Source organism: Peromyscus californicus, unplaced genomic scaffold (assembly GCF_007827085.1).
Source record: "Peromyscus californicus insignis strain IS unplaced genomic scaffold, ASM782708v3 Scaffold_11__1_contigs__length_118956290, whole genome shotgun sequence".
NCBI lineage: Eukaryota > Metazoa > Chordata > Mammalia > Rodentia > Cricetidae > Peromyscus > Peromyscus californicus.
In genome coordinates, this window is record NW_026294402.1 from 14,229,950 (window position 1) to 14,374,128 (window position 144,179).

The 144,179-nt window shown below is 38.9% G+C and overlaps 4 protein-coding genes across 6 annotated transcripts; 3 read left to right on the forward strand and 1 right to left on the reverse strand.

Moving 5' to 3' along the window:
* Positions 1-14,797: 14,797 nt before the first annotated feature.
* Positions 14,798-37,983, forward strand: Chordc1 (cysteine and histidine rich domain containing 1). Its single transcript, XM_052753073.1, has 11 exons — positions 14,798-14,985; positions 18,780-18,829; positions 21,858-21,914; positions 22,865-23,022; positions 24,857-24,960; positions 25,749-25,807; positions 30,441-30,511; positions 31,721-31,826; positions 33,987-34,106; positions 34,575-34,637; positions 34,855-37,983. Exons 1-11 carry the CDS (start codon positions 14,922-14,924, stop codon positions 34,999-35,001), a joined length of 999 nt encoding a protein of 332 aa, XP_052609033.1. The 5' UTR covers positions 14,798-14,921; the 3' UTR covers positions 35,002-37,983.
* Positions 37,984-43,408: 5,425 nt separating this feature from the next.
* Naalad2 (N-acetylated alpha-linked acidic dipeptidase 2) lies at positions 43,409-98,567 on the reverse strand. 3 transcript variants are annotated; one of them, XM_052753097.1, is made up of 20 exons: positions 98,157-98,567; positions 97,778-97,908; positions 97,024-97,135; positions 93,689-93,875; positions 91,857-91,958; positions 90,304-90,429; positions 88,263-88,449; positions 80,507-80,600; positions 79,347-79,445; positions 71,532-71,617; positions 71,160-71,279; positions 70,977-71,059; positions 68,500-68,563; positions 67,411-67,478; positions 63,406-63,497; positions 55,923-56,013; positions 52,584-52,848; positions 50,495-50,576; positions 49,267-49,359; positions 43,409-46,874 (listed from the first exon to the last, which is right to left on the reverse strand). In XM_052753097.1, exons 2-20 carry the CDS (start codon positions 97,857-97,859, stop codon positions 46,685-46,687), a joined length of 2,223 nt encoding a protein of 740 aa, XP_052609057.1. In that variant the 5' UTR covers positions 97,860-97,908; positions 98,157-98,567; the 3' UTR covers positions 43,409-46,684. The 3 variants fall into 3 exon arrangements, with proteins under 3 accessions (XP_052609057.1, XP_052609046.1, XP_052609061.1); XM_052753086.1 differs by lacking the exon at positions 98,157-98,567 and having other exon boundaries at positions 97,778-98,050; XM_052753101.1 differs by lacking the exons at positions 97,778-97,908; positions 98,157-98,567 and having other exon boundaries at positions 44,557-46,874; positions 91,857-96,914.
* Positions 98,568-107,095: 8,528 nt separating this feature from the next.
* Positions 107,096-117,519, forward strand: LOC128102388 (nucleolar transcription factor 1-like). Its single transcript, XM_052726107.1, has 3 exons — positions 107,096-108,595; positions 115,309-116,568; positions 117,484-117,519. Exons 1-3 carry the CDS (start codon positions 107,303-107,305, stop codon positions 117,517-117,519), a joined length of 2,589 nt encoding a protein of 862 aa, XP_052582067.1. The 5' UTR covers positions 107,096-107,302.
* Positions 117,520-122,823: 5,304 nt separating this feature from the next.
* LOC128119682 (upstream-binding factor 1-like protein 1) lies at positions 122,824-124,440 on the forward strand (the record flags this gene model as incomplete). Its single annotated transcript, XM_052753126.1, has 1 exon — positions 122,824-124,440. A coding segment is annotated over exon 1 (1,308 nt), but the record flags the coding sequence as incomplete, so codon positions are not given.
* Between the last annotated feature and the right edge of the window lie 19,739 nt (positions 124,441-144,179).

Below are 144,179 nucleotides of genomic sequence, written 5' to 3' on the forward strand. Positions count from 1 at the left end.
TGGAGTGTATCCCATACGTAACTACTGCTTCCTTTATATTTTTAAAGTCCCTTATTGAAATTGGTTGTAATGTATATGTCATATATGGCTCGGGGTGTGTGTCACCTGCTGGTTTCTCATGGGTGATAACAGGATAAGCCATTGTATGAGCACCATTTGGAGATGTTACAACCTGTATGGTCTTGCCCTTCTGCTTATTAGGTACCTTGTCATGTTTATTGAGAGTTTCCTCCAAGGCTTGCAAATGAGCATCTAGGGTCTGTTCTAGGGAGTAAACCTCCTCTCTTGCAAGGGATTCCAGATTTCTCATGGAATCATGGAAGTTTTTATGTTCTTCTGAAACACATGATTCCATGGACCTTATCTTATCAATTAACGATAATCTTTCTTCCTTATATACTGTCTGAGTAGCCACAACTTCACTCTGGAGAGTTAGTGTTCTATCCATTAAATATTCATATTTATTATCAATAAAGTCAATTTTGGGTACAAGCCTGTTTTGTAAATCCTGATTAGCAGATTCCAGAGAAAGAATCTTTTTCTGTAAGACTTCATTGCTATCTTTGAAAGCCTGTAAATCCTGGTTAGCAGATTCCAGACAGAGAATCTTTTTCTGGAAGCCTTCATTGCTATTTTTTAAAGCCTGTATCAGTCCCAATAATGACTCATCTTTGTTCTTGTTATTAAACCAGTGTTTGAACACTGTGTGAATTATTACGATGAATGCCAAAATGGTACAGGCCAGATATGCCTTAGGAAGGTCGTATATTTCCAGGAAGATATCATTCATCATACAGGCGGAAAGGTTTTTAAATTCTTATGAGGTAATGTTGTTGGCCATATTACAAGAATTACTCAAAATTTGTTAGTCAATTTTAAGGTGTAAAATTATCAAGTACTTTTACTTGAAACAATACGCTTGTTTGCCCAGCTTACCTTTCTTGGCTTTTTTGGGGGGGAGGTAGTAGCACTTTTCAGCCAGCAGGTGGCTTTGGTACAGCTCCAAAGCAGGGCCTGCTGGAGACCTTGGCTAGCGGCAGCTGGAGGCAGGAGCCAGGATGGCTAGGAGCTGGAGCCCGCACTCAGGGAGGAGGGGGAATGCTTCACTCACAGCGGTATTTCGCTGGTCTCAGGGCTAAGCTAGGGAACTGAGACAGGACTAACTGCTCCCTTTTTCAGGAATGGAACCGTGTAGGCGTTCCCTGGTTCTATGGAACTTTGCAGGAGAGTTTAGGTACCCGCCAGCCAGGGAGGAGGCAGAGGGAGGGAGCCATCCAGGCCTTTGGAATTTGCCCCACATGAGCGCCAGGTATTGGTGAAATTATTAAGGCCGCTCCACGTAGTTAAAAGGAGATTTATTTAGTGGGTAACTTTACAAATGAAGGGATAGGTAGGTTGAGGGTTCTGGGAAAGACACAGCAGTAGTCCGGCGGCAATGTTCTCTGGAGAACTCTCCTCCATCCACCTCTAGCATCTTTGCTCCCAGCAGCAAGAGAGTGTGGCATGTCCAGATCTTGGATCTTCAGGCCCTCCCTTGGCCCCGCCTTGTGGGTGTGATAGTTACCAAAGCCTCATTGGGGGTTGGAACTTCCAGACCAAAGCTGGAATGGCTACCCACTACGTCCATGGTGTGGCATAGAGGATGAGCCTGAGTGGGGGCATTCTGATGTCTATTGTCCAGGCTGTCGGCAGATGGGACATGGCCTTGTTGGCAGTTGAGGGTCAGAGCAGTACCATGAACAAATATGAAGTAGGCTCCTGGTGGAGTTGACTTGGGCTGAGCACCAGCAGGATGGAGCCTTGTGAATGACTTCCCTTGACCCCTTGTGGGGCACCAGTAGCCTCTGTGCAGTTGCATGGGCTTGGAGTATAGCCTTGTGTTGCATCCAAGCCTGTTGGGATGACTCAGTTGCCTCTTCTTGGGTATTAAAAACTTTAAAACTCATTTTCACCAATTTAAGTATGTGAGTTAGGGGAACCTCTTCAGCCCTTTTTAATTTCTTTCTAATATCTGGTGCTCACTGAGAAATGAAACAGGTGGTCAGGACCATGGTTCCCACTGGGTAGGCTGGGTCAAGACGAGTATACTGAACCTATGTACTCTTGTAATTGATTTTTTAAAAATGGCCGAATTTTTGTCAGCTCACTTCATAATCTCTCAGAGCTTATCAAAATTAACAACTTTGTCCAAGACCATTTCCATACCCTGGAGAAGGCATCAGACCATGAGGTCTCACCTCTGGTGGCCACTCTGACCCCATTGGTAGTCACAGTAGGGCTCTGTAGCTGACACAACCTCTGTATCCACAGGGACTGTATTGCCCACTAGGTGGGTCTGGTCTACATTCTGTCTTGCTGCTGCCTGAACTCAATCCCACTCCTTAGGTGTGAGAATGGAGGCCTGGATAACATAGAGGTCATTCCAATGTCAGGTCAGCTCATAGGCCTGTGAAAGATAACAAAACTCCTTGATATAAATAGAAGGATTGGCAGATAACTGCTTTTCTATCTGTGAGAGGTCCTGAAGGGAGAAGGGGGCATGGACTTGAAGTTCCAGCTACCTCTTGGAGAGGGTGGGGGGGGGGCAGAAGTCTGCCAAGACTGGGTGTGAGAAGATACCATAGAGGATGAAGGAGTTAGGTCAGTGTGTGGAAGGGGACCAGGATGTAGGTCATGGCATTGAAGGATAGAGAGGGGCAGTGGGAGGGAGAGGAGGAGAAGAAGGCAGGCAAAGAGGAGAAATTTGGTCTTAGACCTTTGTCCCAGAGGGGAAAGAAGGCAAGATGGGTGGATAGAGGGAGGAAAGTGAGGAATGTTGGCCACTGAATGGAACATGCTGCAGCCTAGGAGGGTGATGGGTAGGCAGGTTTGGGGGGAGTTGGGAAGGGGCCAGTGCCTCCAGCAGCAAGGTCAGGGCAGAATATTCAGGGTCCCAGTTCCCAGACAGGCAGGAATCTGGAGGTGCTGCAACCCTGGACAACAAGATCTGAGCCACGGGACATTGGCTACTGAAGGTGTAATGATATGGCCTGAGGGAAGGCCTTGGCAGGTTTTGGACCAAGGTGCCCCGCTGTGGGTGAGACACACCATGTAGGCACAGTGATTGGTGGAAAGTTATTTACCTGGTAGACTTGATGTCCACGTGGCAAGTTCACTTGTGGGGAGGGTAGAGAGAATGAAAGGAAGGAGAAAAGAGGGAGACAGAAAGAAAGAGGGAGAAAGAGAGAGGTGTGTGCTACTTATGGTAAGAGGGGAGAGAGAGAAGAAGAGAAAGGGAGGGGTTTTCCTTAAAAAAGGATTTACATCAGGATGCAGGGCAGGTCCCTAAGAGGTGGGCCAGAATGCTAATATTTCTCCATTTTGATTATTATAAAAAGGTGAGGGGGGGATGAGGGCACCAAATTCTCAAGACTATTTCCTGCTGATTTGGGAGCAAAGTAGTATGGTGGTATTTTATTTGTACTGAAATGTGATTTTAATTGTATGTTAATAAATAAAGTTGCCCGGGGGTCAGAGCTATTAGAGCCATAGCAAGAGCATGGCAGTGGTGGCACACACCTTTAATCCCAGCACTTGGTAGACAGAGATAGGTAGATCTCTGTGTGTTCAAGGATACAGCCAGCATTGGAGACACATGCCTTTAATCTCAATACCAACCATAGAAAATCTGGAAGTCTCTACAGACAGGCAGTGATGAGGCAGTCATGTGTTTGGGTTTACAACCAATGAGAAGACAGAACAGAAAGGCTATATAAAGACATACACACAGGAAGTAGGCCCCTTTCGGAGAGCTCTCTTGGCTGAAGCAGGAAGGGTAAGGCTCTTAGTTCTGACCTCTTGGCTTTCTTCTCTGAATCGGCTCTGTGTTTCTTATTTAATAAGATGGTTGGTTACATCTACAAAGTAGGGAGGGGGAAGTTGGGATTCGGAGTCACGAAGGGTGGGATATGTGAGTGAAGGAGCATTGCAGTTGGCTGTCATCATGGAAACCTCAGGCATAAAGATCTAAGGCATCTGTCTGTTCCTTGAGGGAGCTGAGAGGGCAGGTTGCTAGGAGAAAAAAAAATTGTTATCATTGGTCTCATGGGCGGGGGGAGGTTAGCCATGAGAAAAGTGACAACTGCCAAAAAGAATGGAACAGAGAAGTGCCCTGGTTGTACAGAAGAGGTAAGAGTAAATAAGTGAGACACAAGAGTGGATATGCCCTTTATTGGAACATCTTGGAAAGTTGGGTACTGGTTGTTGGGTAGGTGCCCGGTTAAGCCTGGAAAGGTGGTACCAGCAGTGAATTGAGGGGTGATGTGTTCTTTGGGAGTACATGAGCCATATCTGTTGTTTCTCTGGAAGTGGGGGTGCATCCATCCCAGCTGGCATCCTCAGTTAGTGGTTGTCATCCTCAGAGCTAGTGCAGGAGCTGGTGTATCTGGAGGACCCCCTATGGGTTGGCCTTGGCCCAGGCCAGAGGAGTGAAACTGCAAAAAATGCTCGAAAATGGGTGTGGTCCAAATGGGCTCTGGAGACTGTTAAGTTTTTGTTGGACCAGATTTCTTAATACTGTAGTAGAACTTCTCCCAGGAGCCTGTAGGTATCTGTCAGACAGCTGGAATGGATTTACATCCCAGTGTCATGACTTTGGGGTTAAAAGGCATGAAAATTTACTGGCTTCAGCTCAATGAAACATTTCTTTAAATATATAACCAGAGGAAATTTACTAAATGGAAGTGGTTGAGTGAATGAAGGAGGAGGGAGGCTTCCCTAAATGTCATCAGAGTGAATAGAAGTGAGACAGCTTTCCTATTTTCATATAAATAAACCTTAGCCGGGCGGTGGTGGCGCACGCCTTTAATCCCAGCACTCGGGAGGCAGAGGCAGGAGGATCTCTGTGAGTTCGAGGCCAGCCTGGTCTACAAAGTGAGTTCCAGGAAAGGCGCAAAACTACAGAGAAACCCTGTCTCGAAAAACCAAAAAAAAAAAAAAAAACCTTAAAGCTGTTTCTTTTTATCTAATTCACCAGAAGATACTGAGAGCAGTATTAGCCCTAAGAGAATGAGTCCTTTGAGTTTTACATAGAGAACTGAGAATGAATTTTCTTTACCTGTCTATTCCTGAGGATGGTATTTTTCTCTCTCCTGGTTTCCCTTTCCCAGTTACTAAGACCATGGATCTAAACATTCTAAATAAGTTCATAAAATTTAACTTTTATCTCTAGTCTCTGCTTCAGCAAGTTTCCACTTGGCTGGCAGACACATCCAAGCATCAATTGCTGATTACACTCTGCTCCAAAGGACCATGACTTGCTGAAGGCTGATATAATGTAGACAAGTCCAACCAAACATAATTGTTCCCTGTCTCTAAAGCCAGGTCAGATGACCACACACTTCCCCATTGCCTGGGTTCCCTCGTTACCTTTGACTGGCCTCTCGGCCTCCTTGGACTCTGTTCACCTGCACACCACTTCAGCCTGAAGCAGTTATGGAAGAGAATACATTGTCCTATGCTCCCTACTCCCAGAACAGGCTAAAGGCTAAGTTAAAGGTAGACCCTCTGGCAAAGGGGACAAATTGGTTAGCTAATGAGCCTTGGTATACCAGGAAACTGCACTCAGTATTGTCAATTGATAGATTTATTAACTAAAACAATTCTGCAATAGGATAAGACCCTTGACCTCTTTATGCAGAACAAAAGAAGTATTATTTGAGCTTAAGAAATAATTATTTCTATATAAATCATTCAGGATAGAGTTTCTGGTCCCCTGAGAGGGCCTTTTTTTCAGAGGGTCCTTTTTCTTTTCTCAGAGGGTCCTTTTCTCAGTTGGGCCATTCCTCAATTCACCTCTTTTCTCCTGTTCCCATTCAGCCCTGGGATCTTTCCCTGTCACTCTTCTTTGCCTTCTCAGGAGACAGTAAGCCCTAGCCTTATGCAAGCTGCTAAGACATTGGAGACTTAGGGAATACTAGTTGATAGACAGAGAGTTCTCAAATGTTCAGAGATCTGCAGAATATGGCATTTAAGTGTTTAATTAGAAAGCTTTTCATGATAGAGAGACATGATGGCTCCTGGCAGCACCTTTATTTCCTCCAAAGAAGATGACTGGGCACAGAAGAACCTCCACCCAGAACTTGCTTCAGAATGGCAGCACCAGCCACTGAGATGGGCACAGAAGAACCTTGACTGCTGCCAGGGCCTTCTTCAGACCATGGACAGCAGGACTCTGGGAATACATTGCCTCACTTTTGCCTCAACAAGGTAGGCTGGTCCTTCCCACAAGTTCCTACCCCACAACTGTCGGATCTTCTGAGGCCTGTCAAGCCTAGGCCTGGCAGCTGAAAACTAATGTTGTTGCCCTCAATGACCATGGAGGACCCAGGGGTGGCTGTTTAGGTAGCTAGCAGGTAAGTCTCTGTCACTTCCAATTGCTAACTAAGGTAAATTTTATCCTTCTCAGATCTCTGATACCATCTGACAACCAGGTGCTGCCTTCTCAGTTCTCTATGTCAATAAGCTGGCCTCATTCTCTTAGGGATAATACTGCTCTCAGTATCTTCTGGTGAATTAGATAAAAAGACACAGTTTTGAGGTTTATTTATGTGAAGATAGGACAGCTGTCTCACTTCTGTTCACTCTGATGATGTTTAGGGAAACCTCCCTCCTCCTTCACTCACTCAACCACTTCCATTTGGTAAATTTCCTCTGGTTATAGATTTAAAGACATGTTTCATCAGGCTGAAGCCAGAAAATTTTCATACCTTTTAACTCAAAGCCATAGTCTTTTGCTATGGCACCAGGAGGTATATCTGTTCCAGCGATCTGACAGATACTTGCAGGCCCCTGGGAAAAGTTCTACTACAGTATCAAGAAATCTGGTCCAATAAAAACTAACAGTCTTCAGAGCCCATTTGGACCACACCCATTTTTGAGCATATTTTGCAGTCTTACTCCTCCTGCCTGGGGCAAGGCCAACCCATAGAGGGTCCTCCAGATATGCCAGTCCCTGCACCAGCTCCGAGAGTACCAACTACCAACCGAGGATGCCAGCTGGGATGGATGTACTCTAGAGAAACAGCAAATGTAATGGCTCATGTACTCCTACAGATCACATCATCCCTCAATTCGCTACTGGTACCATCTCTCCAGACTCAAGCAGGCACTTGCCCAGCAACCAGAACCTGGTTTTCCAAGATGTCCTTAAAGGGGTGTATCCGTTCTTGTGTCTCATTCATTTACCCTTGCCTCTTCTGTACAACCAGGGCACTTCTCTGTTCCATTCTTTCTGGCAGTTGTATGATGGAAGTTACTTACACCCAGGTACATGTCCACGTGGAGACGAATTTATTATAATAGAAAAATAGAAAGAGAGGAAGAAAGGGAGGGAGAGAGGAAGAAAGCGAAAGGGAGGGAAAGCAGAGGTGTGTACTGTTAGGATCCTGTACATGCGCAGCTCGGGGTCTCGTGTTTTACATCATCAGCGGGCACTGGAGACTACATACCCGCCTTGTGGTCACACAATCCCCACCTTGAAAAGCCAGACGTAGACCCCCACTCTCTCTGTTCTCTGTTCTGCTCCTTCCCCCTGCTTCCCTCCCCCACCAGGCCTGGCTCTCCCCTCTTTCTTCTCCTCATCTTTCTCTCCTAATAAAGCTCTATAAGTACCACTGGGTTCTATCATGACCGTGACCTTTCCACGCAGTAACCAGCACCGCCACCAGTGCCGTGACTCAGATCTCAGATAGGAAGTTCTGCGCACTCAAGAGTCCAGGGTTGGATGTTGTTGGAAGCCTATACCGAGGGCCTGCGACTGCCTTGCCCACTATGAATTTGCCCGCCCCCACAGTACTGTGTCAGGACTGTGCTCAAGACCACCGCCACCGTGTCTGCCACCACCACCACTGCATCTCCCCAAGATTGGTGAGTCCCTGCAGCTGCAGCCTGAGCTATATTACTTGCCCGGGATCCCTGGGGGGGGGGGGGGCAGTCCTTGGCTGCATAACATGACACTTCTATTTTGACAAAGTATAGGATGGTGCATGCCCCCCCACCCCGGAGGGGGATCTCTGGTGCATAAGCCCTGGCCCTTACCTCTATCGTGGTGACGATGATCTGGATAACCTGTGTTGTTAATGCAGATTCACAAACTGCCTATTCTCAGGGACATTTGAGATAGGAGCCTGGGATCCCCGTTTGTTGCTTTAATTTTTTATGGCTCCCAAGATGGCATGGGAACATCAAGCTAAGCCCTCCAGTAGACCTAGGCTTGGCCACAGGCTGGGGGGGAACCCAGAATGAAACATGGAAGCCATCTGTTTCTTTCCTTCTGGAAACCAGAGCCACTAACCTGGTCCTGGGAGATTTGGGGTCTCACCTCTCTATTGTTGGGGTAGGGAGGACAGCCTTACCGCTCCCCCCACCCCCAGATTTAATTGTACTTTCAGGGTTACTTAATGGGAAAAAATTTTCCAGCTTTCATTTCATTGCTCCCTCCATGTGCCTCACTCCAGACCTGTCAGAAGTGCTTCTCCTTCTCATGCACACAGAGAGGGCCCTGATCTCTCTGCCTTGTCCCTAATTCCAAAGAAATAAGTTCTCATGCACACGCTTTTCTCTTCCCAGTTCCCTCTTCTAACTCACTGCTCAGCTAATGGTACAGGACCACCACAGAACTGGAGTCTAGAGATCATCAAGTAAGAAACTGTAACAGCTAAAAGATATTTACACCCCCAGACCCAAAAGTGTCTGGGCTCTACAAAAACAGACTTTAATATGACCATCTATTTCTGTTCAGTGCTCTCAACAATTGATCACCTGTGTCTCCTGGATACTAAACTAGTAAAGGAAACAGGTGCCTTAAATAATCTGTCTCTGATAAAGCTTAACATGTTCCAATCTCTCGATCTCTCCCATTAACACTAACCAATACAAGCAAAGTACTAAATGCTACCATGGTCACTAATTTTCTCATAGCTGCTTCTTAACATGTTCAAAATTTTTCCCAAGCTCCAGAAACCAGCTTAAATCCATCTGGACAGGTCGGATCTACTTCAGGCTTTTCCTGTCTCACCAGCATCCTGTCAGACACAAAAGCAGCCAGGGTGCCAAGCCAAGAGGGATGGATGGTTCCAGGGCAGCAGGACAGCCTTAACCACCATCTCAGGATGCCTGTCTACCTCAGAAGACCCACTTCCCTATGCCCCCCAAGAGCCAACCACACCCACCAAGTCAGCTGGAAGCAGTTTTTCCGGGAGAAACAATGCCCCTATTCCTATTCACTCACTTTTTTATAATAAGCAAAAAGTCTGAAATGTTAGGATCCTATACATGCACAGCTCGGGGTCTCGAATCTTACATTATCAGCAGGCGCTGCTGACTACATACCTGCTGTGTGGTCATGCAATCCCTGCCTTAAAAAGCCAGATGCAGACCCCCACTCTCTCTGTGTTCTCTCTCTGCTCTCTGCTCTGCTCCCTCTCCCCATTTCCCTCCCCCACCAGGCCTGGCTCTCCCCTTTCTTTCCCTACCTTTCCCTCCTAATAAAGCTCTAAAAGTACCAATGGGTTCTGTCGTTATCGTGACCTTTCCATGCTGTAATGTGCCCTGCCACCAGTGCCGTTTATCATAACCATCAAGTACACCTCATGGTGGAGAAAGGAGGAAGGGGGAAGAGGAAGAAGGGAGGGGTTTTTCCTTAAAAAGGATTTATGTCAGGACACAGGATGGGTCCCCAAGGGGCAGGCCAGAATGCTAACAAAAGGGAGGGCAGGAATGCAGAACCCAAAAACCACAGACATAGGGCAGTTCTGACCTATCTCTGCACTGGCAAAAATATTCAAGGTCATGGAGGATGGTAAATTTAAGAGTTCCTTTCAGTGGCCATCTTGATTGGTTATCAAGAGCGTATTGTAGCCAGGCCTTAGCACACAGAGAAATCAGGCATTCAGGATATATGGTTTCAGATAGCCCCAATTTCAATAGATTTTGTAAAAGACATCCCAAGGATGTTTGGGGATCTGGCTTAGACCTACAGGTGCCCATTTCACAAGCCTGTATTGGGACCAGAAGTCTAAAACAATGTGTCCACTGCTATAGGCCTTGGGTCAAAAAAGGGGTGTATGGGATGTGCCCTTGAGCAGAACATCTTCTGAAAAGGGTCCCAAGGAACAAAGATGGGTCCGGTCAAGGGCCTGGCATGGCCGTGTCTTTGGCAGGACATCCCGAAAATTGGGGAAGGCCCTGGGCCTCTAGGGTAATGACTAGGAAAGGACAACTTACCTATCTAAAAGCTGTTCTAATCTGGCATAGAGCAGGTGTGGCGGAGGGGGTGTTTTCCCACCATGTGGCTGAGGGCCAATGAGGGAAGATCAACCCCTCCTGGCCAATGCACCAGATGAAAAGTTTCTGAATACCTGGATATTAAGCCTCTCCACCAACGCAGTAATCCAAATCAGACCAAATCAAACCGAATTAAGAATTAAAAGTCCAGGTTTAATGAGTAAAAAGCTCCCGGATGATCTTTTGACCCCTAGTGAAGAGATGGGGAGAAGAGACCAAAAAACCACACATCCTTTCTCTGAGGGACAGTTTAAGGTCTTGAGCAGGTTTTCTGAGATGAGGCAGGGTTTGGAGAAAGACATGGGGGTGGCTGAGGTGGCGCTTCCACCTGAACAGGTTGCACCATTTTATATTTCCTCTTGTACTTTCGGGTTGGTGATCACAGTGCTTCTCTATGTGACTGAGCTATCTGGTTAGATTTTATTTTATTTTTTTACTTTCTATTTATTCTTTAACAATTTCATTCATATATACAACGTATCTTGACCCTATCCAGTCCTGCCCCCACTCCTCTGTAGACTCAAACCTAATCCTGACTGCCAACACAACCCTTTCTCACTTTTGTTCATAACTCACTGTCCACTCCTTCAAGGATATGGGATTGTCCACTGGGACATGAGGAACCTATCAGCGGCCAACTTAGGGAGAATTTCACCCCTCCGCCATAGTCACTAATCACCAAGAGCTCTTCAGCGAGGGGTGGGTCCTCATGACCCCCTCTTCACCCACATTGTACTGCTGACAGGCTGGATCAACTACGTCATGCTTCGAGGACAATGTTTCACAGCACTCTTCCCCATCATTCAGGTCTTACTTTTTGCTGCTGTTGTTCCCTTCTTTGACAGTGTTCCCTGTACAAAGCTGTTGGAGGCATTGATACAGATGCTTCATTTGGGGTTGGGAACTCAACAGTTACTTATTCTCAACACATTTACACATTATGAGTCAACAGGAGACACTACTCCACTGTGAAAAAGAAACTCCTCTGACCAAGGTTGAGAGAAGCAGCTGTGTAAGGGGTATAAACATAAACATTTAGAAGGCAGTTTGGCAACATGTCTTTTTAGCAAAACAAGAGTAATAAGTTCCCTGTTAGGATCTATGAGCCTATCCATAGGCTATTGACAAGATATGACAAGGTATATTTACGTCTTTTGTGAAGCTACTAAAACTAATAATAACACTACCTTCAATAAAAAAAAAACAAGTAAAAACTCAAATGAGGGGCTTCTTGGTTTTGGGTTTTTTGTTTGTTTGTCGAAGACAGCATCTCATTATGTAACCCAACAGGCCTTGAATACTTAATCCTCCTGCTTCAGCATCCTGAGTGCTGGGATTACAGTTGTACAACATCATACTAAGTCATCAAGATACTATAAAGAAATATTTTCACAATTCTGATATGACAATTTACTAATTTGTTTCCATCAGAATTGCTGAATACAGAAAAAAAATCAAAAATTGATAACACTAAGAATAACTGTACTCTTCAAATATCCATGTACACATGCATCTGTGAGTGTCTATAGGCACAAGCCACAAAGGAAAAAATACAATTTTTTATATATTACTTCTAGACATTCTTATTGTTTAGATTTTAGTTACTCCCATGCTTCATAAAAATGAATTTCAATGTACTCTTGTTTGTAATATCTATTGTTTATCTATTTATTTGGGAAGTTACACTGAAAGGGTCAGAATGTAACCTATCTTAGACACGGAGCAACTCCATTGTAGATAATGACCTAAGCCTGAGTCCATGAAGTCCCCCAGCCAAGTTTAGCCAATCAGCTAAACAGTTTCAAACGTGGCTTTATAAGGCTGGGAGACCCAAAGTTGCAAGATATGGCTGTTATTGACCATATATGACTAAAAAGCCCACAATGGGTGAAACTGTTACTAGCTCTGTCCAATCAACATGCGCCCCATGTAACTGCTCCTTGACTGCCCAATTAGAACAGAGATTAGCTCACCATACTTAGAATTTCCCAAGTTCTCCTTAAAAGGGCCCGTGTGCCTTTGTCCTGGGTTAACATCTCCACTTGTGTGGATGATCAGCCCCTGCACTCTGGCTATTTCTGCAGAATAAAGGCTCTTTGTGTTTGCATACTATTTGAGTCTTGGGTCTTCCTTGGGAGATTCTTGGACCCTAACAATACTATATATTTCATCCTGATCTTAAACTCACAAACCTCCAGTCTTAGCCTCTTGACTGATGGAATCACAGTCATGTGCCCACACCTATTCTATAATCTTTATTTTTTTCATAATATTTTTATTGATTCTTTGGGAACTTCACATCATGAACCCGAGCCCAATTCCCAGTCAATTCCCAGTCCTCCCAGATCCGAGCCCCGCATCCCTATGGACCCCTTCCCCAAAAAGGAACAAAAAGAAAAAAAAAGTCTAATTTGTGTTGCCCATTTAAAAATTCTTATTAGTTCAGTTGGTAGGTGTTGGCCTCGCTTACACTGAGCCCTAAATTCAATCCCCAGCAGCATAGGGAGCTGAATAAGGGAGTAAGCGGTAACATTTGCAATCCCAGCAACTGGGGAGGTAGAGGCAGATGGTCAGGAGCTCAAGGTCACTCTATGCTATACACTGAGACTGAGCCCAGTGTGAACAAATGAGATCCTGTGACGAAAAGGGAAAAACAAACAAACAAACAAAAGAACCCAACTTTACAAAACTTCAAAAGCTTGAGGCTCTGTGCCAATTCAAATCGTCACATATTTAAAGATGTTCAGCAATTCTGAATGATCTGCAAGATAATAAGTTTCCATCCCTGGACAAAAGGCTGAGGTTCCTACTTAAAATACCGAAGCAGACCTGGCCTCCAGGTTCTCCCAGCATCCCTCAGTCCCTACCAGTTACATGGGATGGCTGGCATACCTCGACCTTTCTCCTGAACTCTTCAGCCTGGGGACTGGGCTGCTCTTCTCTAGAGGCTCTTCCCTATATAATCCAGACATTACGGTTACCTGCCCCTTTTGGACCTTTGGCCTCCAGGATGCAACACCTAGTTCCTGTTTCCCTTCCCCTCCCCCTCTCCCTACATGGCCCAACTCAATCTGGTCATGTCCACTCTGAACTCTCCCAGATATTCATTTTTTATCTTATTTTTTTATTTTTTAAATTTATATATTATAAGCAATTGTTTTCTGAATGTAAATTTTTATCAGTGAAAAACAACTGACATTAAATATTAAGACTACTTAAAAGATTCATCTAACAATCCCACTAATGATGTTGTGACACTATGATACGAACCATTGGAACTGGCCAAAATAAAAACTTTTTAGAGCTCCTCATTCATTTCTTATTATTTATAATTAATTTCTATGGTCTAATATATAAGATATCTGTGGCTAAAATTAAAATTGGTACCACTGTTTAGAAATCAATTGGCAATATATAGTCTTTAAAAACTTAGAAGTCTTTAAAAGGCTTATGCCCTTTATACAGTATTAGCTACTTTCTAGGAAAAAAAAGTAATATACAATAAATTGATTATTGACTTGGGCACAATTAAGTTGGTGAGATTATAGGAGAAAATGTAAATGACAGAATTCAAGAGACTATTCCATCATTCATAACAATGACTATAAATAACAATGACATAAAATGTAAATCATCTTAGGTTAAATGAATATATCATTTTATTTATGTTACAATAATACGTAAATTTGATATTTCTAAGTATTAAAAGGATATGGAAAATGAGAAGTCTTTTATTATTGGGATGGGAAGGTTGTGAGCAGGTCTCCATTAATAATAAACTTGGGATCATTGGAAAAGTACACATCTTTTTGGTGTATCTGTCATCAAAAGTGTTTGCTATTTTAAAAGCCCCCTATAGAAAATATGTGTTCAGGATAATATTGTTTGCATGTTGTCTATTAATGTCATGATGAGCTTTGTATACTGAACTTGAAATTTTACTTTATGAGACCCACTAACTGATTGAATTGTAAGTTAAGTGGTGGCTAAAGTGAAATTTCAATTTAGAATTATGACTGATTCTAGGAATGCACTTGAACCATAATTTTGCTCATTCTAAAGTGCTGTGTGTTTTTAAAACGGCTTAACCGAAAGTCTTCGGTTACTGACACCGTCCCGGAAGAACACCGGTCCTGAGGCTGCGCAGATCTGGACGAAGGGACCCGTTAAAGAGGCGGTGCTCACTCCTCCCACAGTCTCTGCCCAGCGAGCGCGTCTGCGCGGAGGACTGGGCACGCCACTGCCTCCGCTCCATGAACAGCGCAACACACGCCACCGCCGCCTGGGATGATGCGGGGCACAAAGGGAGCGCGGCTCGCCGGGCCTTCCGCTTCCGCCCAGGGTGTCACATCTATAACTGTCCGGGTCCACCCACTGCGCTCACCTGCCGGCGTCCGGCGGGGAACCTACCGCCCAGCGCCTGGCTCCGGCCCCTCTTCCCGTCTCTTCTGCGCCTGTGCAACCCGAACGTTCGCGAAAATTCCTGAAGCGGCACCGGCGGCTTCCGGAAGCCAGCCGCGGCCTGTACAGTAGCGCCGGCGATTGGCGTGGTGATTCCCACTTAGTCCCGGCGGTGTGCGTTTCACCTAGGCAACGGAATGGCGCTTCTGTGTTACAACCGCGGCTGTGGCCAGCGTTTCGACCCCGAGGCTAACGCGGACGGTAAGGAGGACCCTGGCCCGCAGCCGTCTCCCGCCGCTTGCCGGCCCCCGTCTCCCGATCCCCGGCCTTGCTCGCCTGGCCCTCACGCTGCTCCCGGGAGCCTCCACGTGTCTGCCCCCTCCCTGGGAGCGCAGGGCCGGGCGCTTCGGTGTCCCCGGTGCCCCTCATTCCTCAGAGGGCATCCCCTGCACCTCCTCAGTTCCGGGGCTAACCTGACCCAGTTCACACTTTGTCACTGCCTTGGTTCCTGAGCATGAGAGGTCCGAAGAGGTGGTGGGCAGTGGGCCGTTCTTGCAGTGGACTTCTTGCTGCATGTTGAGTGCTAGTGAAAAGCGGAGTGTGACTAGTTCAGCCCCCTCTCCTATAAATCACTTGCTGTCTAAAGAGCTGTTGCGGAAACGACTGTTAACACATCCGTTCCACAGTAGCAACGTTTTCGGTATACTTTTGCTGGGGCCTCCAGTTTTAAACCACGCCAACCAGCATAAAATGAGCCCCATTGGTGCTCCAAAAACCAGTGTGGTCTAATTAAGATCGTACAGGGAAAGCAAGCACAGGCTGGGTGAGCTCAGAGGTGTGAGTGAGTCTCATTAGTGAGTGGGGATAATTATGCAGATTACTAGGCTATTGTGGAAAGTGACAGCATTTGTCTCAGGTTCGCCTTAGCATGTATAGTATGCTTTTCACATGCAAGGTAAGGTATTGGACTGTCACTTCGTTATATAACTTAACTACACTGAAGTATCTCATTGCAGACAGAAGCTCCACGTGGTAGTAACACAATTCTGCATTGTGAAAGAGTTTAAAACCAGTACCTTATTTAAAGATCTGGGTTTTTTTGTTTTTTTGTTGTTGGTGGTGGGTTTTTTTGTTTGTTTTGTTTTGTTTTTTGTTTTTCGAGACGGCTTCTCTGTGTAGCTTTGCTCCTTTCCTGGATCTCTCTCTGTAGACCAGGCTGGCCTCGAACTCAAAAAGATCCGCCTAGCTCTGCCTCCCAAGTGCTGGGATTAAAGGCGTGAACCACCATCGCCCGGATCTGTTTCACGTTTGAAGTGATTGAAATATTTATCTTGGTACCCAAGTAAACTGGTGACTTCTTTCAAAGTAAAATTGGTACAGGGTTTAATTAGAAAGATGAAGCCAGTCTACAAGCACTTGTTAAACTGCATTGGTAATGTGCACATTCTACTTAAATACTAAGTAGATTGATGCCTTATAGCATGGGGTAATAGTTGTAGTGTACTAGATTCTGGTTCAGAGTTCAGGAGAGATACCAGCTTGTTCCTGGAAATTATCTGTGTGTGGAATGATGTAGTACTTAGAAAAGATAAAAACCAGACTAGGAAAGCCACACAAGTAAATAACAGCCATCAATTTGAGGCTATTAACAGCATCACATACAGCAAGGAACTCGAGTCAACTGGCAAAAAAAGTTATTCACTTTAGCAAAGTGGGAATTGTTTTAGAAATTAGGGATAAATGTCAAGTAAATTGGTTGAATGAATGACAGTTGATAACACTAGACTTAAAGTTTTTGGAATGGGAATAATTTGACCTTATACATTGAAATTACACATTAAAGGGTTAATGTCGAAGGTACCAATATGGTCTATGATTTCAGGGAGTACGGTGATGGATGTATTTGTATTTGTAAAAAGCTGTAAGTCTGGATGCTGTCTTCCCTTTCTTAATGGTGTAGTGTGATTTCCACATTTGTTGATTTATTTCATCTCTTTTTAAGTTTATTTTTGTTTGTTTTTTGCCTTGTGTACAAAAATTTGACTCTTTTCAAGATAGAGGACATTTTAGTTTATGATTCAAGTACATGTTAGAAATGTGAATTGTACCTTGCATGTGTTAAGTATTGTAAAGTAAACACGCGTTTACAAACAGGACAGCAGCTACGAGTGACAAGTGAAAATTTCAGCTAAACCTAGTGTTAAAAAGCTCTTAAAATTTAGCCACTAATCTGTTGTAGCTTCTCAGCATTAAGTACAAATTTCAGCAAAACTGGTAAACCTGATAAGTGCTAGAGAAGGAACTCTGTCTAGTTGTCATTTCCTTTTGAAAGCAGTGATTTTCACATTTCATTCATGCTGGTTACATGGGGAAGATCCAGCTGTCCCGGACTATTTATGCCTGGCTGTGTTTATACATTGTGTACTTTATGGCAGTGATTATACATTAAATGATCTGGTATTCCCCTCTCAGCTTCATGTCTGTGTACATACACAGTTCCATGCCCAACTTTTTCTAACTCTGCTGTATATAACCGGTAGCCTCTTCCTAATCTGTGGGTTTTCTTCCTGTTCCATTTCATTAGCTAGTGTTTTGTATGCATAACCAACACTTACTAAGGAAGTAGTATTAGTTGTTAGTAGATTAGAGAGATTTCAAGGCAATACCAGAAATCAGACTGTAGGGAATTGAAAATTAAACTTGAAAGATTGAGTGAAGGAAGAAAATTACGGAGGAATGTAACTGGCTTTCTCTAACCTCATGGTACTGTATCCTCAGATAATAAGTGTGTCCGTTACCTGATTGCTTTAAACAAAATGTTCCACATTGCTAGTGGTAATAAATGTATTTTGTATGAGTTAAATAAATTAAATTTTTTATTCTGTAATATGGAGAGAGACCGGATATACAAAATGATCAATAGCAACATACTATAACAGAGCAATAGAAACAGACTCTAGAACTCAACTCTGGTTTGTATCTAGGAATTACTGGTTAAGACTGCTAATGTAGTTATTACAGCAGTTATTAAAATGTTGAGTCAATTATTTTTTTCAAAAGAGTTTTTTAGAGGATCTCTTGGGCAATTTTATGGATTGATTTATAAGTATACTGAAATTTGATATTTTTCTAAAAAGATAATTGCAATATGGCCAATCAGAAGATGGGAAGGAATGCTGTGAAATTCTGTGCTCACATCATGACATGACTGTTCCATACATGAACTCTCAGCTGGTGTGGTTGCCTGAACAATATAGCATCATCTAGTTAAAATATTCCAGCAGAGTGGGAAGGGAAGTCTGTGGCTCCCCCAGGCTAAACTGAGAAGCTGCTGGCAGTTGATGGCTTCTGGGGGAAGGAGTGACTTTTCTTCAGGGGAGTGGCTAGCGAGGTGCATGGGCATAGAGGCAGCACTAGTTGGACTCAGTGGGCATGAAGTTCTGGGGAAAGGAGATGGGTTGGGAAGTGTAGGTGGGGGTACCAAGTGAGAGAGGTGGGCATGACTAAGATACTTTGTATACATGTATGAAATTTTTAGAGAATAAAAAAGAAATACTGCCAGAATCATTAGAATTTAAAGTTTAGTAATAAACAAATTTTACTCCAAAAGATGGAAGAATATACAACAGTGGTTCTCAACCTGTGGGCCACAACCCCCTTAGGGGTCAAAGTGGTCCTTTCACAGGAGTTGCCTAAGACCATTGAAAAACATATTTACATTATGATTCATATTTGCATTATGATTCATTTTATGGTTGGTGGGGTCACCACAACTGAAGAACTGTATTAAAGGGTCACAGCATTAGGAAGATTGAAAACCACTGATATAGAGTATTCCTGAATGTTATTCTTGAACAGTTCTGTATTACTTTTGTCTGTGTGTCATACTCACAGAGATTTAACTGTTAGTGTTTGTAATACAAGGAATTAATGAAGTGTTAAGAGTAACTTACCTGCATTTGGAAAAAGGATCAAACCCTAACAACCTGAAGGAGTAATACATAAACTTCTAATTTATAAACAGCTGTATTGTTTCCTTTTTCTGTTTTTGACAGATGCTTGCACATACCACCCCGGTGTACCTGTATTTCATGATGCCCTAAAGGTAGGAACAAGATACTTTTCAGTTTCTTTATACCTGTATAATAAACTTCAAGATACAATAAAAATTGTTTTCTTCCCTCAGCTTGCCAGTTTTTCCTAATGACCATTTTGGGGTGATTTAAGCATATTCTCTAAAGACAGAAGATAGTAGACAGTGATATTTTCTAGTTAGAAAGTTATTTTATTTATATTCCAACCATTTTCCTAATGATTTATTCCCTTCCTAAGTTTGAAGTGAAATAAAAGCAGTCATATTGGTCTCAGTGTTTAGTCTGTCACTGCTGGCTAATAAGAAAGACTTCCTCTGGGTGTTGGTTGTTCCAGATGTTTAATGCTTCTAGAAGTGTTTTACTGGAAACATGGTACCACATTTTCTCTTTTAATTCCTTGGTGAGCTGAAGTATCAGAAATAGTACAGTGGTGGTTTGTTTGTTTGTTTTTGCTTTGTTTTGACCAAGTTTTCAATGTTACCTTTTAAAAATTCATGATTAATAAGAGGTATAGTTCTTAGTAACTTATATATTTTTAAAGAAAGATAAATTTTAAGTATGTAAACATAAGGTTACTTTACTATCTTTCCTTGAATATTAACATTAACAGAACTTTTCTCTGAATATTCTCCTTATAACATTAGAATGTTTTATTATTAATATAAATTTGACCACTCATTTCGTTAGAAGAAACTAGTGGCTTTATATCAGTGCTTGTATTACCTGAAATTTACTGGGCCATGGGATCCAGCAGACTTGGAAAGCCGAGGTTTATAAAACATAGTTATACAGACAGACAACAAGAGTCTGCAGAATGACTGACAGTGACATCACTCATAATCCAAGCATGACACCTAAGTTTGGATCCCCAGCACCTACATAAAATCAGAGTGAGGGCCTGCTTTAACCCAGGTCAGAGAAAAGTAAGTCCTTGGGCCTTTCAGTCTAGCTAGTCTGAATTATCAAGCTCCAGGTTCTGTAAGAGAACTTGTCTCAAAAAGTTAGGTGGAGAACAGAAGACACTAGATATTGACCTCTGGTCTCGACTCCCACACACATTCACATACAATGAACAAAGCTAATAAAAGCCAACACAACTACAGAAATGAGAGTAATAAAAACACTTGAGTTTAGGAATGATTTGATGTTATCTGTACATCACATACATGCAAATATGTCAGAGAATCACTGGACTAGAGGTGACAACGTGAGGACACAAACAAATGTACTTAAGGAGTGAAAATAGGAAACATCCCTATGATTACAAGGGGAAAATGAGAAATAAAAATGTACAGTAAGAGAGTAATAAACAGCAATCAAGAAACAGTCCTTTTCCAAGAAAGAGAAATACACCTTCATAATCAGTTCCAACACCCATAAAGGCTGTTAAAGAGGCTAAAGAGATCAAAGCAGGAGCTGGACAAAGGGCCCTCTGGAACGTTGTTTCCCTCACACAGAACTGAGCAGATAACACAGACTTAGCTGCTTGCACCTTTGTTTACATGTTTCAGTTAATTACTAAGTATCTCTACCCCCCCCAGACACACACACACACACACACACACACACACACACACAATTAAGTCAGTAAAACTCCCTTACAGAATACATTTGTTGAATAATATCAGCACTCTTTAAAACACTAGAAGATTTTGGTAATTGGTGGTTGCTGTGCATCTTAATCCAAAGTTATCAAGAAAAAGAAAAAAGAAATTACAGGATATTTAATTTTCCTTCTTAAGAACAGGAGAGCAGGAGAGAAAGTGCATATAGTGTTAAAAAATTCACTACCAAAACTTCTGTGCCTTAAGAAGCTGGCATAAACCCACATAAATTTAATATGAATTTGTGGACACAAAGATATTGTACTTCTATTTTCTTACTTTCTACTACATTAAAATTAAAATCAATAACTGAAAACCACCTTCAGTAAGCTGTTTATGGTAAACTACATAAACTATCTGTTTTTTGAGTGAAATAATTAAAATTAGACCCCTTCCTCAGTGGCATAGCACCAGACAAAGCAAAGGTGGAAACCAGGAGAAAAGCCAAACAAGCTTTTAATGAATCCAGAGTACAGTGAAGGACTCAATAGTGCATCTTACGGTGGCGGTGAGGCGGGCAGTGCGAGGAGAGAGCGTTAGGACCAGGGCCTCTGCTCTTTGTTCCTTTTGGCTTTTATTAGGGTTAAGAAAGAATCAGGATGATGGAGGCTTCTAAATACCAAAGCAGCCTCTTTGCTGGTTAACCAAGGAAGAATTATTGAGTCTTACTTTATTGTCATTGGTTTAACTTTCTAGTCAGTTAAGGGCTACTCTTGTAGCCCATGTGTGTTTGAGATGGTAGACCACTAAAATCATTTATTACTATGAGCATATTTAGCTCTGGGTCAGCTAAAAGCTGCCCTGCTGATAATTCATTACAAGTGTTCTGCCCTGGCTTTTATTTATTTATTTATTTACTTATTTATTTATTTATTTATTTATTTATTTATTTATTTATTTATGACTTGGTAGGCAGAAAAGGGCATTGTAACTGGGGACATCTGTCTCCTCTGGTTTTGTAACTCCCTGCTTTAAAGAGTCACTTGGTAGTTAGTTCAAACTTCACTTACTCATTTGCTTCTGTCTTCTCTGCTTCAGGCTGAAAGGCTAGTTTAATTGTTTAGAAACTATAGTGCTATAATTGTTACTTAATAATCACCTTATCCCTCAGATCCTTCAAATACATGAATTAGAGAGAGGTTGTTGGGAATTGAACTTGCGGTATTATGCGCACTAGGCAAGAGTTCAGTGAGTTACACCCATAGTCCTGTAGATGGTGTTTAAAACCTTTTTTTCTACAACTCAAATAATATTCTTAAAAGCACATTTGATTTTTTTGTTTTAAGTAGTTAATTGATTATTGAAAAAATTAAGGGATTAGGACACACCTTACGAAAACTGAACTCACATGTATATATGTGTATAATGTCTGGATTCAAGGACATTAGTGCAACACGGTTTTAAGGGTTGGTTTGTTGTTTCCCTTGTTTTACAGGGTTGGTCTTGCTGTAAGAGAAGAACAACTGATTTCTCTGACTTCTTAAGCATTGTAGTAAGTACTAGTTTACTTCGTTATTCTTTTTCCAAAAGTACATCCTCCTAGATGTTCCAGGAGGAGCAGTCAGGTCACTGGTATCCATTAATTCAGCTATCAGGGTACGCCATACTTTACAAAGCGGATTCATCTCTTCATAGCCTCTAAAATCCTTTGTTTGCCTTGGAGAGTAAGATTTTATTATGTTAACTTCACTTGTCATTTTACATTCTTGATTTCAGTAGTCCTGAAAAGAAGGAAGGAAGTCAGAGGCAGGCAATGGTAAAGAACATTTTCAATTATAGGCAGTAAATTTTATCAGGATACCAATGAGATGGTTCATTGTTTCATATGGCACGAAGAAAGAATTTCTATTTATAGATGAGAAAAATAAATTTTTTTTTTTTTTTTTGGTTTTTCAAGACAGGGTTTCTCTATGTAGCTTTGTGCCTTTCCTGGAACTCAGTTGGTAGTCCAGGCTGGCCTCGAACTCACAGAGATCCACCTGCCTCTGCCTCCCGAGTGCTGGGATTAAAGGCATGAGCCACCACTGCCCGGCGAGAAAAATAAATTTTTAAAGATTATTTGAGTTAAGATCATATTTCAGTTTAGTAGGAAATTAGAAGCCTAGATTGAGACCTTTTTGTTTGTTTTAAGGCAGGGTCTCAGGAAGCCCAGGTAGGTATAGCCAAGGATGACCTTGAACTCCTGAACTTCCAGCCTCCAAACCCAAATGCTGAGATTACAGGTGACACCATGCCAGGCTTAGTGGTATCGGAGGTCAAACCCAGGGCTTTGTAATGCTAGCCAAGCTCTCTCAACTGAGACTGCAGGCTGGGACCTTTTTGAATAAAGAGCTTTGGCATGTTTGCATAATTTGAAAAGGCTTTTGAAAACACTCAAAACGCAAACATACATACATAAAGTAGGTGAAAGTGTAACTACTCGTTTGTATCTTTTACTAATAGGGTTGCACAAAAGGTAGGCATAACAGTGAGAAGCCACCTGAACCAGTCAAGCCTGAAGTCAAGACTACAGAGAAGAAGGAACTATCTGAATTAAAACCCAAATTTCAGGAACACATCATTCAAGCCCCTAAACCAGTAGAAGCAATAAAAAGGCCAAGGTATACAGCTATTTATATTTTTAACACTATGGTAATGGCATTTGCTGGTGGCAATTTCTTTTAGTGTTATATATAAAGGTATTTATAGTGGCTACTGTATGTGGTTTTTCCTTTGGTAATAACCCTTTGATTTTTGAGGGCATGCACACAGCGTTGGGGAGTTGTACATCTTCAATTTCTGGTGTATCTTTCTCAAGTGGCATGGTGGAATTCAGTAAAAGAATTGTCCTAACAATTAGTTTGAATTGAAGAGCCACAGAGGCCTAATCACTTACCTTTACTTTCGGGTTGGAGATGAATTAGTTACTCTCATTAGTACTTGTGGAGTTTTCGTTTATTTGATTTAGGATAGCCTGCCTGTCAAAATACTTTAAAAATGGCTTTTGCTCAGTTTGAAGTAAATTAGATTGTTTGTATCACCTTCTGTTCAAACAAGACTATTTTGAGACACATTAATTGGATTGCTCATGTAACACAACATCCTCAAACTGCACTTAAATAGTGGTTGTTTCAGAACTTGAACTACAGGATGTTAGCACAGGATCTGGGCTCCAGATTTGTCTCTCAGATGAGTTCTTTTTAAATACAAACCTGAGAAATCATTGAAACCAATTGAAGCTTTTATTCACACTATAAATTTACAGTGTTCCCAGCTCCTTCTTTATTATACTTAAATAATTTATAAACCGTTAACATAATATAGCACAAGATTAGAATTCTAACTTTGGATGCTTGTTTCCTCATTAATTTTTTGAGGTATAGGCTGTAGTTAAAGATCAGAATGTTTTTATTCCACCTGCGTTATTAATCCAGTCTTAAGAGACTGTCAAACACAAGCCTAGGCAGTTTAAAAAAATACTGGAAAAAGACAAGAATTCTGATACAGTACAGTTCATCCTTGAGCCTGTTACAACTTAGAAGCCTCCTAGAATATAGTAATAGTATGAGTTAATGCCGTTTCTTTAAATGATGGACTGCAGACTTATAAGTTCTACTTAAAAGACTATGAGAAAAATGTATCATTTTATTTCATTTTATCTGTGGGTATGTTTTGCCTGCATGTGTATCTGACCACTTATATGCTTGGTACCCATGGAGAATATCTGATTCTCCTGGAACCAGAATTACAGACAGTTTTTGATCTACTATGTGAGTGCCAGGAATCAAACCCCTTAATCAGTGAGCTCTCCATCACTTAAATGTTTTATTTAAATCCATCTGATACATGAGTTACTTCTTCTAGTGTACTTCATTAATGTTTGCCAATTTGGCGTTGTGGATGCAGAGTGAATTGCCTATGATATATTTTATTGCTGTATTTATTAGTAGTCTCAATATTTGCTTATTGAATAGGCTTAAATTATATATAAAAAACTTAAGCCATTATGAATTTTTAGAACATGGTAAGTCTTTATATGTCATCTCTCCACATAAAGTTAATTGACTCTGCTAATACACAGAAGTATGCTTTCACTTAGTGCTTGAGGATTTGTGCTCAGAATTTTGCTTGGGGATGAACTGAAAAGGATTATACAGTCTTTTCCACAGAGTTTACATTCCTAGTCTTTACTTCCTATAGCTCCACTGTATTGTAGTATCTTTTTATGCTAGCAGTGGCTTAAATATTTGAAACTTAATTTCTTAATAGAAGAATCATTTTGATAAAAGTTAAAATGTTGGTAGATTGTGACATTTGCTTATAAAATACTTTTATTAGGAATAACTTGATGCACAAATATTTAACATCTTCTATAGAAGATATATATTTATATATATATATTTAACATCTTATACATTGGTCTATTGATGATAATATAACTTCAAAATTCTCCAGCCCAGATGAGCCAATGACAAACTTGGAATTAAAAATATCTGCCTCCCTAAAACAAGCACTTGATAAACTTAAACTGTCATCAGGGAATGAAGAAGAAAAGAAAGGTAGGACACTGTTGTTTGTTGTTTTTTTTTTTTTTTTAAATATTCTTCTGTATAAGTAAGAAGCCATTCTAAAGAGATAGATGTAGTACACTGAGCATGTGAAAATGTAGCACATTATAGTGAAGAACTTACTTTATTCTCACATGCTAATAACACCATGAAAGAACATTCAGTTCTTTGATTATGTCTGTGTGCAAACTTATCACCTCTTAATTATTTTATCAAGTAATAAATTTCTTCAACAACTGAAATGTTTTTTTGTGCATCATATAAAATATATTTTATTATCCATTTGACCTCTGCCTAATACCAAGGGACAAAAATAGCTTCCGTGATTTCTGCTGTATAAGATTTTATAAAAATGGATAAGCACTGCATTGTAGAATGAAAACACATATACCATTTGGGGGCACACAGGCAAAACCTACGTACAGGGATTTTTGTTTGTTTTGTTTTGACACAAGACTTTGTCCAGTAGCTTGTCTTAGATGTCGCTTTGTGATCTAAGATGTCTTAGAACTCATAATCATCTTGCCTCAGCCTTCCAACTGCTGGGGTATACACCACCACATTGACTGGGCTCTGGGTTTCTATTTTCCTCTCTCTCTTTCTCTTTTTTTTTTCCCTTACATTGGAACTGGGGGTTTTTTTGTTTTTGTTTTTGTTTTTTTAAGACCAATACAACAGTGGTGTTCTATTTTAATATTGTAGTTTTAGATTTTATTCCTCTTGTTTCAAAAGAACATAGTTAATGAAATTTCGTGTTACCTTGTTTTTTTCCATTGCAGAAGAAGACAGTGATGAAATTAAGATTGGGACTTCTTGTAAAAATGGAGGGTGTTCAAAGGTATATATTATAAAACTTTGGATTTATGGAGTAAAATTTTAATATTGAAGCAGAGTACTGTGACTCACTCTAAAGTTAGCAAATAGTTGGGTGTTAGTTACATTTTGGGCACTTTGCTGAAGATTAGGGCTGTAAATACAGTAAGAGACTTTGTAAGAGGAACATCTGATAGAATTATGGGAATAAATCTAATTTGATTGACATTTACTAAGCATTTCATCCATGCTAAACATTGTTTCAGGGGCTGGAGACAACAGTATCAAACAAAAACCTCTGTTCCTAAGGAACATACTCTGATGTGAGCAGGAGAACAGACTAGGCCATTGAATAATGAATTCAGGCAGACCTGAAGTAAATTTAATAGATGGAGCACCTGCAGTGGTCCCAGTCAGGGGCTACTTAAATGAGATTTGTTGAAGGTCTTTCTAATGAGGCACTAGGTCAGAATTATGGGGGAGGTGGGCTGTAAACCTGGGAATGGAACTATCCTTAGAGGGAGCAGTAGAGGCAGAGAGGCTCCAGAACTAGACTGTTCGGTTAGTGGCAAGGTCACAGGGTTTGGGCAGTAATCTGAAAGAAGTGGGCCAAGAAGTAGACAAGATGGTGAAAGGTCTAAACCAGGATGAGAGTCTGAGCTCCTTCACAAACTACGATGGTGAGTTGTTACCTTTTGGGAAGGTGTTCTGTTTGCTGAGGCAAGTCTCACTCTACCCCATCCTGGCCTCAAGCTTCATTCCTGACCCTTAGCTGAATGCATGATTACGGTTGTGTGCCACCTTGCCCAATTTAGGGAGAGGTAAAGCAGTCTCTGTGACAAGTGGAAATGGAAGAAGAGAAAGCAGCTTGGACACTGTTGTTGAAGACCAGGCAGTGTCATTCTGGAGAGTAGGTTGCTGAGACATGACTGAGTGTGGGGTATGGCTTAACATAAGCCCTTTTGCTGTCTGCTCTGTGTACCCTCTCATGCTTTTTCCTCTGTAACACTTGTAACCTTCCTTGTCTCCCTTCAGTTACGGTGAGGATTATGATAGTACGGTTTTGTTTGCTTTTTTGTTGTATATTGAATGCTTTGAACAATGCCTGGCACATAACTGATATGTGTACAATTAATGATAAAATTTGAATAATTGTGCCTTCAAGAATCTGGGTAATTGGTGGGCTTAGGGTCACAGTCTATGCCCCAAGAAGCCAAGTGCATCCACCCATCTTTGATAAGCCAATTTAAACAGATAAGTTAATCTGAGAAAAACAGAAAAGGCTTTTATTCATGTGATCACATTGGGAAGAGGGACAAAGATCCAGCAGCACCCACTGCAAGTCCGTTTTGTGTAAGGGAGATTCTTAAATACGGGGCTAGAGGTATGCATAGTTAAGCAGTCCCAGGCAAGGTCTGGTCCCACCTACCATAATCATTGTCTGGCCTTTCCATTGACTGGCACAGGATTTAGGCTTTCTCTTCTCCCAACATGATATTCCTGGGAGGAATTTGTGTTTTAGAATCCATTATTCCAGTAGTCTATTAGTTAAGAGCACTGGCTGCTCTTTCATAGGCTTGATTCTAACCATCCATATGGCATTTCACAACCATCTGCAACTCTAGATCAAGGGGATCCATTGCCCTCTTTTGGCCTCCCTGGGCACCAGGCACACATTGGGTACACAGACATTATCAGTCAAAACACCCGTACTCGTAAAAATAACAATAAAAACGGTTTCTTCATCCCTGCCAGACAGACCATTTATAGTACAGTTGAGAATGAAGATGGGGCCTCAGCAGGTTTGTTTTCCTTCCAAGAAGTTTGAGACTCCTTTGCTTACTAAAAGTGGAGTGGAAATAGAAGTATAACTTCATATGTATAAGGTAGAAGTAGTAGGTAAAAGAGGGGTAATTTTTTTTTCTGTTTTAAGTTTTATTACTTATTTTTAAAATTTTCATTCTTTTCACATTCCCAAGCCTTTCCAGATCATCTCTACCCACCCACCTTCATGTTCTTTCTCTCTCTCTCTCTCAATAAGTAAATAAATCAGCAAACCATAATAAAAAATGCACCCATACAAAAGCTGGAATCTGTTTTGTGTTGGTCAGCTCCTCCTGAGCATGAAGCCTGTCCTGGAACATGTTTGAATTTTTTCCCCTTTCTCAACAGGTACCAGTTACAAATTGCTTCTTGGTTAGGTGTGTGCACTTCACCTTCTCTGTGCTAGAATTTTCTCTGGTTTCCATTTTTTTTTCAAGTCTTATGCATGCTGTCACAGTCTCTCCATATGTACATAGGTTCTGTTATATCTGGAGCATGCTGTTTCTTTGAAGGCATCCACTATCTCTGGCTCAGAATCCTTCTGCCTCTTCCTCATTGCTTCCTAAGCCTTGAATGGGGAGGGCTTTGATACAGACATCCCATTTACGGCTGAGTGCTCCAAGGTTCCTCACTGTCTGCCCACTGTCAAATTGTCTCTGTTAATTACCATCAACTACAAGAAGCTTCTCTGATAAACTTGAGTGATGCAGTGATCTATGGGATTGCAATCTCTCCCCACCCTTCATGTTCATTTAGCAGAGAAGTAGTAGACTTCCTCTCAAAGCCCATGGCCTATCTAGCCTCAGATCTTGGCCTCTTAACAATTTCAGGTGTAGATAGATTCCATCTTCTGGATTGGGCCTTGGACCCAGTCCAGATGGTTTGTTATGCCCCTAACATTTCTGCTCCTGTTGCACAGTCTTGCAGTCAGTTTGCTGTTAGAGGTCATAGGCTACATAGTTCAGTACCGTTCATAAGAGAATGAGAAAGGCAATACAGGTGGCAGAGTACTAGTGGAAATTCAACTTAATAAAAGTACCAGAAATGGGGATGGGGAAATATACCCACTAAAAGTGATCACAGTAGTACAAAGAAAATAATACGAATGTCATGATACTCTTTCCTTATATAGGTTGAAATTAAGAGATAACCGTATTTAAGTGCCTTTTGTGCTGAGAAATTAAACTTTTAGATTATAGAGGATTTAAGAATTATTAAACTATTTCATTGAAATAGTGAGATTTAAACTTGAGGGCTTTCAAAATGAAGATGGCAGTATTTCCCTACAAAGGTTTGTTTTTTATCTATCAACACATACTTTGCTCTCTTTGTCCTCTTTCTTAATGTTCACTTCTGTTTGTTAGATTTGTTTTAAGGAATATAGCCACAATCTTGCCCTTTTTGATGCTTTGTGAGTGTCAATGTTAAAAGTGTGCTACAGTTGATAATTGATTTTTCCTTCCTGCTGTCTTTTTTTTTTTTTTTTTTTAATAACACCACTTTAAACATTTCAGTGTGTAACTTTTGTGACTAGAAATGGAATGTATGTATGTGTTCGGTTGTAGCGGGTATGAAGACATAGGTAGTTTTCAAAGGTTCTTTCCTCTCTGGCTAAATGTCCCTAATTTCTCACCTGTCCTTTTCACTTTTTTCTAACAGTCTTGTAGGAACTATTGATGCCTTTTAGCTGCAGGTCCTTTGTCAGAGATACTTAGTTTCGTTTTCACTGACCTGATGATATCATTGATAAACAAAGAGACTTAATGTTCATGAAATGAAGCTTTTCTGTTTTTTCCTTTATTGCCATTGCTCTGCTTTATTTCAGAAATACTTCTGAGCTATAGGCAGTTTCTCGTGCAGAGGTACTTTTAAATATGTGAAACACCGAGTATGGTAGAAACTGTGAAGTGTTCTTTTAATCAAAGGACATTCGAGGAGAATTTGCTAGTTCTTGGGTGAGGTTAAAATGTTAAGTGTTTCCTTTAAGTTTGACAAGATTTTGTGATAACTTTAAAGGTAGAGAGGACAGATGTACTGATTCAGATTTGGAGGACTCAGTACATTTGATGCCATTGAATAAGATAAGAAATGAGACATTTAGGTGCAGTAATGATAAGTTCAGATTCTAACATACTGGAATTTATGTACTTAAGGTAATAAACACCCAGTACTTTTTACCTGCAGAAAAGAAACAGAAAATTTCTTCTTCTGTACTTCAGTTAATAGGAATACAAAGTTAGAGAATATACTACCAGCTGCATCCATGTTTTATTAACATAACTTTTTGTGAATTCATCTGTAGAGCCTTCATGTACAAGCAGCAGTGGGGCCCGGATCTTCCAGACAAACCATGGATGTATATATAGGTCTGCAGCTCATTTTACCATTTGTAGGGATAAGATATCACCATTTTACTGAAACTTCCAGAATAGCTTATTAGATTTTCCCATATTAATTGGTAATGCTCACACAGAGTATAATATACACATAATTCATACTCTTTTGGGGGAGAGGATAAGTCCCTTGGTTCCAACATGTTTCTGTAAATTTAAATACTTGAATATTGTTCACTGTAACTTCATACCTAAAAGGCTAAAAGCATCTTATGTAGTGAGTTGCCTACCTTTTTGTTTGCTTTCTTTACAGGGATCTAGAGTTTAACCATGTCCAAAAGAGGGTCATTTTCCATTCCTTAATGAATTTGCCAGTGTTCTTGTAGCTGCTGTTATTTAAGTATTTTCTGAAGGCCTTATGGGTAACCAGTACTACAGATAGGTATAAGATGCAAGTATGAGATGAACATCTAATTTTTTCTCTCTATCTTTGTTTTTTAGACATACCAGGGTCTGCAGAGTTTAGATGAAGTCTGTGTATATCATTCTGGAGTACCTATTTTCCATGAGGGGTAACTTATGCATTCCTAATTAAAATATTTATAGTAGTGATTCAGAATATTAAACCTTTATATCTTTAAACGCTGCCATGCAGTTTTTGGAAAATTTTACCTACATTACCATTTAATCCTTATACTAACCTAAGTAAAGGGCAGGGGCGGGTGCCTTCACTAAACACAGGAGAAATAGGGTTACAGTTTTTAAGTAATTATTGTGATTCTTCAGTGTGATCTTATTTGGACTTTATTTTTTTTATTATTATTTTTTTTTAATCTGATGCAGGGTCTTACTGGTTGTGAGGACTGCCTCTACCTCGAGATACTCAGGCCTTAGCCTCCTGCAGAGAGAGCACTTTACAGGCATGTCCTACCATGTGGCCTGAATTACTTTTCTTAAAGGACTGTCAATTCATTTTTAGGACATTAGAATTTTCGGCCATGGGGCACTAAAGCACCATAACCCAGGAAAGCCCATGCTTTTCCATAACTCACAATTTTTAGTTTGTCTCTATATTGTGGTACAATTAATATGTAGAAACTTGATGATATTAGACTCTTCAGCTGTTTCCACATGCTCCAGATGTCTGGAGATCTGTAATTTTTAGTTACCTGCACAGGGTTTTTCTCGTTGCTAGTAATGGTTTTTCCTTCTTTGAGATTGGCCGTCATGTGTGGAAACACTAGTTTCTACTTTGTTCCATGTTCTTCAGTGGGTTGTGAAAGTGTGGCTATCAGAATATTTGGTCATACCACTTTTTGGTAGCTTCATAAGGGAATTAAGGTATACATCCTCAGTGAGAAATTATACTTGGAATTTGTGATTGTTTTGTATATTTACTCAAAAGCCAAATTAATACAATAAATATCACCCTGGTTTTAAAATAATTAGCTTCCCTAGTATATGTTCATTTTAACTGTTCACTAATACTTGCAAGTTATTTAAAGTTGGAGGGTTTTTTTTGTTTTTGTTTTTTTGTTTGTTTGTTTGTTTGTTTTTTGGTGGTTTTTCGAGACAGGGTTTCTCTGTAGCTTTGGAGTCTGTCCTGGACTAGCTCTGTAGACCAGGCTGGCCTCGAACTCACAGAGATCCACCTGCCTCTGCTTCCCGAGTGCTGGGATTAAAGGCGTGCGCCACCACCGCCCGGCGAGTTGGAGTTTTTATTTCTTAATTGCACCTGTTATAATGATAATACTGACTTGAATTCATTGTCTAATTTAAAGGATGAAATATTGGAGCTGTTGTAGAAGAAAAACCTCAGATTTTAATACATTCTTAGCCCAAGAGGGCTGTACAAGAGGGAAACATGTGTGGACTAAAAAAGATGCAGTAAGTAACCTTTCAAAATCACATGCTGATCTCTATTCATCTAAGTCATTTTTAAAATAGCTGAGATTGGTATGTGTTTATATTACAAAAATAGCTTTCTTACTATTTAAATAAAGCATTGACACATATGTACAAAGTAGTTAATCTCAGTCTCCCAATGCTGCCTAGTGACAAAATAACCCTTGTGTGTATTGATGCAGGTATGTAAGTTTTCAGAAATACTTTAAACCTGCAAAAATTGAAAGATCTTTGTCTTGCTAAGTTGGCTCCATAGGTAAGAGCACTTGTTCTTGCAAAGGACCGAGATCGGATTCCCATCATCCAGAAGACTCAGCATTTCCTTAGGCACCTGCATGCATGTGGTACACAGACATACATGCAGGGAAAAAACACACCCAAAATAAATCTAAAAATATATTTTAAAAAAATCAGTTTCACAACCTTTTCCTACTTCAAAAATTGTTTCATATCATAAAAGCACTTCCTATTAATTTTATGTTACTAAACCAGTATTCAGGCCTCTAGTTCTTTTTTGGCCACAAAGTCATTCAACCATAAATACACTCCCTCCATCTAGTGTCCAAAGTGTTGATTCTTCAACAGAATTTCTTTGAATGCCTCTGTCAGCTCTGGAGAAATTTATCAAGAGAAGAAAAAAAGAGTTACAGAGCATCGGTTCCTATTTTCTGGGTTTTTTTTTTTTTTTTCCCATAACATCTTAGGGATATGAGTGTAATCCCCTTAAGCTCTTTATATTAAAAGAAGAAAACCGGTTTGTTGCTAAATAATGGTTTGTATGCTAGATCTTATTATTTTAATTGCGTGATTAATATAAACAAATCTTTTGTGCTATGCTGACAATGATAACCTTTTAGGAGCCTTTCTGGTTCATAAAACTTTTACCTTTCAGGCTAGAGATGTATTCACTCTTTGATATCTCACTGTTGTTGGTTTTGAATCATAGATTACTGACCATAAAACTTACAGAAATGTTTTACTAGCAGAAAGTGAGGTGTGCTTGTACATTTTCTCTGAGGTCAAAACCTTAAATAGTTTGAAAAAATAAATTCTGCTTTACTTTTTGTTTAAAAAGTTTTGAGAGTGTGTTCCTTGGTGAAATGTAACTATTTTCTTTCTTTTAAATATAAGTGTTTTCAGAGTTTCCTGAACTTTCTGACTGAATTGTTCTTACTTAGAAAAATCTCAATTTGTTCATTTATTTTTTGGAAATCGATTGATACCATAGTAAAGCACTGGAGAATAATGGTCATATCCATAATAGCAGTCAAAAGATGATGTGTATAAATTGTGACATTTTCTGCATGCTAATATGAAAGGACAAGATAACTTAATAATCAGAGACTAGTTACTAGTAGACAACATGTGTGTGTGTGTGTGTGTGTGTGTGTGTGTGTGTGTGTGTGTGTGTGTGTGTTTGCGTTTGTGTGCGTACATGGGTGTAACAGTTCACTTTAGGTCTCTTCCTTGTCACTACCGTATTTTATGAAATACGGGTTCTCCCTGAGCCTAGAGCTCATCAATGCAGCTGTGGGATCTTGTGCTCCACCTTCTAGCACTAGGATTACAGAATCATGCTACCATGTATGAATGTTTTTATGTCGATGCTGATGTTCCAAACTCAGGCCCTCATGCTTGGAAAGCAGGCATACTGCCAACTGAGCCCTGTCCCCAGCCCTGACAACACCCAAAACTCTCATTTATACAAAATAAACTCAGGTTCTCATGCTTTCAAGTTCTTGTGTTGTCTTGTTTATTTTACCAAACAAATTCCTTTTTCATTTCTGTCTTCAAAGAATGATTCTATGACAGTACATAATGGACTATAGGATATGAATGGAATAAAGTTTAGTAAGGCTTTAGAAATTATCTCCCAAGTGGACAGTAACAGTGTAGCCCTAAAGGATAAAACCAAATTGGAGAAAGAGGGTGTTCTCACATCATAAACTGTTAAGATATTTTGTGTCGTAGTTTACTGTTTAAACCTCTTGGTGGAGTCTTTAGAAGTTGTTGCCCTGAGGCATCAAGTGTTAGTTGTGCCTGGTAAATTTTCTCTAGATGAGTGAGTTCTTTCGTAGAAGTTGATGATGATGAAAAGGCTGTGGCGGTACTTAAGATTACAAATTCATTATTACATTACAGGGAAAAAAGGTTGTTCCATGTAGACATGACTGGCATCAGACTGGGGGTGAAGTTACCATCTCCGTGTATGCTAAAAATTCACTGCCAGAACTCAGCCAAGTAGAAGCAAATAGTACACTGGTGAGTATATTAATTGACTGAACAAAAATTATCTTAAACCCATTCTTTGTTAATATTTTCTGAGTTCTTAGTTCTCATCAGAAAATTACTAATGACTTTCATAGAAACAGTATTTTAAGTGAAAATCACAGTGTAGTAGAGTTTGTTCTGAAGTTTTCTAAAAATATAGTATCTTAGAAGAATCATAAAATATATATTTGTTTCTCAGTGCTTTCCGGTTAATTTTTCTACTCTCTTAATCACTTTCTTAAATGTGGGGGCTCTACTGACATTTTCTCATGGCTTAAGTAATGTCAGTCTTCCTTGTCTTTACAGTTGGTACTTGGTTTCACAGATCTTCAGTAGGAATTTGATCAGTTATCACTCTGACTGGATGTGGTTCAGTGTTTCACTGCATGCTTAGTATCTATTAAGGTCTTGTTTTTAGTATCTGGCACCAAAATAATGATAACAATTTATCTATTTCAGTTAAATGTTCACATTGTATTTGAAGGAGAGAAAGAATTTCATCAAAATGTGAAACTATGGGGTGTAAGTATTATGAATCCAACTTTTTTTTTCCTGATGATTCAAAACATTTTGAAAATGAGTATTCATGGAAAGTTTGTGAATATAACCTTAATGTGTCTGTCAAGATACTTAAACTGCATGAAAATGGCCTCAGATTTTGACATTAGAATAAGCAAGATGCGGGTTTTTTGTGACCAATAAAAGTACCCTGTTAACTTTTACTTTTCATGTGTTGTAGGTGATTGATGTCAAACGGAGTTATGTAACCATGACTGCAACAAAGATTGAGATCATTATGAGAAAGGCAGAGCCCATGCAGTGGGCGAGTCTTGAACTGCCTACAACCAAAAAGCAGGAGAAAAAGAAGGAAGATAGTGCAGATTGATTGGAAGAGAAACAGAAAGCTCTTGTCTGTTTTAGAGTTCTTAACGTGTGTGGTGAAATAGTAGCTTGCTGCTGTAATCCTTTTGTTGTTTTTTAATCGCCCTTTTAGAGTTATCATGAGGTTCTTCAAAGCCAAAGTCTGTTAATTTTTTGTGCCTCTATCTTCCTTTTGAGTTTCATAATACGATTTTTTGTGCCTCTTTCTTCCTTTTGAGTTCCATAATATGATTATTCAGTTTCCTCACTAGTATAAACATAGTTGTTACCCCACACATGAAGGGAGAGAAAGAACTCATAAGCTGTATTATTTCTTAGTATAAAAAAAACCTAGTATTTCTTAGTATAAATTATTATAAGCAGAGAAATAAAAGGATTTTTTTTTATCCTGATATCACTGTTACCCTTAAATGGGAAAGCAAGGTGTAATATAAGAAATTTAATTGGCCTTTCCATGAACTTTTGTTACTGTAATTCTTGAAAACCTTTAAAGAAAATAGTTCTGTTTGCTTTCCCCAATGAGATGGTTACTTCCTGTAGTATTAGCCCTGAAGCAATGTAGTCACCATCTGTGTGTACTGCTCATACAATTCATTTGCAATTAATTTAATTTCAGAAAGCTACATCAGTACCTATAGTACTTGTCAAACAGTATAATTTAAGACTATAGGAAATATAACTAAGATTATAGAAGTACCAATTTTGTTTAAAATTCATCATTTCATAAGAGTAAGCAATAATGTTTAAAAAATTTCTTTTTTAATTATTTAAAGGTCTTTGTATGGTGTTTTAATTAAATTGTATCTAATTTATAGTCTAAGCCCTCTTAGGGATTATATCTGTCTCCCAGATGAAAAACTGTATCTGTAAAATTGTGACTGTGTAGCTTTGTTGAAATAAGGTATGTGTGAGGCTTGAATCTGGAATGCCCTTGCAGGCTTGTTTTGAACTGTTGGTCCTCCAACCTATGGCTTATTTTGAAGGCTGTGGAATATTTAGGATGTTGGGCCTGGTTGGGCTCTCTGAGGTGAGCCTTTAATGATTATGCAGCCTGCTGGCTTGCCTGCGGTCAGGGCACGTGAACCACTCTGTCCAGTGCTCTCAGTGCTGCCTCCTCAGCCATCATAGACTGTATCCTCTGAAACTGTGAGCCAAAATAAACCTTTCCTCCCTTGAGTTATTTCTGTCAAGTGCTTTGGTCAAGGCAACAAGAAAAAATGACACTACAGAAAAATTAGGAGAGTTGTGTCTTATATGTTAATGGAGTTGCCTAACTCTTTGGAGTTACTTTAAGTGTTTCATGAAGAGGTTGACAAGTTTACTAATACAATATTGGTTACATATTGTACTTCATTTACATTAATTATATATGACACAGAATTGCTTGTTTATGCCAATTACAGCCATTAATGAATGGGTTACTTTTTGAGGCACAGCTCAAGGGGAAACTTGTTATATAAAAGTTAGAACTCTAGCAGAACTTAGTAAATTGGTGCCTTAAACTTGTATAAGTCAAAATGAAAGTTAAAGGTGTTTACTTCCCAAACTCTTTGGTATTAATGGAAATTCTTACAAAGAAAGTTTGAGTATAGCCAAGATATTATTTTTAGCAAGTAAAGAAATTAGGACAGGGGCTGGAGAGACAGCTCCCTTAGGAGCAGCTATTGAGTTTGATTCCCTGAACCCATATGGCAACTCATATACTTAAAGGAACTCCAGTTATAGGTCCCTCTTCTGGACTCCATGGGCACCAGGCAAGTATGCAGCGCACCTTAAATACAGCAGGCAACCTGTATGAGTCATTCTGCTATTAGCAAATAACTATTAGAGATAGTATAGTTCTGTCAACAAATGTAAAGACACAAATTTAGTCTTTAAGCTTTGATGATACAAGAACATGCTAAAAAAAAGTTTTGGCAATAAAAAACTGGGATCCAAATAGTGTCTCTAAGTTTCTAGTTAAACATGAATTCATTTAGCAAAGAGATCTATCTTGTTTTCTGCCAGAGGAAAGAGGTTGAAATATTTTGATTCAAAATATTAATTATACCTGTATCACTTCCTTGTTGAGACTTTTGTTATTCCTTGAATGGTAGTTTTGTCTGTTGGGATGGTACTGTTGAAGCAAGTGAAGTTTTCAGACTTGGTTGTGCAACACTGGTTTTATTTTTCATACAGTTGTGAAGTGGTTACATTTGTGACTATTTAAATACTGTTTTCTTTCAGAACCTCTGGATGTCACTCAGATACAAATTAAGTGAAATTTACCTTAAAGTCTGGCAACAGAGTTTTTTTTTTTTTTTTAAAGAAGAATGTTTTACTCTGTCAGTTTATTAAGAAAAGTTAATGAAATGCCTGTTAGCACTAAGAAGTTATTCCTGTTAGATATATGCCTTTCTTTTATTATGGCATCAAAGCAGTCAAATCTAAATATATTTTATACATGTTGTTACTCACTTTAGCATGGGAAACTTAAATGCTATTTTTCTTGCCTAGCTTTTGCTTGCACAAAGGAATTAATATCCTAAGTTGACCTGTCTTTTCTAACCTCTTATTTTAAAATAACTTTAGGTTGGCAGAATTACAAAACTAGTAAAGGAGTTCTTTATAATTAGTATATCATCTTCCCATGTTAAAATGGTCATGATAGACAGTTTACAAAACTGAGACATTAACCTTGATATAATTTAAAGTAGAATGTTTAATTTTAACCTTTTTAGTGGAACCCTTAAAGTGTAATTCTTGAAACCTGTCTTCTAATTTAAGCCAGTAATGTAAACAATTAAAACATGAACTGAAATCAGATGTTTATAGGTCGACTGTATACATTTAGAGAACTGTATGTATAGTCAGTGCACTGATTGAGCTTTGTCATTTGTATCTTAATGCTGGGGGTTTTTGTCTTTACTATACATAGAACTTGTTTGATTTTCTTCTTAATCAGTTCATCACAATGAAGAGAACCATTAAAACATTTTTGCAGATATTTTGAGTCCTGTGAATTACTGCTTCTAACCCTCTTGTTAAAATGATTGCTTTGGGAGCTGGAGAAATAATGGTGCAGTGGTTAAGAACACTTGCTACTCCTCTGCAGGAGCTGAGTTCACTTACCAGCACCCACTTTGGGCAGCTTACAACTACCTATAACTTCCAACTCCAGAGGATCTAATGCCCTTTTCTGGCATCTGTGGTGAGCACCCACAAACACAGAGAATAAATAATGAATAAATAGGAGTACTCTGAACATTGGTTGTTACATACATCTACAGTAATCTTTAAAAACTCATTAAGGAGCCTAGTGTCTACTTAAAGGCAATTGAGTATGTATTTTTTAAACTTAATTTTTCCTTTTTCCATTTGAAAACGATTGTTTTATGCTGTCATTCTGTTGCAGATTGTCTTATTTGACTTTAATCTATAGTGGTTTAATCCAGTATTGCTTCATAGCCTTATTCGGAAGTAGGAGCTGTTAAGTCCAACTTGGTTTTTTTAAAGCTTTTATTGTTGTATAAATCTTTATTGTTATAGATTTCTTTGGTCTGGTCAGTAGAAGGTCATGTTTTTCCCTGATTGCTTGTCATCTGTTCTTGCAACTACAATTCATCTCACTTGCATGGGCCTTTTAATTAATGATGGATGCCTGTGCATGTAGCATTATCTCTAAATACCTAGCTTGACAGGCTTCTCTATATATATTTAGTGCTTGACTTTTGAGTTTTCATGGAGTTCTTAGATGTAAGGAATTTCTTCAAGAATAGGTTTCCAAAGACTTTATTTTCATTAATGATCTGTAGATATTTTTATGTCACTTAAAGATTTATTTAAAAATAGCTTGATTTGTTACTCTTTCCACTAAGCAAATATTCAAATGGTTAAATTGTATAATTATCTTTTTAAAAAGATTTTTGTAATTACAGCCTAATGATTAAGCATGAAAAAGGAAAATCTCTCAAAACTTGAAACACTTTATTTACAACAAAGACGTTAGATGAGTCTATTCCTGTTCTATGTGTATTATTTGTTAGTCTTTTTGCTGGCTGCGTGTTATTTTGGCTGTTTCTGATTTGGCTAACTAATGGATGCCTGTTTTCTACTGCACTATTTGACATATTTGGGTAACTGCTAATGACAAACATACACCAGTAATGGACTAGCATTGTTTTAAGAACATCAATGCATATGAACCTAATTGCTCGTGGCTACCGTGTGAGGTATGTGGTTTTGTATTACGGGCGAGGAAAAAGATTCAAGGCACTGCTTAAACTCTTCCAGTAAGCTGTGGAGTAAAAATGGCAGACTCAGACATTGAGAATTTGTTCCCTATGTCTGTGTCCAGACATACTCTGTACTACTTATTAGCAGAATGAATAGCTTTTCTAAAATATTGGCACAGTACGTGGGAAACTGGTGACTGGTAGTCAATACTGTGTTTTGTTAGAAAATAATATGTCATTTTTGCCTGGATGGTTTTGATTGATAGCCTATTAAAACTCATCATTTGTGATTTGACAACTTTTAGAGTGTGGTTTCTCCGAAGATCTTGAAGGAAATCTCAAAATCCTCAATGCAGCAAGTCATAATAGTTTCCATTGCCATTCAGGTAGTGTTACATGCCTTATAGATAGGTATGCCAGAAGCTGCAGTCAAACACCAGCAAACTTACCTTTGTTTTCCCTGTTAATGTAAGATGTTAAAAATAGTCACAAATTTGCAGTATCTAGAACATATTCCTGGTATAGGAATAAGGAGTTAGAACCAAACCGCTAAGGATCATTAGATTTTTGTTCTGTGGACCAGTGGTAGTCAGAATACTATTTCTAGACTAGCTTGATCACCCATCAATGAAAATTAGTTAGAAATGCAAGTTCTTGATCCCCAATTCTAAACACTAAGTTGGAAAATTGAAATGGGACCTAAGACTATACTAAAAGTATTACAGGTATAACAATTTAATTTTTTAAAATTTGTCTGGGTTACATTATGATGGTTCATGTATATAATATGTATTAATCACATCAAGGTAGTAAGCATTTCCATCTCTCAGGCACTACTTAGTCACCTTTATGCAGTCGGACTGTAAGTTCTGTTATGGCCATTTTGAAATAGACCATGTGTTGTGAGGTGCCTGCCAGCTCAAAGTTAAGTTCCTTTTCTATCCACTTTTAGTAACATGAACAACACAGTTTACATCTTAGAAAGATCAATTTGATACAAGTCATTTGGAGGTAGGAAAGAGACAGGAACAAGGCATAAAATAACATCAGGAAAGAGAATTAAGAAACTACAATCCTGAATTGGGGATTAGAGAGTAAAATTTTGAATAGCTCCTAGGTTTGAGTAAAGAGGAAGAGTCCAAAGGAGACAGATAACAGATTTTGGAATTGGTTCTCAAGGAGATTGCTGAGTCACAAACTAAATAAGGTTGCCCAGGCTTTAAGGAGGTGCTGAGTAAATCAGCAGGATGTAGGATTATGCAATTTGAGGATACAGTTTTGATAGTATTCTGACCAACTTTGAGGATACCTACTCATTAAGAGAAAAGCGATAAACACATTACAGACGGCACAAGCACAGAATAAATGAATCCAGTAAAAGATTGATTTAGGTTAGCATATCAGATGTTTGAAGGACACCACCAAGCTATCTGTAATGTGCCTCCCAGAGGAGGAGGACTCTTATCAGGAGAATGAAAAATGAAGGTTGAACAAAACCACACAAGCCAGTGAGGGCATTTCAGGCCTTTATTCAGTGTCAGTGATGATAAACATACAATACATCCTTAAGGTAGAGAAAAATGAAAGTTTGTGTCAAATTCCACAAACTTAAATACTTGGTACTTTGGGTTAATCCTCATAAGATTGGTATAATTACATGATGTTTTTGTAAAACTTCAGATAGTTTTCTGGTAGTTAAAGCCTGATTCAAAGCGATCTGCTTCTTATTAGAAGCCATATCGGCCACTTTGGATACCTTAAGATTTCTTGACCTTTTTGCTTCCCAGCGAGAAGAGACAAAAATGAGTAGAAAAAAAAAAAGGCAGGAAGACTTTCTAAAGCAGTGAACTTCTTTTTTGAGAACCTTCCCATTATTAGACTATTCTATCATCCATATTCAAAGGGAAAATCTGTGTAATTTGCCTAAAGTCACAGAAGGAATAAAGTGAAATTCAATTTTAACAGGAGGGCCTTCGCCCCCAAAGTTCTTTTACGAACTTAACCATGACCCTAAAGATAACATTCAAAATTGAAATTATGATTGTTTGTTTCTGATTTTCTTATAATAGCTGAATTGTCATTAAGTGTGAGCATGCTTTGAGTTGTCACAGTAGTTGAGAGAGCAGCAGTTTTAATTGCCATGGCCTGGACTCACTTGGGAAGGAGAGTCTTAATGAGGTATAGTCTAGATTGTGTTAATCCTGTGGGCATATCTTCAGAGATCTTGATTACATTAGTTGAGGTGGGAAGACCCTGACTGGGATCCTGGGCTGTAGAGTGAGTTGAGTATCAGTATGCATGCATTCCTTGCTCTTTGCATTTGGTACAGTGTGACCAGCTCTCTTGAGCTCCTGTCATTGTACTTCCCCATAGTGATAGACTTTGACCTGGAACCATGAGCCAGAATGAGCCTCTCACCTCGGAGTTGTTTTGTCCAGGTGTTTGATCTTCAAGTGAAGACACTAAGACAGTGCGAGTCAGCTGCTTTCTCAATGAGCGCCTTAGGGCAGTTGACATGAATCTGGACAGATGTAAAAAGGTCCTAGTTCATTAGTTAGTCCTCTGCAGTTCTAAAGGCTTTTGTGTGTGAATAGCCTTGGCCTGTGATCATCTAGACTGGAATGTTTTCCTACATCTGTTAGGTGTGGATGACTACAAGTCCATGTTTCTAGACTGTCAAATCAGGGCACTTAAATAATAGTCTATCAGGCAACATGCTTGTATTTCTAGTCATGTAAAATAGGTTCTTATTTGTGGAAAGTTAGCAAAAAATGTCCCATCACAAGGGAAGAACATTTTCTTAGAGCAGGGCAAAGCCTGATTCAGTAGTTTTATTCTACTTAATAAATTATCTGTCCCAACAGGTTTCCCAAGGGTTTTTCTTTTTACCTGTCTGACAGATAAAAAATGACTGACAGGCCCATTTGGATTACCTCTTAAAGGAAAGGACAGTAATAAGTCTGTTCTTTACTGAAAAGCCAGAGGCAGATATAAGACTCAGGTCCTTTCTTTGAGAATTTTGTGCCTGCATATAATGTATTTTGATCAAGTATACACACACGTGCACACAGGCACACACACACAGCTGATCCCCCCCTTCCCCATCTCTCTACCACTATTCCCTCTCATTTTCATGTTTGGGGTTTGTTTGTGTATGTATGTGTGTGTCTGTGTTTTCCTTTTAATCCACTGAGTTCACTTAGTATTGTCACTGTACTGCATGTGTGGGTATATGGCCATCTACTGGAGCATGGGTAGCCTCTCAGTGGTTGCATTCTTTTTTTTTTTTTTCTTTCTGAGACGGGGTTTCTCTGTGTAACAGCCCTGGCTGTCCTGGAACTCTCTCTATAGACCAGGATGGCCTCAAATTCACTGAGATCCACCTGCCTCTACCCCCCAAAGTGCTGGGATTAAAAGCATGTGCCACCACTGCCCTGGCTCAGTGGTTGCATTCCTAAAGGAAACTGTCCTCACCCCCCACCTCCCTTCAGCAGTCATCAATTGCCATAGCTTTTCACCTAGGTGTGGGACTTGTCAGGTATTATTTCTTTTTCAGGGGAGAATGTAAGAATTGACTAAAAAGAATTAAAGAATAAAAAAAAGTAGCCATGCTTAGGATCTTGGAGAGTTGTCTCAGAAGTTAAGAGCTCACTGCACTTCCAGAAAATCAGAATTTGATCATTTGATCCCCAATACTATATAGCAACTCACAACTGTCTATCTCCAGTTTCAGGGGATCCAGTGCCCTCTTCTGACCTCAGTGGGCAGTAGGCATGAATGTAGTACACACCTTCATGCGGGCAAAACACCCATACACATAAATAAAATTTAAACTTAGAAAAATAGCCATGGATGACCAAGAGAAATTATCCTTATCCTTCCCTTAAAGCTTCACAACAAAGTGTCCTGCTTCCACTTTCTTCCTTTTCATATGATGTTTTCAACCTCAAGGAGAGACCATGTGATACCTCCCCTTTACCATTACTGTTTCTCATTTGTCCAAAACTGATTATGATGGAGTGGTCCTTCTTGGGTTGACCTTCAAGCCAAGACCTTAATTTTAAACTAGCTTACTAACAGTGTCACATGTTCTTCAGAGGCATGGGCTGACCACAGTGCATGCAGCACAATGCCTTATTCTGTCATTAATGATCAGCAGCCGACTTAAAAATAAGAAACGAAATAATCAATTAGGTATAATAGTTGGAAATTTTACTATTGATCCCAAACTCACATTGCTAATCATAGGTGCTGTTTGGCAGCCATGTTTTTCAAGAAAGCTATTAGCAACAGAAATTTCAAAACTTTTGTCCTTTATCACCTTTAGAGGTGATTTAGAAATAGTGTACTATGGCTTTGAGTTTAGAAATATATAGTATTTCATTCACTTTGATAGCGGGGAAGAATAAGCTTCAGAAGTGGGGCTGGGAAGCACTTCTCACTGCCTCCTGCTTCAGCTGGACCAGTTCCAGAGACCTCCACTCAGGTCAGGTCTGAGCACAAGGATTTGAGCAGAAGCCATTGTGAAGCAGAACTGGGATTTATTAAGGTGAGATCTTGACACAGATTTAAGCATAAGTGTTAATAGGTGTTAGGATCCCAAACCAGATGCTGCTTAGGTCATGCCCCTCTACAGGTGTCTTTCCACCTTCAGAGCTGACTGTATTCCCACTCTATAGGGAACTGACTGAGGAAGTCTATAATCCTCATGCCTAAGGAGTTTATCAAGCTGCCCAAATAACCAGACTAGGAAATTGACAAGTACTCTATGACTCTAATTCTCACTTCCCCAAAGAAAGTTTATCATGCAACTGTTGACATCCGCTCCCCTTGAAAGGCTGCATTAAGTGTAAAAATTAACACCCTTCCCCCTTCTTTTCCCACTAGAAAATCAGAGCCTGTGGGTTTCTTAATCAGCTACAAGGCATAGAAGAGTCCTGCTTTGTCTTGTAGGCCTGAACTCTTGTCAGAATCCCCAACCTAATATCTGTTCTATGGCACTAATAACTTTTCTAATGAATCTCTTACCCAAAAGGACATTCTGCTTCAGTGTCCGTCTGAACTGCAAATTCTAGACATGCTAGAGGAAAGGATGGGACACACCTAAAGGTTTCCACAGGAGCAGCAAGTAGTCCTTAATTGTCTTAGCAAATAGCCACATTAGATTTTGGTAGCTTCTGAAGTTACATTGTACAAAGAGTTATCAAGAAATGTGTGCTTTTGTTTTCCTTTCAATTTCTGCAGCTAATACTGGGTGGGTCCTAAGGGAACACTGGACAAGATTATAGGCTGATATAACAAAGCCGTAGGTCACCAGGATTTTAGAAATCACAATAAGGTTTAAATATGTTTTTACCATAAAGAGTTTATTATAGTCTTGTGAGATCTTGGAATAGTGTAGGCTTGTAAGTGGGAAAGAAATGAACCCAAACTCAAGTCATTTATTCTCAATCTAAATTTAAGCATGGCTCATACTATTTTGAAATTCTTAATTAAAAGATCTCTTAATATAAAAAGAATATTATCCGTGTAGGCAATCTTCACAGCAAATTTTAAGTGTGTTGTTGAAAATAATTCTTCAAGACTTCGAGCAGACTCTTACATGAGGGGCTCCCTTCCTTCTGCATGTCTCATATACAAATATCGGGGGTTGCAAAGGTTTGTGTTTCTCCGACACCCCACTCATTATATTAGTCTGTCTTCTTGTCCAGGATGGAAGAGTAGTGGGATCATTTCTCCTTGTGGTCAAACTGAGCTGTTGCTTATATTTTAGCTAGTGTGCTTATATAAGGTTAATTTTTTAAATATTTTTATTCCTTGATAATCTCATACATGTACATAATATATTTTGAACGTTCTCACCACCAGTTCTCTTATCACTCTCCCATGCCCTCCAGAACCTATTTTCCCAATACCTTCTACTCCTTTCATGTCTTTTTTTTTTCAATACACTGAGTTTAATTAGATTTTCTTACATGTGAGTGGTTGTGGGTCTGTTTACTGGACCATGGGCAACTTACCAGTGGTTACAGCCTGAAAACCTAGCTTACATTCTCCCAGCCATTAACTGCCAATAGTTCTTTCTTTACAGATGGGACCTCATGAGTTCTTCCCTTGTCTGTTCTGGGCTCTTTTTTGGTTTGTTTGGGTTTTTTTTGGTTTTTTGAGGCAGGGTTTCTCTGTGTAGTTTTGGTGCCTGTCCTGGATCTCGCTCTGTAGACCAGGCTGGCCTTGAACTCACAGAGATCTACCTGGCTCCTCCTCCCAAGTGCTGAGATTAAAGGCCTGCACCACCACCACCCGGCTCTGTTCTGGACTCTTGTGCTTGACCTTGTGTAGATAACCCACAACTGCTGCACATTTATGTGTGCAACAATAATGTCCAGAAGACCATTCCATAGCATTCCTTCCCGTCCTCCAGCTTGTATTTTCTGTCCATACCCTCTCCCTTGATGCTCCCCGAGGCTGTGTTATTTTTTTTTTTATTTTTAATTACTTGGTGAAGTAGCTAAACAACAAAGCTTACTTGATGTGTGAGTGCATATGTGCTTGTATATACACATATATTCATGCATGTGTGTATAATACTGAGGAAAAAACTTGGTTCTTGAAGAAATGAAGCAACTGTCCTACCATTGAGCCAAGTATGCATCCTTTCTTATTGGATGAAACTTCAATGATATTTACCTGTAATCCCAAGGCTCTGCCTAAAACCCTGTAATGCTGTTGAACTTTTCTTAAAGGAATTAAGGTGGAGAGCTGGGGTGGTTATTTCCTCATTTGTTAGACTTACATGTTTGTTCAGTAGAACTGAAGTTATTAAAGTACCATCTGTACTTCATATATTCCTTGATCATTTACAAGGGATGATGTACTATTTCTGTTTCTTTACCTGACTTCTTTTTTTGATGGGATTTCCCCCTCATAATCAAATTTATTTGAAAATAATTTTCAATAAAATGTAGACATTTAAATGACAGCTTGATGGTAACTAACACTAAGCCAGAGGTATGGAAAATTCCATTTATCCCAGAAGTTTTTCCATTAAAAGGATAAATAGTACTGTAGATTAGTTTGATCTTATGGACTCACTGATGTCCAACTTTTTACTCAGCAGCAGTTCTTTCATTTTCAGTAGTACCCCACTGCGTATGTACGACAATGAATTCAATTATCTGTCCATGAACGTTTGGATTGCTTCCAATTTCACTTTCACTGAATATGCACACGAGTTAAAATGAAAAAAAAAAAAAAAAAAAACCAGGACAGACAGATAAGTAAGGTGGCCGTATAAAACATGACCTGAAAATGATGGTTTTAGAATACCCTGGCTTCGTGAATCATCAGAGAAAAAGACATTTTGTCTCAGCGACACCTTTCGTGGTGAATCCATTTGAGCAAGACCTCCCTCTAACAGCTTCACTCTCAAACCCTCTGCAGTGCTGTTAGTGATGAAGCTACTTGACAGGAGCTTTACAACCCATCTGTCAGTGTCCCTGCTGCTGCTTGAATCGTGAAAGCGGCAATAGAAATATGTTTCTTCACTTCTGCCCAGGCCAAGTGGGGGTCTGCTCTATTTTCGATATCAAACATGGCATCATAAATCCCAGGGAATGATTCTCCAGCATATTTGTTGTGACTACTTGGAGCAAAGATGATGTGCCTAAACAAACAAACAAACAAACAAACAAAAAACAAATGAAAAATTACAGATGTCATAGCGACATTTATCTAAGAAGCTGTTGGGCAAAGCATAAGTATGCAATATGTCATACAGCCATTCTACAAAATCTTTACAGTAATACAGTAGCATTATTCTAGAACACTGCAGCAGACTAAAACTGCAATATGAACTACTTTAGTATTCAAATATCTAAATATTCAATTAATAGTTCAAAATGTATTTTTAAAATAGAGCATAGTGTTTGGGAGGACATTTTGATATATTCTCATCAAATTTTAAAATCTGTTGTCTTTTTTTGGCCCTAAGTCCCAGGCCTGATTATAGAAATATTAATATTTATAAATGTTCAAAGAGAACACAAGGACATCTTAAGGAAGTGTATTTCATAATGGAGAGAAGCTCATCTAATAAATCTCAATAGTAACTCATTAAAACTATAAATGAAAGCTAACCAATGAAGTACTATGTAGGGGACTAAAGTGCTAGAACTTTCTATGCTGACATCAACAGATGAATTCTTGAAAAAAAGTTGTAAATTAAGGTATGGTTCCATTTATATAAATATAAATGTTTCTGTACTAAAAGGCCCCTGAATATGTATATATAAATATACATTGAAATACAAATATAGTACATGAATATAGTAAGCAGACTTACGAATAAATATGTGTGTATACAGTTGCATGTAAACATGCATATAAAGTACACATTTATGTACACATACATACACGTTACATAAGTGTGTTAACACTTCACACAAGGTTGAGTTTTCCTGAAAAGATTAGCAGAACTAGATGTGCAATTGAGGAGGGAACTGATGAAAGAGAACTGTCTCTAGATCACATGCTTCAGAGTCTGAACATTTTAAAAGTACAGATGTTTTCACTATGAAAAGTAGTTCTAAAGCATTAATAGGCTAATAACTTTCAAGGAAGGACTAAAATTGCAGATATTTCTTGCTTGATATATATACACACATACACATATATTCATAACTGACGTCTCCAATTTGTATCTATGAATAAACAAACATTTATAAATACAGCTCACATTCCAGAGTGCCTCCCTGTTTGAGATGAATCTTCAGATGCTTTAAATCTACAGGCCTCAGTGCTAAGAGCTAAAACCTCCATTTGTAGCTGAGAAATCCAAGGTTCAGAGAAATGATTTCCCAGGTCACAGTAGAAGATCTGTGCTCCAAAAGCTCTGTTTATATCATTTGAATGTTAGTCCTAACCACTAACATTTAGAGAGGTGATAGCTAGCTTTGTAAAGTAGCATTTGTTATGTTAATTCAGACAGGCAAATCCTAGTGACATGCTAACATCAAAGAGCACCGAAACACTCAATCCTACATCTGCATGAACATGAATGAAGAGTTTTCTGACTTGAAGTGCTAGGACCATCTTAATTTCCATCAAGGAACCACTTAAAATAGTTTTGAGATTTATTTACATTGTTATGTACATACATGCTTTGCCTGGGCGTATGTATGTATACTCTGCATGCCTGGTGCCTGCAGAGTTCAGAAGAGACTGGCAGATACCCTGGAGTTACAGATGGTTGTGAGCCACCATATTGGTGCTGAGAATCAAACTTGAGCCCTCTACAAGAGCAACAAGTGCTTAATCCTTAAGCCAACTCTCCAGTGACAAGGAACTCTTTTTATTTTAAGGACCTTGAGAAAAATAGACTTTGGGGGTTGATAGCTCTAAAAAAAATATGACATAGATAGAAAACAAAAAGAAATAACCTGACATAAAACAATATTTCTTCCAAGGGACATGGCAGCTGTCTTAACAACTTAAACCATTACATGGAATGAAACTAAATTTAATAAATGTAATAAGCTAGCTTGCTTTACTTTGGAAGAAAGATCAGGTCAGATGAAAACATTACAGGATAAAAGATTTTTTTTATGAAAGAAATTCTCTAATAATTACACCTTTCAATAAAATAGACTAGAATGGGATTCTTTACGGAGCAGTAAGCTCTCCATCACTAAGGTTGAAACAAACTGAGTATTTATTTAACCTGAAAGCACACAGAAGGGATTCCTTAGAATTTGCATGTGCTCTAAGATTCCTTTCAAACTCTGTGGCTAGAATATTTTGTTAAGGTTCTTTCTCAGTTTGGCATACAGTGAAGAACTAATTGATGTGAAATGTATTTCTCTGATACTACATATTACGCCATTACTGGATACATAATCATACCTATATTACATTTACTATTTATATTACATTTAGTATATTTAGTATTTAGTCATCTCCCACTCCTGTGATGGCATTAGTTTCAATCATCTTTGATATGCTCCTTTGACTACAGGGAGGTGTTTGGTGCTCTCCGGAGCAACTGTCTTCCCCCTTACCTGTAGAACTGCCTCCCAGGTAAACCAAGAGGATCTATGAATGCTCTTTCCAGAAGCATCAGTTGGTCATTCATAATTCGCACTGCAATAGGACTTGGAGAATAAGAAACACATCATTCAAATCTCTACTAGTAGGCCACAATTAAACTAATATTAAAGATAATACGTGGGAATATAAATAAAATAATCAATAGATCATTAACAGAAACAATGTTAACACAGTAATGTGTTACGCAGCAAACACCATATAACAGCAGGGTCATCTTACTAGTATTTGTAATAGACACAGAATGTTACTGAGAAGTGGTGTGTTTTGGATTTCAAGGCCACAGAGTGGTCAAAAAGAAGTGAAAGACAGATATTCTTTATTTCTCTGTAGGATAACCAGACCTCCCAGAAAGATGGAGAAAATTGCCAAGTTATTCCTTATGACTCACACAGCCCCATTCTGGAAGAAAGAAACAGAATAAAGATAAGCAACAACAGAGAGTAATGGTTTCTAAAGTCTGTGAGAAAGGCAGGGGCAGCTTCGCACAGTAAACAAGGACGGTCCTTTCCCCATTCACAATCCTTATCCTGCTTTTGGCATAGCTGAACTACATACATCTTTGGGCTCTCCCATAATCCAAGGGACAAGAGCACCTCCTCAAAATGACTGATATGGCTTGTTGATTAAGTCTGAAAAAAAAACCTATACTTTGGTACAATTCATATTTGTTGTATAATGTTTTAATATAATTTAAAAATTATTTTCTACCTAAAGTGGCAATAACATAAAAAATTCCAGAAAAAAAATCTATACAAAAAAGTGGGTGATGGGTGAATAGGGGTATTAAGAAGGACTATACAGAAATATACTCAAAAGCACCCAAGTTTATAGAGTTATGAATTACCAACTGTAACTCTCATCACACAAATTCAACTTTAATGTTAGTGTAAAATCATCTACAGTGTCATTTAAAAAACAGAGCTCTGAGAGCCCTAGTTATTGTAGAAGAAGAAGCCATGAATCTGAGAATGAAGTGAGGGAAGGGGACAACAGAGGAATTAAGGGAGTAGTTGGAAATATGGATTAGAGAAAAGACAACTGTAAGCGTGCCTTTCTGCTTTCTAAGAAGCTGGCAATGGTTGCTGATGCTGCTGTCGTGCAGACCATGGCTTCAGCGGCGGCGACACATGTGTGGGGGAAGACAGCCCGCCCTTCCGAGAGTAGGCAGCTGAAACTTACTCAGTAAGATCAACTTGTGTGAGTCTTCTATGAAAGTCGGAAGCAGCCTTTGAAAAGTTTGTCACAGCAGAAAATAAGGAATCTTTTTCAAAAATAGAAAAGTAAAAGAATTTAGTCAGTGGTTCACATTTCAGAGGGTCACTTTACTGTCCTCTCCCTCATAGGACCAAACATTAGAAAAACCATGATTCTAGGCATCCTTCTTTGTGGACTCATGAAAAGTATTGGTGAAAAAAGGTGGGAATTTTAAATGTAGTCAAATTGTGTTTTTAAGTGTGTGTGTGTGTGTGTGTGTGTGTGTGTGTGTGTGTGTGTGTGTGTACATGTGTCCTAGTGCCATGGAGGTCAGAAGAGGGGGTAAGATCTCTTGGAGCTAGAATTACAGGTATTTATGATCCACACATTTTAGGTATTTATGATCCACATGACATGAGTGTTGAGATCTGAACTCCTGTTCTTATGATAGATCAGAAAGTGCTTTTAACCATGGAGCCATCTCCCCAGCACTCCCCTAAGTTGGTTCTTAAGAGAATTTTCTTTTACAAGTACAGGGAATAAATAATTCCTTAGTCAATTATTTACCCAAACCCCAGCATTCATTCATTGAATATATTTATTAGAACAATTATGACATATTAGTCTATATATGTATATATACATATATACACACACACATATATATATACATATATATATTAGCATCGGTCTTGAGCAGGGCCTTGTCTTTTTCTCCAGTTTCATCTCCTCATTCCTCTCATCATGCAGAGATACTCTTTCTTCTTTCTTTTGTTTGTTGTTTTATTTTTTCAGGCAGTCTTGCTATGTTGGTCTAACACCTGTGATCATCCTGTCTCAACCCTCTAAATGCGAGGTTGTGGGTATAGACCAGCACACCTGGCTCTTCTTTTTCATTTTATGTCCACATTGAAACACCCACATGTGGGCTAGCAAGATGGGTCAGTGGGCAAAGGCACTTGCTGCCATGCTTGGTTCGATGCCTGAGACCCACAGAGTAGAAGGAAGAACCAACTCCCACGAAGTATACTCTGACCTCCACATTTACATGGTAGCACACAACATCAACCCCTACAAACAAGGACTCTAGAAATGTGATTTTTTATTTAAAATGAATAAAATACCTGCTATTCTTCATAACTTCATAAAGATTACTAACCCTTATGTAATAAACTAGCATTCAAATGTCACTAATGACCAACTCCATCCTTATTCTCTATGCTCTTAGTTACTCTTTTTGTCCCTCTAATAACTTGTCATCTATGTTCGCCTTCCCTTTTCTCATATTAAATTTCAAGCTCTTTGAGAACATTAGTGATTATTACTTTAATATTAGTAATGTACTTGGTACACAGTAAACATTCAGTACAAATTTGATTATTTTGATATAGACTAAGAATATATATCTGGAAGTCAGGAAAGAAAATATTTACAATTAGTGCCAGTAGGCAACATTCACTGAGCGTTAAGTGCCAATCACTACTAATCTACATAATCCCTAATAATCTCCCTAATATTGAAGTGTGTTTTATTGGTTCGTGGTTTAAGAAATTAGCAATACAGGAGTTAAGAAGTGTTCTAAAGATCACAGGTACTACTAAGTGGAAGAGAGAATATCTGAATCAGGCCAATTGCTTCCAGATCCAGTGTTTAATGTTACAGCATTGTGCTGTGTTTCATCCTCCTTTATAAAAGACACGTGGTATGAAGAGCCAGTCATAAAATGAAAGACTGACTATAACGATGTAAAATAGCCTTTATGTACACAAATACTGATGAATATATTCAGCAAAAATAATATATGTAATAGAATTTGGGACTATAATTTTTAATATTTGGGGAATATTAATAAGAGTAGTAATGTAAGAAACTATATACCCAATTTAATGTTTGTAGCACTACTTCATAAGTAATGGATTCATCATAGACATTCAGATTAAATCAAACCCCTAAGTCAGTATTTGTTTAAAGTTTTTGTCAGAAAGAATAAGTAAATAAGCAGAATTTCTTCTAGAATGCACTGACTATGATGGGAGCTAAGAAAGTTTATATTAAAGTCTACAAAATATCTTACCAAATGACACTCCATAGTTTCTCAGTTGCTGTTTGTGTTTCTTTGATAAATTGAAGATATTTGCTGCATAGGTTTTCAAGGCTTTTGCATAGTCTTGAATGTTGAAAGGAATGATAACAGAGTCTGCAAGCTCATATACCAATGCTCCTCGAAACTGAGCCACAGAAAGCTGTTTTTTAAATGTAGGGTCATAAAAGTTCTCTACTAATTCAAACGTCTCATAGATGGTATGGTATACAGGATAGCTACTGTATTTATCTGTTTTCTAAAATGGAGGAGTTGAAAAATAAGCATTACATGTTCAATTTATAATATTTTAATCATAGAAATGATTAAAGAAAATACACAACAGCCCTGATTTCATCAATTAAGCAAATAAATTTAAAATATAATTAAAACACTACAGCCAAAATGTTCACTGATTTAAATTTTTACATTCCTGTCTTCATTTTATGATTCATGTGACCTTCATTCAACCTTTGGTTCTGATAACTAAAGAAATACATATTCAAATCAGCACTATTCAACACTACGAACTGATTAAGTGTATGAAAAGTTCTGGGCAGCTTAGTGTCTATAGACCTGAAAGGTAATGCATTCTTTCCCTAACCAAGCAGTGTTCAACCAAAGGCTATCAACCCTTGATAATATTCTGGGAATATGTGTAATGAACATGTTATCACATGTTACTACCATGTAGAAATAATTTGAGATCTTTGGTCTGCATATCCTAATTTTATTTTTTACCATCTACTATCTTCTTAATAGGACTGTCATTCTTACTACTCTGGATCACTAAAAAACAATCCAGTATCAGTCCCCCTCTTCTAATTGTGTGCTTCTAATGTACTGTAGTCTTAAATATTAGACAACTTTCTTCAAACTGATGACAGATATAATCGTGAATAGGGTGATAAAGAGCTAAGTCACATTTTTCATATGCAGTTGACCCATGAACCACACAGGAGTCAGCGAGAAACAATTTAATTTCCATATAGTTGAAAGTACGTATATCAACTAAATTACTAATAATATGTACAACACATATTTTGCATGCTCTATGTATTCTGTATGATGAAAACATGATACATATAAAAGATTACTTTTTATTACAGTATACAACTTACTGAAGAGGTAAAGAGCTCAAGCACAGGTGATTTAGTGTCACATGGCATTTTCAGTAAATATTCAAAACAGTCACACCACAACACCATACGAGAGAGCTATAGAATTATTTTAGTAGTATATTGTGTTCTATAGTTAATTTTACACAGCTATAATTTAATGTAATATCTTTACATTTACTTATATTTCATTGTATTGAAAACAGCACCATGCATAATTCTGTACACAACCTTGAAAAATTTTCATTATTTTTATATGTTTCATAGCAGTAAATGATGAAACTAGACTCATCTGCATATATTTTATGTAGGACATACCTAGCTCTTAAAGTTTTTTGATAGTTCTAGAGTATGTACTTTGTAATCTTTTTCAAATTGTAGAAAAATCTTAAAAATATTTACATCTAGGACTGGAGAAATGGCTCAGAGGTTAAGAGCACTGACTGCTCTTCCAGAGGTCCTGAGTTCAATTCCCAGCAACCACATGGTGGCTCACAACCATCTGTAAGAAGGTCTGGTACCCTCTTCTGGTCATACATGCTGTATACATAATAAATAAGTAAATTTTAAAAAAAATTTACATCTAAATGAACCCATACCATTTAAACCCATGTTATTTGATGGTTAGCTGTAGAAAAAAATGAGTATTGATATATAATGCTCATCCATCTAATTGTCAATATTCTGGAGCTATTTTGGCTTTATCATTGGCTGAATTCAGAATAGTTAAATTGACAACCAATATGCGTTATGTACAGCAAGATGTTGATTAAAAGATGCAAAGAAGGCAAGTCTACTAATATTTGGTGTATGACATAACTTAAGACATGCTCAAAGCAACACAACACATGTTCACTATGTCTAAGTACTTGCAAGTCATCAGAATAGCTCAATGACAATGATACAAACTAGCCAGTACAGAATAGAAAATAGGGAGAAATCAAAAACTGAAAGAAACTTGCTTTGTGCTCTACCCACAGACCTTGCTTCATGACAGACAGGAATAAGAAAATATAGACAACAAAAACATTTCCTTTAAGAAAAACATATAGAGTCTATACAACTAGACTACAAAATAAAATTTTATTTATTCACTTATTTTTCATTTAGTTGGAGTGAGAGTCTAGTCCAGGCTGATCTCAAACTCTCTATGTGGCCAAGAATGACCTTGAATTTCTGTTCTCCCTACTTTCACTCCAAGTACTGGGGTTGCAGGGATGCTGTACCACATTCCATTTTAGGGAAAGAAACTCAGGGCTTCGTGCATCCTAGGCAAGCACTCTACCAACTCAGCTACATCCCCAGAAAAAAATAAGATTTTCCAACAAATTCTGTTTTGAGAAAAGGATGCAAATGGTTAACATGTATAACCAACTATGCATCCGGCATGTATACGTGAACTATCATTTTAATGAAAAACTTAGTAAATAATTCACAGAACAGCCCACATCCCTTCATAGTGTTTCTACAAAGGAGCAGGAACAAGTAGTCTGTCTGTATCCCTGACCTCTTCTTGGGTCCCAAGGCTACTTACTGCCTGATGCAATTCAATTACAGTTCATATTGGGGAAATGTTGCTATGGTTTTGATCTGGAATAACCACCATCCAAAGACTTATACAAAAACTCATAAGTTCAAGCTTATATTCCCAGTGTAGCACTCTGAAAGGTAGTAGAACAATTTTAAGAAGTGTTATAGAAAAATGGATGGAGCTTGAGCTCATCATATTAAACAAAATAAGTCATACAGAGAATAATAAATATGGTATGTTTTCTCTATTTACAGAAGCTACATATCTAAATTTAAAACAAAAGACATGAGAGTAGGTAGAGGACTCTTTGAAAAAGGACAAAAACTACAGGAGGAAGTATGAGAGGGTGGAGAAGGTACAAGAGGAAGATAAGCATCATTAAGTTTCATTATTTCATAACTAAAAAGAAATGCCCCCAGAAAGACATATTGGGAAATGCTCTTGAAGAGGAAGTGGAAATTCAGCCCCTTCTAATCTCTCTTTGCTTCATGGCTGCCCAAAGGTAAGCATCTTTCTGCCCACTATGATGTCCTGACTCATCACAACCCTACAAGAACTGGAACAAACACTTTAAAACCATGTATAAAAACAATCTTCTTTGGGAGATGATCATTCCAGGTATCTTGTTACAGTAATGAAGAGTGAAATAATATACTACATATTAAAAATTACTAAATAGCTTACCCTGTTCTTAGTGTAGCGAGCTCTGCCTGAGGCAATTCCAAGTCTCTGAAAATAAGCCTCAAAATCGCTTCCAGATCCCAGCTTATTGATTCTAGATATAAAATATTAATAAATAAATATATACATGATAAAATAAATAATACAAGTCAAACAATGGGAAAATGAATCATTCTCCAAGAGTAGCTAAGAATTTGCACACCAAATTATTATAAGAATTAGAAGAAGCTAAACAATCTTCAAGCTGTTTTCCTATTATTTGCTAGAATATTAATGTGACAAGCTACAATAAATATGACCAGAGTTCTATAGAACACTGAAGCCTAATGTTTTTAAATAAATAGAAATATTTGAACCACTTATGAGCCATTTTCATAGGCCACCTCAAACTGTTTATAGGAAGAGCCTGTTTTTTTGTCTTTTGGGGTTTTTTGTTTGTTTGTTTCTTTTGTTGAATAATCATATTAAACTTTCATAAAGGAAAAAACACACTTTTAAGTTTCACAAGACTAATTTGGAGCCAGGCAGTGGTGGCACACACCTTTAATCCTAGCACTCGGGAGGCAAAGCCAGGTGGATCTCTGTGAGTTCGAGGCCAGCCTGGGCTACAGAGTGAGATCCAGGAAAGGCACAAAGCTACACTGCTGTGGGATGTTCTGTATGGCAAATGTGTTGCTCTGATTGGTTAGTAAATAAAACACTGATTGGCCAGTAGTCAGGCAGGAGGAAGTATAGGTGGGACAAGGAGGAGAATAATTCTGGGAAGTGGAAGACTGAGTCAGAGACACTGCCAGCCGCCACGATGACAAACAGCATGTGAAGATGCCAGTAAGCCACAAGCCACGTGGCAAGGTATAGATTTATAGAAATGGATTAATTTAAGCTGTAAGAACAGTTAGCAAGAAGCCTGCCATGGCCATACAGTTTGTAACCAATATAAGTCTCTGTGTTTACTTTGTCGGGTCTGAGCGGCTGTGGGACTGGCAGGTGAGAGAGATTTGTCCTGACTGTGGGCCAGGCAGGAAAACTCTAGCTACACTACACAGAGAAACCTTGTCTCGAAAAACCAAAAAAAAAAAAAAAGACTAATTTGAGCACCAACAAGATGGCTTAGAGGATAATGCCTCTTGCAAAGAAGCCTGATAAACTGAGTTTGATTTTGTGAACCACATGAAAAAATGAGGGAACAAAGGAAGAGTTGTCCTTTGACCTCTACACAATTGGGTGGCATATGAATGAGGACACACACACACACACACACACACGTTAAAATAAATAACACCCTTCTCTAGGGTATAGCCCAACACAAACTAATAAAAGAAGTCCACATGCCCAGATCTCATCACAAAAATACAAATAATATCATGCAATATCAAGGTAGTAAACCCACACACATAAAGTAATCCACCAGTTCTAGAGAAATGTCTGCCAATGAGAATTACCTAAATGAACCCCAGGATGCAATTTAAAAGAAAAATTATAAACATCATCAAAATTCCAAAAGGTTTAAAGAAGACAAAAAGAAATAGCTCAGTGAACTTAAAGAGAATGAATGCCTGAGCAATGTCCCAGAAAACAAATGTAAGGCTGATAAAAATGATGGAGACAATCCAGCATTTGAAAACAGAGTTCAATAAAGAGAAACTTTGAGAAAGACTAAAGCTGAAATGAAGATGGCATTGAAAAAACCAATACCCCCAACTAGAAAACTCAAAGGAAAGCCTTACAAGAAGAATTAAGTAGAAAATAGATCAGAACTCAAAGATAAAATAGAGGAATTTTATGAAAAAAAATTTAAATACTATTAAAAAAAAGCCAAACCTCAAATTACAGAAATAGATGACAGACAAGAATCCCAGGTCAATTACATAGACCAGATCCTCATCCAAATCATAGAAGAAAACTTCCTCAAACTAAGAAAAGACATATTCATATAGATACCAGAAGAACACAAAGTGTCAAATATACAGGATCAGAAAAGAAAATTCTCATGACAAATTATAGTTAAAACACTATACATAACAAAGAAAGATTATTGAAAACTCTAAGAGAAAAACCACAAGTCACATATAAAGAAAAACCCATCAGAATAACAGCTGATTTCTCAGTGGAAACTTTTAAAGCTGGAAGAGCCAGGGGCAATGTATTTTACGTCCTAAAAGACCACTATGGCCAATCTAGACTGATATAACCAGTAAAGCTAGCCATGATAGCTGACAGAAAATGTAAGAGTTCCCCTGGTATAAACACACACACACACACACACACACACACACACACACACACACACACACACAAGCAAGCCTAAAGAGGAATAAACAGTCAAGATAAATGCAAAGCTACAATTACTAAAATACAATCTCACCAAGAACACACAAAAGATCAACTACATAACTGCAGTGAATGTGCACCTTTCAACAATAACTTTACATATCAACAGCCCCAATTTTTAAATCAAAATACATGAACTGACTGAATGGATTAAGAAACAAAATGCATCTGTTATCTACATGAAACTCACTTTAAAGATAGGTACTACCTTAGAGTAAAAGGATGAGCAAAAATATTCCAATCCAACAGGATCAGGAAGCAAGTAAGTGTCAGTACCCTAATATCTGATAAAAATAGATCTCAAACCAAAACCAATCAAAGACATAAGGGAATGTCATTGTAATCAAGAGAACAGTTAACCCAGACTTTACTCTCTTAAGTATACATGCATCAAACTCTGGAGCATTCAATTTCATTAAAAAAAAATACTACTAGAATTAAAGACACAAATCAATATCAACCCATAAATAGTTGGTGAAGGTGATTTCAAAATCCCATTTGCTCCAATAGTCAGGTCATCTGAACAAAAATAAGAGAAATATCAGAATTAGAATTAAATGATCATGTATCAAATAGACCTAGCATATATCTAAGAATAGTCCAGCAAAACAACAAGGAATATACATTTAACTAGCAAAAGATAGCAAAGCTTTTCTAAAATAGACCACATTCTGGGGAACAAAACAAAGTCTTACAAATTCAGAAAAACTGAAGTAACTCCATGTATCATCTCTGACTATAATTCAAAGAAACTTAAAATTGACAGCAAACAAAACTCTATTAAATACACAAACTTATGGAGATTAAACAACACAGTACTGAATTATGAATGGGTAAAAGAAGAAACCAAAAGATAAATAAAAATTTTCCTGGAACTAAATGAAGATGAAAACATAACAATACAACAAAACCTCTGGGACACATTAAAAGGAGTCCTGTGAGAGAAAATTATAGTTCTAACTGGCTACATTCAAAAATCAGAAAGAGCACAAACAAATTACTTAATGATTCCACTCAAAAATTTGGAAGAACAAGAACAAACCAATCCAAACTTAGTCAACAGCAAGAAATAATAAAAATCAGAACAGAAATTAATGAGAGAGAGAGACAGAGAGAGACAGAGAGAGACAGAGAGAGAGAAAGGAAGGAAGGAAGGAAGGAAGGAAGGAAGGAAAAGAAAGAAAGAAAGAAAAAGGAAGGAAGGAAGATAGAGAGAGGGACAAAGGGAGAGAGAGAGAGGAAAAGAGATAAAAAAAATCAGTGAATTTAAGAGCTGATTCTTTGAGAAGATAAGCAAGATCAACAGACCCTTGGCCCTACTAACCAAAAGAAAGAAAGAAACAGTAAAACATTAAAAGAGATACCCCAAAATTCAGAGTATTATATGGGAGTATTTTAATAACCTGTACTCCATTAAGTTGGAAAATCTAAAAGAAATTAATACATGTCTACCTTCAGCTAAACTGCCAAAATTATACCAGTAAGAGATTGACAGCCTAAAGAGACCATAGCAAACTTTGAAATAGTAATAAAAAGACTTCCAGCTATAAAAGGTCTATGGCCAGATGAATTCACAACAGAATTCTACAAGAATTTCAAAGATCTACAGCCAATCATCCTTAAACTATTCCATAAAATAGAAACAGGAGTGCTCCCAAACACCTTCTATGAAGACAGTTTCACTCTAATACCAAAACCAGGTAGAGACACAACAAATAGGAGAAAACTATGAACATAGAGTTAAAAGGCACTATAGAATACTTATAAAACAAACACAGACATGCACCAAAAAGATTATTCATATAACCAAACTCGCTCTATCTCTGAGATGCAGGTATGGCTCAACACACAAGTCAACAAATGTTATAAGCCAAATAAACTGACTTAAAAAACAAAAATCATATGATCACCTCACTAGATGCAAAAAATTCATCATGCCCTCTTTGCCAAAATCCAACATGTCTTCATGATAAAAGTCATAGAGTGAGTAGGACTGGAGAAAACAAACTTCAAATAGGAGATATATATGAGAAATGCACAACCACCATCACTCTAAATGGAGAAAACTTCCAAGCAATCCCATTGAAAATAGGAAGGAGACAGGGTTGTCCACTATCACCACTCCTTTTCAATATTTTGTTAGAGCACTAGCTGGAGTAATAATGCAAACAAAGGAAATGAAAGGAACACAAGTAGGAAAAACATCAAACAATTCCTTTTAGCAGCTGACATAATATTGTACATGGAGATCCCAATAATTCTAACAGAAAGCTTCTAGAAATTATAGTTTCAGCAATGTGACACGAGCATAGGTAACTACAGTCATTGAATATTTGACAAAGATGCCAAAAAGCATAACCTGGAAAAACCATTTCAACAAATGGTGTTGGGAAAATTGGATGCTCATTTGTAGATAGACTGAAATTAGATCAGTGTCTATCACCTTGCACAAAAACTAACTCTGAATGGTTCAAGGACCTAAATGTGAAACTTAAAACACCAAAACTACTGGAAGAAAACATAGGTGTGGGAAAGATGTAAGTACAGGAAAGAACTTCCTGAATAGGACTCCATTTGTCCTAGAATTAAGGCCAACAATTGACAAGTGGACCAAACTAAAACACTTGTGAACAGCTAAGCAACAATCAAGCAAAAAAAAAAAAAACCCACAGAACGGGAGAAAAGTCTTTTCTAGATATGCAGCTAATACAGGATTAATAACCAGAATACATAAAGGACTCAAAAAGCAGAGTCAAAAAATAAAAAATAAAAAAGACTCACTCAAAAAATGGAGTTGGGATATGAACAGGGAGTTCTGAAAATCAATCAATCAATCAATCAATCATAGCTAAGTAAAACCTCAAAAGGGAACATTCATTGTCTTTATTTTAAAATTTCATCTTAACCCAGTCAGAATGGCAGAGATCAACAATATAACCCTAAGGATGCAATACTAACATAAATACCTTGATGGTAACAACAGCTATTTAAGTGGACATAGGTCCCACTCAACAATAGGGAAATCATTCCTGATACTGGAGACCTCACCAGCTACCCAGAACTACTAGTGAAGTCATGGATATTAGAGAACTTACAACTGCCACTTTATTAAACCAGCATAATCACTAACTTTTATAAATAAAATATTTGTCATTATACCTCCCCCAAATAGTGTCATTCTCATTACACATCAAGGAAAGTCCTCTTTGTGACAGAAAGAAACCAGTACATAAAACCATAACTGATCAAAATGCCTAGTTGTGGAGCCAAGTCCCAACTGATACATCTACAACACAACTTCTGAATCTTAAGGCTCAGGGATCATTGTGGAAAAGGAGGCAGAAAGGTTGTTAAAATTCAGAGGAATAGGAAGGTTGCTCTGAGATTGTGTCTTCTAGAAATGTCAGAGAAGCTACACCCATAAAGTCTCACCAACATGGCTGCCTAAACAAGAGCTGAACACAGATAACACCAGTAGATATGCTATCATGGGAAGGAGGAAAGCTCATGGGGCTTCAATCCTAGACAAAGAACTACAGACAACTAAGGAATGATGAGAACAGAGGAAATAGTCTTCTCCCAGGAAACAGCACACCTATTGGATATCCAATACCAAATGGTCAGCCCTGCAAACATATATAAGTAACACTATAAGGACTGAGGAAGTTGAATTTATACCTTTAGGAATATGCACACTGCACATTTCTATGTACACATGTAGACACGCATATATGTAACAACAATTGAAGAAAAAGAGGCCATAGAAAAAGAGGCACAGAATACATGGGAGGGATTGGAAGGAGGAAACAGAAGAGGTAAATGATAGGATTATAGTCTCAAAAAGTAGGAAAAAATTATAATAAAAATAAATAAAATAATACTTTCAAGAAGACTTTAGGAAATAGAATGATGCTATAGACTACTACCATCTTCTGGTAGTTTTGTAAATCATATTGAATAAAAATGGATAAATATATAATAAACTCAAGAAGACACTACAGCACGAATGAGAAAATGTAAAAAGATAAAAGTCTAAACTGATTACAGAAGAACACACAATTTGAAGATTATTGGTAAGGTCTTTTATTAAATATAAAATAAAATGAGGGGGTTAGGAAGATGACTCAGTGGGTAAAGTGTTTTCTGTGCAAGCATAAGGACTTAGAATTCAGATTTCCCCAATCCACATAAAAGCCAGTCTTAGCCACTCATATCTCGAACCCTATGGCTAAGGGTAGGGGGCAGAGACAGTCAGATCCTGAAAATCCACAAACAGCCAGTTTTGCTGGGTGCTCCAGGTTCAATGAATAATCTATCACGAAAAAGTAAAAACAAATAAGCTAGAGGGGCTGGAGAGAAGCCTCAGTGACTAAGAGCATATAGTGCTCTTCCGGAGGATGTAAGTTTAGTTCCCAGCACCCACATCAGATGACTCAAAACTGACTGTAAATTCCTGTTTCATTTTGTGTAACTCATCTGGCCTCTGAGGATATATGCATATACCCACACACAGATGTACATATATACACAGAAGTAAACATAAACACACATATATACCACATATACACACATGCACACACTTACATCCATACACATCCATACACATAATACATTTATTTTTACATCATTATCACATGAAGTTATGCTATTATTTAAAGCATCTACTACATATTTAAAATTACATTTCTGTAATGCCAAATAATGATTAATAAAAAGCAAAAATCATCATAAAATTTATTTTACTTATATTTAAATGCATATGTCTTCAAGTATATACAAGGATGTTCAGGTGCCCACAGAATCCAGAAGATGGTATTGGATCTCCTGGAGCTGGTTACAGATGGTTGTGAGCCACCTGACATGGGTGCTGGGAACTGAACTTGGGTCCTCTGGTCGAGCAGCAAGCATTCTTAAGTCCCCATAAAATCGGTTTAATTGAAAATTTCCAAAGGTATATCTAGCTTACACTGAATGTTAACTATGTGTCTAAGCTGATTAGTAAGCAAAACAGCAGCTGGCTGGACAGTTTTATTGAATTCATTTAAATTATTGGTAAGCTCTCTGAGAACAGCGTGTTTGGGGGAGCAAGGGAAAGGGGGAAATGGGGAAATCTATATTTATCCCAGAGTATTAAAAGATGCATACATTAATTTACCTAGGATAATCTTTATATTCAGGTGAAGGGTCTTTTTTCAACCAGCTTTCATAAAGTGATTTACTTTCAAAACCATCATCAGGGCTGGAGATCTAGAAAAACAAACAGTGGGCATCAGGAACTGAAGCAAATGTATAACCAATTTAACTCCATCTGCACATAAGTATCAACTTCCATTGCTATCTGTATGTGCATGCATATGTCATGTTCACTTACATGAAAATAGTATATTTTGAAGCTTATAAGAAGAACAAACAACTACCCCAGATTTGTCTTAATTTATGATGACTGTTCTTGGTAACATTGTCAATTACCTAAAAAAAGGAATTTCCTTTTTTATTGATAACATTTTAAGTAAAAGTTTTAAAATGTTTCAGGTAAAGATACTGGAGAAAATGTTGATACATTTTCTTTAATAAATTGCCTTTATCTAAACAGATAGATCCTACTTTTGCTGGAAAAAAGTCAGTAGTAGTGCGTATAATTATTTCTATTTTTTTAAATTATGTTTAAGCAAAGCTGGATTTTTTTAATGTGCGGAATCAGGAACCTTTATACCCTGGTACAGTTACTGTGGAAATCGGTGTGGAGTTTTCTGAAAATCAAAAATAGATCTTCATATGACTCAGCTATACCACTCCTGCACATATACCCCCAAAACTACACTAGAGACACTTCCACATTTGTGTTCATTGCTGTCCTCTTTACAATAGCTAGGAAATGGAACCAAACTAGATGTCCATCAACTGAAAAGTAGGTAATGAAAATATGTCACATTTATACAATATAATTCTATTTAGCACCAAATAAAAATTAAATTTGTAGGAAAATGGGTAGAATTGAGGATAAAATTCACTAAGTGAGGTAACTCAGACCCAGAAATCCAATATCACGTGTTCTTTATTATACATGTATCATCCCTTTTAATTGAATTTTGTACTTAACTTGGAATCTATAGAGAGCAGGAAATTATAAAAGGAGTATGGAGGCTAGGGAAAAGTCCTAAAGAAGGTTGCACAGTAGAACTCATGTGTAGATGAATTTCTAAATGGTCTTATTAAATAAAAAACATGGAGCCAGATATAGGGGTGAAAGCCTGAGAGAGATCAGGGACATAGGGAAAGCCACAACTAACCTTACCTCACCAATTTGGCAGCTTCCAAATGCAAGCAACTTCCTGTCTACCCATACCTATAAGCCTTTGCTGTTCTGCCATCTGATTTGCTCTCTGTCCAGCTACATCACTTCCTCTTCCTGCCCAGCTCTGTCACTTCCTTTTTGTCTGTATAGATCTCCAAACCTCCATGGTTAACTAGTGTTGGAATTTAAGGCATGTGTCACCACACCTGGCTCTGTTTCCAGTGTGGCCTTGAACTCACACAGATCCAGACAGATTCCTGCCTGCCAAGTGATAGGATTTGCATTTGCTACTGTTGCTTGACTTCTTTATTTACTTATAATGGTTGTTCCTATTCCTCTGATCTCTAGGCAAGCTTTATTTGTTAAAGCACAAATAAAATATCATCACATTTCAGCACAAATAAAATATCACCACACTCATGTGATATGAAAATGGAAAGGGGTGTGGTGGGCCACAAGAATATATTATACAGATTCAGCTATGTATTAAAGCTATACTTTGACTGGCCAAGGGCCATAACATAAGACAGGATCCAAAATGCAATCTCCTGGGTATGACAAGTCATTGTAATTCTGAGCTTACAGCAATTGTATTTGCAGTTGCCTTCACTGAGCCTGCATTTGACTGGGCCTATCAACAGTCAATTGTTGAAGGGAGAAAAATTTGTGGCTATTGATGTATGCAGAGAGAGGAGGATTCATTGTCTCTATTTCTGTACCTACCAGTAAGTCCAACATGCTCCAGTGGCTAGTTCCACAACCATGGTCATAAGGACAGCCCTGTTTAAACTCAGTGGGTTAAAAATCCAAAGAGACATGAATATGAGGAAAGGGAGGAAGGCTGGCAAGGTAGGAATCCGCCTCATTTTCTAGAGTCACTAACTCATGCCTCATCCTTGTGGCCCTGAACCATGACTAATCTTAACTGCTTCCATGAGATGTCCTATCAGCACAGCAGTACAGTGCCCCATTTCTTGTTGAGTCGGGCGGGCAACTGCTTTTCTTTACCCTCCTGCCAGCACCTTGATTATTTGACTTATTAGGCATGGTGGTTTGAAGGCCTGCCATAAGCTCATATATTTGAATGCTTGGTCCCCAGTTGGTGGAACTGTTTAAGGATTAAGATGCATGGGCTTGTGGGAGGAGGTGTGTCACTGGGGATGGACTTCAAGGTTTCAAAAGGCTATGCCATTCCTAGTTAGCTCTCTCTGTGCCTTGTGCTTACAGGTAAGGATGTAAGTTCTCAGCTACTGCTCCAATGCGGTGCCTGCCTGCCTGCTGCCATGCTACCCACCATCATAGTCACAGACTCACCCTCTGAAACTGTAAGTCTCCAGTAAACTCTTCCTCCTATAAGTTTGTTTGGTCATGCTGTCTCTTCATGGAAATAGAAAAGTAACTAATACATGAAGGATGGGAGAAATTGTAGTAATCTGTTTACAGGAAGGTGAAGGAGTCACTTTAGTTCCCCGGGTCTTTGTATGACCATAGATAATAAGTATGTGTCTTTGCACAAGATGCACAAATAAGAACTTCTACTTACTGGTTCCAAAGTTCTTATCACCCTGACATCAAAGACAGGAGCCATTTTTCAAATACAGTACAGATCATAAAAACATATTCTGAAGTATTGCACCATAAAGATTCTCTTTACACTTGATTTTAGGAAAGAAACTACTGTGAGGCGTTCCAATAAAAGAACAAGGAAATAAGTTTACTCAAGAGGGTAAGGACACCAACAAGAGGGAAAATATAGCAAGCACTTTTGCTTGAAAAACAAACAAAACCTGTTTTTAGAAACACTAGCAGTAAACAGGCAGATAGAGCAAGATTAAAGAGATTAGAAAATACGCCGGGCGGCGGTGGCGCACGCCTTTAATCCCAGCACTCGGGAGGCAGAGCCAGGCGGATCTCTGTGAGTTCGAGGCCAGCCTGGGCTACCAAGTGAGTCCCAGGAAAGGCGCAAAGCTACTCAGAGAAACCCTGTCTCGAAAAACCAAAAAAAAAAAAAAAAGAAAAAAAAGAAAATAGAACCTGCATTAGAATGATACTCACCTCTTACTTTTCATTAAGGCTGCCCTTACAGCAGCAAACACTTCTACAAGTAAATGCTTTTGTTTTAAAGATTTGTTTTATTTTTATTGATGTGATTTTTGTTGTTGTTGTTGTTGTTGTTGTGTGTGTGTGTGTGTATTCTCATGCACCATATGTGTTCAGGTACCCAAGGAAATATAAAAGGGTGGCAGATCCCTTGAGCTGGAATTACATGCAGTTGTAAGACACCTGATGTGGGTGATGGAAACCAAAATCAGGTCCTCTGGAAGATCTGGAAGGTCAGCTGGTGCTCTTAACCACAGATCTGTCACTCCAGCACCTCTATAAGTAAATTCTATACCAGAGGACTACTTAAATGAAGTGTACAGCTATTGGGAGTACATTATCTGATTTTACTTTGAGATTCAATGTGCTCTAGTTCTTCAGAATATTTAACACATATAGTTAGTTTAATGTTTATAATGTTTCTGTGTAATCACCAGTTGCAGATCTCCTCCCCCTTTGCCTTTGGACTAATTACTGTTCATTCTACTCACTATGCTGGCATACAGTGATTTGTCTGGTGAGGAAGACCAGTGATTTCTGCATTGCCTGATTTCTGAATTCCTTGGCTTCTTTTTAATACTTTCCTTCTTAGCATCCTCACAATTATGTCACATAGTAAGCTGTATATTATAAACTTTGTTTTAGTTGCTACTTATTTTTGAGTCACCAATGTTCTGATAGCAATTTAAAAATAAATGTAGCTAATTAAGCCAGAAATGTGTTATCCATTCCTCATAAAATGGTAAGCCAGGTGTCCTCATTTACCTCTCTTGCCACTTTATACACCAACTGGTAAAGAAGAGGAGTACAGTCAACTCGTAGAGTGTAATTGCCTGAAGAACAAAGCAAACACAAAAGTCACATTTCATGCTACCAAATGAAATCCATTTATGTTTAATTGCAACTTTCTATTTAAAATATAATGTAACAGTCTTTAATTCAAAATGAGAGAGAGAGAGAGAGAGAGAGAGAGAGAGAGAGAGAGAGAGAGAGAGAGAGAGAGAGAGAGAGGCTGCAATGCATTGTTTAAACCAATGAAGCAATGGTGGACCCTGGTGGCTGATGTGGCAGCTCCCACAGCCATCGGCCAATTTTCCTTGTAGCACCATCTCTCAGGGACAGTGTCAAAGAAAGCATTAAGACTACAGAATCATTCAATCTTTCATTTGTTTAGATCAATGTATTAGAAAATAGTATGCATGTTGCAACAGCTTCAGGGACAATAAACAAAAATGTGCCAAAAATACTGAGAGGTAAATACAATGTGTCACTCCAAAAAGCAGTTCCAATAAGTAAGGGAAATATTATTTTTATTTTTCAAGGAAATGTTTTATTAAGAAAATATTTTTGTATGAGATATTCTGCAGAATATTTCTTCTTAAATACTCCAATCAAATTTCACTAATTCCTCCACAAAATTGTGGTGAATAGTAGGGTTTTAAGTCTCAATCCAAGGCAAGCAAATATAAACCAAAGGTAGAGCCATAGCTCAGTTGTGAGTCATAATGATTGATATGAATTATTTTTCCTGTGGTAAAACTAAAAACTAAGTTATTACTGAATAGTTTTATCTAAACATAAGATTTGAGATACTAGTAAGTTAGAATTTTTAGGCCTAAGAAAATAACAAACCAAAAAAAAAATAATTGTCAGGCATTCTGGCGCACTCCTGTAATCCCAGTGCTTAGCAGGTAGAAGTGGGAATTTAAGGAGATCAAGGTCATGAACACCAACACATTTGAGGCCCTTCATGAGACTCTTAACCTAAAAGGATAGCATACTTACTAGAAATGAAATTACTAAAAATAGAATTTACTTTTTGAACACTGTATTTCAAAACAAAATAAGATGCACCTTCTATAGATGAATCTGAGTTGATGTAAGCAACGCTTCTCTCCTGGAGGATCTTTGCATTCTCCTGCAATTGAAGCCAAGCTGTTAACACTCACAGCATTTACTGCTTTGGAAATATAAACAAAGTAGCCACACTAATCTCTTGTAAAATGGGCTGCTGATGTTTATAAGTCAAATACAGTATCTGCCCATGACCACAAATTTTAAAAAATTCTGATAATTTCTTAATTGATAATAGCAATAAAAACTAAAGTAAGAAAAAGAGAACATTATGAAGCTGTATACCAAAAGCAAAAAGGCCATGAAAATATTTTCAGGTGTGATTCCTTCATTCTTTGTATCAGAATATGCTGAAGTGAGGGTCCAAAATTTGGTAGTCCTAACTAAAATCTATTAAATCTAGGCTGTTCAAAGTGAGGCCTGAAACTGTTTTCTAATAGGCGTCCCTAGAGATTAATCCTTACATCCACTGAAGTTTGAGGTCCACTAAGTGGATTCCTAAGTACAGTAAAAGAGTGAGAAACATAGAAGTCATTTATCTATATTTATAAAAATCTATGGAGAAGTGAAAGAATAAAATAAAGAATAACAAGCCTACTCTATGTGCTAGGGTTCTAGGCTGGAAAGCAAGCACCAGCATCCATCTAGTTCAGCTTCCTGACTGTGGATGTAATGTGATCAGCTGCTTCACAGAAATGTCATCTCTACTTTCTTTCTTGTACCTTTAAACTGTGAGTGGAATAAACCCTTTCTACCTTGAGTTGCTTTTCTCAGGCATTTTGTTCCAACAACAAGAAAAGAAACTAATGTGGTTGCCTTGATTATAGTCAACATCTCTAGTACAGCATTTGCAGGGACTCATATAAACTTGGCTGGTCTCAAACTATAGATCTTCCTGCCTCTGCCACCTGAGTGCACTAATTAAGGTGTGCATCACCATACATAACTCCTTATATGTTCTCATAGAAGTTAAATGTACTATTGAATATGATAACCTGACTTATAGAAAATTGTTGTGGAATATTATTTTAACTAGGAAAACATGTGTTACATTTGTTTATGCTGCATTTGTTTAGCAATGTAAGGATGTGTGTTTAATTATGTAAAGATGTCTTGCATTTGTTTCACCTTGCCTGCCTAAGGTACCTGACTGGTCTATTAAAGAGCTGGGCAGCCAATAGCTAGGCAGAGAAAAGGATAGGCGAGACTGGTGGGCAGAGAGAATAAATAGGAGTAGAAATCTAGGCTTGAGAGAGAAGAGGATAAGGAGAAGGAGGAGAGAAGAAGGGACTTGTCTGGGGCCAGCTAGGAGGCTGTCAGCCAGCAGGCACAAGAAGCAGTGAAAGTAAGATATACAGAAGCAAGAGAAGTGAAAGCCCAAGGCAAAAGGTAGATAACGACAAACAGGTTAATTTAAATTAAAAGAGATAGCCACAAATGAGCCTAATCTAGGCCGAGCATTCAAACTAGTAAATCCCCATGTCATAATCTGGGAACTGGTTAGTGGCCCAAAAGAAAAAGCCTGGTACAGAAAACTAGGAAGAATGTTGAAATTATTCCTAAACCCACATGTGTATCAATGCAAATTTACTATTGTAAATCTTAGATTTTTTTTTTATTTTGAATTTCTGAAATGGAAGGAACAAATATATCTAAGTACACATACATTATAAGAAATCACACATTCTAAAAAGAAATTACCTTGATCAATAATATTCAACCAATCTAAATTAATGTTCTATTTTCAAATTTCATATTTAGTACCAGTATCAAAATGAAACTTTACAATGTAAATGTAACCAACAAAGATAAGTGATATCAGTTAAGTAACTATTTGATTTTGCTTCATATTATTATTTTATAGTAATGTAAGAGGAAATGATTTGGGAGGAAAGCATTTTCTAAAATATACACAGACATGCAAATTTTGCTTTAGAACACACCAGTAAAATTTATACTTACATGTGACAGAAAGGTGGCAGAGAGAAAGCATATCTAACTTTATGAAAATGTGTGCTCGCTTTACACATGTGAGAACTTAGACATTACCAACAGAGGAGAACTGGAAAGAAGAAAGAACGTACATAGGAGAGGCTCTGAAAGACTAAGAGCCTGTAAGAAAGAAAAAAAGACAGCACTGTGAAATAGTAAGTTAAGCTACTTTATGTACATTTACAGAATTGTCATTTTATATTTAACAATCAAAGCATATAACTGTAATGAAAGGTTAAAAAAAAATGAACAGCTTGCAGATTCCGATTATTTTCTGAGTTTACTGATTTTGTTTTCACAATACAAATACAGAAAAATATTGAAATACTTGGGTAATAAGTAGTTTTAGCCTAAGAAGTGACTCTGCTTTGCCAAATAGATGTGAGAGTAAAAACAAATTCTATGTCTTAAATTCACTTGAGTCATTTTCGGTTAGGTAAGATAATCTATACAATATTATAATAAGTACCTTCTCTGCTACTTACTTCAGCCCATTCAGTTGAACCCAGCAGCCCAAACTCCTCTGCATCCCAGCTGGCAAAGATGATAGTTCTCCTAGGTCTCCAGCCTGCAATCATGTTAGTGAGCATGGTTAAATACACCCACCTACAGGTACAGGAATATTAAGCAAGTCACTTTCAGTCAGCAGCTACCAGAGAATGCGTTACCTCGATTCATCAGTTTCCCAAAACTTTGGGCAATCTCTTGCAAAACTGCTGTCCCAGTGGTAGGGTCAATCCCTCCAAACACCCAGGAGTCACGATGACCTCCCAGAATGACATACCTATCTGGACAAGAATGTGTTCAAAGAGGTTCAACTTGTATACATTACAGGCATTTGTCATTTATGTATTTAAATTAAGTTTTCTCCTGCCTGAGTTTCCTCCACAGAAGACAACCAAAAGTAAAATCTTTTAGAGTGGAAATATCCTTCCCCTGAATTTCAGTTTCAAATCAGCCAGAAAAATATGTTACTGACGAATTTCATCTTTTCTTAATCTTTGTTAAAAGAAAATGTCTTTAAAATTTTAGTGACTCACCAGGTTCCATGGACCCTCTGATAGTTCCAATTACATTGTAAATTCTTGTGATTTTGTTAATGTTATTAACATGCATTCTAACTTTCCTAGAAGTTTGAAAAGAGTAAGTTAGTTCAATTAAGCATTGTATTTAGTTTCATTTAACATTTTATTGTGAAAAATCTCAAAACTACAGAAAACTATACAATAGGACAGTGAATTCTCATATCTTTGCCATCTCAATAATTGGATTATTTAAAACACTTGCAAAGCATCATTATAATTTACTCCTATTTATTGAGGCATGTACCTTAAAATCAACTTTAAATACCAATATTTTATATTTTTCTTCATAGCTATATTACTTAGTCTTACTATTAACTCAAAATATTCTATTAAATGCCTTAAAGTATTAGTTTTAAAATTTTATGCTCTCACTACACAGGGGCAACTGTTTGTTATGTAGTAATAGCTGAAAAGATAAATTTATTGTTTGAGCATCTGTTTCTGTAAATCCCTGAACAGCACACTGATGTTTAAATCAATAACAGATCACACGTGTGATAGTATCCCTAAAATTATACAAGAATTAAAAGGATCTATTAACCCTGCACCTGCTATATCATAGTATAATGTATTACTTATGTGTTTGTAGTGATACTAATGTAAACAGACATTAAGTGTAGAGCAATGCAGTATGTACAATTCATAGTGTACTTTCATTGTTCATTTAAAATGTACTCCTCCTTACTGAAAAAGAGTTTCCTCTAAGACAGACTGCCATGTTAGGCTAACAGTTGCCTCCTTCTTCCTGTTTACAGAATCTCTGGATGCCATCAAGAAGCCACATTCAATGACTGATCAAACCAGTTAGGTATGTATAAGTACACTCTGATGTTCCAACAATGACACTTTTCTCAAAATACATCTTCCTGTTAAGTGACACATGATTACAGTAATACTTGCTATTCATCAACTTTCGTTAATGACTGTGAAAGTGGTCTAAAAACATATTACTTGAAATTGATCTGAGCAATGGATTGAACTAGAAAATACCATCCTGAGTGAGGTAACCCAGATTCAGAAAGACAAACATGGTATGTACTCACTCATAAGTGGATACTAGATGTAAAGAAAAGGATAACCAGACTATAACCCACAGCTCCAGAGAAGCTAGGAAACAAAGAATACCCTAAGAGGGATGCATAAATCATCCTGGGAATGGGAAATATAAGAGATCTCCTAAGTAAACTGGGGGTGAGGGGGGCAATGGAGGGTAGGGGATGGAAGATGGGAGCATGGGGGAATGGGGTGGTTGAGCTGGAACAGGGCAGAATGGGAGAGCAATGAGGGAGATGTATTGATAAAGGGAGACATCATGGGGATAGGGAGAAACCTGGTGCAAGGGAAGTTCACCAGGAGTCCACAAGGCCGGCCCCAGCTTAGACTACTATAAGTGGTGGAGGGGGTACCTGAGGTGGCCTATCCTGGTGATCAGATTGGTGAATGCCCTAGCTGTCATTAGAGAGCCTTCATCCAGTAACTGATGGAAACAGATGCAAAGAGCCATGGCCAAGCACCAGGCATAACTCCAGGGAAGAGCAAGAGGCATCAAGACCATGATGGGGAAACTTAAAGATACAACCAAACCAATCTAGTGGAAACTCAGGAACTTTGGACTGACAGCTATGGAGACATGGGACTGGACTGGACCCTCTGCATGGACGAGACAGTTGTGTAGCTTGTTCTGTTTGAGGGCCTCTGACAGTGGGATCAGGATCCATCCCTGATGCATGAGCTGGCTTTTTGGAGCCCATTGCTTATGGTGGGACACCTTGCACAGCCTTGATGCAGGGGGAGGGGCTTGGACCTGCCTCCGCTGAATGGGGTGATTTGCTGACTCCCCATGGGAGGCCATACCTTTTCGGAGGAGGGAATGGGGAGTGGGCTGGGGTAGAAGGCTGGGGGAGGGAGTGGGAGGAAGGATGAGAGGGGGATCTGTGGTTGGTATGTGAAAATAAAAAATTTCTTAATAAAAAAATTGACCTGAGCACTGACTGAAGAATATGATCAATTCTATTGTTAAATAAGAATTTGGAAAGTTGTGCTAAGTGCAGAACTACATACTGAAACTTCCCTGGGCCATCCATTTTGATTCTGATTTGGGCTGGACTTTAATATTCATTAATGATTTTAGCCAATTTAAAAGCAAATGTAAATTCAGTAAAACCCAGCCAGACTTCCTCCATCTCAAAGGCAATACACACTCTATGAATCCCCGAATGACATACATAAATATTGAGTTGCTTTTTCACAGGAACAGAAAACAAGCCTTTGTTTATTCTAGACATAGAAAGGTCTCTAACTTGTTATCATGATTATTTGATGGAAGGAAGGATTCGGCTACCAAAGCTTGTACAGTGTGAAATGCAGGCAGATTTTGCTATCCTCCTAAATTTTTTCTAAATACATAATTAATCCTAATAATAATTAATACATAATTCAGCTAAAAGTTTCAAGAGCAAAAAAATCAACAAGCGAGGGTTTTTTTTTTTTAAAACGCATTAAGTAAAAATATTATTTTTGCTATTGCGAAGTAAAAACACGAAGGAGCTGGGGAAATGGCTTAATGGCAGAGCCATTGGTTTGCAAAAGCGAAAGCCTATGATCAGTTTTAGCAGGAAAACACCCTACTGCTGCAATGCAGAAACATTTTCAGCATCTTCGCGTAATTAAGAGCTTAAAGTCTATAATTAAAAAGAAACCCAAAGTCATTGGTATTATATCACTGTATCACTAAATTAAGAAAGCTAAGTCAGGCTTAGTGTGATGACTTTTGCCTCTAACAGCAGTACTCTGGAGCCTGAGGCAAGAGAATTTCCATGAGTATGAGGCCAGGTCAGCTACACAGTGAGAGCTGTTTTTTTTTTTTTAAAAAAAAAGGTAAATATTGATGCAATAGATGAATGAAATTTAGAGAAAAGTCAGTAATTCTAAACATTAAACATAGGGTAGGTGCCCAGAGTCTCAATCGTTTCTCCTACATTCAAGCCTTCACCCTTTGTACTTTCCAAGCTTTTACTTTCTTTGACTTCCTGAATTGTTTGTAGCAATTATCTGCTTTTCCTCACATCACTCCAAACACACTGTCTTCCAAATGAAGCACAGTCTAAGATCTAGGCTTAATAGAGGGGTGATTTTTGCTTATTTGATCCAGGATGAATTCCCAGGACTCGGAGTGGTACTTTGTGTACAGTTAGTTAATGTTCATCAAGTATTTGTCAAATGAACTATCTCCCTCCTATAGGGAAAAGCTGGAAAACACTCTAGCGCATTTATCACTGTCACCTTAGCTTTTGTTTCATTTCATTGTATGACTAGACTGCTTGATACATCTCTGTAGAGACAGTCTGAATGAACACACAGAAGCATGACAGAAATACAAACAATTCACAGTAGAGTCATATCCAGTACACATTCATTTAAGATCCTTCCCCACTGTAAAAGCAAGCTTTCCTGCAATTATGTTCATCTCAAGACCTCTGAGTAAACTCAGAGAAATTATGAGTGTATTTTCTCCATGTCTGTCTGCTTCTGCTTGTAAATTTTTTTTAAAAAAAGGCCTTTATGTTGTGCAACTATGTTATCTTTCCCTCTCTCTGGAGAATATAAGAAAAACAGATAATATACCTTCTAATTGATGGAACACTGTTGTGATTGAATTATGATAACTAAGCCCTTACATACCTCAAATTCTAAAATTCCCATAAAAATAAGAAAACTGAGCTTCTTTCACTTCAAATTTTCTGAAACAAGCCAATTCTAGCAATAAAAACATATCCTGAGTATCAAAGTTCATATAGATAGGCAAATGAGCAAACAAGACTGGCTGAGCAATGTGTGTTTAATAAAATAAACATCTAACTATATCCTTTCTGATTTGTCAGCACTAACATTTCCCTTCCCTGGTCTTTCCAGTACAAACATCCTACCATGGCCCATGTTTCCACAACTACACTGTCTGCCTGCTTTTTCTCATGCCAGCAGGCACACAGGGTCACTCCTCGGCAACAGTCTTGTGTTAAAACAACACTAATTATAGCAAGTGGTGGTGGTGCACCCCTTTAATCCCAGCACTCAGGAGGCAGAGGCAACTGGATCTCTGAATTCGAGGCCAGCCTGGTTTACAGAGTGAGATCCAGGACAGCTGGGACTACACACAGAAACCTTGTCTTGAAAAAAAAAAAAAAAAAAAAAAAAGGAACAGATAAAAACAATACTAATTATAATGATATATCTATTGAGAATTGTTGTGCAACATGGTTTCCTCATTTTGACTCATTTATGCCATGTAGTATAGGTAAAAATAACTGATGGATCCTCAATCTCTGCCCTTTTAGCTTCTATCAGCTGCCCCACCAAAAATGTCACTAGGAAAACTGGTTTAAAATTTGAGTTGAAAATGGAAGTTAAACCTTCAGTAATGTGGCAAAATACAAGAGCAACTAAAAAAAAAAAATATTAGTAGCTCACCTATAAACAAATGATAAATGGGCTGAGAAAGAAATCACAGAAACAATAGCCACAAGTAATATAAAATACCTTAATATAACTCTAACCAAACAAGCGAAAGACCTATATGACAAGAACTTTAAGTCCTTAAAGAAAGAAATTGAAGAAGACATCAGAAAGTGGAAAGATTTCTCATGCACTTGGATAGGTAAGATCGACATAGTAAAAACGGCAGTCTTACCAAAGGCAATCTACAAATTCAATGCAATCCCCATCAAAATCCTAACACAATTCTTCACAGACCTCAAAATTACAATACTCAACTTCATATGGAAAAACAAAAAACCCAGGATAGCTAAAAGAATCCTGTATAATAAAGGAACTTCTGGAGGCATTACCATCCCTGACTTCAAGCTCTGCTATAGAGCTATAGTAATAAAAAAAAACTCAGTATTGGCATAAAAACAGACATGTGGATCAGTGGAATCGAATTGAAGACCCTGACAATAAATCCACACACCTGTGAATACCTGATTTTTGACAAAGAAGCAAAAATTGTACAATGGAAAAAAGAAAGCATCTTCAACAAATGGTGCTGGCATAACTGGATATCAACAGGTAGAAAATTGCAAATAGAGCCATATCTATCACCATGAACAAAATTCAAGTCCAAGTGGATCAAAGACCTCAACATACATCCAATTACACTGATAGAAGAAAAAGTAGGAAGTGTGGTGATATTTTATTTGTGATCTAACAAATAAAGCTTGCTTGAAGATCAGAGTGTGGAGCTAAGCCATTATTTAGCCATAGAGGCCAGGTAGTGGTGGCACACATCTTTAATCCCAGCACTTGGGATCTCATGCCTTTGATCCCAGCAGTAGGGAGGTGGAGACAGGAAGTGATATATGGCTGGGTGAAGAGAGGAATATAAGGTAGGAGGAGACAGGAGCTCAGTCTTTTTCAGGCTGAGGATTTGGTAGAGGTAAGAAGTCTTTCTAGTCACTGGTTGCTCTGCTTCTCTGATCTTTCAGCTTTCACCCTGATATCCAACCCCAAGTTTTTAATTAATAAGACCAATTAGAATTCACGCTACAGGGAAGTAGCCTTGAACACATTGGCACAGGAGACCACTTCCTGAATATAACACCAGTAGCACAGACACCACTAGATCGACAATTAATAAATGGTACCTCCTGAAACTGAAAAGCTTCTGTAAGGCAAAGGACATGGTCAATAAGACAAAACAGCAACCCACAGAATGGGAAAAGATCTTCACCAACCCCACATCTAACAGAGGGCTTATCTCTAAAATATATAAAGAACTCAAGAAACTAGACATCGAAATACCAAATAATCCAGTCTTAAAATGGGGTACAGATATAAACAGAATTCTCAACAGAAGAATCTCAAATGGCTGAAAGACACTTAAGGAATTGCTCAATAACCTTAGTCATCAGGGAAATGCAAATCAAAATGACTCTGAGATACCATCTAACACCTGTCAGAATGGCGAAGGTCAAAAATACTGATGACAACTTCTGTTGGAGAGGATGTGATGTAAGGGGACCACTCTTCCACTGCTGGTGGGAGTGCAAACTTGTACAGCCACTCTGGAAATCAGTATGGTGGTTTATCAGAAAGTTGGGAATCAGTCTACCTCAAGACCCAATGATACCCCTCTTGGGCATATACCCAAAGCATGCCTAATCATACCACAAGGACCTTGCTCAACTATGTTCATAGCAGCATTATTTGCAATAGCCAGAACCTGGAAACAACTTAGATGCCCGTCAACCGAAGGTTGGATAAAGAAAATGTGGTACATTTACACAATGGTGTATTACTCAAGGGTAAAAAAACAATGACATCATGACATTTGCAGGCAAATGGATGGAACTAGAAAAAATCATCCTGAGTGAGGTAACCCAGACCCAGAAAGACAAACATTGTATGTACTCACTCATAAGTGAATATTAGATGTAAAGCAAATGATAACCAGGCTACAATCCACAGTATCAAAGAAGCTAGGTAAGAAGGAGGACCCTGGGAAGGGGAAATAGATGAGATATTCTGGGTAAATGTGGGGTGGGGATGGGGTAAAGGGGAGGGGATGGAGGATGGGAGCATGAGGGATTGGGATGGCTGAGTTGGGGGAGGGACAAAGAGGAAGAGCAATAAAAGCTCTCTTGACAGAGGGGGCCATTATGGGGTTAGGGAGAAACTTGGTGGTAGGAAAACTCTCAGGAATCCACAAGGATGACCCCAGCTAAGACCTCTAGCAATAGTGGAGAGGGTGCCTGAATTGACCTTCTCCTGTAATCAGATTGGTGTCATCATAGAACTCATCCAGTAACTGATACAGAGATCAGCATTGAGCTGAGCTCCAGGAGTCCAGTTGAAGAGAGGAAGGAGGGATTATATAAGCAAGGGGTGGGGTGGGTCAAGATCATAACAGGAAACCCACAGAGACAGCTGACCCATGCTTATGGGAGGTCATGGGCTTTAGACTGACAGCTAGGGAGCCTGCATGTGACAGACCTAAGCTATCTGCATGTGGGTAACAGTTGTGTAGCTTGGTCTGTTTGTGGGGCCCCTGGTAGTGGGACCAGGATCTGTCCCTGGCACATGAGCTGGCTTTTTGGAACTGATTCCCTATGGTGGGATGCCTCGCTCAGCCTTGATACAGGTGGGGGCAGCTTAGTCCTGCCTCAACTTGATATGCCATGCTATGTTGACTCCCATGGGAGGCCTGCCCCTTCTTGAGGAGTGGATGGGGGTGGGTAGAAAAGAGACGGGCAGAGGGAACAGGAGGAGAGGAAGGAGGAGAAACTGTGGTTGGTATGTAAAATAAATTTTAAAGAAACTTATAAAAAATTAAGCCGGGAAGTGGTGGTGCATGCCTTTACTCCCAACACTCAGAGGCAGAGGCAGGCAGATCTCTGTGAGTTTGAGGCCAGCCTGGGCTACAGTGAGTTCCAGGAAAGGCTCCAAAGCTACACAGAGAAACCCTGTCTCAAAATAAATAAATAAATAAATTAATTAATAAAGTTAAATAAGTGTTCCATTGGCAAAAAAAAGAGAACGAAAATGGAAGTTAAAAAAGACAACACTATAGCAATATTTCACCTAATAGTACAATGTCACCACTGAATAATTCAATAGTTAACTCTGTAAGTCCTTCTGAGTTGATATAAAATGATCAGTTGGTCACTGGTGACAAGGAAAAAAAAAGAAAAGCATACTTTACCTGGCAAAACATTATCTTGACTTTTTTTTGTTAAAACAAAACTTTTCCAGGCTATTCAAGAGTCACAACGTTACCTGGAATATTCACTTCCTGTAAAGCCAGGCCCGATATTATAACTAACATTTAGAGTTCCCTTCCAGCTTTTGTCTGGTGGAGCAGCTCCTCCCAAGTTTCTGTCAAGAGTACATGAAACAACAAAAAGATTGATCTTGAGAAAATCATGAGATTGAGTGTGATACTGTAAATGTTGGAACTATTTACAAAAAGGCCTAGCCTCATGGAGCTTTCATTCTGGAAAGAGTCATAGCCTAGACAAATAAGTAACATGCCACATGTTAGTTATAATGATGAAGGGAAAAAATAAAATCCGGAGGACAGATAGATGGGTGGCAACAGCCTCCTCACACGTGATGTAGTGGGAGAACCGGGGAATTGAGGCTATCTGAAAGAGGGAACATTCCTGACTGTGTTAAGAAGCACCAAATTTTTACAGAAACTCCTGACTCCATAGGAGGCACCTATAAAAGGTAATTAAGTTACTCTGGTACAGACGTGTAGGAAATGAAGTTGGGAAATAGGCGACGAAGTACAGAAAACATTACCAGCAAATATTAACCCAATGTTCACTGTACTGCAGACCCTGCTCCCAGCTGGGATTCCAGAAGAAACAGCACTGTCCTCATTTTACAGGTGAGGACACTAAATCAGGAAGTAACTGATGAAGATCACGCATCTAGTGGCTAGTGTGACTGTGTGTTTACACCAATGAAGTCTAAGTATTGGAATCTTGTCAAATCAGGGCTTGAATTTAAGTGGGTTTTTTGGGGGTTTTTTTTTTTTTTGGTTTTTTGAGACAGGATTTCTCTGTGTAGCTTTGCGCCTTTCCTGGAACTGGTTTTGAAGACCAGGCTGGCCTTGAACTCGCAGAGATCCGCCTGCCTCTGCCTCGCCTGCCTCTGCCTCACAAGTGCTGGGATTAAAGGCGTGCACCACCACAGCCCGGCTCAGTGCTTGAATTTAATCTTTGGACAGAATTTCGTATTTGGGAATTTCATTTGAGCAGAGAAATGTTTTATTATTATTTCTTAGTAGTTAATCTGATTGTTCTCATAAAAATAGTGTTTCTACTTCAGGGCTTATTTTGATATATGTTATTTTTAACATAACTGACTAATAGAGCAAAAATTGGACATTGTAGGGTAAGATATACTCATATCCAACCAAATGACTATACCGTAACAGTATCTCTGCATCATTGTATCCAATTGGATGTACCGGTATATTCGGAATCCCTACTCCTTCTTCAACATGAAGTCTGAAGGTGTACTCTGCAAAAATCAAGTATATAAGTGAAAACCATTGAACAATACGAGCAAGGACAATGGCATGCAGGAGTTTCTTGTAATATTAATACAGATTTGTTATATTTTGCAATTAAAATAAAATTAAAGGTTACCAAAAAGTCAAACTGTTTTATTTAAACTGGACTATTTGAGTCAGTAGTAAATAAAAAAAATAAAATAAAATGTCATTTACATTTTAAGGCAAAAATCAAATCATAGAAATAGATTTTTAAACTAAACATTTGAAATAATTTTCTTAAACTTTTTAATATTTTATTTGCTCAAAAGATATTATAAACCACTATTATAGAAACTCCAGTAAACTGTATGCTTGGAAAATATGTCTATATATTCTAAAGTCACATATAATAGGGAAAAAACAGAAAACTTTTGAGATCTTGAGGAATAATTACATTTATCCAAATAATAAGACAAAGTTTTCTTCAAAGGATGCTTGGGAAGTGCTGTCAGACTGATAAACTCTTGGGGCCTGGCTATCTGGCAAGAGAGATTAACATGGAACCCTTCATGCTCATATCTGGACCAACTTAAAAATGACAAGACATATGAAACAATAATCCAAAATTTTTTTTCTTATTACTCATTTTTATAATTGCTTGTTGAAAAAAAGCATAACAGTATAATTATACAAAAAAGTCAGCAACTACACTAACTTGATTGGGCAGCTATTCTTAACAGTTGGGCATACTTCAAAACAGCAGAGTTTACTTTGTTCTCAGGTATGTGGGGAACATGTATTCAATAGATTTATATTATGGTATTGTGGGCCATAAAACATGTTCCAATGAATGCAAAAATCATTCAAAGTCTATTGTTTGACAATAGTGAAATTAATTATAATGGAATTAGAAATCAATATTGAAGAAAATATTTCCAAAATTCTTGAGTAGCTAAAAACCAAACAATGTGATTCTCTGCTAACACACACACAAAAAAAAACAGGTAGGCTTTCTGCAGACCTTCCCTTCTCTCTATTCCGCAGTTTGAATCTCCGAGTCTCATCCCCAGCTCTATAGCAGAACACTCTTGGCAGCCCCTCCTTCCATCTCCCATGGATCCCACAGATCTGCCCCCTTTTAACCTTCCTCCTTTTATTTGTTGCTTTGTCCAGACCCCTACCCCAGTGGGCACTCCCTGCTAACCCAAGGGCACCTGTGCTGCTGCTCCTGAGATCCACCCTAGTCCCAGTACCATCGCCAGCTCCTTAGCAGGAAACCTGCTGTGGTCTCCCTTTTCTCTCTGACTTCACCCTAATGGAACACAACGACCATTCCCAACCCTCCTTCCCCCATCTAATCCCAGTATCCCAGTCTCCAACACCAGCAGGCATTCCCTGGGAACACAGCAGCCTAGCAGAACAAGGGAACAACCCACAACTCCAGCAGACAGGCCTACATTAACCCACAGGCCACACCTGCAGGCTCCCTGCAGGCCTCCTCTTCTCTCTGTTCCACCAGTTCCATCTCCAGCTCCACAGCAGAACAAACTTGGCGGAGTCCCACCCCCACCCGCTTTCATCTCCAGAGGATTCCACTGATCTTTCCTCTTCCAACATTCTTCCCCAACTTGTTGCTTTGTCCTAGATCCCAACCCAGCAGGCAGCCCCTGCTAACCCAGGGGCCTCTCCTCCCAGGACAAGTAGGCTGGAGGCAGACTCACACCTCTCCTGCTGCTCCTGAGTTCTAACCCCCCCAGTTTTATCCTAAACTCTGTAGCAGGACATTTACTGTGGTCTCAATTTCCTGTCTGACTCCATCCCCAAGGGATCACAAAGACCTTCTTTCCAACCTTCCTTCCCCTTCCTCATCCCAGTATCCCAGCCTACAACACCAGCAAGCATTCCCTGAGAACGCATAAGCTGGACAGGACAGGCAACACTCAGTCAAAACACTCTCTGAAAAATCCAGAAAGGAAACAGAAATCAAGGAATAAAACACCTATCCAATAAAGACAAATCCAGAAATCAGCACCTAGACCTATAATCATCCCAAACTCAGATGCCAAGATGCCAGCATAAAAACATAATCAGCCGGGCGGTGGTGGCGCACATCTTTAATCCCAGCACTTGGGAGGCAGAGCCAGGCGGATCTCTGTGAGTTCGAGGCCAGCCTGGGCTACCAAGTGAGTTCCAGGAAAGGTGCAAAGCTACACAGAGAAACTCTGTCTCGAAAAACAAAAAACAAACAAACAAACAAAAAACCATAATAACAGCAAGGGCAATATGTCTCCAGTAGAGCGCAGCTATCCTACTATAGTAAGCCCTGAATATTCCAACACAGCTGAAGCACAAGAAAAAGACCTTAAAATCAACTATATGAAGATGATAGAGTTCCTTAAAATAAAAATTAATTAATCCATGAAAACAATGTGAGGAAATGAATAAATCACTTAAAGAAACCCCAGAAAACACAAACATTTGAAGGAAACAAATAAAAGTGATCAAGACCAGAAAATGGAAATAGAATCAATAAAGAAAACACAAGCTGAGGGAATTCTGGAAAAGAAAAATTTAGGAATTCAAACAGTAACTACAGAGGAAAGCTTCATCAACAGAATAGAAGAGACGGAAGAGAGAATCTCAGGCAATCAGGATACTACAGAAGGAACAGCTACATCAGTCAAAGACAATGTTCAGTGTAAAAATCCCGACACCAAACATTCAGGATATCTGGGACACCATGAAAAGTCCAAACCTAAGAATATTAGGAATAGAAGACGGAGAAGATTCCCAACTCAAAGGCCCAGAAAATATAGTCAACAAAATCATACAAGAAAAGAAAAGAAAGTCCCCCCACTACATGAGAATCAAAACACTGAACGTACAGTAGTACAAAGAAAGAATATTAAAAGCCGCAGGGAAAGGGCCAAGTAACATAAAAAAGCATATTGGAATTACACCTGAGTTCTCAATGGCAAGTCTAGAAGCCAGAAGGGCCTGGTCAGATACCTTGCAGACTCTAAGAGACCACTGGTGCCAGCAATGACTACTATACCCAGCAAAACTTTCAGTCACTATAGATGGAGAAAACAAGATATTCCATGATCCAGTCAAATTGAAACAATATCTATCTATAAATCTGCTGTGGATGATTGATTGATACAGTGCTGACTGGTCAGTAGCCAGGCAGGAAGTATAGGCAGGACAAGGAGAGAGAATTCTGGGAAGTAGAAGGCTGAGGCAGAGAGACACTGCCAGCTGCCGTGATGAGAAGCAACATGTTAAGATACAGGTAAGTCACGAGCCACGTGGCAACTTAGATTAATAGAAATGGGTTAATTTAAGATATAAGAACAGTTAACAAGAAGCCTGTCACGGCCATACAGTTTATAAGTAATATAAGTCTCTGTGTGTTTACTTGGTTGGGTCTGAGCGGCTGCGGGACTGGCGGGTGAGACAGATTTGTCCTGACCGTGGGCCAGGCAGGAAAACTCTAGCTACATAAATCCAGAACTACAGAAGGTGCTAGATAGAAAAACCCAAACCACCAGTGTTAACTACACCCGTGAAAACATAGGAAATAATCTTATACCAGCAGAAACAAAAGAAGGAAAGTGCACACACACCACCACCACCATCACCACCATAAACAACAACAAAATAATAGGAATCAACAATCATTGATCATTGGTTTCTCTCAATGACAATGGTCTCTGTGAGACCAAAATGAGCCATCTTAGAAATAAGACCAAAATGCTTTCACCCTAAAATTAAGGCCTAAGATTTCTCCCTTTGGGAATAGGCCATTAGTTACTGAAACCAGTCAGTTCGAATTCCAGAAACCAGGAAGTGTAAAAGTACAGAGTCACAAGATAGTCATGAGGTAATGCCTGCCGGACTATGGAATGTCCTCTCCCTGGTTTCCAGGGTAACTGACCACAGAAATGTCCCCACCTGAGGGCAGCCAATGAAAAATGGTGGCGGGCAACCACTCCCTTAGAAGTAATTTCTAGAAGTCCCTAGAAGCAAGCCAATCAGAATTGTACCCGTACTAGCACCCCTAAATGATGTAACCTTGTGATTTTTCCCTTTAAAACCTGAGCTTGCAAACAGGTGGGCACTTCCTCCAGCCTTCACTGCATTGGATATATTGGATGAAGTCCCTGCCTAGCCTTGTATTGCTTTTGGATATCCAGAATTAAACCTTGCTTTTGCATTCCGGCATGCTCGTCTTTGATGGTCTCTCTGGGGGTCGCAATCTGGGCACAACAGTCTCAGTTCTCAAATAAAAAGATAAGGACTAACAGACTGGGTGTAAATCAGGATCCATCCTTCTGCTGCATCCAAGTAACACGCCTCAACAACGAGGATAAACATTACTTCAAGGTAATGGGTTGGAAAAAGATTTTTCTTTTCTTTTTTTTTTGGTTTTTCAAGACAGGGTTTCTCTGTGTAACAGAGTCCTGACTGTCCTGGAACTTGCTTTGTACACCAGGTTGGCCTCAAACTCACAGAGATCCTCCTGCCTCTGCCTCCCGAGTGCTGGGATTAAAGGCATGCGCCACCACCGCCCGGCTGGAAAAAGATTTTCTAAGCAAATAGACTTAAGAAGAAAAATGGTGTATCCATTTTAATTTACAACAAAATATACTTTTGTAGCACAAATTCTAATTGGTCTTAATAATAAAAACCCAGAGTCAGATATAGGGGTAAATGCTGAAAGATCAGAGAAGTAAAGGAGTCAGCCACTAGAGAGACTTCTTACCTCTACCAAATCCTCAGACCAAAAGGGGCCCAGCTCCTGTCTCCTCCCATCTTATATTACTATCTCCACCTCCCTAGTGCTGGGATTAAAGGGATGAGCCTCCACCACCTGGCTCTGTTTTCATGTATAATATTAGAGGGACCAGCCTTAATATTATACATCCCAGGGGCTCAGGAGAGAGAACTACTAACGTCGAGGACTATTTTCAGGAAATAAAATCTCAGCACACTGAGCTCTATAGTCTACTTGCTTTAATTCCTCTGGCATAACATCCACATATACACAGCTTCAGTTCTGTTCTTGTGCCTAGCTCCTTTCTTGCCTGCTTTCTCTCTGTTTATCTACTGTTCCCTCTTAAGTTCTATCTTAATTCTCTCGTCTTAATTCTGCCTCATCTAGGTCCTTTTCACCTTGTTCTTACCCAGCTAGGACTTTCCCATCTGACTCTTCCTCATTTTCCATCTCGTTCCTCTAGTCCTCTCTTCTAGCCCTTCAATCTAGTTCTTTCCCATCTCAGTTTGTTCCTCTCAAGTTCTTACCCATATAGTTCTTCCATTCTCTTTTCTTTTCTCTGTCCCTTGTCCCTGGAAGTCCCAGTATATAAAGGGAGGGTCCGAGCTAAATTGTGTAAAGCTATTACTTAACGTCTACCTCTCCTAGGTGGTGTCTCCTTGTGGAATTTACCTTAAGTCAGGAGACTTGCATTGTGGGCTGTTATCATTGTTAGTCCTCGGAAGTTGGGGCCCACCTGGGCAGTGTCTCCTTGTGGAATTTAAGTCAGGAGACTTGCACGTGGGCTGTTATCATTGTTATCCTAGGAAGTTGGGCGCCCCCCTGGGTGGTGTTTCCTGTAGTCCTTGAAAGTGGCCAAGGGAGATAATCTGATTCCAGAGAAAGCCTTTCCTGAGGCTGATCTCCAAATACCTGGAATGTGTATGTCCAGAGAGTGATCAGTCCACACTGTTAGCCCTTCTTAGGGAAAAGTCAATTGGGAAAACTATGAAGGCACACATGATTTTCATAACAGAATACAGCTGATATATAACAAGCCAAGTAACATCAAAAACTCCTTGGGATTTGGCTTCCTCTGGAGGAATTCCCTGATCCCTCCAGGTAGTGACTTTGTCATAACCAGCTGAGTTCTTATATATTCCTTTGGCCCACAGCACTGTTTCTCTATTAGACAGGATCAGAACTCCTGATCTTCCTGCTCCCTCCTTCCAAGTGCTAGGATTAAAGGGGTATGCCACCACTGCATGGCCTCCATGGTTAACTACTGGCTAGCTCTGCACTCTGATCTCCAGGCAAGCTTTGTTAGAGCACAAACAAAATATCACCACAGACTTCAAACCAAATTTAATCAAAAGAGACAGAGAAGGACACGACATACTCATTTTCTTAGTTAGGGTTTCTATTGCTGTGAAGAGACACCATGACCACAACTCTTATAAAGGAAAACACTTAATTGGAGCTGTCTTACAGTTTGTGGCAATTTGAAAGAAAATAGCCCCCAAAGGGAGTGACACTATTAGGAGGTGTGGCCTTGTTGGAGAAAATGTGGCAGTGTGTGTGTGTGTGTGTGTGTGTGTGTGTGTGTGTGTGTGTTGGGGGGAGCGCTTTGAGGTTCCTTTTGCTCAAACTTCCCTTAGTATGATATTCAGTGGACTTCCTGCTGCTTGCTTGTCAAGATACAGCCAGCACCACATCTGCCTGCAGGTCATGATGCTTCCTGACACGATGATAGTGGACTGAACCTCTGAAACTATAAGCAAGCCACCCCAATTAAGTGTTTTCTTTATAAGAGTTGCCATGGTCAAGGTGTCTCTTCACAGCAATAAAAACCTTAAGACACCGTTTCAGCGGTTTAGTCCATTATCATCATGGAGAGAAATGTGGTAGTATGCAAACTGACATGGTGTTGTAAAAGGAACTGAGAGTTCTTCATCTTGATCAGCAGGCAGCAGAAGGAGTCTGTGTACCACACTCTGTGTAGCTCCAGTATATGAGACCTCAAAGCCTGCCCCTACTGAGACAGAACACACTTCCTCCAATAAGGCCACACCTACCCCAGCATGGCCAAACCTCCTAATAGTGCCACTCACTCCCTATGGGCCAAGCATTCAAACACATGAGTTATGGGGCTATTCCTATTCAAACTACCACATTCCTTTCCTTCACCCCACAAAGCAATTCAACTAAAATGTTTCCTAAAAGACAAAACTGCCCACACTCTCCATATCTACTCTTTGTAGTACTTGAAGTTTTTGCTAGAGAATAAGACAACTGAAAAAAATCAAGGGGACACAAATTGGAAAGGAGGAACTCAAAGAATCATTATTTGAAGATGATCTGATAGTACACATCAGTGACCCTAAAAATTCTCCCAGGGAATGCCTACAGATCATAAAAACCTTCAACAAAGTAGCTAGATACAAGATTATCTAAAAAACAAAACAAAACAAAAAACCAGTATCCATCCCATGTACAAATGACAAACAAAATGGGAAAGAAATCACAGAAACAACACCTTTCACAATAGCCTCAAATAATAAAAATATCTTGGGGGTAACTCTAACCAAGCAAGTGAAAGACTTGCATGATAAACTTGGAGTCTTTGAAGAAAGATATTGAAGATATCAGAAGATGGAAAGATCTCCCATGCCCATGGGTCAGTAGGATTGATATAGTAAAAATGGCCATCCTACCAAAAGCAATCTACAGACTCAGTGCAATCCCCATCAAAATTCCAAGACAATTCTTTACAGACCTTGAAAGGACAATCCTCAACTTCATATGAAAAAATAAAAAAGTACTTATTTCCAAGTAGTCAGGCTACAAAATGACATAAAGTGCTTGTTTGTATACACTGAGAACAGCAAGGAGTGTTTTACAAAAGTGATCAACTAACAGATTTGCCCATTACCTTTAGCTGGATAGCCTGGAGTGAGTGGGTCACCTGCCCCATTCAGATTTAAGACATTTCCTCTCTGTGCTGCAGCTCCAGGAAGGTTCCATCCTTTGGGATACGGCTGTACCTCAGGGGCAAAGTAGTCAGCTGGATCAGAGTACAGGATGATTCCTATGGCTCCAGCTATCATGGCATTTTTAACCTGTAAGAGCAATATGCAAATGACTCGTTTACTCCTACAAAAGTAGTAATAACTGCTTTTGATCCTGTTGTTATATGCTTGTTATCTTTGCATTCAAAACTAATTTTCTTCATGGTAAACTTAACACATGGTCACTTATCTTACAAAATCCTTACTAAATTATCTCTTTTAAGAACTGTTCTTGGCTGCGTGGCGGCGGCGGCGGCGGCGGCGGCGGCAGCGCACGCCTTTAATCCCAGCACTTGGGAGGCAGAGGCAGGCAGATCTCTGTGAGTTCGAGGCCAGCCTGGGCTACAAAGCAAGTTCCAGGAAAGGCACAAAACTACACACAGAAACCCTGTCTCAGAAAAAAAAACCAAAAAACAAAACTGTTCCTGTCATTCCCAAACTTGCAAAATTAAAGTCTCCCCTCTTTATACTTATCTTATATATTTCTATCATAGGACAGTTTATAATATATTAAAATATCTTTCTAATGTGTGTCTCCCCTACTAAAATGAGAGTGTTGTTGAGAATGTGACTGAATGCTATACTTTTAACCAACTACCCACAAAAGTCTTGCATATCACTGAGAAAGTATTTTACAAATACTTACTTACATAAGCAAACAGGTTTTCAGCTTTATGTAAAACAGTCACAGTGTGTTTTTCAAAAGTAACTTTGTAAGCATCTAACCATCTGGATTTGCTAAGAACAGAAAACTTTATTCTGTGAGATAACTGAATTCTTAATCATCAAAAGTGTTACAGCAAAAGGTAGGTAACTCTCACTCTTGGCTCTCTCATATGTATTATAATATTAAGAAAGCACTCAGCTTTGTTAATGTCTCAACTTTCTGGAAAAGAAATTTGATCATTTCATCAAATTATGAAAGAACATATAATACATCTATCTATCTGTCTATCTATCTATCTATCTATCTATCTATCTATCTATCTACCTATATAGTATCTACCCTTAATTTTTAGGAATCTATATCACAAAAATTGGATGCAAATATTTGAAGTATATGTGAAATGTTAACAGTGGAATTCTTTAAAGTAGTAACATATTGAAGCCCAACTGAGGTAAGCATCTATCAACAGAAGAATGATTAAATAAACTATCAATTCTGAAAAATATTATGTTCCCATTTAAATTAATGAGGCATTTAATAAACAGTTACACAGAAATTACTAGTATCCGTTTGCTACTGAGATGCTCTCCAGTGCAGACTAGGATCCTATGAAGAACTCTTTGAGGTTGGTATTATTGACAATCCTATTCCACTCATGAAGACACTGGCACAGAAAGAGTAGTTGACATCGAAAAGATCTAGAGATTCAGGCCCAGATTATGCCTGACCCAGGTGTGGAGCCAGAGTCCTAGCCCCTTAACTGCTACTATACTGTACAGCTCTTAGTGTGTTACCATGGATACGTGCACGAGTAGCTGAGTGGGAACAACAGTGTTACAGGACGCACAGTGTATCATGGCATCTTTAAAATCTAACCATAATAATTGCATAAAATGTACATATATTCATAATTAAAACTCAAAGAGTTAAATCAGGAAGGGGTGGCTAAAACTGAATATGTCTAGAAAAATTAAGTTGGGTAATAGAGAGGAAATGTTCCTTTTAATTGATACAGATTTCTTCTTATTGACTTTTAAAAAGCAAATACTACTTTTGTAACAAAAATAATTTCCTTCTTAGAAATATAAAGTTACATAAAAATAAAGTTTTCTGTGTAACCATGGAGAACAACCAAAAAAAAATTAAAATTAAGAGCAATTTTAGAGTGAATATAACCATCCATTAATATCTGTGGGATCCAACCTCTCCCCTTCCCTCTAGAAAGAAGAATACCCTACTTTATTTCCTCGAAAGATCTTCCCATATCTTGCAATAACAATCTTCCCAGTGCAGGTGATGTTCATCTCTCTTTCTAGTTTGAAGAAGTCTTCAGTGCGAGCATAGTTGACATATACAAGCTCTCCCTACAGGGAAATGGGAAAGATACATATGCTACTGCCTTAAAGATAAAATTAAAATAATTTGTTCTTCAAAACTCTATTGGCAATTTTCTTTCCTTATTTGGAATTAATTAACATTTGGAACTCATTACAACATCATTTTAACACTTCAAAAACTTCTTTAAGGAGCTAAGATGTATTTTCAATAGTTGTTCTCCAGAAGAAAATATCAGCAACAAACAATCAATGCCATTTCAATAATCCAACTGTGTTTTAATTTTTAGCTTATTTTTTATAATCTTTTTTCTTTTATTGAAAATATTTGGGCTGGAGAGATGGCTCAGAGGTTAAGAACTCTGGTGTTCTTCCAGAGGTCCTGAGTTCAATTCCCAGCACCCAATATGGTGGTTCACAACCATCTGTAATGAGATCTGGCTCCCTCTTCTGACCTGCAGAGATACATGCAAACAGAACACTGTATACATAATAAATAAATAAATCTTTAAAAAAAGAAAATATTCTTAGGACAATATATTCGGATAATGGTTTCTCCTCTCCCTACTCCTTCCTGTTCTTCCTCATTTCCTCCCCCATCAGGATCCACAGCCTTTCCGTCTCTCATTAGAAAACAAACAGGCATCTAAGGAATGATAATAAAGTAAAATAAGATAAAAACAAAACCAAACAAATCAGAATAGGATAAAACAACCAAAAAAGAACAAGAGTAAAAGAAAAGGTGTAAGGAATGCATATAAATGCAGACACATGTATTCACAAACAAAGTAATTCAATAAGCACACAAAACTAGAAGCCATAATATATAAGGAACGAATCAGTAAGATTAAAACAACCTGACTTAACGTTATGAGACAAAGAACCTCCAAAGATGCCATTGGGTTCATTTTGTGTTGGCCATCTACTGCTAGGCATGGGGGCTTACCCTTAAGGGTGGTTTGTTTCCCTAGTGAGACTTCTGTGGAGAAAACTAACTTTTCATTTGCAAGTGGCTATCAATTGTAGATAGCCTCTGAAATCCCAAATGTGTTTAATTTCCAACCACAACATTATTTTAAGAATATCTGTAGTATGAACTACAGGAACAGATGGATAAAAATAATTTAAAATTCACATTGTAAGCAGTGGGAAAAGCTAACAAGAGCACCTGTTAAAAGCACCCTCAGAAGTCTGCTGTTTGGTAGAGTGCTATCTGCTTCAGTGGGACTCCTTTTAGTGCATTTGTTTCATTTTTCTCTCCCTTATGATCTTTTCTATTACTAAAAAATAATTTTAATTTTTGAAGGTGTTCATAGTACTGAACATTAAACAATGAATACACAAGTATTTAGTCTGCATGTGAATTCCCCTTGGTTGCATTTCTCTACACAGGCTTTCATATAACAAAGAAAGGCGTAAAGGTGTGCATATTTAAACATGTATTTTTTTTTTTTTACCTCTGGCATGCCATGGGCTGAAAACGCATTATATGGTGGTACGATGTTTGTAACATTCTCATATCCATCTGGTGGTGGTTCAAAGTATGATGTTTTAAAAATCTAGCAAGAATTCAAACATGTCAAGTCACAGAGAATAATCCCAGGTCACTATTAAGGCATGGTCCATCTTGCCCCCAAGTTTCACTTAGGTAAAGTTTTATAATTAAATAGATGAATCCTGCTGACAACAATAAGTTTTATATCATCTCCAAGATAATAGTCCTAAGCGATTAAATGTTCTCTTATTAAGTGTAGAAGCAGAGCTGCAAAGGTGGCATTCATGGGCGAGGGTGTAGCTCGGTGACAGAATACTTGTATATCATGTTGAATTCCATCTCCAACACTGCTTAAAAGTGAACAAAGAAATTGCTACCAATGGTGGCACTTTGTGATTCCCTTGTTTGTCTTTTCTTCTTCTCTTACAAAGCCCTGTTCTTTCACCATCATTTAAATGATTACCATATTTTATCCCTATACCACTTCTTGACTAATTTTCTATTCCTTCCAGTGTAATTTCACTATTAAAACTGTGCCAACAACTAATATGCTTCTGGGACTCAGCGCTTCACATTCCTGTATTTAAGAGCCAGGTGACTATTTAGCTTTGATGTTCAAACTCAACATATTAAACTTTGCTTTTACCTTCTACCATCCCTAAGCCTGCTTATGGTCTGCATCTCCCACCTGTGAACTCCGTCACTAGGTAAGCCAGCTGCACCAGGCAGTTGGGAGTGGACAGTCACCCTGATTATTTATGCACTTCTTCCTTGCTCAAGTCAGTCATGAACCATGTTGCTAACACACTCCCAAACTGCTTCTCAAATTCAGCCTTCCTCTTTACTTCTGCTGGTAGCCTAATTCAGGGCTTCACCCTTGACTTGAACTATTGTTACAGTTGTAACTTTGACTCCCTGCCTAGTCTCTATGTGATATGCAAGTGCCCTAGGTAACATGCTTTTCGGTCCTATCTTTGTTTTACCTAAGCTTTTCAGGAAGTTTCATTACTGAAGCTTGACATTTAACTCCTGAAGATATAATATAATCCTATGGCCTGTCTCCAGAGCATATCTACTAGTTTATCCCTTTTTGTAGCTCACTTTGCTTTCACACTATTGGAATACACAAAATCTTTAGACTCTACCAATAATACTGAGCCATGATACACATTCATGTATGTCCAGTGTTTTCCTCTGACTAGAACTCTCTTACCTTGCTGTAAGTTTTCATGTGGTTAAACTCTTATTCTCTTTTCGGACTCATATATCAATTCCACCAGGAAGACTTTCTATCTCCTTATTTAGGCTAAATGATCTGTTCCTTTGTAGATCAAGAACCTTAGTTCTCTCTTCCCAGCACTTACCCTACTGATTTTAAATAATGTATCCCTTTGTCTGCCTCACCTTACTAAACAAAAGAACTATGTCCTAATCTTCATTCTGGCCTGAGGAATTAGTACCATGCTAAACACAAACAGACACCGAAGAGTTTGCAGTCTATCCACTTTTCTGAATAATGTAAATGGTACTGCACTATTAACAAATTTCTATTGTTACTTGACTCTACATTCCAATCAATGAAGAGGCAAGAAGCAAGTAATGAACTGGGTTGTGTGCACCTGTAATCTCAGAACTCAGGAAGCAGAGGCAAGAGATTCACCACAGATTTGAGGACAGTCTGATTCATCCAGTAGATTCCGGGGCAGCAAGAGCCAAAAAGTGAGATCCTGTCTCAAAGTCAAAGTACAAACCAGAGATTTCAAAATACAAAAACTCCCAAGAATTCTACATCACCTCAACTCCATGTTCATCCACAATTGATACATAGTTTGCATTCGTCTCATTTGGGTAAGATAAAAGAACATCATAATGAACCAAGTTGGCTGAATCTAATCCAAATTTCTTCCACTGTGTTTGGATTTTCTTGGCAAGCAGTAAATTTTGTTCTGTTCCTGCCAGATGGGGAAATTTTGTAAAGGAACTGAAAAGAGAGTAACAAAATTGAGTATTAAGAGAGTATATCCAAATGATGCTACATGGTTCACCTTTCAGGAAGTCATGTATCAATTTTCTATCAGATGCAGAAAAATCTCAGTTGGATATACCAATTTTCAGACATGACTCTTTAAAATAATTAAGCAAAACTGCAATTTCCATGTTATGCTCCCTCGGTGAATAGCATAATCCCTGGTAAACACAATAGCACAGGACTAAATGTGAGAAGACACCTATAAGAATGTCATAGCTCTATAACAAGGATGCAACACCCTGATGTTTATGAGTGAACTGAGGTAATTTTGAGGGAGAAGTCTTAATATTTGCTCAGGAACAGCCCAGTACTCTGCATTTGGCTTAGATGTGTCTATCAACTATAACATGTATGTAGCAATGTATTTATTTCATTGAAATTAAGGTCCATGAACTTATGTATTTTCTAGTGCCAAGGTCTTGTCGGTGACATGAAAAACACAACTCTGTTAAACTACTTTGGGTGATATTTTCTTAGTTCTGAGTGTAAAAGAGCTATAGCATTTTAATAACCCCACAAAGAGTTAATAGTGAGATTTATTTTACTTTAGACAAATATTATGTTAAAGGTTTCTTCTCTTTTCCACTTATATCAGTAGAGAAATAATATTACAAAAAAAAACCCCTAAAACTAAAAAACAAAAACCTATGGACATGAAGATGAAATTTTCATTGAAAACCTGGTACCAGCACTTTTACATTTCATCTTTATCCTCACAACCACTCTTCCTTTCTCCTATTTTTCAAATAAGATAACTGACAAAGTAGTTCATATTGTTATAGCTAATAAATGCCTGGGCTAGACCTTGAAATTATAACTTTCTGATTTTGAGAAATAGTATATTTTAGTAGTTGATCCGACCTTACTGCATAATTGCTCATGATACTTGGACAGTCCCATATAATCTAGACTATAATGTTCATAACCCAACATGCATTTGACCCACCCTTCCATCTTTCAGCCTCGTTCACTGTTACTGTGCTCACAAGCTTCTGCTCAACGGCACCCTTTCCACTGTCATTTTAATTGTTTGTAGACTTTGCACAAGTTCTTCTTTCCAGAATAAATATTTCTCCATCCACTTGAGTCTTCCCTCTCCTACCTGCAAACTATGACTGATCCATGAAGACTCAAGTATCAAGCTCTGTGAAGCACTCTCTCTCTCTGTCCTTAAGTGAAAACTGCAAGCTACAGATGTTTAATATGTCAAATATTTCCTTTACAAAGTACAAGTGAATTCAGAAAAGTTATTTTACAGCTAGAGAAAAATAATTCAAGCCTAGGTATATTTAATTTCTACTTTACATACTTGTGTTAGTTATGGTTTTTTGTTTTGTTTTGATTATTGTTTTCAACTTGACAGCCAAGAGTCATCTAGAATGGGGAATCTCATTTGAGGAATTGCCTCCTTCAGACTGGCCTTGCAGACAAGTATGTGATGAATTTTCTTGATTAATGGTTTATTGGGGAGGGCCCAGCCACCATGGGCAGTGCCATACCTGGGCAGGTGGTTCTGGAATCAATAAAACAGCAAACTGAGCAAGCCAGTAAAGTGCCTTCACAGTTTATGCTTTGGTTCTTATCACCAGGTTCCTCTCTTGAGTTTTTGTCCTGACTTTCCTCAGTGATGGAGTATGTCCTGAGAGTTGTGAGATGAAATAAACCCTTTCCCCTCAAGTTACTTTTGGTCATGGTGTTTATCACAGCAATAGAAACCCAGCTATGACAATAGTTCATTGTTGTCTTACTTTCTACAGTGGACATATACTATTTTTTTTTAAGATTTACTTATTATGTATACAGTATGCCTGTATGCCAGAAGAGGGCACCAGATCTCATTATTGATGGTTGTGAGCCACCATGTGGTTGCTGGGAATTGAACTCAGGACCTCTGGAAGAGCAGACAATGCTCTTAACCTCTGAGCCATCTCTCCAGCCCGGCAGATACTATTTTTGTGCACGCTTTTAATCCCAGCACTTGGGAGGCAGAGCCAGGCGGATCTCTGTGAGTTCGAGGCCAGCCTGGGCTACCAAGTGAGTTCCAGGAAGGGCGCAAAGCTACACAGAGAAACCCTGTCTCAAAAAACAAAAACAAAAACCAAAAAAAAAAATTTCTTTAAATGGAGATGAAAGATTAATCATGAACTTGTGCTTCTCATATTCTAGAGGGCTCAATGAAATGAAACACAGGAGTGAAAAAAGAAAACCAGACATTTGAGTTTCCCTTTGTGATCCAAATTGAACAGTAATTTGGTAATGTTCAATCAAAGAACAAGTAAAAACACAGTTCCCTCTTGCATTTTTCATTCACTAGAGGAAAGCTTCTTTAGTTACACTTCCTTCACCTTTCATGAAGCATGACCGCATCGCACATCCCTTCTTCAACTAATGACCAGAGGATTCGAATTCTCAGGATCCCAGTAGAGCATGTGGTTTGTTGACTCTAATATATCTGTAAAATCTCTGAAATCACAAGGTTCTGAAGGTGTGTAGTTTATGTAAATTATCATTCAACAAAGCTGATTTGTTAATGCCACTCTTTTTGAGGGATTCTGAGAACAAAAATGTGTTACAGTAACTGCCTTCAAAAAGAAGTTGAAAAGTTTACATTGTCTTTACTGTTTTCATTTTGTTCACTGTTTGAGAAAAAAAATTATATTTGCAAAATGAGGGGGGAAAAATGTAAGGCAGCCATAATCAGAAACACTGATCTTCTTTCTAAGTCACCAGGCTGCCAGTGTCCTAACTCTTCTTAACAGGATGCAGTAAAGAAAGGGGGTGGAAGGGTCGGGTAAGATTTTTCTAGTTAATGCATAAGGAACAAAAAATCGCATTCAGTTGCAGTCCAAGGTTACACGACAATAAAATGTCTCTAAAAAGACCAACCAGATACTTTCCTGTGGGATGAAGTTATAGGTGAGAAAAGACTCCTCTGTAACAGGCCATGGATTTCATCTTGAGTGGTTTAGAGACATTTTAAAAATCGGCGAACTAATGAGAAATTTATAATTTCACATATAAGTAAAGGCTGGCCGAGTTTTAATACATTTGTTCATGCAACAAACACTGTTTCTAAGATAAAAATGTAAAACAAACTTACTGAAGAAATGATCTAATGTTTTCAGCTTTCATTTCAGATATGAGTTTCCACTGCATATTTTGATGATAACCAGCTGATGTAGTTGTTTCTTTGAGAGGCTTAATAAACCAACCTGGGGGTGAAGTGGAATTACAGATACATACAAACAACACATAGAGATAACAAACACACATAAAGACACACAGACACAAGCACACTGATTGCTTCTGACTATTAGACCCCAGTAAAGTAAACATAAACAAATAAATAAATACATAATAAAAAAATAATGATATCTAACCAACAGATCACTGTGCACTTTTGGGGAAAAACATGCTAATTGCAGAAAACTTTAAAAATTCTTATACACACATAACTCTCAGTTGGTTAACACAGGTTTACTTTAAGAACTGTTATCTACTTCTCTTGTGCTATGGCCTTCAGGCTCTCTTCTGAAATCTAGTTCATAAACAGCCCCTGACACTCAAGAAGCACTGAAAAAAAATCCATGTAAAAAAATGGTTTCAATTCATAATTTCTTAGTCATCTTTTTTCCATGCACATAAACAGTAACAGCCAGTGTTCTCTTCCCAGCAGCCCACAGCAGTAGTCTATACGCAATAGAAACTTAATAAAATTGAATTCCGATTTAAATGCATTCTACTCGCTCTCTACATTTGCTGTGTTCTTTTGGGAACTCCACAGAACCCAGGCCAGCCCACTCTGGGCTTCTCCTCCCTCCAGTGAGATCTCCTCACCCAACTTTCGTACTTACCCAGAGTGAAGCCGGCGAGGAAGGACGCCAGTGCTGCGGCAACGCAAATCCCCAGACCTCTGAGATGCCTAGGTTTCGCCATGCCGTCCTGGGCCCGGGAGCTCGGGGGACTGCAACCGCAGGCCTGAGGGCTGCAGATGGAAAGCCAGGGTGAGCAGAGGACTTTGCCAAGATCCGGAGACTAAATGAAACTCTGCAAGGCCATGGAAGCCCTGCAGGGAGCAGCCTGCTCAAATCTGCCTGCAGTGGAAGGCGGGGCAGCGCAAGAAGCTGTTACAAAGAGCTCCGATTGTTTACTGAAGAGACCAACCAGAGCCTTTGGTCAACCACATCCCAAGAAGGGCAATTTCACTGCAAATCTCATTGAAGGGTTCCTTACCTTGATTTCAGATTCTCCCAGTTGCTACCTGATCACACTAAGGCATAGCATGTCCTGGGCTGCTTCTGTAACAAGCTGGAGCCTCAACCCTGGAACACCAAATCCTAGAGACTGAGACAGAATTCTTCCCTCTCCACCCCAACACGCATATCTGAACAGGACTCCGCATTTCTGTGCTTCTGTAGCAGTTTTTAAAACACACTTCATTGTAGCTACAAATGAACAAAATTCACCATTGCAAAGGCCTTACACTATTACTGGCAGTAAGTTCTAAACGTCACTTCTGTCCTTGTCCTGTTAAACCTAAAAAGCATTTCCCTTTAAAAGTGTTTAGAAAGTTGGCAAAATAGCAGGTATTGCAAATAGAATTCCTGCCTGCATCTCACCCAAAGGGAAGGTCTAACAAGTGGTAGCTGACTTTTCATCCCTAGCCAGAAACACATTTGCAGCCGATCAAATTCCCCAGTGGACGATGAAGGCAATAACACCTTACGATATGCCCAGCTGTTCTCTACATCCTGGGCATTCTTAATGACTTTGACTTTGGGTGAGACACCTTACTTCCAATAAGGTGCTGAAAGTTCCTAGTGTGTTTCTCTTGGGTGTCATAATTGATTGCTGTATCAAGTGGCTTTTCTATTCTAACTTTGGCAAAAGCCCTAAAAACTGCCTTAAAAAATATTTATTGATTGATTGATTGTTTTTTGAGACAGGGTTTCTCCGTGTAGTTTCAGAGCCTTTCCTGAAACTCACTCTGCAGCCCAGTCTGGCCTCGAACTCACAGAGATATTTTAATACAATAAGTTTGTTTGTTTGTTGTTTGTTTTTTAAAGAATTCTCCCAGTCTGGCCTTGAACTTGCTATGCAGGCAAAGGCAATCTTGAACTCCTGAGGAGTGTGCCCCCATGCACCGTTTCTATGGTTATGGGAATGGAACTCAGATCCTTGTTCATGCTAGATGTTCCTTCTACCAACTGTGCCACATCCCCTGCCATGACAACTTATTTCTAAATGTTTGTAAACTTTTAAAGCCCCATCAGCTCCTTCAATAGTGGCTCTTTAGACTGTCCTAACCCAATGTCTCTGTCAGTCTCAATTTTAGAAATAAATACCTTTTCAAATACATTTTCATATCAAAATGAATTCCCCTACATATGGATGAATACATGGAAAATTAGAATGAAATTATTTCAAAGGCACAGCAGACTGTGAGGTAGACACAATCCCCAAATATAGCTTAAGAAAGCAAGCTGTTATGTAAATAAAGAATGTCAGAATTTTGTTGGTTTTTTACTTTTTTGAGACAGGGTTTCTCTGTCCTGGAACTTGCTCTATAAACCAAGCTGGCCTCGAACCCATAGATCTGCCTGCCTCTGCCTCCTGAATGCTGGGATTAAAGGCATGCTCTATCATACCAGGCTAAATATATGGTTTTAAGTAACTGTCCAGTATCTAACAGCTGGGACAAGAATTACCCCCAATCACAAACAGTATGAAATGTTACTTGTATTCCACATAAGTATTTTGGGAACTGTTTATATAATTTGCTAGTTTCCAGGCTTTGGGCTGGTATCTAAAAGTACACAAAAATTCAGTTAGGTTTATGAGAGAAAAGGTGGCAACTAATGATTAAAGTAACTAAATTATTTTCAAATTTCAATTTTCCCCACCCTATCTCAATTTTGACAGCCAATAGAAGTTTGACAAGTGGAAGTTGATGCATCATTTATCTCTTTGTCAATTTGATTAATCTTCCAAAATTAAAATTAGCATCTTGATTCAGTCAACATTTAATAAGCAACTATTACATGACACACATTGCACAAACTCCTGAGGATGTGATACTTGCCATTACAAGACCTATGATGGACTGATAAGGTAATCATTGGATAAATTATTTCATATAACAAGTTCTAAGAAAAAGCAGTATTACCTCCAATATGATCGCCGCCGATACCCTATTAGGCGGCATCTGCAGTCTGAGTCCTGAAAATCCATTGTAAAAAGTGTGATTGGCTAGCTCCAGAGTCTTCGGCCTTTGATTACTATGGAATCTGCAAGCATTCGGAATTTCTGCTCCATTAAGTGTATCACAGAAGGCTGCTGTTAAGTAATGCTTTCTAATAATTAGCATCTTGGCAGATATTTGCAGTTTGCAAAGAACATGTAAAAGACCAATACTATTGATATTTGCTAACTTTTTCTAAAAAATTTTCTTTAAAGCTAAATATGAAATGAAAAACATTTTCTATTGGAAACCAGTCTCTCCATAAAACTATTTGATCTACTCATTTGGTGAGCCTCCAAAATAGACTGCTTTCCCATTCATCAAGTCGAATGCTTTTATATAAATATTTTTTTCTTCCTCTTCTCACATTTTAGAAGCATCCTTACAACTCCAAAATCAAGTCACTTCAACTGGTTTATGTCTAATCTTTTGAAAAATGATTAAATAGAGCTAGGTGTTGTGGCACACACTTCTAATCCCAAAACTAAAGAGGCTTAGGAGATTTACCTCAAAAACTTGGAAGACATCTTGTACTAAGTAATGAACTCCAAGCTAGCCTGAAATACATAGGCCCTGTTTTTAAAACAAAAACAAACAAGCCAGTGTGAAATGTGTACCAATAAAACAATATATATAGCATATTTATCTTAATAATATTTTAATAATTAAGTGTTAGAAAGGGTTTAGTGACTAGATATTTGTCACATCCACATTCTCAACAGTGGCTATATCAGAAATTCCACCTTTAAGATTTAGCCTTATTCTAAATGCCCTCTTTATAAACACAAGCATTAAACCATTAAAGATATCACAAGGTAACACCACTACAGAAACGGTCATAGGCTACATGATATGGTCATTGAGACAGCAATGCTTACTTTCCAAAAAGCAAGTGTTGAGTACCTTGAGTACTGTGATTCACGAGAAGAGAGGCATTCCAGTTGAGCATTTCTAAGATTCTGGGCACAATTTTCATTACAAATAGAAATTGACATGCTATAGTGTTAGCATACTGATCAATATAGAGAAACCTGTGGGACAGATGATAGACGAAATAAAGGTAGTGAGAAAAGACTAGCAAAGAGGAGAAGAAATTTAGAGAAAAAGCAGAAACCATGACTGGATGGTTTTCTTCTGATGTCACAATTACTCTACTCAACAATAAATGTAGAAATTAGGGAACAGCCACCTATTTCAAGTGGAGGTGAAGGTCTCTGCCTCAGCTCCTCTCAAGCCGACATTCCAGTTAGAATACTGGTAAGTTACAAACACTGGCCTTTAACCCCGATTTTCCCACTTAGCATTGTTCACCTCTTATCATTAACATACACATTCCATCTGTTACTCATGACACTTTGCCAGCATTAATCATCCTAGTGTCTTTTCTTTCTGTGTTCTCTACTTTCCTTCGGTAACCTTGGTGTCTCAGTGCTCCTACATCCTCTCTAAAAGCTTCTTTTTCTGGTATTTATTCTCATTTGATGATACCATTTTCTAGAAGCTAGCTAACAAGCCATTTTATCTTCCTACCATCCTTCATCAGAGTGTAGCACGAATCTTAAAAGGTCTTGCCAATTCCTCAGCTGATCCTGTTTTCTCAGACTGGAAGCCTCTGAGTCCTCATCCAGAATGAATCTCAGTTGAACTGTTGCTCAAAAGTCTAAAAGCTTAACCAGCTCTAGTTCCTGGTTTTCATGCCTCATATACCTTTCTGCTTTCTGACACCACTTCCTGGAATTAAAGGTGTGAGTCACCATGCCTGGCTGTTTCCAGTGTGGCTTTGAACCCACAGAGATCCAGACAGATCTCTGCCTTCAGAATGCGAGGATTAAAGGCGTGTGTGCCACCATTTTCTGGCCTCTATATCTAGTAACTGTTCTGTTCTCTGACCCCAGATAAGTTTATTAGGGTATTTTGGGGAACACAATATCACCACATCAGAGGTCAGAAGTGAAAAAGGCTTTTGGTCTACTGCCTTGCTCTACTCTGCAAAATCTTTTGAAGTCTCCTTCATACATTTGCTTCATGTCTGGATCCTTCCTGCAAGCTGAGCACCTACTACCATGTTCCCTGGTAGTAATGACTGTCCTTTAAATTTTATGTCCAACCCATCTTTGACCTCAGTTTTTCATATTATTTCCTCAGTTTCTTTACATCTCACACCCAAACCTTCAGAAGACTATAATGATTCTGCAATCCAAACACAACTGCTTTCCACCTTCACCACACAGACACACACACACACACACTACTTAAGGTAGTGTTCTTCCTAAAGCAACAGTCAGATCACTCCAAAGCCTCCCCTTTAAATTTAAAAACAAAATTCAGACTTGTGATAGTGATCACCAAAGTCCATGTGATCTAGTTTTAAATTCCACCTCCCTTCACGGGAAACCTTCATCAAGGAGAAAAATGTAAAACCAACACATGTAGACTAGGCAACCCCATATCAACAGATCATTAGCATCACAAAGAAACTACTGAAGGCCCAGTGGTGTCATGATTTCCTGATGATGGTGTCAGTCTGCATGTCTTCTAGTTAAGGAGACAGTGTGACATGGTAAATGACCTAGAGAGTCCCCAGCTTTCTTTAACAGTATTTCCCAGGGATCCCCCAACAAAAGACAAAATAGGAAGACAGTAACTAATAAGTTTATAATGGAGACAATTGTTGGAAAAGTTAAATAATTCTGTGCTCTTTTTCCATTGAGTTAAAAAGTCTTTATTAAATAGTTACTCTTGGTGACCAACTAGATTGGCTGAGAACAGCCCACTTCATTTAATAAGAGTATAAACCTTGTCCTCACACAATAATCACACCCCATTTTCTTTTTTTTTTAAATAAAGATTTATATATTTATTATGTATACAGTGTTCTGCCTGCATGTCTGCCTGCAGGCCAAAAGAGGGCACCAGATCTCATTAAGGATGGTTGTGAGCCACCAGGAGGCTGCTGGGAACTGAACTTAGAACTTCTGAAGTGCTCAGTGCTCTAAACAATTGAGACACTGAGCCATCTCTCCAGCCCCACTCCCCATTTTCTTAAACTGCATTGTCAATAATAGGATTCAGTGTTAATTCTGTGCTTAAGTCATAAACTACCAGAGAAAGACTTGCTAGTCCTTTTCAGTATGTAATATCTCCTATGAAGAATTCTTTGTTTGTTTGTTTGTTTTTTGAAACAGGATTTCTCTGTGTAGTTTTGGTGCCTGTTCTGGATCTTGCTCTATAGGCCAGGTTGGACTTGAACTCACAGACATCCTGGCTCAGCCTCCCAAGTGCTGATTAAAGGTGTGAGTCACCACCACTCGGCTTTTAATTATTTATATATTTATTTATCTATCTTTCCATTTATTTATTTGAAAAAGTCTTTTTTCTCGGAAACAGACAGGTTTGTATAACAGCAAATATGTAAAGTTACTTTTTTGATGATTAGATGATCAATTTATAACAGACTCTGAGTTTGACCTTGAAATGTAGGTGACAGGTTAAGGGAAGAAATAGTAAGATTATCATGGTGTAATCCATCTAACTGGGGAGCAGCGGATTCAATCAATGTTTTCTGACCCTTACAAAGAACAAATCTGTTCCAAGATATTATTCTAAGCTCCAAAATATATAATCTATCATCAACAAAATTAAATACATAGTTTTTTAAAAAATAATAGTATATACTAATTATGGAAGAGTGAATTTTTTCGTGATATTTGAAATCATGGATTAGTCAGGGTTCTCTAAAGGGACAGAACTGATAAAATGACTGTACAATTAACAGGAAACTTATTAGAGTGTATACTGAAGATGTGGTTTGAGTAGCCCAACAATGGCTGTCTCACAAACAGAAGGCTGAGAATCCAGTAGTTGTTCAGTTCATGAGGCTGGATGTCTCTTCAGTCCAAATATGGCCTTGAAGTCTTGAAGGATTCCTGGAAAGCTGCTTGTCTTCAGTCTATATGGGAATCCTGATGAAGCTGGATTTAATATTGGCCACAGCAACAAAATAGACAAAATTCCCAGCATGAGTGAGGGCAAGCCAGCAAAAAGAAGTTTCTTCCATGTCCTTTGTGTGGGCTCCACCAGAAGGTATGGCTCAGACTTAGAGTGAATCTTCCTCCTTCAAATCAGCTGAGTGAGAAAATTTCTTACTCAGCCTGGTATGGGGTTGCATGCCTTTGATCCCAGCACATGGGAGCCAGAGGCAGGTAGATGTCTGTGAACTGGAGGGTCAACTTGATCTACATAGTAAGTTTCAGGACAGCCAGAGCTACATAATAGAGAGACCCTGTTTCAGAGAGAGAGAGAGAGAGGGAAGGAGGGAATTCCTTACTGGAGTGCCCAGAAGCTTGGAATTTAGATGAACCAAGATTGGCTGCCACAATAAGTTTCTTTGCATTTATTAACATGTGGAAGCATTCATGATGGAAGTGTTCATGAAGAGCCCTGCTTCATCCATACCAGAACAGCAAAAGACCCATGAGGGCTAAAACACCCCTCAGGGTATATCCAGTGGGCTAAGGAAGGAGATTGTATAAATTAATTAAATCAGACTAACATATAAACACTCTACCTTAGGGTGGGGCTTTCAGATCTGTATATAAAGGCTTCAGAACTGCAAGATGTGCTCAGTTCAGAGTCACAACTGCTGTCCAGGGAGTCCAGGAGACACAGCACCCCTGAAGCAGAGAGCGGACTATCTGACAAGCATTGTTGAGACCAGAGCATGGGAGGTGAGTTGAAATCCTGACTTTATATTTCTTTTTCAGATTTTAAGTTTTCTCAAATAGATGTATTGGACAGAGTTAATAAAGAGGACACCAGCTGGTGGTGGTGGTGAATGCCTTTAATCCCAGCACTCAGGGGGCAGAGGCAGGTGAATCTCTGTGAGTTGGAGGCCAGCCTGGTCTACAGAGTGAGTTCCAGGACAGCCACAACTCTTTCACAGAGAAACCCTATCTCAGAAAATAAATAGATAGATAGATAGATAGATAGATAGATAGATAGATAGATAGATAGATAGAAAGATACAAACATACATAGACAGATAGAAAGATAGATAGATAGATAGATAGATAGATAGATAGATAGATAGATAGATAGATGAGTAAATAGAGCACCGTTATTTTCTGTTTCCTGTTAAACTACAGAATTTTGATCTATCATTTTAAAATTTAAAATGAATGTAATTTTTTTCTGTCTCCTTTATGATTCTTGTGATACTAAATTTTGAATGTATCGATATATGTAGTTCTATTTTTAGTATGCGACCTGAACTTAGTGCACATTATAGAATTCATAAAATGCAATGTGTATAAAACCTTCCACAGTATAAGAAGCTACAGACTTGTGTCTCATGTTTTTAAAAGCTTTTTAAAAATAATATGTTATTAGTGCATTATGAAACATTCAGATAGTAACATTATACATTTGCTGAGGTGCTAGTGCTGGAGACTCAGCTCATTAATAACTTGCCTAGCACACGTTTTGGTCTATCCCTGGCACTAAAAAAATATTCAAAACAAACAGATGAAACCACTCAGTTTTACTGGTCCCTACTTGGGAGCTTCAGGCAGGAGGATCCTGAGTGAGAAGGCAGACTGTGGTTAATAATGTTGATTTTGACACAATTTAAAAAGTTCAAGGTAAGCTTTCTATTTAGATCCAGCTGATCTTATCAATTTTCTTTGCAGAGAGTTTTTAAATGGTGGATGGTTTTCATCTTTATTTCTACTTTATTATATTTTAAAACAACTCTCAGTGTTATTCTCAAGTATTCAGAAGTTTACTCTCAAGATTTCTCCTTTGAGAGGATTGGCCTCCCCCAAGGATGAGCCCTCTTATTGGCTGCTCAACTCAGAGTGTTTAGCCCTGAAACTATATATACACAAACAACAACTAAAGGCTCAGCAGATTACATGCAATTTGGCTTAGGTAAGGTTCAGAGAACATTTTTGAAAAAATTAGGAGAATATTCAGAGTGATCTGTTGAACCACATTCCAGAGAATTTACACTAAAAAGGACAATATTGGTGAGAGACTAGCAACCGTCAGAGCTGTTGCCATGTATTCGAGTTCTAGGTTCCAGATACTTGTGTGGTAGAAAGAGTAGTCAAATAAAACTGCAAATGTGGTAATGAAATGCTTGTTGGAAACCTATGCAAGGTGATGCAGCATAGAGCTCTTACTCCCGGACACAGAGTCCTGGAGACTACATAAATCCGTCATTTATTACAGAGTCACATTCAAACCATGAAAATGCCACAGTTGGATGTCTAGGGAGTTCAGTGTCTTGTCTCCTGTTTTCAGCTCATTTGCATGTAAGTGATGAACTGCTTGGCTCTATCCAGAGAGCAGTCGGATTCCTTGTGAAAGTCCTTTTGTTCTTAGTCATTTAGTCTTATTGTTTTCGCTTTTTATTCCATCCTCACTGGGCCCTCTTGTCGCCTTCTTCTTCTTCTTCTTCTTCTTCTTCTTCTTCTTCTTCTTCTTCTTCTTCTTCTTCTTCTTCTTCTTTCTCCTCCTCCTCCTCCTCCTCCTCCTCCTCCTCCTCCTCCTCCTTCTTCTTCTTCTTCTTCTTCTTCTTCTGTCATCTAAGCTTCCCCAGCCTGTTGTTTATTTCATTCACATTTATTTATTTATTTGTTTGTTTTATGTTTGTTTGATTGAGTATCACTGTATGACCCTTATTGCCCTAGAATTTGCTCTGTACCACAGACTGCCCCTGAATTTACACAGATTTGTTCCCTGGTGCTGAGAATAAAGGTGTACCCCCCATGCCCAGCTTCATTACCACATTTTTCAGGCAAGCTCTGCTAATATTTGGAAAAGGAGGCCAAAGATGTTATAACTACGTTATAAGACAAAAAAACTTTTGTTTGAAAGAAGAAATAATTGCCTTACAGTGTTAATAGTAAATTAATGGTATAAGTAACATGTTACAAGTGATACCTGATTTTTTCTTTACATCCAATAATGAAGTCTAACATTCATTTTATTTCTCTTCAGAAATACAGATTCATTCTAACTGTGGAATTCAGAAACTATCTACAAAGTTGTACGTGTTTGTCTAAGCAGTTCGAGCTACAGTCAAGGTGTTTGTACAACTGAGATATTATTAGTGGGCACAGAACCTAAGCTAGTGATGGCATCACTTGATAAAGATTATCCATGGTCCCAAGGAGACATTCTGAAGTTACTGGAATGCATCAAGAAAAATATCCCCTCAGATGACTCCAGATCATTCAAAAAAACCCAGGAAGACCTAGACTGGGGCAAAGTGGCTTTTAAACATTTTTCAGGAAAAATGTGCAAACAAAAGTGGAAGCAACTTTCTCATACTTTGAGGAAGGTCCGCACACTGTCAGAATTAGTGCTAGAAGCCAGTGAACATCTGAAACAACAGCCCAAAAGGAAGAAACATCCTGACTTCCCCAAAAGACCCCTGACTGCCTATCTGCGCTTCTACAAGGAGCAGCGGGCTAAGTACTCTCAGCGCTATCCTAAATACAACAACTCGCAGCTGGCCAAACTCCTGGCTGAGAAATACAATCAGCTGCCAGGGGAGATCAAGGAGAAATATATTCAGGACTTCCGGAAGGAGAAACGGGACTTTGAGGAAAAAGTGACTAAATTCAAGAGAAGCCATCCTGATGTAGAGCACTGTAAGAAATCTGTGGTGCGCAGGAGCCAGGAAACCAAAGTCCCTAAGAAATCACAAAGAGGTATGGAAAACGTGAAGTCTCCTCCAAAGACAGATCTTCCCAAAACATTACCCTCGGTGATGAAATTTCAGGGAGAACCCAAGAAACCCCCTATGAATGGATACCACAAATTTCACGAAGATATGTGGTCAAGTCTGGAGCTGAGCCATCTACCCTGCAGGGAGCGCTGGGTTGAGATTAGCAGAAGATGGCACAAAGTCCCAAAGAGCCAGAAAGAGCACTATGACAGCCAGGCCGAGGAGCTACAGAAACAATACCGGGTGGACATGGACCTCTGGCTCAAGGGATTGTCATCTGAGGAGTACACCGCCTACAGAGAGGCAAAGGCCACCTACGGTAAGCGAAAGAACTTTGCCATGTCTGGAGGCAGAAGCCCCAAGTGTGGACAGACAGATCAGCAGTCTGCTTCAGCTGAGGAGCAGCAAAAAAGGCCTGGGGAAATGCAAGGGCTGCTGGCTCCTGGAACAGATTCCTCAGAGACTGTTCAGGGCGCTGATGGTGGCTCCCAGGTATCCAGGCAGAATATGATGGAAGATGGAGAAGAGGAAGACTCTAGCAGCTCCTCGGATGACTCTAGCAGCTCCTTGGACGACTCGAGCAGCTCCTCAGAGGACTCCAGCAGCTCCTCGGAGGACTCTAGCAGTACAGATGAACATGAAGAAGAAGATGGCCCTACCGTGGAGGCGCAAGTCTCTGATCCCAGCACTCGGGAGGTAGAGGAAGGTGGATCTCTCAAAAAACAGAAAGATGAAGATGATGGACATCTCTCTTAGCGGAGTCCTCAGATTTAGACTCCATTTTCGTCACTTTCATATCCTAAATCATTGTTTAAGACCCAGGGTATCCCTGACAGAGAGGGAACTGTCTTCTCTGTGCTTTTGTACTCCCTCGCTTTTTTTTCTCCTACATCCTTCCTTGGCTTACTAAATGCAAAGGAGTACAGTTTGGGGAGAGGGAGTTTGCCATAGCACTGCCTTCATCAGGTGAATAGGCTTAGGAAGACACTGCTGTAAAAGCTACTATCATTTTATTCCAACAAACTATAGAACCAGTTTTACAAAGTTGGGCACTTGTGTATACAGTTCTCTTAGTCCTTGTGATTCAGGATAAGTAGAAACACAGATAGATACAGATAAATACTCTATTCTCTGAACTTATCTGATGTCTTTAATACAACATCGGCACCACACTACCGTCATTATTTTGCTTACTGGCATTTTAGATATATTTAATGTTACTTTATCGTTTTGCTTCTGAATAATCTAAGCTGTTTTCATGAATATTACCATTATAGAAATTGTTTAAGACCTTAGAGACTTTATATTTGTACCTAAATTTTATTTCTTTTAGCTTACACATAAATTATAAAGCTTGTACATATTAATAGAGTACTAGATATTTTTATAAATTGTACAATGTGTAATGTTTAAATCGGTTAAATATATGTAGCTCTTCAAATATTTGTCATTTATTTAAGGTGAAATTTCCCAAAATAATTTCTTTTGGAAATGTATAGCACATTATCATTCTTATCTTAGTGAATCACTGTTTATGTGTTCTTGCATGAAAGATTGTTTTGATGCATATTTTGCAACCCATAATTTTGTACTTTTCTGATTTGCCCAAGCTTCTAAAGATGTTAGATCAGATGCAACAATATTAACAGATAATAGTGATAAATTTGTGTCATTTTAAAACACTTAAGCTAAAACTTGCAGGATTTGCTATCATGAAACTGTTGATATATAAGTTTGAATTAAATTATAGCATATTGCCAGAAGTGGATATTTACTTATACAAATAAACAATTTTAATGAATGATGTTTATTAATTTTGTCCTATCTTTAATGATGTATTTTTTCTATAGCATAATCCTCAGAGTTCTTTAAAGATACACAGAAAGTACTATTATTGCTTCTACTTTGGGGCCACAAAAAAGCAATAGCCTACTTAGTGGCCATCTTCTGCATGACTATGTAGTATCTCCCTGTCTCTTCTGGTTAGTTTTGTCTGACATCTATTATGTCAGATATTAGCATAGCTACATCTGCTTGGCCTTGGGTGCATTTGCTTGGAATACCTGTTTCTATCCTTTGACCCTGAGAAGACTTCTGTCCTTGATGATAAGGTGTGTTTCTTGAATAAGCAGAAAGACCTCAGTTTTTCATATTATTCCTCAGTTTCTTTCACATCTCACACCCAAACCTTCAGAAGACTATAATGATTCTGCAATCCAAACACAACTGCTTTCCACCTTCACCACACACACACACACACACACACACACACACACACACACACACTACCTAAGGTAGTGTTCTTCCTAAAGCAACAGTCAGGTCACTCCAAAGCCTCCCCTTTAAATTTAAAAACAAAGTTCAGACTTGGGATAGTGGTCACCAAAGTCCATGTGATCTAGTATTAAATTCCACCTCCCTTCACGGGAAACCTTTATCAAGGAGAAAATTGTAAAACCAACACACGTAGACTAAGCAACCCCATATCAACAGATCACTAGCATCACAAAGAAGCTACTGAAGGCCCAGTGGTGTCATAATTTCCTGATGATGGTGTCAGTCTGCATGTCTTCTAGTGAAGGAGACAGTGTGACATGGTAAATGTCCTAGAGAGTTCCCAGTTTTCTTTAACAGTATTTCCCAGGGATCCCCCAACAAAAGACAAAATAGGAAGAGAGTAGCTAATAATTTTATAATGGAGACGATTGTTGGAAAAGTTAAATAATTCTGTGCTCTTATCCCATTGAGTTAAAAAGTCTTTATTAAATAGTTACTCTTGGTGACCAACTAGATTGGCTGAGAACAGCCCACTTCATTTAATAAGAGTAGAAACCTTGTCCTCACAGACACAATAATCACACCCCATTTTCTTTTTTTTTTTTTAAATAAAGATTTATATATTTACTATGTATACAGTGTTCTGCCTGCATGTCTGCCTGCAGACCAGAAGAGGGCACCAGATCTCATTACGGATAGTTGTGAGCTACCACATGGCTGCTGGGAACTGACTCAGAACCTCTGGAAGTGCTCAGTGCTCTAAACAATTGAGACACTGAGCCATCTCTACAGCCCCACTCCCCATTTTCATAAACTGCATTGTCAATAATAGGATTCAGTGTTAATTCTGTGCTTAAGTCATAAACTACCTGAAAAAGACTTGCTAGTCCTTTTCAGTATGTACTATCTCCTGTGAAGAATTCTTTTTTGTTTGTTTGTTTTTTGAGACAGGATTTCTCTGTGTAGTTTTGGTGTCTGTTCTGGATCTTGCTCTGTAGGCCAGGCTGGCGTCGAACTCACAGAAATCCTGGCTCTGCCTCCCAAGTGCAGAGATTAAAGGTTTGAGTCACCACCACCCAGCTTTTAATTACTTTAATTACTTATTTATTTATCTAATTATCTTTCTATTTATTTATTTGAAAAATTCTTTTTTCTCAGAACCAGACAGGCTTGACTAACAGCAAATAGGTAAAGTTACTTTTCTGATGATTAGATAATCAATTTATAACAGACTCTGAGTTTGACCTTGAAATGTAGGTGACAGGTTAAGGGAAGGAAGAGGAAGAGGATCATGGTGGAATCCAACAAACTGGGCAGCACCTGATTCAATCGATGCTTTCTGACCCTTACAAAGAACAAATCTGTTCCAAGATATTATTCTAAGCTCCAAAATATATAATCTATCATCAACAAAATTAAATACATATTTTTTTAAAAAAAAATAGTATATACTAATTATGGAAGAGTGAATTTTCTCGTGATATTTGAAATCATGGATTAGTCAGGGTTTTCTAAAGGGACAGAACTGATAAAATGACTGTACAATTAACAGGAAACTTATTAGAATGTATACTGAAGATGTGGTTTGAGTAGCCCAACAATGGCTGTCTCACAAACAGAAGGCTGAGAATCCAGTAGTTGTTCAGTCCATGAGGCTGGATGTCTCTTCAGTCCAAATATGGCCTTGAAGTTTTGAAGGATTCCTGGAAAGCTGCTTGTCTTCAGTCTATATGGGAATCCTGATGAAGCTGGATTTAATATTGGCCACAGCAACAAAATAGACAAAATTCCCAGCATGAGTGAGAGCAAGCCAGCAAAAAGAAGAAGTTTCTTCCATGTCCTTTTGTGTGGGCTCCACCAGACGGTATGGCTCAGTCTTAGAGTGAATCTTCCTCCTTCAAATCAGCTGAGTGAGAAAATTTCTTTCTCAGCCGGGTATGGGGGTGCACGCCTTTGATTCCAGCACATGGGAGCCAGAGGCAGGTAGATCTCTGTGAACTGGAGGGCCAACTTGATCTACATAGTAAGTTTCAGGACAGCCAGAGCTACATAATAGAGAGACACTGTTTCAGAGAGAGAGAGAGGGAGGGAGGGAATTCCTTACTGGAGTGCCCAGAAGCTTAGACTTTAGATGAACCAAGATTGGCCACAACAGTAACATTTATTAACATGTGGAAGTGTTCATGATGGAAGTGTTCATGAAGAGCCCTGCTTCATCCATACCAGAACAGCAAAAGAGCCATGAGGGCTAAAACACCCATCAGGATGTATCCAGTGGGCTAAGAAAGGAGATTGTATAAATTCATTAAATCAGACTAACACATAAACACTCCACCTTAGAGTTAGGCTTTCAGATCTGTATATAAAGGCTTCAGAACTGCAAGATGTGCTCAGTTCAGAGTCACAACTGCTGTCCAGGGAGTCTAGGAGTCACAGCACCCCTGAAGCAGAGAGCGAACTTTCTGGGAAGCATTGTTGAGACCAGAACATCTGGAGATGAGTTGAAATCCTGACTTTATATTTCTTTCTCAGATTTTAAGTTTTCTCAAATAGATGTATTGGACAGAGTTAATAAAGAGGACACCAGCTGGTGGTGGCGGTGAATGCCTTTAATCCCAGCACTCAGGAGGCAGAGGCAGGTGGATCTCTTTGAGTTGGAGACCAGCCTGGTCTACAGAGTGAGTTCCAGGACAGCCACAACTCTTTCAGAGAGAAACCTGTCTCAGAAAATAATTAAATAGATAGATAGATAGATAGATAGATAGATAGATAGATAGACAGACAGATAGATAGATAGATGAGTAAATAGAGCACCGTTATTTTCCATTTCCTGTTGAACTACAGAATTTTGATCTATCATTTCAAAATTTAAAATGAATGTGATTTTTTCTGTCTCCTTTATGTTTCTTGTGATCCTAAATTTTGAATGTATGGATATATGTAGTTTTATTTTTAGTATTAGATCTGAACTTAGTGCACATTATAGAATTCATAAAATGCAATGTGTATAAAACCTTCCACAGTATAAGAAGCTACAGTCTGGTGTCTCATGTTTTAAAAGCTTTTTAAAAATAATATGTTATTAGTGCATTATGACACATTCAGTTAGTAACATTATACATTTGCTGCTAGTGCTGGAGACTCAGCTCATTAATAACTTGCCTAGCACATGTTTTGTTTTATCCCTGGCACTAACAAAATATTCAAAACAAATAATTGAACCACTCAGTTTTACTGGTCCCTACTTGGGAGCTTCAGGCAGGAGGATCCTGAGAGAAAAGGCAGACTGTGGTTAATAATGTTGATTTTGACACAATTTAAAAAGTTCAAGGTAAGCTTTCTATTTAGATCCAGCTGATCTTATCAATTTTCTTTGCAGAGAGTTTTTAAATCATAGATGGTTTTTATCTTTATTTCTACTTTATTATATTTTAAAACAACTCTCAGTGTTATTCTCAAGTATTCAGAAGTTTACTCTCAAGATTTCTCCTTTGAGAGGATTGGCCTCCCCCAAGGATGAGCCCTCTTATTGGCTGCTCAACTCAGAGTGTTTAGCCCTGAAACTATATGTACACAAACAACAACTAAAGGCTCAGCAGATTACATGCAATTTGGCTTAGGTAAGGTTCAGAGCACATTTTTGAAAAAATTAGGAGAATATTCAGAGTGATCTGTTGAACCACATTCCAGAGAAATTACACTAGAAAGGACAATATTGGTGAGAGACTAGCAACCGTCAGAGCTGTTGCCATGTATTCGAGTTCTAGGTTCCAGATACTTGTGTGGTAGAAAGAGTAGTCAAATGAAACTGCAAATGTGGTAATGAAATGCTTGTTGGAAACCTATGCAAGGTGATGCAGCATAGAGCTCTTACTCCCGGACACAGAGTCCTGGAGACTACATAAATCCGTCATTTATTACAGAGTCACATTCAAACCATGAAAATGCCACAGTTGGATGTCTAGGGAGTCAGTGTCTTGTCTCCTGTTTTCAACTCATTTGCTTGTAAGTGATGAACAGCTTGGCTCTATCCAGAGAGCAGTCAGATTCCTTGTGAAAGTCCTTTTCTTCTTAGTAATTCAGTCCTTTTGTTTTTGCTTTTTATTCCATCCCCACTGGGTCCTCTTGTCACCTTCTTCTTCTTCTTCTTCTTCTTCTTCTTCTTCTTCTTCTTCTTCTTCTTCTTCTTCTTCTTCTTCTCCTTCTTCTTCTTCTTCTTCTTCTTCTTCTTTTTCTGTCATCTAAGCTTCTCCAGCCTGGTGTTTATTTCATTCACATTTATTTATTTATTTGTTTGTTTGTTTGTTTGATTGATTGAGTATCCCTGTATAACCCTTATTGTCCTAGAATTTGCTCTGTACCACAGACTGCCCCTGAATTTACACAGATTTGTTCCCTGGTGCTGAGAATAAAGGTGTATCCCACCATGCCGAGATTCATTACCACATTTTTCAGGCAAGCTCTGCTAATATTTGGTAAAGGAGGCGGAAGATGCTGTAACTATGTTCTATATAAGGCAAACAACTTTTATTTCAAAAGGAGAAATTATCATCTTACATTGTTAATAGTAAATTAATGGTATAATTAACATGTTACAAGTGATACGTGTTTTTTTTGTAAATCCCAATAATGAAGTCTAAATTTCATTTTATTTCTCCTCAGAAATACAGATTCACACTAACTGTGGAATTCAGAAACTATCTACAAAGTTGTAGGTGTTTGTCTAAGCAGTTCTAAGGTGGTAGAAAGCAGAAAGGTACATAAAGCTTGAGAATCAGAAACTAGAAGCATTTGGCGGGTTAAGCATTTGAGTGGTTAAGCATTCAGGCTTTTGAGCGGCAGTTCAGCTGAGAGACATTGGGAGGAGGACACAGAAGCTTTCAGTCTGAGAAAATAGGAGCAGCTGAGAAGTTGGCCAGGTGAGGTTAGCTGTGGATGGTTCTGTCTCTCTGATCTTCCAGTAATCACCCCAATAACTGGCCCCGGGTTTGATCTTATTAATAAGAACTGTTAATATTCATGCTACATCTGTTTATCAGATAACATCTGATAAACTGTTAAGGTGTTTGCACAACTGAGATATTATTAGTGGGCACAAAACCTAAACTAGTGATGGCATCACTTGATAAAAGGATCCATGGTCCCAAGGAGACATTCTGAAGTTACTGGAATGCATCAAGAAAAATATCCCCTCAGATGACTCCAGATCATTCAAAAAAACCCAGGAAGACCTAGACTGGGGCAAAGTGGCTTTTAAACATTTTTCAGGAAAAATGTGCAAACAAAAGTGGAAGCAACTTTCTCATACTTTGAGGAAGGTCCGCACACTGTCAGAATTAGTGCTAGAAGCCAGTGAACATCTGAAACAACAGCCCAAAAGGAAGAAACATCCTGATTTCCCCAAAAGACCCCTGACTGCCTATCTGCGCTTCTACAAGGAGCAGCGGGCTAAGTACTCTCAGCGCTATCCTAAATACAACAACTCGCAGCTGGCCAAACTCCTGGCTGAGAAATACAATCAGCTGCCAGGGGAGATCAAGGAGAAATATATTCAGGACTTCCGGAAGGAGAAACGGGACTTTGAGGAAAAAGTGACTAAATTCAAGAGAAGCCATCCTGATAAGAAATCTGTGGTGCACAGGAGTCAGAAAACCAAAGTCCCTAAGAATTCACAAAGAGGTATGGAAAACGTGAAGTCGCCTCCAAAGACAGATCTTCCCAAAACATTACCCTCGGTGATGAAATTTCAGGGAGAACCCAAGAAACCCCCTATGAATGGATACCACAAATTTCACGAAGATATGTGGTCAAGTCTGGAGCTGAGCCATCTACCCTGCAGGGAGCGCTGGGTTGAGATTAGCAGAAGATGGCACAAAGTCCCAAAGAGCCAGAAAGAGCACTATGACAGCCAGGCCGAGGAGCTACAGAAACAATACCGGGTGGACATGGACCTCTGGCTCAAGGGATTGTCATCTGAGGAGTACACCGCCTACAGAGAGGCAAAGGCCACCTACGGTAAGCGAAAGAACTTTGCCATGTCTGGAAACAGAAGCCCCAAGTGTGGACGGATAGATCAGCAGTCTGCTTCAGCTGAGGAGCAGCAAAAAAGACCTGGGGAAATGCAAGGGCTGCTGGCTCCTGGAACAGATTCCTCAGAGACTGTTCAGGGCGCTGATGGTGGCTCCCAGGTATCCAGGCAGAATATGATGGAAGATGGAGAAGAGGAAGACTCTAGCAGCTCCTCGGATGACTCTAGCAGCTCCTTGGACGACTCGAGCAGCTCCTCAGAGGACTCCAGCAGCTCCTCGGAGGACTCTAGCAGTACAGATGAACATGAAGATGAAGATGGCCCTACGGTGGAGGCGCAAGTCTCTGATCCCAGCACTCGGGAGGTAGAGGAAGGTGGATCTCTCAAAAAACAGAAAGATGAAGATGATGGACATCTCTCTTAGCGGAGTCCTCAGATTTAGACTCCATTTTCGTCACTTTCATATCCTAAATCATTGTTTAAGACCCAGGGCATCCCTGACAGAGAGGGAACTGTCTTCTCTGTGCTTTTGTACTCCCTCGCTTTTTTTTCTCCTACATCCTTCCTTGGCTTACTAAATGCAAAGGAGTACGGTTTGGGGAGAGGGAGTTTGCCCTAGCACTGCCTTCATCAGGTGCATAGGTTTAGGAAGACACTGCTGTAAAAGCTACTATCATTTTATTCCAACAAACTATAGAACCAGTTTTACAAAGTTGGGCACTTGTGTATACAGTTCTCTTAGTCCTTGTGATTCAGGATAAGTAGAAACACAGATAGATACAGATAAATACTCTATTCTCTGAACTTATCTGATGTCTTTAATACATACATCAGCACCACACTACCGTCATTATTTTGCTTACTGGCATTTTAGATATATTTAATGTTACTTTATCGTTTTGCTTCTGAATAATCTCAGCTGTTTTCGTGAATATTACCATTATAGAAATTGTTTAAGACCTTAGAGACTTTATATTTGTACCTAAATTTTATTTCTTTTAGCTTACACATAAATTATAAAGCTTGTACATATTAATAGAGTACTAGATATTTTTATAAATTTTACAATGTGTAATGTTTAAATCGGTTAAATATATGTAGCTCTTCAAATATTTGTCATTTATTTAAGGTGAAATTTCCCAAAATAATTTCTTTTGGAAATGTATAGCACATTATCATTCTTATCTTAGTGAATCACTGTTTATGTGTTCTTGCATGAAAGATTGTTTTGATGCATATTTTGCAACCCATAATTTTGTACTTTTCTGATTTGCCCAAGCTTCTAAAGATGTTGGATCAGATGCAACAATATTAACAGATAATAGTGATAAATTTGTGTCATTTTAAAACACTTAAACTAAAACTTGCAGGATTTGCTATCATGAAACTGTTGATATATAAGTTTGAATTAAATTATAGTATATTGCCAGAAGTGGATATTTACTTATACAAATAAACAATTTTAATGAATGATGTTTATTAATTTTGTCCTATCTTTAATGATGCAATGATGGAATTTTTCTATAGCATAATCCTCAGAGTTCTCTAGAGATACACAGAAAGTACTATTATTGCTTCTACTTTGGGGCCACAAAAAAGCAATAGCCTACTTAGTGGCCATCTTCTGCATGACTATGTAGTATCTCCCTGTCTCTTCTGGTTAGTTTTGTCTGACATCTATTATGTCAGATATTAGCATAGCTACATCTGCTTGGCCTTGGGTGCATTTGCTTGGAATACCTGTTTCTATCCTTTGACCCTGAGAAGACTTCTGTCCTTGATGATAAGGTGTGTTTCTTGAATAAGCAGAAAGACCTCAGTTTTTCATATTATTCCTCAGTTTTTTTCACATCTCACACCCAAACCTTCAGAAGACTATAAGGATTCTGCAATCCAAACACAACTGCTTTCCACCTTCACCACACACACACACACACACACACACACACACACACACACTACCTAAGGTAGTGTTCTTCCTAAAGCAACTGTCAGATCACTCCAAAACTGCCCCTTTAAATTTAAAAACAAAGTTTAGACTTGGGATAGTGGTCACCAAAGTCCATGTGATCTAGTTTTAAATTCCACCTCCCTTCATGGAAAAGCTTCATCAAAAAGAAAATTGTAAAACCAACACATGTAGACTAGGCAACCCCATATCAACAGATCACTAGCATCACAAAGAAGCTACTGAAGACCCAGTGGTGTCATAATTTCCTGATGATGGTGTCAGTCTGCATGTCTTCTAGTGACAGAGACAGTGTGACATGGTAAATGTCCTAGAGAGTTCCCAGATTTCTTTAACAGTATTTCCCAGGGATCCCCCAACAAAAGACAAAATAGGAAGAGAGTAGCTAATAATTTTATAATGGAGACGATTGTTGGAAAAGTTAAATAATTCTGTGCTCTTATTCCATTGAGTTAAAAAGTCTTTATTAAATAGTTACTCTTGGTGACCAACTAGATTGGCTGAGAACAGCCCACTTCATTTAATAAGAATATAAACCTTGTCCTCACAGACACAATAATCACACCCCATTTTCTTTTTTCTTTTTTTTTTTAAATAAAGATTTATATTTATTATGTATACAGTGTTCTGCTTGCATGTCTGCCTGTAGGCCTGAAGAGGGCACCAGATCTCATTACGGATAGTTATGAGCTACCAGGTGGCTGCTGGGAACTGAATTCAGAACCTCTGAAAGTGCTCAGTGCTCTAAAACATTGAGACACTGAGCCATCTCTATAGCCCCACTCCCCATTTTATTAAATGCATTGTCAATAATAGGACTCAGTGTTAATTCTGTGCTTAAGTCATAAACTACCTGAAAAAGACTTGCTAGTCCTTTTCAGTATGTACTATCTCCTGTGAAGAATTCTTTTTTGTTTGTTTGTTTTTTGAGACAGGATTTCTCTGTGTAGTTTTGGTGTCTGTTCTGGATCTTGCTCTGTAGGCCAGGCTGGCCTTGAACTCACAGAAATCCTGGCTCTGTCTCCCAAGTGCTGAGATTAAAGGTTTGAGTCACCACCACCCAGCTTTTAATTACCTACTTATTTATTTATTTATCTAATTATCTTTCTTTTTATTTATTTGAAAAATTCTTTTTTCTCAGAACCAGACAGGCTTGACTAACAGCAAATACCTAAAGTTACTTTTCTGATGATTAGATAATCAATTTATAACAGACTCTGAGTTTGACCTTGAAATGTAGGTGACAGGTTAAGGGAAGAAATAGTAAGAGGATCATGGTGGAATCCAAAAAACTGGGCAGCCCCTGATTCAATCGATGCTTTCTGACCCTTACAAAGAACAAATCTGTTCCAAGATATTATCATCAACAAAATTAAATACATAGTTTTTTTAAAAATTAGTATATACTAACTATGGAAGAGTAAATTTCCTCATGATATTTGAAATCATGGATTAGTCAGGGTTCTCTAAAGGGACAGAACTGATAAAATGACTGTACAATTAAGAGAAAACTTATTAGAGTGTATACTGAAGATGTGATTTGAGTAGCCCAACAATGGCTGTCTCTCAAACAGAAGGCTGAGAATCCAGTAGTTGTTCAGCCCATGAGGCTGGATGTCTCTTCAGTCCAAATATGGCCTTGAAGTCTTGAAGGATTCCTGGAAAGCTGCTTGTCTTCAGTCTATATGGGAATCCTGATAAAGTTGGATTTAATATTGGCCACAGCAACAAAATAGACAAAATTCTCAGCATGAGTGAGAGCAAGCCAGCAAAAAGAAGAAGTTTCTTCCATGTCCTTTTGTGTGGGCTCCACCAGACGGTATGGCTCAGTCTTAGAGTGAATCTTCCTCCTTCAAGTCAGCTGAGTGAGATAATTTCTTACTCAGCCGGGTATGGAGGTGCATGTCTTTGATCCCAGCACATGGGAGCCAGAGGCAGGTAGATCTCTGTGAACTGGAGGGCCAACTTGATCTACATAGTAAGTAGTAGGACAGCCAGAGTTACATAATAGAGAAACACTGTTTCAGAGAGAGAGAGACAGGGAGGGGGGGAATTCCTTACTGGAGTGCCCAGAAGCTTAGACTTTAGATGAACCAAGATTGGCCACCACAGTAAATTTCTTTGCATTTATTAATATGTGGGAGCATTCATGATGGAAGTGTTCATGAAGAGCCCTGCTTCACCCATACCAGAACTGCAAAAGAGCCATGAGGGCTAAAACACCCCTCAGGGTATATCCAGTGGGCTAAGGAAGGAGATTGTATAAGTTAATTGAATCAGACTAACATGTAAACACTCCACCTTAGGGTGGGGCTTTCAGATCTGTATATAAAGGCTTCAGAACTGCAAGATGTGCTCCGTTCAGAGTCACAACTGCTGTCCAGGGAGTCCAGGAGACACAGCACCCTTGAAGCAGAGAGCAGATTTTCTGGCAAGCATTGTTGAGACCAGAGCATCTGGAGGTGAGTTGAAATCCTGACTTTATATTTCTTTCTCAGATTTCAAGTTTTCTCAAATAGATGTATTGGACAGAGTTAATAAAGAGGACACCAGCTGGTGGTGGCGGTGAATGCCTTTAATCCCAGCACTCAGGAGGCAGAGGCAGGTGGATCTCTGTGAGATGGAGGCCAGCCTGGTCTACAGAGTGAGTTCCAGGATAGCCACGACTCTTTCACAGAGAAACCCTGTCTGGGAAATAGATAGATAGATAGATAAATAGATAGATAGATAGATAGATAGATAGATAGATAGATAGATATAGATGAGTAAATAGAGTCCGTTATTTTCCATTTCCTGTTGAACTACAGAATTTAATCTATCTCTTTAAAATTTAAAATGAATGTGATTTTTCTGTCTCCTTTATGTTTCTTGTGATCGTAAATTTTGAATGTATGGATATATGTAGTTCTATTTTTAGTATGGGATCTGAACTTAGTACACATTATAGAATTCATAAAATGCAATGTGTATAAAACCTTCCACAGTATAAGAAGCTACAGTCTGGTGTCTCATGTTTTTAAAAGCTTTTTAAAAATAATATGTTATTAGTGCATTATGACACATTCAATTAGTAACATTATACATTTGCTGCTAGTGCTGGAGACTCAGCTCATTAATAACTTGCCTAGCACACGATTTGTTCTATCCCTGCCACTACAAACATAATCAAAACAAATAATTGAAATCACTCAGTTTTACTGGTCCCTACTTGGGAGCTTCAGGCAGGAGGATCCTGAGTGAGAAGGCAGACTGTGGTTAATAATGTTGATTTTGACACAATTTAAAAAGTTCAAGGTAAGCTTTCTATTTAGATCCAGCTGATCTTATCAATTTTCTTTGCAGAGAGTTTTTAAATGATGGATGGTTTTTATCTTTATTTCTACTTTATTATATTTTAAAACAACTCTCAGTGTTATTCTCAAGTATTCAGAAGTTTACTCTCAAGATTTCTCCTTTGAGAGGATTGGCCTCCCCCAAGGATGAGCCCTCTTATTGGCTGCTCAACTCAGAGTGTTTAGCCCTGAAACTATATGTACACAAACAACAACTAAAGGCTCAGCAGATTACATGCAATTTGGCTTAGGTAAGGTTCAGAGCACATTTTTGAAAAAATTAGGAGAATATTCAGAGTGATCTGTTGAACCACATTCCAGAGAAATTACACTAGAAAGGACAATATTGGTGAGAGACTAGCAACCGTCAGAGCTGTTGCCATGTATTCGAGTTCTAGGTTCCAGATACTTGTGTGGTAGAAAGAGTAGTCAAATAAAACTGCAAATGTGGTAATGAAATGCTTGTTGGAAACCTATGCAAGGTGATGCAGCATAGAGCTCTTACTCCCGGACACAGAGTCCTGGAGACTACATAAATCCGTCATTTATTACAGAGTCACATTCAAACCATGAAAATGCCACAGTTGGATGTCTAGGGAGTTCAGTGTCTTGTCTCCTGTTTTCAGCTCATTTGCTTGTAAGTGATGAACAGCTTGGCTCTATCCAGAGAGCAGTCAGATTTAGGGCACTGCAGTGTGAAAGTCCTTTTCTTCTTAGTCATTTAGTCTTATTGTTTTGCCTTTTTATTCCATCGTCACTGGGCCCTTTTGTCGCCTTCTTCTTCTTCTTCTTCTTCTTCTTCTTCTTCTTCTTCTTCTTCTTCTTCTTCTTCTTCTTCTTCTCCCTCCTCCTCCTCCTCCTCCTCCTCCTCCTCCTCCTCCTCCTCCTCCTCCTCCTTCTTGTTCTTTTTCTTCTTGTTCTTGTTCTTGTTCTTGTTCTTGTTCTTGTTCTTGTTCTTGTTCTTGTTCTTGTTCTTCTTCTTCTTCTTCTTCTTCTTCTTCTTCTTCTTCTTCTTCTTCTTCTTCTTCTTCTTCTTCTTCTTCTTCTGTCATCTAAGCTTTCCCAGCCTGGTGCATATTTCATTCATATTTATTTATTTATTTATTTATTTATTTATTTATTTATTTATTTTTGTTTATTGGAGTATCACTATATAACACTTATTGTCCTAGAATTTGCTCTGTACCCCAGACTGCCCCTGAATTTACACAGATTTATTTCCTGGTGCTGAGAAAAAAGGTATACCCCACCATGCCCAGATTCATTACCACATTTTTCAGGCAAGCTCTGCTAATATTTGGAAAAGGAGGCTGAAGAAGATGTAACTATGTTATATATAAGGCAAACAACTTTTATTTCACAAGGAGAAAATATCGCCTTACAATGTTAATAATTAATGGTATAAGTAACATGTTACAAGTGATACCTGATTTTTTTTTTTTTTGGTAAATTCCAATAATGAAGTCTAACATTCATTTTATTTCTCTTCAGAAATACAGATTCATTCTAACTGTGGAATTCAGAAACTATCTACAAAGTTGTACGTGTTTGTCTAAGCAGTTCGAGCTACAGTCAAGGTGTTTGTACAACTGAGATATTATTAGTAGGCACAGAGCCTAAGCTAGTGATGTCATCACTTGATAAAGATTATCCATGGTCCCAAGGAGACATTCTGAAGTTACTGGAATGCATCAAGAAAAATATCCCCTCAGATGACTCCAGATCATTCAAAAAAACCCAGGAAGACCTAGACTGGGGCAAAGTGGCTTTTAAACATTTTTCAGGAAAAATGTGCAAACAAAAGTGGAAGCAACTTTCTCATACTTTGAGGAAGGTCCGCACACTGTCAGAATTAGTGCTAGAAGCCAGTGAACATCTGAAACAACAGCCCAAAAGGAAGAAACATCCTGACTTCCCCAAAAGACCCCTGACTGCCTATCTGCGCTTCTACAAGGAGCAGCGGGCTAAGTACTCTCAGCGCTATCCTAAATACAACAACTCGCAGCTGGCCAAACTCCTGGCTGAGAAATACAATCAGCTGCCAGGGGAGATCAAGGAGAAATATATTCAGGACTTCCGGAAGGAGAAACGGGACTTTGAGGAAAAAGTGACTAAATTCAAGAGAAGCCATCCTGATGTAGAGCATTGTAAGAAATCTGTGGTGCGCAGGAGCCAGGAAACCAAAGTCCCTAAGAAATCACAAAGAGGTATGGAAAACGTGAAGTTGCCTCCAAAGACAGATCTTCCCAAAACATTACCCTCGGTGATGAAATTTCAGGGAGAACCCAAGAAACCCCCTATGAATGGATACCACAAATTTCACGAAGATATGTGGTCAAGTCTGGAGCTGAGCCATCTACCCTGCAGGGAGCGCTGGGTTGAGATTAGCAGAAGATGGCACAAAGTCCCAAAGAGCCAGAAAGAGCACTATGACAGCCAGGCCGAGGAGCTACAGAAACAATACCGGGTGGACATGGACCTCTGGCTCAAGGGATTGTCATCTGAGGAGTACACCGCCTACAGAGAGGCAAAGGCCACCTACGGTAAGCGAAAGAACTTTGCCATGTCTGGAGGCAGAAGCCCCAAGTGTGGACAGACAGATCAGCAGTCTGCTTCAGCTGAGGAGCAGCAAAAAAGGCCTGGGGAAATGCAAGGGCTGCTGGCTCCTGGAACAGATTCCTCAGAGACTGTTCAGGGCGCTGATGGTGGCTCCCAGGTATCCAGGCAGAATATGATGGAAGATGGAGAAGAGGAAGACTCTAGCAGCTCCTCGGACGACTCTAGCAGCTCCTCGGACGACTGGAACAGCTCCTCAGAGGACTCCAGCAGCTCCTCGGAGGACTCTAGCAGTACAGATGAAGATGAAGATGAAGATGGCCCTACGGTGGAGGCGCAAGCCTCTGATCCCAGCACTGACGAAGTAGAGGCAGGCAGATCTCTCAAAAAAAAAAGAAAGAATGATGAAGATGATGGACATCTCTCTTAGCGAAATCCTCAGATTTAGACTCCATTTTAGTCACTTTCATATCCTAAATCATTGTTTAAGACCCAGGGTATCCCTGACAGAGAGGGAACTGTCTTCTCTGTGCTTTTGTACTCCCTCGCTTTTTTTTCTCCTACATCCTTCCTTGGCTTACTAAATGCAAAGGAGTACAGTTTGGGGAGAGGGAGTTTGCCATAGCACTGCCTTCATCAGGTGCATAGGCTTAGGAAGACACTGCTGTAAAAGCTACTATCATTTTATTCCAACAAACTATAGAACCAGTTTTACAAAGTTAGGCACTTGTGTGTACAAATGGTCAGTTACATCTAAGACAGTTCTCTTAGTCCTTGTGATTCAGGATAAGTAGAAACCGATAGATACAGATAAATACTCTATTCTCTGAACTTATCTGATGTCTTTAATACATACATCAGCACCACACTACCGTCATTATTTTGCTTACTGGCATTTTAGATATATTTAATGTTACTTTATCATTTTTCTTCTGAATAATCTAATTGTTTTCATGAATATTACCATTATAGGAATTGTTTAAGACCTTAGAGATTTTATATTTGTACCTAAATATTAATTTTATTTCTTTTAGCTTACACATAAATTATAAATCTTTTACATATTAATAGAGAACTAGGATATTTTTATAAATACTTACAATGTGTAATGTTTAAATCGGTTAAATATATGTATCTCTTCAAATATTTGTCATTTATTTAAGGTGAAATTTCCCATAATAATTTCTTTTGGAAATGTATAGCACATTATTATTCTTATCTTAGTGAATCACTGCTTATGTGTTCTTGCATGAAAGATTGTTTTGATGCATATTTTGCAACCCATAATTTTGTACTTTTCTGATTTGCCCAAGCTCCTAAAGATGTTGGATCAGATGCAACAATATTAACAGAAAATAGTGATAAATTTGTGTCATTTTAAAACACTTAAGCTAAAACTTGCAGGATTTGCTATCATGAAACTGTTGATATATAAGTTTGAATTAAATTATAGCATATTGCCAGAAGTGGATATTTACTTATACAAATAAACAATTTTAATGAATGATGTTTATTAATTTTGTCCTATCTTTAATGATGCAATGATGGAATTTTTCTATAGCATAATCCTCAGAGTTCTCTAGAGATACACAGAAAGTACTATTATTGCTTCTACTTTGGGGCCACAAAAAACAATGGCCTACTTAGTGGTCATCTTCTGCATGACTATGTAGTATCTCCCTGTCTCTTCTGGTTAGTTTTGTTTGAGGTCTATTTTGTCAGATATTAGCATAGCTACATCTGCTTGGCCTTGGGTGCATTTGCTTGGAATACCTGTTTCTATCCTTTGACCCTGAGATGACCTCTGTCCTTGATGATAAGGCATGTTTCTTGAATAAGCAGAAAGATGGATCTTGTTTTCTGATCAAATCTGTTAGTCTGTGTCTTTTTATTAGGAAATTGAGACTATGATTATTGAGAGTTATTAGTGAATAGTGTTTATTGATTCCTGTTATTTTATTGTTATGGTATGGAGCTGCTTCTCCCTTTTGATTTACTTGTCTTGGATTATTTATTTCTTGTGTTTTCTTCCATGTGGTTAACTCTTTAGACTAGTATTTTTTGTTAAGTTGGATTTATAGGTAAATATTACTTAAATTTTTTTTTACCATGGTATGTTTTTCTTTTTTTTAATGTAATTGATAGTTTTGCTGGGTACAGTAGTCTGTGCTGTGATCTGTTATAGTTTTTAACACATTCATACAGTTCCTTCTGGCTTTCAGAGTCTCCATTGAAAAGTCAGGTGTTATTCTAAAAAGTCTGCTGTATATGTAAATTGTCGTTTTCTTTCCCTTGCGCTTTTAATATCCACTGGTTTTTCTGTGTTGTTCTTATTATTGTGTGTTATAGTGAATTTATTTTCTAGTCCTGTTTACTTAGTGTTCTGTATGTTTCCTCTATCCTGATAGTTGTCTCCTTCTTTAGATTTGGAAAATTATCTTCTATGATTTTTGTTTTAAATATTTTCTGCACTTTTGACCTTGGTTTTTAATTCCACTGTTCCTATTATCTATAGATTTTGTTTTTTCATAGTGTTCTATATGTCCTGTAGTTTTCAGCCTAGATTTTTATTATATTTAACATTTTCTTTCACTGAGGTGTCCATTTCTTCTACTTTGTCTTCAGCATATGAGATGCTCTCTCTTCCATACCTTCTCCTCTGTTGTTGTGGTTTTCCTCCAAGGATTTTGCTTTACTTCTTAATATTTTTCATTTCCACTTTTATTTCAGATTAGATTTTCTTTAATGTTTTATTTCTTTGTAAAATTCTACTTTTGTTTCATGAATAATTTTCATTCAACTATTTGTGTTTTCATAGATGCCTTATATTTGGCCTCTTTATTTCAGACGATAGATTTTTCTCAACTTATAAAAACAGTGGTACTGATATAAGCCAAAGTCATGTCTTATATCTTGGAGAATATATGTGCATGCATGTGTGTGTGTGTGTGTGTGTGTGTGTGTGTGTGTGTGTGTGTGTGTGTAAGAGAGTCATTAGTGAGAAATAGTTGTCCAAATAACATTTTATACAGTTAAGTATAATAGCTGATGACTGATCTTACCTCCTTAGTCTGATATAAAAGGGGCAAGGTGATTCCAAGAGGACTCAGTAGGACCATGAAGTTCCATGGGTGTCCCTCTTTTGGCTGTACCATATGGTAGCATTAGCCAAGATGGTGGTGATGTTACATGCCATTTGTCTTTTTTATGATCTCATTAGCAAAAATATCAGTCAAGTCATATGGTTACTTCCATCTTGATGAAGTTCTCAGCCAAGATGCCAGCAAACCATGTGGTTGTTGTCTGCTCAAAATGAACTTAGCCCATGATAAAGTGAGCCCATCCCCCATTGCCCTATTGAAACACAAGTCCCTCATTTCTCAGCTCAGTGGATTATTACACCCTTTTCTTTAAAAGGACACTTTAGTTAGGTAGGTAGGTTAGTATGGATATGGGCAATAGTACCTATGGCCTAGGCAGCCCTAGCTTAAGGAAGTTGATAGAAAAGCTGAGACACTTTGCTCAGCCTTGGTGTAGGGAGGAGGAGACTGGACCTGCCTCAGCTGAATCTACCAGGCTGGGCTGATTCCCTAGGGGAGACCTTGCCCTGGAGGAGGTGAGAATGGGGGTGGATGGGGGGAAAGGTTGGGGGTTGGGAGGAGGGAGGACAGGGGAATCTGTGGCTGATATGTAAAATTAAATTAATTATAAAATAAAAATATTTAAAATTAAAAAAAAAAAAAAAGAAAAGCTAGAATCATACCAGGAGGTTCCTTTCAGAGTTGAAGAATAGGTAAGGAGAAAGAGACATAAAGACCCTTTGGGGAGTAACTTCCTAAGGAATGTTAGCAGCCCAGTTCCAGGATCAGGCCATCTGAGGCTTGAAAGGTCATCAACCCTTCATTAAATACCTGCTATTACTGCCCCCAGGCCCCTTTTCCCCTGAGATAAAATTTCTTTCCCACTTCAATACTCTTGTTCTACACAGTGTCTGCTTTTGTTTCTCCCTGATCTAACAATGTATTTGATAAAGACCTATTGGTTAAATTTCCCTTTCACAATGAGGATAATAATAATAATAATAATAATAATAATAATAATAATAATAATAATAAAAAACAGAAGAAAGCCTTCAAAATCTTGACTTATTAAACATATCTTTTGTATGATTATGTATTTACAGACTGTCTGCTACATGTGATTATGCTTTTTTAAATATCATGTACTTAGTAACAAATTGACTTACAAGTAAGTGCTCATGTAAACTAAAGTTAACTTGGTCCAACTTCATTTTGTTCATAGTAAAATTAAAATTTTAAGAAACAAAATAATGATAGAAGACAAAATGAGTATTTTATCAATTTGGCCACATAGGTAAAACCAAGAGACAATTAACATGAGTTTATTGTTGTTGTTGTTTTTAAATAGTTATTTATCTTTATTTATGTTTTGCCTACATGTATGCGTGCACACCAGGTGTGTCTGATGCCCATGGAGCCAGAAGAAAGAGTCAAATCCCCTGGAACAGGATTTAAGGATGATCACAATCCTCCATATGGGTGCTAGGAACCGAACCCAGGTCATCTGCAAGAACAGCCAGTGCTCTTAACCACTGGGCAATATCTTCAGCCCTAACATGTAGTTTTAAACCTAAAATTTTAAATCTGATTTAAAGGACAAGACATATAATCATACAATTCTGGCTGAGATATTATCCATTTGATCCTTATCTCAAGTCTGGTTCTACAGTATGGTCCCTGTTGCTTGAAGGAATAAATTAACTTGCTTGCAGTGGTGTTGATGACTGCAGACTCACAGTTGAGAATGAGAGACATAGAAGGCTTCTGTGACAACCTCTCCCCCAACCCCATCCCCCACCACCCCCTAAAGTCTAGACAGGAAGCCATTGAAGAGAACTCTTAAAAATTGTGATAAAGGCCGGGTGGTGGTGGTGGTGGTGGTGGTGGTGGTGGTGGTGGTGGTGGTGGTGGTGGTGGTGGTGGTGCACGCCTTTAATCCCAGCACACCGGAGGCGGAGCCAGACGGATCTCTGTGAGTTCGAGGCCAGCCTGGTCTACAGAGCGAGATCCAGGATAGGCACCAAAACTACACAGAGAAACCCTGTCTCAAAAAAAAAACCCAAATAAAAAAAAAAATTGTGGTAAAGATGCTGAAGTGTAGTTCTTCACAGTTGATGGCTTCTGGTGGGGGTGGGGAAGGACTCAATTTTCTTTAAGGGGCTGGTCACTGGGAGTTTGACCATGCTCCAGTGAGTATATGGGCAACACAAATTGGATTTGGTAATTTTTTTCTTCTTATACCTTCTTTTGTTTTGGGGGAGGTCACAAGGTTGGGGGTGGACCTGAGGGGCCTTGGAGGTAAATGTGATCAAGGTGCATTATGTGAAACTTCCAAATAATCAAAAATATTAAGTAAGAAAAAAAAAAAGGGAGAGACAATTGGTCCTACCCCAAGATTCATGGTTTTTTGGGGGGCAATTACCCTCCCTTTAGATAAGAAGAACTTCTATTTGTGCTTTTAAATATATTTTGATTATAAATGAGTGTATATAGTGATACAAATCTTTTAAAAAACAATGTTATTTTGACCACTACAATCTCTTTAAAAACAAACAAATAAACAAAGGTTTTGTTTTCATGTTCCTTATTTTAACCAAGTCTGTGTTAAACAAATAAAAACCTAATATCTATCTGTCTCGAAGAAGACAGGGCCTCTGTCTTATCTTCTAAGTTAAACAACTGCCATCTTCGGACCTTCACCTGTGCCTGCCTAAAATGATCACAGTGGTGCTTGTTAAATCTTTACATTCTTCACAAAAGAAGGAGATGAACAGAGCATCCCAGACAGTTTTATGTAGACAAAAGGGGTGGGGGAGCTAACAGGAACAGCTATCCATTTGGTATAAAAAAGCCTCATGCATACTGAATAAAAATTTTTCAATGTGACTGATTCTGAATCACCCACACTCCCAACAGTAACCCCTTACTAGTTCTCTTAAGTAGACTCAATAAACTCATTGGTTCCCCATATGAACTTTGGTGAAATTGAACTTTGGTTTGCCATTGGTACCTTATGAAGAAGGTGTAGACATGGTTTAGTGTCTCCTTCCCTGAGGGAGAACATTCTCATAACTGCTGGTAAATTCATTTGTTAATGCTATTATATCTCATGAAATTAAGAAATAAAGGGATGTTTAGAAGTATATAAAGATGAAAATGTTCTAGTAAACAAGAGTTGAGAATCACTATGACTGGATGTTTCCAGAAGGAAAAAAAAAATTAGAAAGCTTTTGCAATTATGAAGATCTGAGAAGTTATTTAAGGTACCTAGTGGATGAGACTTTGAGAGGATATATATAATATTAGAGTTTATAAGACCAAAGTTCAACAATTAAAAGCTAGCTAAGGCCGAGTGGTGGTGGCACACGCCTTTAATCCCAGCACTCGGGAGGCAAAGGCAGGCGGATCTCTGTGAGTTCAAGGCCAGCCTGGTCTACAGAGTGAGTTCCAGGAAAGGCACAAAACTACACAGAGAAACCCTGTCTCGAAAAACAAACAAAAAAAAAAAAAAAAAGAAAAAGGAAAAGAAAAAAGAAAGAAAACTAGCTAAGATATATATCTAATCAAGTTTATTTATAAATTCCTGGTTATTGAAGTATTACACAGTAAAGGCATTAGACAAGTATAACTGGCTTTGGGTATTAAATAACCATATTTATAGGTCTACATAAATGTGATCAGAAGAGTTAAAAGATAGAGTATTTTCCCCCTTGCCTTCCAAGGTGAACTAAGTCTCAGGGAACTGTGGATCATTCCCTAATAAGTTCTGAAACCATGGATGTCAAGAATTCTGGTAGCTGGAAATATAGTCAGAGAGAGCTTGCCTGGGACACCCAAGCTAGGCTGAATGCTCCAAGGTACGAACCACTCTCAGAATCCCTAGCAGAAGGTCCCTGGAGTCCAGATATGAGAGAACAATACCGAGAACTCATGGCTCTTGCATGCTCTGGTACCCATGCATGCACACACACACACACACACACACACACACACACTCCCATAAGGAGTGGCACTACTGGGAGATGAGGCTCTGCTGGAGTCTGTATGGCCTTGTTGGCGGAAGTGTGTCTCTGGCGGTAAGCTTTGAGGTTTCAGAAGCACAAGCCAGGCCCAGTGTTGCTCTCTCTTTCTGCTGCCTGTGGATCCAGATGTAAAACTCTCAGGTCCTTTTCTAGCACCATGTCTGCCTGCACACTGCCATGCTTCCTGCTATGATGAAAATGGACTAATCCTCTGAACCTGTAAGCCAACCTCAATTTAATGTTTTCCTTTACGAATTGCTGTGGTCATGGTATCTCTTCACAGCAATAGAAACCCTAACTAAAAACAACAACAACAACAACAACAAAGAAACCCTAACTAAAACACACACCAAGTAATAATAAAAATACATTTTAAAAATAAAAATATATTCATTCTTTTTGTTCAATATTTGTTAGTATATACTTTTGCTTTAAATTTTTCCTACTAATTCATATACAATAATTATCAGTCAATCAGCTTGAACTTTTCCTTAATGTTGGTAGTGGTTTTTTCATTAACAACCTTGAGGTTTTCATAAATGTTTTAATACTATCTGATGATAAAAGTAATTTTCCATCTTTCTGTTTTATTCTTATGCCTCTATATTAGTGAGTATTAACTAAAACCTTCAATATAACATTGCATGGTAGAATAGGGTCTCATGTGACTTCTAGTTCATTCTAGTGACAGGCTTAAAATATCGCCTTCCACCATTCTGACCATGGCTGTGCTGTGTATAAAAGTGATCCCTACTTAGCCAGGCATGGTGGCCCCACTAAACAGGTAGGAAAACTAAATGTGCTGTTTCTGTGACCTCTTCTGGCAAAGGTCTTCATAGACTTCAAAGATCTTGAGAAAAAGAGGATGTGCATACCAGAGGTGGGGTGCCACTTTATGGAAGTGAAAATTTAGTACACCTGAGCCATGTTTTCTGCCATAGTTGATTTGGTCCATTCCAAAGTTGAGAGTGGAGATAGAGCTGAATCACCCTCCCCACAAGCATGATTCTTCTCTCAAACAGAAACCCAACACCAGTCAAAAAGAAGTCACACTCGCTCTCCAGTGAGGCCCATGCTCACCCCTCAACCTGGCAAAAGTCCAAACATCTCTCAGATATTATGATATGGCTAAGGGACCCCAGGAGACCGAATATCCTTGGATAACTCAGGATCATATCTTTTGTCTAGTCCAATGGGCATTGGCTTCCAAATACCCAGCTGAAAGCTCTTATTCTACAAGCTGACAATTCTGTCAGTTGTTATGGTAGAATTTGTCATTTTCCTGAACCCCATAAATGAATGACATACTTTATAACGAGCTAATAGCTTAATCATTTGTGCTTGTGGGACACTAAGAAGCAGTTGCTTGGCATGGTGGTGTGTGCCTTTGATCCCATCACTCAAGAAGCGATGGGGTGGGGCACAAAGGGCTGACAGATCTCTGGGAGTTCTACATGAAGAGATCCAGGCCAGCCATAACAAGACCCTGCCTCAAAAACAGAAACACAAACAAAAAGAACTCTTTCTGTTCTGGGATGATTTTAGAAAGTGGCACCGAGTGACTTTGTCATTGCAGATATTATAAAGAGTTTCCATTCTGTGTGCAGTGTGTGTGATCAAACTGTATTGTGCCAAGAGAACGTATGTGACAAATTCAGAAACTTAACAACCAGTGTACTTCAGATAAAACAAAGTTGAATAAAACATTAATATAAAAATATAAAAACTAAGAGTTTTATATACAATATTTTGGAAGCCACATTAAACAAATTCATAATAACATTAGGCAGGATTTACATACATCCCAGTACTACTTCATATAATGATACAAACTGTTCATATTAACTAAAGACTCTACAGTATTCTTTTCTGTACAAGTTTGTTTTGTTCTTAGCTCTTTTTTTTTTCTTTCTTGAGGCAAATGTTGTAGACCAGGAAGACTTCAAGCAAAAATCTATACCCACCACAGTCATTCATTAAAGTAAAAAATTTATCCTACCACACAAGAAACAAAAGTTACTGTTTGGTTCCATGGTTATCCATACAGAAATCCTCTTGGGGTTAGGGTGAGCAAATTTGTGTACCATTTCCCAGGAAGCAATTCTTGTTATGTAAATAAGAGCATTTCTGTGGCATCAGGTTGCAAGTAAGTTTGATTAGCTGTACAAATCTACCATTCTGTGGCTGTAGTGGGGTAAAGGGGAAACCCATGTTTTCTTCCTAGGGAATGCTTTTTGGAGTTTGGTAGAAACTAGGACCTGTATATACCTCCTCTGTACTATCATTCACCTGTTGTGGGATAATCTTTTTGTACACTGTGAAGATGTGTCTCTGCCAAGGCACCTTCTGACTTGTTTAATAAAGAGCTGAATGGCCAATAGCTAGGCAGGAGAGGATAGGCAGGACTCCCAGGGAGAAAAAGGAACTCAGAGGAAGAATCTGAGAAGGGGGATTTGCCAGCCAGACATTAAGGAAGTAAGACGTACAGTACTGAGGAGAGGTAACAAGCCACTTGGCAGAATGTAGATTAATATAAACAGATTAATAAGATTTAAGAGCTACTTGGGGACAAGCCCAAGCTAAGGCCAAACTTTCTTACTTAATAATAAGTCTCCGTGTCATTATTTAGAAGCTGGTGGTCCAAAGAAAGCCTGGCTACACTCTCCCTCCCACCCCCTGTCAATTTTATTATTTTATGTCTATGGGTGTTTTGCTTGAATGTATGTCAGTGAGTGTACCACATGCATGCCAGGGACCTCCAGAAACCAGAAGGGAGAGTTGCCTATCCTGGAACAGGGATATAGGAGGCTATTAGCTGCTATATGGGTACTCAGAACCAAGCCCAGGTCCTCTGGAAGAACATGAAGTGCTCTTAACTGCTGAACTATCTTTCCAGCCTCCACCTCCACACTGCTCCCTTAGAACCATAGCTTTTCCTCTACACTCCGGTCTTTGACTTCACTTGCCTTTTATTACTGCTGTTTCCAATGCAGAAGAATCTATGCAATGCACACAAAAGCTAGGAAAGTCTAACAAAATGATCCCCAGGGTTGCACCATACATTAAAAATAAAAAAGAAACATTCCTGTAACCTCACTCCAGACATAATTGTGGCTATGGATACACCCTTTTCTTTTGCTTTATTGTGGTCTTCTCCAAATGATAAGAGAGAGACAACTGGATAAGTAGTGGGGCTATCTCTCAAATTAGTGGACACATAGGAACCATTCTAAGGTTGCCTTTTTAAAAAAAGGATCAATGACATTTGGCATAAAGGACAGAAGGTAGGTGGTTTGCCCAGCCTGCTAAGCACCTGCTCATGATAAATGCATGCAGATGACAGAAGAGGTCACCCATACACCATCTTTAGTTTTCCACTGAATAAATGGGAACTTTCTTTACACTTGGCCCAGAAATGTGTGGTCTGCACATTTCTGTGCTAGAATCCCTTGATAAACAGATGCGCATTAGATAAAACACGAATGAATAAATTGTATGTGCGTGAGGTGGAGTGGGGGTGCTCCACACAGTGTCTGGAGTGGGGGTGCTCCACACAGTGTCTATGTGAAGGCTGGAGGACAAATACAGATGCCATTTTTCTCCTTCTAACATGTGAGTCCCAGGATACAACTCAGGCTGGCAGGCTCACTGGCCACCCCACCTCACTGGCCATAAGTGATTTATTTGTTTGTTTGATAAATGGTTTGGCCTGGAACTTATTATGTAAAATAGTAGGGTCTTAAACTCATAGATATCTTCCTGTCCCTGTCTTCCTGGTTCTGGGATTAGATGCAGGCATCACCATGCATACATAGCCCAGGTGACGTTTTAAAGCACAGTGAATGAACACTTGGAAACAATCATAGATCATCTGCTTTCACCTTCCATGAGGGGTTGGGACTAAGCAAGTGCAGTGAGGCCTATTTACCTTTTATAGAAATGTCATCAAAGAATGTCACAGGTCAGTCATTCATATTTGGCAGGGGTGTTCATCAGATGCTGCTTGTGTTTCTCAAGCTATCATCAACTTCATGGTAAACTGACAGTTCATGGAAGGAGTGTGCAGGGCTCACAGGGAGCAAATTGCCACCATGCAATGACCTTGGAGCAGAAGTTTTACCAAAGAGCTCTTTTAGGACATTCTAGAAGATAAGAGGTGATGAGATGACCCGTGATCCATAACCATTGCTGCTGTGGAATGTACAATGTAAAGATTTGTCACTCTAATTGGTTTAATAAAACACTGATTGGCCAGGCAGTGGTGGTGCATGCCTTTAATCCCAGCACTCAGGAGGCAGAGCCAGGCAGATGTCTGTGAGTTCAAGGCTAGCCTGGTCTACAGAGTGAGTTCCAGGAAAGGCTCCAAAGCCACACAGAGAAACCCTGTCTCAAAAACATACTGATTGGCCAGTCAGGAAGTATAGGCAGTCCTGGAACTCACTTTGTAGAACAGTCTGGCCTCATACTCACAGAGATCCACCTGTCTCTGCTTCCCAAATGCTGGGATTAAAGGAATGTGCCACTACTGCCCAGCCATAGCTTCCCTTTTTTGCAACCTGAGTGGTCAGTCCTGAGTCCCACTGGTCAATAATTGAGTGTCAAACCATTATGTTCTCCAAAGCTTGAAATTGTTTAAAGAAAACAATTCATTTAATTCATTATCTTTTCTTTTAAATTTGACATGGGAGATACTAGAGGCTGTGGCTGATTTAAATGAATTTCAGTGGCAGGCTGGTTGCTTGTGGGCTCTGTGACAACTAGGTTTTCTCAGGGATTGGACCTTTCTGAGGACTTTTTTTTTTTTTTTACCAGTATGCTGAGTATCTTCCTGAACACTGGCTGAGCACTGCTTTCCTTGAGGATGTGTGTGTGTTCTGTGAAGTGTGCTTCTTGATTTACTGTATAATTCCAAATGTTCCTGTGTGCCCACCCTGAGCTGGAATTGGAGAATACTGGCCAATGTGACCTTGCATGGTCTCACTTCTAAGAGGATGTTTGCTTTCATTTATGTTGATCTACAGATATGTATGCTGTAGGCCTTCTTTTAGTTATTCATTTCATGGTGTTAATTACATTTCTATTTCTTGACCACATAGATTTATGCATGCTCACCAATGGTGGTACGCTGCTACTGTGGTGGTCAGAGGATGACTTGTAATCAAATTCAGGTTCTTAGTCTTGGTGTCAACTGCCTTTTACTCACCATTTTGAAGGCCCATTGACACATATTTTCGTAACTTTAATGTTTAAAATTTCTTTAGCATTTATTGATTCATGAGCTGACTGACTGTTTGTGCCAACTAGACTCAGTTCTTTCCTTCCACCCAGAGATGACTCTCAGGTCATCAGCTTTGGTGGAAAGTGCCCTGGCCCGCGGAACTTGCTTCGTTGGGCCCAATGTTATGAATATTTCTTCTGCTTACTCAATTGCTTGATACAGTATGCTTAATTCACAGAATGTGCATAGTCTTCTCTGGGAATCATAATATTGGCCAAGCAAAGCCAGGCAAGTCAGGGCCGGAATAGGCTATAGCAGCACCATAGACTTACAGACAGTCTGGTACTCTGTGTGAACCTAGCCTCCTCAGACTCAGACTAGAAATTACATTTAAGGTCACTTGTGCTAACATCCCAGGATTGTACACCAACTAATCTGGACTTCTCCTTTATTATCTGTCATCATGTCGCCTAGTAACTTGACCTGAGGTGGTACTCTATCTACAGCCTAGCCCATTTGCCCTCTTCCAGTGTACTCAATAAAAAATAAAAAAGTAAAAAATTCCAGTTATTTATTTATTTATTTATTTTTACTTTTATTTTATTTTAGTTAGGTTCTCTCCCCACCCTCCACCACATACCCTATACCTCCAAACCAGTGGTAAGAAAGAGCAAAAGCAACCTCTCTGGCACTGAGGTTTTAAGTGGGTTTGTGTTATGTATTTGCAATTTTGAATTTACTATGTTTTGTTTTTCCACTTTTATTGCTGTCGGTGTTACTATTGTTATTCTTTGACAATTTGTATATTTCAGCTGTTTACATGATTTCCCTCTTTTCCTTCCTCTCTCACTTTCTCAGGCATATTCATAAAATACATATGTGAATAATCTCAGCACAATTCACATAACCTATGGAGACTGCTGATGTAAGGTTAGCAGTGTGTGTGTGTGTGTATTCAGGACAATAGTGTGGGAGGTTGTCTTAGTTAAGGTTTCTACTGCTGTGAAGAGACACCATGACCATGGAAACTCTTATAAAGGAAAATATTTAATTGGTGTGACTTGCTTACAGTTCAGAGATTTAATCCATTATCATCATGGTGGGAAGCAAGACAGCATGCAGGCAGACAGGGTGCTGGAGCTGAGAGTCCTTACATCTTGATCCAAAGGCAACAAGAATTGAACTGAGACATTGGGTGGTATCTTTAGCATATATGAGACCTCAACACCCACTTATACAGTGACACACTTCCTCCAACAAGGTCATACTTATTCCAACAAAGTCACACTTCCTAATAGTGCCATTGTCTTTTGTAGTTCATTTTCTTTCAAACTACCACAGGGGTAGTTTGCTGGGGATAGAACCCAGGGCCTTACTTGTGTTGAACCTACATCCTCCTTCTCAGCCACATTCCAGATATTTATTATATTTTATTTTTCAATTTTATTACTTATTTTGTGTGTGGGTGTTTTGCCTGCCTGCCTATCTGTGAACAATGTGCATGCCTGTTACCCAACGAAGTCAGAAGAGAGAAGAGGAGGTCAGATAGCCTGGAATTACTGTTACAGATGGTTGTCAGCTGCCAGGTAGGTGCTGGAACTTGGGTCTGGACTCCCTAGAAGAGCATTTGGTGATCTTAACTAACTGCAGAAGCATATCTCCAGCCCCTCTATTTTATTAATAATTTTTAAAAATTGTAATAGAATTATATCATTTCCCCCTTCCCTTTCTTCCCACAAACTCCTCCTGCTGTGGAATAATCATCTTGTACACTGTAAAGATTTGTCACTCAAATTGGTTTAATAAAGTGCTGATTGGTCAGTAACCAGGCAGGAAGTATAGATGGGGTGACCAAACTAAGGATGATGAGGAGAAGGGTGGAGTCAGAGAATTACCATCAAATGCAGAGAAGCAAAATGAAAATGTTAATGTTGTACTGAGAAAAGGTACCAAGACATGTGGCTAAGCAAAGATAAGAATTATGGGTTAATTTAAATGTAAAAGTTAGCTAGTAATAAGCCTGAGCTATTGGCTGAGCATTTATAAATAATATTAAGCCTCTGAGTGGCTATTTGGGAATTGGCAGGCAGGAGAGAATTATACATTTACATCCTCCCATGCACCTCCTTTGCTAAATTTCAACCCTGTTGTTTGTTTTTGAGACAGGGTCTTACTCTGTAGCCAAGGTTGGCCTCCAACTCTCAGTCCTTCTGCCTCAGCTTCTAGAATGCTAGCAACACAGGTGTGAGCCACCACATATTGAATTTTCACTGATATTGTGCTTCTCCTTGTTTGTCCTTTTGGGACAGGGGTCTCCTTTTGAGGCCCAGCCTAGCCTGGAATTCACAGGAGTCCCCTTGTCTCAGTTTCCTGGGTGCCTGAGATTATAGATGTATGTCACCATGCCAGGGCTGACTGGAAGTTTTCATGAGGGAAAGCAGGGCTTGAAGAGATGGCTCTGAGGTTAAGAGAGAGTACTGAGTAGTGAATACCAGTACAGAGGCTTGAGTTCCATCCCCAGCATCCAGATCAAACAACTCAAAACTACCTGTAACACATGTAGGAGAGGGTGTTAGAATTCCTAGCCCCTCCCCAAGCTACATGACTGCCTGTGTGCTGTCCAGTAGCCAGGCAAGATGCTTAGTCATCCCAGGGCCTTCTATCCTACATAATCCATGTGCATGCGTGGTGTGGCTGTGTAAGCCCATGTGCTCATGTGTGGAGGGGGGGGGGACCTTAAAAGCAGGTTCCACCTACTCCTTCCCTCTCTTCCTGCACGCTCATTCTATAGGCCTATGCACATCCTCTATTCCCTTAATAAACTCTTAGAGTGGGTTTTGTTGTGCCTTGTGGTTTCTCTCCTATGGTAAACAGCACCGCTCAAAAACTAACATTGTGCCACTTAATAAATAACAGAGGGGTGCTCACTACCCCCCAGCTAGTACTGGACACACCCAGACAATAAATTATCAGCACAAAGGATATTTTTTACTTGTGTGTGTGTGTGTGTATGTGTGTGTGTGGGGGGGGGGGGGCTGCCTCTGAATCAGGCAAAGGCAGGCAGAAAATAGCAGTAGGTCATTTTTGCAGGAGTGGGCTTTTAAGGAGAAAAGGGGGTGTCTGTGCTAGGGTGAGTTGGTGAGTACTGACTGGATATTGTTTGTTTGGAACCAGCTCACCCCTGCATGACCCAGAAATTCCCTATTCCTCTCTCTCTCTCTCCCTCCCCCTCCCCAAACCTGGCCTACTCAAAGAGTCTCAGAACAAAGGAAAGGTGCCCAAAAGCCCAGTTCGCAATTCTTTGTTTTTTGTTTTGTTTTGTTTTGTTTGAGACAGGGTTTCTCTGCATAGCGTTGGAGCCTTTCCTGGAACTCACTTTGTAGCCCAGGCTGGCCTTGAACTCAGAGATCTGCCTGCCTCTGCCTGCCAAGTGCTGGGATTAAAGGCTCACTGTTTAATCCCTTTAGCCTGGTCTCCAAAGTGAGTTCTCCAAAGTGAGTTCTCCAAAGTGAGTTCTCCAAAGGCACAAAGCTACACAGAAAAACCCTGTCTTGGAAAAAACAAAACAAAAACAACAACAACAAAAAAGACGTGCAGTGCACCACCACCGCCACCCCGCCGCCGCCGCCACCGCCGCCGCCGCCACCACCACCACCACCACCCGGCCCCAGTTCCCAATTCTTGATGGCTATTGCAGCTTCCTCCTCTGAAGTTGCCAGCCACCCAAGTCCCCACCTAAGCGCTCAGCTTTTTTTTTTTTTTTTTTTTTTTTTTGGTTTTTTGAGACAGGGTTTCTCTGTGTAGCTTTGCGCCTCTCCTGGAACTCACTAGGTAGCGCAGGCTGGCCTCGAACTCACAGAGATCCGCCTGGCTCTGCCTCCCGAGTGCTGGGATTAAAGGTGTGCGCCACCACCGCCCGGCCTAAGCGCTCAGCTTTTGATCATACTTGGATACAAACCCAGCTTGTGGTGGACAAACCTCTCACACACTCTATAAAACTCTCTTCCCTTGGCCTGGGCCCTCAACTTCTCTGACCTCAATCTTTGGGACCAATGAACCTGCAGGGAGTTGCTTTCTTCAATATACTTGTTGTTATACTTTTCTACTCGGCTTGATCTAGCTTACTTCATCTGCAGAGAAACTTATTATCGGAGGAGGTTGGTACAGAAAACCTATTAGATATGTTAGCCAAATAATAAATTTTGATTGTTGGACCTTGGTGTTTTGTCTCAGGTATGTGTCAGTGGCCAAACAAGAGAATGGACCTTGGGGGCTAGCTATACAGAATCCAAATATGCTTTCCATATCTTGCTAACACACTCAGACATCTGGAAAGAACAGAGTTTTTTGTTTGTTTGTTTGTTTTTTGTTTTGTTTTGTTTTTTAAACCCGCAAGCTTTTATTAAGTGCATCCCTCGAGTCCCTGTAAGCCACCGACTTACTAAGTAAGTTCAGTGGGGCATAGGCCTCGGTAGAATTCCTGGCTTTGCAGTCCTAGGTAGGACAGAGGGGCCATGACTTGGGTGAGGTCAAGACTGACAATATCCTGAGTCTGTGTTCTTGACAGCTGTGCCAAGAATTCCTAAGGCTGTAGATGATGGTGACTAGTGGCGGTGAAATCCCTCAACACTCCACACCATAGCGATCAAAGGGGCGCAACAGCAGGCCAATACCGAAGTGCACTGTGCCACCCGCGGCCGTGTGCAGGCGATAGCGGTCAGCTCCACTGTAGATGGTGTCTGCGTGCAGCAGCTGTGGCCCACCACCCACGAAGGCCGGTGCCAGCTGTTCCCGCCAACTGCCCAAGGGCCTCCATGTAGGGCAATCGACCACACCTGGAGATGGAGTCGGGGTCACCCTCCGCATACGTGACTGTAAGAAGCAAAAGCTGCCGCAGGGATGGTAGTTCATGGGCCTGGCCTCCTCCTCTTGGCAGGCGCCATCGAGGCTAGTCTCGCGCCTCACCCGGGCCCTTCCGGGCGGAGGGAGATCTGTGATAGATACCTCCGCAGCTGCGCTCTCCTCGAGTGCCCCAAGAACAGAGATTTTTAAAACACAAAAGACAACTCAATTATTAACTCTTCATATATCCATAACCTTCTTAAAGCTTTTACCCTCTCAAATTGTCTTGGTTCATTACACGGCACATCAGACTGACCCCTCCACTGTCAGTAAAGGCAGTAATCGTGCTGACATGGCAGCCCATCAAGTTGTCCTTTCATCCCAATGTCTCACCCCACTTTCCTCCGGTTCCTCTACTATGTGACCCAGATAACAACTTACCTAACCCTCCTTCAACACAGGACAGTATTCACTACTTCCATCAAGTATTTTACTTTAATACTAAATCCTTTCTATCCTTTCTCTAAACATCTTTGACTTTCACCCTAGCAGATAAGACTTTTTTATGGAACCTAGCCCCAAACTACAGCGTATGCCAGTGGACTAATCCCACCTCCACTATACAACCCCCATCTTTCCCAATCACCAAGTTATAAAGGTCTAAAATTGTAAGAGTCTATGAAAATATATTAAGATGTATAAATACAGGTTATGAAGGTCTGAGGATGTAAAAGCTTAATTGTGAAAGTCTGTAAATGCAAGTTATAAAAATGCTTTAAGGTCTGAGGATATGAAAGACTAAGTTGTAAGGATTTGAGAAAGTGATTTAAGGTATAAGTTTGAGAAAGTGACTTATGAGTCTGGAAAAGTAATTTCAGGTATAGGAAAAGTTGCTGTGGAATAATCTTTCTGCACACTGTGAAAATGTGTTGCTCTCATTGTCAATAAAAAGTTGAGCCAGTTGGTAGTGGCTCACACCTTTAATCCTAGCACTCAGGCAGGTGGATCTTTATGAGTTAGAGGCCAGCCTGGTTTACAGAGCAAGTTCCAGGACAGCCAGGGCTACACAGAGAAACCCTGTCTCGAAAAAACTAAAAACAAACAAACAAATAAACAAACAAAGCTGATTGGCAGATTTTTAGGGGCAAAGAGAATAGGAAGAAGAAGGGCAGAGTCTTGGGAGTCATAAGCAGACACAGAGGGCAGCAAGATGAATGTGCCCTGCTGAAAGAAGTTACTGACATGTGGCAGATGGTAGATAGGAAATATGGGTTAATTTAAAATGTATGAGTTGTTGGGCGGTGGTGGCGCACGCCTTTAATCCCAGCACTTGGGAGGCAGAGGCAGGCAGATCTCTGTGAGTTCAAGGCCAGCCTGGTCTATAGAGCAAGATCCAGGACTAGCACCAAAATTACACAGAGAAACCCTGTCTCTAAAAAAAACATATATATATATATATATATATATATATATATATATGTGTGTGTGTGTGTGTGTGTGTGTGTGTGTGTGTATGAGTTAGCTAGCAACCAGCCTGAGCTATTGGCCGAGCATTCATAATTAATAATAAGTCTCTAAGTGCTTATTTGGAAGCAACTTCCATAGCACAGAAAAACTCTGCCTACAGAAAGTTGTTTCAGATTTCTTTCTCTCTTTCTATGCTATTTTTTGGATTCAAAAACATAAATATACTGCACTTTCTATAATATGAATTTTAGTACAGATTATAAACAATAGTAGTGCTAACATATTTAAAGTCTAGAGGCATAGGCTTGTAATCCCAGCTCTTTAAGAAGCTCAGACTGGAGAACAAAAATTTAAGGACAACCTGAATAACTTAGCAAGATCCTGCCTCAGAGTGAAATGAATAAAACAGAGGTGGGACTAGAGTTCAGTGGGAGAGTGCTTCTCTGGATGCATGAGGCCCTAGGTTCAATCTGCAGCACTGTCAATAATGATGGTGATGATGATAAACCTGAAACATAGGCTCTTCATAGTAAATGCACACAACTTAGGTAGAGAATAACTGACAGGAAATTATCGGCATCAAGATATTACCTCATTAAATATTAGAGTAGTATTACTCCAAACCTGAGTTTGAATCTACAGAATCCTTGTAAAAGGTTGGGTGTGTCTACAGGTAAGATGATAATGCTAATATGATGTGCTAGTAACATTGGGTTTACTGGTTGCCAGGCTTCAGGTTTATTGCTAACACAAGACACTCATTATTCTCCCTTGGCCTCTGCACATGTGGTCAAAGACATGTACACACACACTCAGTAGGCAAGAATCTGGGAATGGTATAGCAGTGCCTTTAATCTCAGCACTGGGGAGGCAGAGATAGGTTGATCTATGTAACTTTGATGGCAGCCTGGAATACACAGTGAGTTCCAGGCCAGCCAGTGATACAGAGTAAGACACTGTCAAAAAAAAAAAAAAAAAAAAAAAAAAAAAAAAAAAAGCCGCCAGGAAAAGACATTTGAGAGACTGCTGCAATACTGTAGGGTAATACAGGAAAGCGTCCCAACAAAGCTGTAAATTCAGCTCAGTTGAACATGTTCCTATAGAACCAGAAGAGGACAGCCATAGAGGTATTTGCACCAAACATAGCAAATGGTCATGCAAAGAAAGGGCAATGTTTGCAGCAAGTATGGCATAGAACCTCAGGAAAACAAAACACTACAATTGAAGCAATTATAGGCATTCCACAGGCTGTCACAGGAACTGCTGCTCCTCTGACCTGAGTGAAATAGGCTATAGGGTCATTTGGGTCATTCAGTCAGGCTTGTAACAGTAGAACTCAAGGTACTTGTGACAGTTATTCTTGGTTGTCAACTTGACTATATCTGGAATAAACTACAAACCAGAAATGGAGGGCACATTTGTTTGTGGTCCAGAACTTTTTTTTTTCTTTTTTTATTTTAATTTATTTTGCAATACAATTCAGTTCTAC

Bases quoted from the DNA above. Each gene is read 5' to 3' on its own strand.
- Chordc1 (XM_052753073.1), top strand. From the start codon at position 14,922: ATGGCGCTTCTGTGTTACAACCGCGGCTGTGGCCAGCGTTTCGACCCC. The intron at 24,961-25,748 runs GTAGGACACTGT...TTTCCATTGCAG, and splicing joins GAATGAAGAAGAAAAGAAAG to AAGAAGACAGTGATGAAATT. The intron at 30,512-31,720 runs GTAACTTATGCA...TCTAATTTAAAG, and splicing joins GTACCTATTTTCCATGAGGG to GATGAAATATTGGAGCTGTT.
- Naalad2 (XM_052753097.1), bottom strand. From the start codon at position 97,859: ATGGCGAAACCTAGGCATCTCAGAGGTCTGGGGATTTGCGTTGCCGCA. The intron at 93,876-97,023 runs GTAAGTTTGTTT...CTCTCTTTTCAG, and splicing joins AACATTAGATCATTTCTTCA to TTCCTTTACAAAATTTCCCC. The intron at 63,498-67,410 runs GTAAATGAGGAC...TTGTTTTTCTAG, and splicing joins TGTATAAAGTGGCAAGAGAG to ATCTCCAGCCCTGATGATGG.
- LOC128102388 (XM_052726107.1), top strand. From the start codon at position 107,303: ATGGCATCACTTGATAAAGATTATCCATGGTCCCAAGGAGACATTCTG. The intron at 108,596-115,308 runs GTAGAGGAAGGT...ACTTGATAAAAG, and splicing joins CTGATCCCAGCACTCGGGAG to GATCCATGGTCCCAAGGAGA. The intron at 116,569-117,483 runs GTAGAGGAAGGT...GATTTGCCCAAG, and splicing joins CTGATCCCAGCACTCGGGAG to CTTCTAAAGATGTTGGATCA.